General features: G+C 42.6%; 7 protein-coding genes across 20 annotated transcripts; 5 read left to right on the top strand and 2 right to left on the bottom strand.

Annotated features, from left to right (window-relative positions):
• Positions 1-45,882: 45,882 nt before the first annotated feature.
• On the bottom strand, positions 45,883-58,735 carry LOC308332222 (tubulin beta chain-like). Of its 2 annotated transcripts, XM_080787977.1 has the most exons (7): positions 58,596-58,735; positions 52,476-52,584; positions 49,795-49,905; positions 48,886-49,130; positions 47,608-48,275; positions 47,393-47,519; positions 45,883-47,307 (listed from the first exon to the last, which is right to left on the bottom strand). In XM_080787977.1, the coding sequence occupies exons 1-7, from the start codon at positions 58,650-58,652 to the stop codon at positions 47,290-47,292; spliced, it is 1,335 nt and encodes a 444-aa protein (XP_080644103.1). In that variant the 5' UTR covers positions 58,653-58,735; the 3' UTR covers positions 45,883-47,289. The 2 variants fall into 2 exon arrangements, with proteins under 2 accessions (XP_080644103.1, XP_080644102.1); XM_080787976.1 differs by having other exon boundaries at positions 45,883-47,519.
• Positions 58,736-59,836: 1,101 nt separating this feature from the next.
• flot1a (flotillin 1a) lies at positions 59,837-68,377 on the top strand. Its single transcript, XM_080787552.1, has 13 exons — positions 59,837-59,951; positions 60,860-60,925; positions 62,052-62,127; positions 63,258-63,348; positions 63,544-63,687; positions 63,842-63,961; positions 64,544-64,639; positions 64,810-64,962; positions 65,438-65,619; positions 65,816-65,861; positions 66,683-66,820; positions 67,654-67,818; positions 68,090-68,377. Exons 2-13 carry the CDS (start codon positions 60,880-60,882, stop codon positions 68,108-68,110), a joined length of 1,278 nt encoding a protein of 425 aa, XP_080643678.1. The 5' UTR covers positions 59,837-59,951; positions 60,860-60,879; the 3' UTR covers positions 68,111-68,377.
• Positions 68,378-73,510: 5,133 nt separating this feature from the next.
• On the top strand, positions 73,511-89,078 carry znf384a (zinc finger protein 384 a). 6 transcript variants are annotated; one of them, XR_013965695.1, is made up of 13 exons: positions 73,511-73,668; positions 76,831-76,898; positions 77,343-77,640; positions 78,864-78,989; positions 80,417-80,589; positions 81,142-81,218; positions 82,190-82,414; positions 84,098-84,265; positions 85,238-85,316; positions 85,543-85,701; positions 86,110-86,499; positions 88,062-88,726; positions 88,794-89,078. XR_013965695.1 is itself a non-coding variant. In XM_080788124.1 (12 exons), exons 2-12 carry the CDS (start codon positions 76,836-76,838, stop codon positions 88,092-88,094), a joined length of 1,758 nt encoding a protein of 585 aa, XP_080644250.1. In that variant the 5' UTR covers positions 73,511-73,668; positions 76,831-76,835; the 3' UTR covers positions 88,095-89,078. The 6 variants fall into 6 exon arrangements, 5 of the variants coding, with proteins under 5 accessions (XP_080644250.1, XP_080644247.1, XP_080644246.1 ...); XM_080788124.1 differs by having other exon boundaries at positions 80,450-80,589; positions 88,062-89,078; XM_080788121.1 differs by having other exon boundaries at positions 80,417-80,583; positions 88,062-89,078.
• A 4,761-nt stretch (positions 89,079-93,839) lies between these two features.
• kifc1 (kinesin family member C1) lies at positions 93,840-101,864 on the top strand. Of its 3 annotated transcripts, none has more exons than XM_080787780.1 (17): positions 93,840-93,916; positions 94,086-94,139; positions 94,240-94,347; positions 95,223-95,325; positions 95,729-95,788; positions 96,827-97,049; positions 97,346-97,511; positions 97,698-97,886; positions 98,482-98,595; positions 98,959-99,045; positions 99,341-99,538; positions 100,227-100,391; positions 100,524-100,662; positions 100,856-100,995; positions 101,133-101,206; positions 101,329-101,404; positions 101,702-101,864. In XM_080787780.1, the coding sequence occupies exons 2-17, from the start codon at positions 94,134-94,136 to the stop codon at positions 101,744-101,746; spliced, it is 1,893 nt and encodes a 630-aa protein (XP_080643906.1). In that variant the 5' UTR covers positions 93,840-93,916; positions 94,086-94,133; the 3' UTR covers positions 101,747-101,864. The 3 variants fall into 3 exon arrangements, with proteins under 3 accessions (XP_080643906.1, XP_080643904.1, XP_080643905.1); XM_080787778.1 differs by having other exon boundaries at positions 95,220-95,325; XM_080787779.1 differs by having other exon boundaries at positions 93,850-93,916; positions 94,090-94,139; positions 95,220-95,325.
• A 1,761-nt stretch (positions 101,865-103,625) lies between these two features.
• zbtb22b (zinc finger and BTB domain containing 22b) lies at positions 103,626-112,864 on the top strand. The gene is made up of 5 exons (XM_080788134.1): positions 103,626-103,766; positions 104,647-104,883; positions 105,803-106,549; positions 106,791-107,054; positions 108,287-112,864. The coding sequence occupies exons 2-5, from the start codon at positions 104,647-104,649 to the stop codon at positions 109,355-109,357; spliced, it is 2,319 nt and encodes a 772-aa protein (XP_080644260.1). The 5' UTR covers positions 103,626-103,766; the 3' UTR covers positions 109,358-112,864.
• Positions 112,865-117,187: 4,323 nt separating this feature from the next.
• On the top strand, positions 117,188-134,079 carry daxx (death-domain associated protein). 4 transcript variants are annotated; one of them, XM_080788126.1, is made up of 13 exons: positions 117,188-117,494; positions 118,037-118,055; positions 118,088-118,128; positions 119,829-120,187; positions 121,712-122,131; positions 123,826-123,957; positions 124,972-125,088; positions 125,996-126,227; positions 128,875-129,050; positions 130,568-130,784; positions 131,650-132,118; positions 132,334-132,466; positions 132,921-134,079. In XM_080788126.1, the coding sequence occupies exons 4-13, from the start codon at positions 119,867-119,869 to the stop codon at positions 132,978-132,980; spliced, it is 2,277 nt and encodes a 758-aa protein (XP_080644252.1). In that variant the 5' UTR covers positions 117,188-117,494; positions 118,037-118,055; positions 118,088-118,128; positions 119,829-119,866; the 3' UTR covers positions 132,981-134,079. The 4 variants fall into 4 exon arrangements, with proteins under 4 accessions (XP_080644252.1, XP_080644251.1, XP_080644253.1 ...); XM_080788125.1 differs by lacking the exons at positions 118,037-118,055; positions 118,088-118,128; XM_080788127.1 differs by lacking the exons at positions 118,037-118,055; positions 118,088-118,128 and having other exon boundaries at positions 119,826-120,187.
• A 167-nt stretch (positions 134,080-134,246) lies between these two features.
• LOC308332305 (tapasin-like) lies at positions 134,247-142,072 on the bottom strand. Of its 3 annotated transcripts, XR_013965696.1 has the most exons (9): positions 141,869-142,072; positions 140,563-140,739; positions 139,960-140,208; positions 139,230-139,589; positions 138,000-138,323; positions 137,045-137,146; positions 136,917-136,942; positions 135,402-136,819; positions 134,247-134,632 (listed from the first exon to the last, which is right to left on the bottom strand). XR_013965696.1 is itself a non-coding variant. In XM_080788130.1 (8 exons), exons 1-8 carry the CDS (start codon positions 141,930-141,932, stop codon positions 136,808-136,810), a joined length of 1,314 nt encoding a protein of 437 aa, XP_080644256.1. In that variant the 5' UTR covers positions 141,933-142,072; the 3' UTR covers positions 134,884-136,807. The 3 variants fall into 3 exon arrangements, 2 of the variants coding, with proteins under 2 accessions (XP_080644256.1, XP_080644257.1); XM_080788130.1 differs by lacking the exon at positions 134,247-134,632 and having other exon boundaries at positions 134,884-136,819; XM_080788131.1 differs by lacking the exon at positions 134,247-134,632 and having other exon boundaries at positions 134,884-136,819; positions 138,078-138,323.
• Between the last annotated feature and the right edge of the window lie 2,107 nt (positions 142,073-144,179).

The following is a 144,179-nucleotide window of genomic DNA, read 5'->3' as shown; positions in this document are numbered from 1 at the left end:
GATGTCTTTTTTTGGTGTGTGTCTGCATTATCTAGTTTTCGAGAATACATTCGTGTCACCTTTTATATAGTAGAATGCAAACCAGTATATGTCAAAATGTGCAGCTATTAACATACATATTGTATTTAAAAGAATTAGAAGTGTTATTGTCCCTAACTATACACTGCATGCAGTGTTCGTGGTTTGCTTGTATCGACACTGAGTGCATTGAAAAGAACAGGGCACAATGTGTAACCTCCGTTTCAACTTTTGTAAAGGATGCAATCATGGAAACCTGACAACTCAATAGTTCTTGGCCCTCATTCATAATAAAGCTCCTTGAGCACACATTTACCCTTGCTATTACATTTAAGGTAATATTGTGATTCATTTTTATTGTGTTGATACCGCCATTGTTTTAACACAATTACCCCCAATCGTCATTCCTGTTATATTCTTTGAAATGTTTGCGCAAGAATGTTTGAAAAGAGTAAAGACCAAAGAATTTTCGTATATAAATGAGGTCCCCGGGATGTGTATTGATATTCTGACATGACTTTTCAATTAAACGGAAAACATGAGTCCTACTGAAGGTGAATGATAAAATGCAAAATCCTTTTACATTTCCGACACTGGTTGTGTTAAGGTTAGCAGGTACAGTGAACCATATTGTTATTAATGTATATTGTATAAGCCCCCATAATATGTGATATCTAAGCTTGGGTCAGGTAGTTCTTGCAAATACAGTTCATTATTTTCATTGCCTTTGATGTCAGTCAGGTGGGTGATTGTGAGAACGTTTTAGACAATCACGCAGAAGAATAAAATGCCTATTACTGCAAACTTAGCTGTCAAAACTGTCTTAATGAGATTATCCAGTGGTTCGCAAACCTGTCCATGCCAAGGACCCATCCTATTGCTAAATGGCTAGCTGTGTACACAAGTGCTTGCTTAGTATTTGTTTTACATGTCTAACACCAGAAATTTTAATTTATGGATAAACCTTGAGAATAGATAGAGAATAGAGACTAATAATTGCTGTAACTTCAACATTCTTTCATCAGCATTCTAGTTTCCATTTGCATCAGCTGTAGGTACTGTATGTAAATGTGAATTTGCTGGCTCGTGAAATTGCAGTCCTGAGGTTTCTCGACAGCAGATGTTGGATTCTAATTATATAGTGTAATTCTAGCCCACATCATGAGTTTGACTGGACAGTGTCATTGCAGTCAAGGCATCTCATCCTTCAATGCATTCAAATACCTACCTATCTACCTATCTACCTACCTACCTACCTACCTACTGTACCTACCTACCGTGAACGTGGAGTTAAAGGGCCGATGCCACATTAGTATAAAATCTTTCATAAGCCTTGCAGTATTTCAAACTAGCATTTCTATGCTATACACACATGCAGTTCAGTGAGTTCACACAGTACAGTATATATCTGTCTATATACAAGAGTCACTCCATGAGGAAGCTGTTTTGTTTGTGTGTGTGTGTGTGTGTGTGTGTGTGTGTGTGTGTGTGTGTGTGTGTGTGTGTGTGTGTGTGTGTGTGCGCGTGTGTGTGTGTGTGTGTGTGTGTGTGTGTGGGGGGGGGGGGGGGGGGGGGGGGGAAATGTGCTCAGTCTGATTCCTTTACAACCCTGTAAATTGTAGGGATGACTCAGCGCCATATCATTAATATTGCTTTGTATTTACAAATCCCTTCCTGTGGGGGGTGAGGGGGCAGGAGAGGTGAGTGCATGAAATATTACAGTATTGTATGTCATTGGAGAAGAAAAATAAAAAGCGTCACATGACGGCCATCTCTATCCATCTATCGATCATCTATTTATAAACTGTTAGTTATAAAGCAGTTTTAAATGCACATTATTATTATACATTCTGGAAACAGCCAGCCAATTGGAGACGGTCTGGGAGCGGTTTCCACTCTAGCCTCGGGGGGGCATGGTGTGCCAACCATTCCAGTGCAATCCCAAATCATGCATCATTGGAGGGCTTTTCAATTGGTAGCCATTTTGCACATTTTTGGGGGGTTTCCACCTCTGAATATGACAACTGAATATGAAGGTAAATATGGTAAATTGCCTTTCAAAAGTTATATTAGATGAGGACAAGAAGGCCTGCATCAACAGCAGCTCTATAAAATAGCCATTACAAAATCAAGATACTTACAGGCAATATGTGAGTAATCAAATATGCACATAATTATGTATGTCTCACTTGTTTCTCATGTTAGTTACGATAAGATACGACCTTTATTGGTCCTGCAACGGAAATTCAGTTGCCAAAGGAAGCACAGTAGTTAAGATACAGTAACGACATTGTTGAATGCAATGCAATGTCACATTTAGTGCACCTCAACCCCTAAAGGTTGGTAGCAAAGTGTTATTTGTTCAAGGACACTGAACAAGTTGAATAAGTTGCTGTTTGACTGGACCCTGACTTCCTAGTCAGTGCAAAATCCAGCTCCCAGTATGAAGATTGACTGCTTTACATTATATCATGATGAGTTAACTTAGCAATCCAAAGCACAATTCCCTGAATAATAAGAGAACTAACTAAACAAACAAGTCAGTTGTTTTTGGGGGCACGCTGGCACAGTCGGTAGTGCCCGATGGAGGGGAAAGGAACTGGTCGGAATAACGTGTTCCTTCCATGCGCTACGTCTGGCTGGAGAAACTCTCTCCCCCCCCCCCCCCCCCCCCCCCCCATGTTGGCAGAGGAAGTGTACTGCCTAGGATTACATAATCGACACTGGGTGAAAAAATTAGTTGCAAAATCGTGGGATAAAAAAAAGTTGAATGAATGAAAGTTCAATAATGAATAGTACTATTTACAGTACAATAGCTGCTACTTATTATTTTTTACTTATCAATTACAATATGAGCCTTTTCCTGCATGGTCACACAGTGAAATGTTGTGCTTTATTTCGACAGACACCTTTGTGCCTGTCTGACATCAATGTGGTTACAATATGAGATAGCCATATTGTTAACGGCAACAACACAAGGTAATCTCTAAATGGGATCCTTTCGGTGATGGTCATTGTGGTTTCTGTAAACCGTATATAGTGTAGCAGGTGGTTTATGACTGCTTAAGCCTGATTCATAACTAAGTACGACTGAGCGTCACAGTCATACGACTACGGTAAGTACAATTCAGGCTCAACACTTCCACTCCTCCCATTTGTACATGTGCAGAACATGGCACTAATACAGGGATAGAGTTTCTGTTTCCTGTAGGCTATAGCTCAATGGGTACTGCTTGGCACTAACACTTCTTGGGTGCAGGTTTGATTTCTCAGGAAAATAACAAAACAAAAACATAAACAGTATGCCATTTCAGGACCAAAGAAAGGTAGAGAAAATTCTGTGCAGGGGTGAACAGCAGTCCCTTCAATCCAGACATACTGTAAGCAAGGCCATCTTCCTTTGTGAAATATGTTTAACGTTATTAATCACCTCCATTTTTCAAACTCAACCAGCCTGAGATAAGGAGGCTCAAACCTCCTTATTAGGTGAGTTCCTTCAAATTGTGTGTGTTGAAAGAAGTGGCTGGCACAGGCAGAGCCATCCTTCTGGAGAGTTGCTAAACCTTTGTGGCACTACCAATTAAACTGCAACCTCATGTGAAGAATACAAATCTGTTTATAGAGAGCAGTAGAGGGGAAATTGATCCTGTGTTTCAAACTATAGTACTGTAATGTAAGCCTTACTGAGCCAAGAGGCCTATAGGGAAGGAGCCTATCTCCTGTTTCTGTAGCATGAGGCAGCTTGAAGTACACCCCCTGGATATGATTCTAGTATGTCGCAGGGACTTACCCCAGGGACTTACCCCCAACCCAATCCACTGTGCACTTTATGAGAACTCAGGTTTATCCTCTCTGACTGAGAGGCCAGATAAGCATTGGCACCTATTTTTATATAAAGCCATTGCTGGGATGCTCCATGCTGCATAATAATGCACGTCCCATGTGTGCGTCCTTACAATAGGCAAAAGTAGCCACATCGTCAGCGACTTCCCTGATGAAGAGTGGGTCATGACCGAAATAATTAGGTCACAGATACAAGCGGCCGAAATGAGACGAATCTCAGACGGGTGGGTGGCATCTCCCTTAGAGATAGGGTGATAAGTTCAGTCACACAAGAGAGATTCTGAGTAGAGTCGCTGCTCCTCCACTTGGAAAGGAGCCAGCTTAGGTGGTTCGGGCATCTGGTAAGGATGCATCCTCTCGGGGCGTCCCTAGGGAGGTCCTCGATAAGTTACTAATGTTGCTCTGGAGAGGGAAGTCTGGAGCTCTCTGGTGAAGCTGTTGCCCCCACAACCCGACTAAGTGGTTGAAGATGGATGGATGGATGGATGGATGGATGGATGGATGGATGGAAAAACTGATTGGCTGTTTTCTTGGTCAGCTCTCCATTGGGTAAGACCATTGTGATCTCTGCAAGGTTAACATGAATGAATCAAGTTACCCAAAGCTAGCTCATTTGTACCACATCCCATAATGCCTGACTCTTTCGTGACTTGTTGTCTATGTATTGACCCTTGACCTCCTCATGGTAAACATGTGCAAATTATTAAGAACAAACAAACAAGCGTGTGATTTTTTGATTATTTGGGGCATTTCAGCATTATTTGGATAGAGACCGTGAACAGAGACACGGGGAAAGCAGGAGAGAGGGAGGGGTGATGACATGCAGCAACAAGCCTTTGGTCAGATTCAAACCCAGGCCAGCTGTGGGAAGGACTGTATCCTCATGTGGTATGCACTTCTAATGGTGGTGTTTTTAATTGTACTGTTAATGGTGGTTTTAATAGTAGTATGGTTAATGGTGGTATTGCTGTAATAACTGTACCTTTAAAGGCGGTAATAATACTATAATTTTGAATGGTGGTGTTTATAGCACTGTTAATGGTGGTATTGTTTATAATAACTTCTTTTAACTACATACATCAATAACATTTTCAAGTTAATGGGAAAAAAAGCTACCGGCTTGTTAATATCCATTTTCAAGGGCTGAATAGAGTCAAGTCCGGGTGGAGTGCACTGAATGATTCCAGATTACCTTGGTTTCTTTGTATGCGCCCTCCTCTCTCGCTCTCTGTCTCCCTGCATTTTCTAATCACCAGTCTTCAGTCTAATGCTGTCAGGCCTTCAAGCCTGTTTGCTGCCATTGATGGATTCAGGGGCGTCTTCAGAGTCAGTGCTTTTTGGCAGAACAACAGGGGCTAACAAACACTTGGTGCTCTGCTCAGTCAGATAGGTTCAGAAGAGAATGGGAGGCTTTTAATCATGTCAGCCATCAGTTCCATTCCCCCAGAATACTTGCTCCACTTCATCTTCCATCTTTGCAGTCTTGAGTCAGTCTGTCTCTGTCTCTGCAACAAACAAAAAGGAAGATCAAAAATCCCCATCACAGCTTCTCTCTTTTGTCTTCCAGACAAAATCCACCGTACATTTAGAAATGTTCCCGGAAACAGCTACACAATGTGCGTGGTTTCCCTTCTACAGGGGTCTGTACCAGAGCAGCAGTGTTGATGGTGGTATGGGGGGAAAAATAGAAGAAGAGAATGGTTTTATACAGCGCAGTGAGGCGACCGGGTGGCCTTGGATAGTGATGCCATCAAAAGGTGAAGAAGAAAAATACAACCGGCAGCACTTCTTGCATAGTGCGGTGATATTCAATCTCTCAGTCTGTTTTTGTCTAGCAATGTTTCCAGAAAGAGGTCATAATGCTGCTGACGTTATACTTAGCAGTGTGCGGGTGTTGTACACCAAGAATAGACGATATACAAGCTTGTAGCTTGAGCTTGTAGATCAGCTATTTCCGGTATGCGACCCCTGCGCGCAACTACAGCAAGTATAAATCATAAGACACTGACAGACGGTATGACAGCAGCACGATTTGTCAGCGCCCCATAATGTTGTTGTTAGTAGGAATAAACACAGAAGCAAAGCCAAACAGAGTCCCTGTTTCTACATAAAAAAGGAGGTGGTACCGAATGGGCTTCCCAGAATGCAGATGGTGCTGAGGGTGGCACTTCCGTCTGAGGGGCAGAGAGGTCTTTTTGACATGCTTGTACAGTCCATTAGAATTTCAGTATTTGTTTGGTGCTGTGAGGCTGAGCCCAGGCAAAAGGTAGTTGGAAAAAGTTATAAGCTATACAGTATACTGAGACTGTACTCAGAAAGGGTATAGATCCTCTCAATAATACTGTACATACATGACCAATTTTTTTTCTTCTATCAAAGTTTTACAAAAACTAGACATCCTGTTTTTCTTAAAATACCCAGAAGAAATCCCTTGTTTTTGTCAAATTGCTGAAGGGTATTTTACTCAGCTGATATTATGAGGTCTTTGAGGCAGAAACATTGTCCTTTTGAGTCGTGGTTCTTTGGCCTGACAAAGCTTGCATGCAATATACAGTCGAGCTTTTCAGATTTTTCTTTCCTGGAGAAAAGCAGGAGAGCAAATACCCACTGTAATGTTTAATTTAAATGCATGCATTTGCCCATATGCTCAACACTTTGTTCTTCCTTTTGATAGATATCTGAGTCACGTTTTCTTTCTTCTTATTTATCAGTGCATTTCCAGCGCATTGAATATTGAATTGAGCACTTAAAAATAAATAAATATACATATAGCTTTTCAGGCTACAATGACATCTGGGTCCAAACTATGAAATTAGTTTTGTTTGGGTTCTGGTCTGGTCACATTTGATGGTGGTGGTGGAACCGCGGGGTAATCGAACTCTGAAAGTGTAAAATGGGTAAAAACGTACACTTTCAGAGTCAAATGAACAGTAACGGATTCGATTGTGTATGTATAATAGAGGATGTGGCTGTCGTGGCGTTTATGCAGTATGGGTCTGAACTGGATAAGGGGGCGTGCAAAGCGGGCACACACCAACGCGTGCTCTCTCAGGTACTGCCTGCCATTCCCTTCATCTCCATGCTTTCCCCAGCTCCTGGCATCTGGGCAGAGGGAGAAACCCCTCCTGGCGATGAGGGGGCCCTAGGGCTGCCACCAGCTCCTCCCTCTAGCATGATCTGGGCAGAGTCTGGTCCGGCATAGCCCTTAGAGGCCCTTCCTGGTGATATGGCGCCCATGGGGCTAACGTCGGGTGTGGCAGCGGCCGTGACGTTGCGGGGGTTGGACGCCGGACTCGCACTCTCGCTCATGGCCGACTCCGGGGTATGGCAGATGCTCAGGTCTGCAACCAGTGTGGCATCCGGGCTGGTGGGGGTTACGTCTGCATCGCTGGCAGGTGGCGAGGGGACATCATGGAAGGGCTTGTGGGAGATGGAGATCACGGTTGCGTCGGAGTCGGTGTCCAGTGGGAGGGCGAAGGAGGTGAACTCCACCCCAGAGTCGCTCATCTGCAGGAAGTCCTTGTAGGATGGCAGGTCATGGTAGTGTGCCGGTCTAGAGACCTCCAGACCCTGAGGAGAGGAGAGGAGAGGAGAGGAGAGGAGAGGAGAGGAGAGGAGAGGAGAGGAGAGGAGAGGAGAGGAGAGGAGAGGAGAGGAGAGGAGAGGAGAGGAGAGGAGAAAAATAAGAGGGGAGAAGAGGAAGGAGAGAAGAAAAGGAGGGAGGGGGAGGTAAGAGATGAGGAGAACAGAACAGGAGAGGAGGCTTTAAAAATCTAGGTCAGCGAAAAGTAACATAAATAATTCATGCATCGCATTTATCGGTTTACCTTGGATTCTGGTTACTATTTAATTTACTGCGTTACGAGATAACACTTGCAATGCATAAAAATGGAAACACAATTAATCTGCATGAATGGAAGCCAATGCCTTTTTAAGAGGCTTTTTAAGATCGATGCGATGGAAGCACAGGTGCTGTATGAATTGAATCTGCTTTTCTCTGAGGAAATACATCTCAGTCATTGATTTCTTCTTCTCCATAATCTCATTCCATTGTATAAAGGCCTGAGCAGACCAAGATGTACTTCAGGAGTACAGATCGGGTGACATTTAGGTGATGTATACAAGTAAAAATTTCTCCAACACACTGCACTTACTACACCTAATGGTCAGCTGATGGCGCTGTTCTCATGTTCTGTGCCTGTGTGAGACAAATAACTCTCCTCGGCATAAGTTATGCCTCTTTTCCACCAACATTATTGTGGAAATAACTTTTTTTATGCATGGGAAACCAACAAAACACAGGAGATAGAACGATGTCTGTCACAACTACTATTAGAAATAAAATGATGTCTGTCATATCTACCATTAGAAATAAAATGATGTCTGTCATATCTACTATTAGAAATAAAATGATGTCTCTCATATCTACCATTAGAAATAAAATGTCAAAATGATGTTATCAATCATGACCATCGTTCCTTCGCATAGTACCTACAAGTCTCTCTCTCTCGAAATGTAAGTGAAATGCTCTCCCTTCCATCGATCTCCGAGCTGGGCCCCGCTAATGCCTGGCTACTACCAATGGTATGACGCAAAATCGAGAGCTTGAAATTTTGATTTGTGCACTAAAACTTACTGAGATTTTAATTGTTTATTCTTTGTGACTTCATGTCAATTTACTTATCTCTGCTGTCGGGGAGAAACGACCTAACTCCAAAATGTAAAGAATATACCATATATTTTTTAAACAATGCAATACTGCCTCATCAAAATTCTATTTTAGAGAGGAGCTCTCCTAACTAGTGGAGGCTATACCCCTCTCCCACCAACAGGGATTTGGGGCATGGGATTTGCTTTGGGAGTCTATAATGACGGGAAAGACAACACAAGATGCAACATAACGATTTAATTGGGTGTTGTTGTTAAATGTTAATGGTTTAAATAATCCAATAAAAGGTTTGTAATGGAGAAGAACTCATACAGTGAGATTGCAAGAGGATCTATTCACCGAGAAATGGACTGAGTATAGAAATCAACAGGACGACACTGATGATAATAATGATGGACATTCATGAATGGACTGGAATAGGTTGCTTGTTAACCCATGTAGACCTGAGAACAGATTCTACAAATGTCTTTTAAATCATGACAGTTTTTTCAGAAAAACCTACGTTTCTATGTCAGTGGTGTGTGTGTAACTATTTCATGTCACGGAGCCCCAGAATTAGATGTATTTGGCTGCGGAACCCAAACTGAAAATATGTTCTTCCAGGGGCTTCCCCAGAAGCAAAGATTTGAGTTCTAAACATTCGTTCTGAAAGAATATACATTCAAAGATGTTTGCCACATTTTCACGATTTTTCAAAAATAGCAGACCTACAAGCTCATAATTTTTTAAACACCAAAAAGTGTTCCCATCCGAAGGGGTTAAAGATGAATATGAACCCTTGCATTGTGAATGCAATTTTATGTTTTATCTGCAAATACATTTTAAGTTTAAAAAATATAAAAGGTATTGACTTTATATTTTGTCAATATTACTGGCATGAGATGGGGAGAGGAGGTGGAGTTAGATGCTTTAGCAGACAGTTTAAGGGTCCAATGGAGTGAAGAGGTTTTGTCTGAAGCGCTTTTTAATACGTTTCATTGGTTCTTTAACCAACAGTCCAACACACAGACATAAAGGGTATTAAATAGCATTGATTTATGAAAATAATAATAAACCTCAAAAAATGGAGTTAGGTATGAATATTTTATGCAAGTGCAAATTTCAATACACACGATAATATTAAAGCTCTCGAATTCTACCATAATATACTGTAGATGTCCTTTCCTACTTTAACCTTGTAGGAGTGAGGATTGAGGAGCTAGGTCAGAGCAGAATAAGAACCTGATATATGCAGCCAATTACATTGTCAAACATAAATCTAATACCCATTGTTACTGTGATTTGCTGCCGCTATATTACGGTCATACGGTGTACTATAAGGTCAGCATTATGGGCCTGTCATGTTTTCACCCTGCTCTAGTTTTTAATCTGAACTGGAGAAAACAAACTACAAATTCTGCCTAGGGCTGCATCTCCCTTGAGAGACTGAATACGATCTAAGAGAGAAGAAAACTAGAAAAAGTGCTAATCGGAGCACAGGTCTCCACCAGGTCAGGAACGTTTGTAATGTTTGCAAAGAATGTGCCTCCCGCTATAAAAGGGCAATGTTAAATGGGTGGCTTTGATTGTTCCACAATGATTTGAGGCATTTCGTTCAAAATGAGCCACACCTGCAAACTTAATATAAAAAAAACTATATAATAAACTAATATAAAACATTTTTCTGTTGTTATATGTAAATACGCGACTTGGCCTCTTATAGCTCCACCATGAGGTTGATTTGCAAATTGTCAAGTGGCATGTTTTTATCAGCCTACTCTGTAGGAGTAATATAAATGTGTTTTACAAAAATCGGCCTCATGGTGGCGTTATAACAAGTCGTTTTGTTTGGAGTGAGGGACATCCAGGGAGTGTGTGTCCACAGTTTGGCAGTGACCAGGGCAATGGTGCCGGAGATTAGCTAGTCACAGACAGACAGACAGACAGACAGACACACAGGGTGCAAAACATACTCACTCTCCATGCCTTTGGCCTTGTGGAGACAAAAAGACAATTTACAGTCTAGGGTATAAATTTAATTTTAAGTTTGGTTGTGAGATTGAGAAAGGTGGGGGGGAACACCTTGTGTCAGTATAGGATGCAGCAACGGAGACAACCGGTCCACTGAATATGCAGACTTCTACCGTGGGAGACTAGAGGTTAATTTAGCATTCACTGAATAGAAATACTTTTTTTTTTTTTTCATTTGACATACGTCTTAGATTGCGGTCAACCCAATCTGCATGGTCATAGTTAGCTTACTAGTGAACTCTGCTATACAATCTGGATTGTTCTACTTGACTCTATTAACATTGTAGGAATTCTTTACGTACGTCATCAATACAATCATTTAAGGGTGTTGATGAAAGAAAGTAATCCTAGTTGAATAATAAATCATAATAAATCCATAAATGTCCAATGTCCACACATGCCTGCATTGTTCTTCAGTAATCCAATTTGATTATAAAACAAGAGCAACTTATTTTGTTTCACCTCCGTCTTCATTGGGGTCTCTTTAACCTATAATTTGTATCTTTTGTCTGATGTCTCCCTCTCCTGACGGAGAGTCTTAATGACAACAATATCTGAACTGCAGCAAAGACGACAGATCGACCCATAGACAGAAAGGTAGACGCCTCCTTTGGCTCTGGGGCGTCTGCATCTCGAGAGGCGGCACGTTTCTGTGACGCACGTGGAAGAGGCATCTCTCTCTATGGCTGCCTGGTTCAAATAACTGCATTGACATTGTGTCCTACTTGATACCAGGGTTGGACTTTCTCACTGAAGAGTAGGGAGACCACCTCTAAACACAGCTAAAAACAGCCCCTCCAACGTCTGGCTTTCAGGAATTACGTCATATGGCAGCCAAGTCTAACTCTCACTTCACACAAGTGTGATTGTGTTCATTATAAAATAAGTGACAGATTCCAGCCTTAAATTGGGCTATCGCCGAACGCTATATGGAGTCTGGAACTACACATCCAGAAAGCAGAGAACAGAAGCTGCCATTCCTCCATTTGTTCGTCATTTCCGTTCACGAAAATATATTTTTAAATATCTTTACATTTGATATTAGAATTTCCACTTCTGATAAGCAGAGCGGTGAGAGCACTGTATATGCTTTGATTATTTTGTATTTATATTACAGTAGGCTATACTGACCCTGATGGTGACCTCTGAGTTGGGGATGTCTGTGCACTCGGTAGCGTTCTCCCATGTGGACTGCAACTGAGAGTCCTCTGTAAACCTGCTGTAGGCGTCACGGACCACCTGGCGACACAAACACAGATAAACACACCCATGCACGCACGCACACACGTGCACGCACACGCACACACACACACACACACACACACACACACACACACACACACACACACACACACACACACACTAGGATGTCAAAATAATTTCTAACAATTGCTGTGCATTACAGTAGCTGTGTTTATATACACTAGCCTTTCAAAATACATAGAGGTCGATGAAAAGGAAATTGGCAAATACACACACACGTCACTCACACACACACACACACACACACACACACACACACACACACACACAGTATGACAGGCTGGAGTTTGAGAAGGGCTGGTTTTTATCCTGTGTTTTATCCTGTAGGAGAGTTAGGAGGGGGACCGTGGAAGTGCAGTGGTAGGGAGGGTGTCAGACAGACTGATCGTGAGAGAGGATATGACGCATGACCATAGTGCCACAGAAAGCAGGTCACACAACAATCTGTGCTGCTAAAAGTACACCGCAATGTCCTCTGATGTACACACCTCCTTTTCCCCCCATGTCGCAGATTGCTGGCAGGGAAGGTGGCTATACACAGGCATGTGTGGGAAAGGCCAAATGGGAGATGAATATGCGCCGGAGGAGAGAGTGAGGTGACCGGAATTGGCCGAGAGAGACAGCGCAAGAGAGATATATGAGAGGATGTGAGACACAAGAGAACTTGAGTATGAAAGTGAAATAAGAGGCGAAAGGGCAAAGGGAAAATGTGACGGAAAGAGAGAGAGAGAGAGTGACATGACAAATAGATGCAAGAGAGGTGGGCAGAGGCGAGTAGGTCAGGTAATGGAGAGAGAGTGAGAGAGAGAGAGAGAGAGAGAGAGAGAGAGAGAGAGAGAGAGAGAGAGAGAGAGCGAGAGAGAGAGAGAGAGAGAGAGAGAGAGAATGACAGAGTCACACTAGATGGATGGAGAAAGGATTGAGGGTTGGTGCATTGATTTTTTTTTCTGGGCTCAGGTGCTCAAAGGATGCCTGCATCCAATCAGACAGCTTGTCTGGGCCTATTGCCTTTGTTGCGTGATCTATGGCAAAATCCATAATGTTGCCTGAGGGAAAGCTGCATCTTAATGCTGTCATCTCAAACTCCAGTACAGTCAATGGTAGGGGCACAAACGCTCACGAACAGGTGCACAAACAGGCGTACACAGACTACACACACACACACACACACACACACACACACACACACACACATTAACCTCATCCTCATCAGTGTCCATTTAACTCTGATAGTATAAAGGATGCCTATAAAAAAGCAGAAAGAATGGGCAAATTACTTTCCGGGGTGCTGGGTTAGGATAAGGTCATGAAAAAGAATAAACACCTGCACACTCGTATGCTCCAATCATACCTTTATCGACAGTGTTTCTCAATATATAATCAAGAACTGTGTATCACACCCACATAATATTAGGCTACACCACAGATCACGTTATTAGTGGGCACTAATTGGGCAGACCCACCCAATAGTCATTGCACACTAAAACGTCAATACATTTGTCTTTGGAGCATATGAGTGTGCCGGTTCTATTCTTTTTTCATGATATTTGATATCCTAACCCAGGGGACACAGGGAGAACATGCCAACTCCACACAGAAAGGCCCTTTGCCAACCCCACCTAGGGTATGGGCACTGATGACGCAGAGGAGAGAACACGCCCCCAGCGCCCACAGTCTCCCTGGCGGGAATCGAACTGGGGACCTTACAGCTGTGAGGCGACACAGTTCTCTAGTTTGACCCTGGGCACGAAACATTGTCAATAAATGTGTCATTGTTCATTGGTTGAGTGTGCAGATTCTATTCTTCTTCACCCTCCACATGAACACTGATGTTTTTTCTGTGCACTTACTCGCACTTACAAACACACACACACCACAGACATATGCACAAATACATGCGCAACTCAGACAAGCAGACATGTCTAAATGAAGAAGGGGGAACCCTCATGTCACATTATACTGAATGCAGATTACAACCTTTACTATTCAACACTTTGAAACGTAGAAAATAGACAGCTTCTGGTACGTATAGACACACACAAGTAGACACAGACAAAGGATAAACACTGACACAACATGCCTACAGATGTTTGTTCTCGGTAGTATAGCTGCAAGCAGAACACTGCTTTAGGATACATAAGTACATTTTATTATGAGATTCATTGAACTCCAAATGGTAATACTACACTACACACACATACATACAGTACACACTACACACATACAGCACACACTACACACACATTACACTCACAAAACCAGTACGTATACCCACACAGACAGAGCCACAAAATACTCAGGAATATGTACATTGAAATCCTTCCCACACACAAATATCAGATGAGTAATAATCAATATGTGCTAAAGAAAAGCTACAGCTGAACCGCATGTTGGGAGCCAAGCTGCATCTGTACAGGATCTATAAACAGCAGCAAACGCACAACGGCAGTTTTCATGACTCAATAGTCTATGAGTAACTGCAGTTTGTGTCTACCAGCCGAAAGAGAGTGACACAGACACATACAATAGATGGGGGGGGGAAGAAGGACCACAAAAAACAAGTTAAGCAACAACGATGTACAAGAAAGAAAGAAAGAAAGAATATGGAAGAAAGAAAACAGAACAAGGAATAAAAACAAACCAGAAAAAATAAAGAGGACATCAGACAAACAAATTAATACATAAAAACAAGGGAGCAAATGAGAGTGGTAAAAGGGGATGGCATGTCAAGTCACCATTGGTGATAGAGAAGACCACACACACACACACACACACACACACACAACATATAGTGAGTTCCTCTGCTATCATCACCCATCTACAGTTACCACATCAAAACAAATTAAATAGATACACTGCAAAGAATATCAATATAAGAGTCATTTTTTTTTATGTATCCAGTAACATTTTTCTTAGAAACAAAGGAAATGGGAAAAACTGCTGCATGGTATGAATGCGAATCAGCTTCTCTCAAGAATAAGTTGATACAGTACCAATGGGAATCAGCTTATCTCAAGATGAACCTTGTGACATCAGTTTGCCATTGGTAAAGAGATCTGTTTTGTCTCCGGCTTGTTGTCACTTTGTCTTTCCCTACAAAATTCAGGTAAGAAAAATGAATCTGAGAACCAATCTCAATCTTTCCTATTTCCTTTGTTTAAAGAAAAGGGAACAATCCTAAATGGAATGACTTCTTAATGTGTTTCCTGCAGTGTACGCCATGACCCGGGTCAAAACTGTGTTCAAAATCCCATCAGATACAATAGAGTCAATGGAGCTTGCCTGGAGCATAGTGACTGGAAATAAGGGAATTAAAGGTTGCCCTTCATCAGCTCCTCCTTCACACCTCTCTCTCTCTCTCTCTCTCTCTCTCTCTCTCTCTCTCCTGTGACACTGCTGTATATATCTAATTTACAAAGTAGGCCTAGGAAACCTACAAAGGCAATCTTTGGAAAGATTGGTGCGGAAATTGCAATTGGAATCACATCTACAGTATGATTAACCTCATCCTGCTTAATGCCAGGATTTGGGTCAGTTCACTTTCAATTTCCTTTAATAATGACAGAAGAGCCACCCTGCTATTGAAGCAGGCCTTCATTCAATGGATATCAATAACTGTTAAGAATTTTGCACAAGGGAAAAAGCTAATTCCAAAAGATGATTGAACATAAAAGTAAATTGCTAATCTGGCTTGGAAGTGGATTCATTTTGCTAAAAGTAGGTGTCCGTGCAAACATGCCGATACATAATGAACATTAAGTAGTCCCTTCAAAGACAGGAATTTAAAGACAGTTTGGCCCAGGCCTTAGTAATAGGCAAGATCCATGTAAAGGAATACATTTACATTCTGGCAAATAAGTTATTTTGATGAACATTTGCGACCACATAATTGTTAGCTGTTATTTACTTTGTTATTGATTCATTGCCTAATGCAGAGATATTAAGTGGACAGTATAGACTAGCTACGGCACAAACAGCTAGCTGGTCTCTCGTCACATGACTGCACGCTGATCAAAAAACCAATTTGCCAAAAAACCTCAGTTGATATCTTGAAACACTATTACAATACGCAGAGCATGAGAAGGAGGCCAGAACACAGTTCTCTCACCGAGCAGAGGTTCCTTCCGAGGCTCCTTAAATAAGAAGGAGAAACAAAACGCAACGCACAGGCAACAGCATTAACCGGCTAGCATTGCTCAGCGCCAACTAAATAAAGATGTCCAGTTGTGACACTACCTTGTGGAGGGACGAGCTTCTCATGGCAGAGAACGTGGCCGGTATCGTCTGGTCAATGGGGAAAATAACGTGTTTATACGGTACCGTATGTGGTTTGATCAGAGCATAACAAAACACCAAACAGTGATCAATAGTAAATGATGAAACAGTTATCACTGTTACGCATGGAAGGCCAAACCTCAAATAAACACATAAAGTAACTAACGTGTATACTGTATGCCAGAGGTGTGCATTGTTGAGCTGCGAAATGTCAAACTTCGATCAGACGTTATGTACGACATTATTAATGTTAATTATTTAAGAGCTATATACTTCGTCATACGACAAATAGCAAAAACAGCCAGATGTGCTATTTTTGATTGAAATTTTAATTACATTTTTGATGTGTTCTGGAAATCTTTGAGAAATTTCCTCAAATAACGACACCAGGGTGTGGTTAATTAATAATGTACCTTCTTTACCACTGACTACCAAATTGCATCAAGTGTCGTGACCTGTTGCTGTGTTTTGACAAAGATACAGCGCATATTTACAACCTGACAGACTCAATACAATAGTTTGGCAATACTGTAGTTTTGCAGCTCAATGAGCACACCAGCAAACTGTTAGTAAAAAGGTAAATAAGCCTACTAGTACACAAACAACCTATACATTAAAACTAAACAATGAAGTCCAATGCCTTGACATGATACAATAGAGCAACTATGACATCTCTCTCTGTGGAGCTCTACTGTAGATTAAATTTGGACTATACTCAATGTCATTGAGTACAAGAAAACTGATTGTATCTGCTATTATAAATTGTTCTTGTTGTTTAAAAGAATTCTCACCAATTTAGTCACTGCCAATTCCCCTCATGTGTTTAGTCCCCCCTCGTTGTCATGCCTGTCTGGTGGCCTAGCAAGGGTGACTGTAGAGATTATTATTTAAATATTATTATTTATATGTTATTTTTTTAATGATGAATAACTGAAATACTGAGAAAAACTGCAAATACCGTTTGCAGTTTGATATTTACGACCCACAAATTGGTCCCGACCCACTGTTTGGGAACCAGTGCTGTGTAGACACATGTCTCGACTCTCGATCCTCAGCCACCTCTTTTCATCCTGACATTCAGGAGTTTCACTGGGAGGGTGCAACACATGTAGAGGGAGGAAGGAACACACGTCCAGTTCCGCTCTCCGCTGAACAGGCACAGGTGTCACTATAGTGCATAGATTGCCCTCTGACTTGCAAGTTGCCACAACCCACAACACGACCAATATTGTTCTCGGTGGAGTGCCCGGTCAAGTCGGAGGCTTAAAGTCAAAACCCAATCTCCACGGTAGTGGACAGAACCTTTAACAATATATACGCTACCAAGACGCCCATACTCATTCGATCTTATTAAAGCATTTCTTGTTACATCTGTTATTGAGAAAACTATGGAAATTGATACGTTTGGCATAGCAACGGTTTAGCTAGTTAACAGGTTAGCTCTACCCCTCAAGTAACCACATTTTCATAGACATGAGGACACTGACAGGTCACAAATACACAGGCATTGCACAGTAACAGAGAGAGGGACAGAGAGACAAACATAGTTACCATTAAAAATGTCTCAGACATCAGTACACACACACAGGTATTCAATGCTTCAACAGTTGTTTACAAAACAAATATGTATCACGTTGTGGGTTTGGAAATATAACTTAATAATGTACATTATACATTTTGGACCGTAAGTACTTCAAACAAGTGACTGAAGACCAATTACCTTCACGCTGCTTTACTTTGTCTTACTCTGTATGTGTAAGTTAAGTGCTGTGCTGCCTGATCTGGACGTCTGAATTTCCCCGTGGGAACAATAAAGGTCTGTCTGTATCGTTTCCAAAACTAATTACAGTATCAAGCTGAGCATGAAGGAGTCCAAACTCGTTATCATTCAGTCATCATCAGTGATTTACTTCTCCCATCTCACCTGTGTTTCTGCATTCATTATGTTGGTTTTTTATCTCTGACAATTTTTTCTTCTCTGACTGTGTTGTCCCTTCGGAGGTCACTCATTATTATTTAAAAAAACCAAATGTCTTCACTCTTCAGCCATCTGTATTTATGGGAGCACATTTAGCAAATATGGCTGACGTCGTTAAGTTTTTAATTAAGACTCAAGAGCTATTGAAAGTGAGAAGATTGAGTGTGAATTTAATTAATTTATGTTGCTTCTAGTTTTATCATATTTGATTATAGTTTCTATTGATTTATTGAGGATGGCTGCAAGAGACAGGAAGGATTGTACGTGTGTGTGCGTGTGTTATAGGTAGTTATATCATCATCTACCTCACCTATAAATGCATTTAATCAGTGATTCCATTCCCAAGCTGCTTGCTTTGCATGAGTTATCTGGCAGTCTTTAATTAAACCATAAATTCAGCCAATCAACAAATCAAGGTCGACTTCTGTCGATGCAGGTTCACTTAGTTCAAACAAGCCAATAAACTCAATTAATCATCCAGCATGATTAGTGACTCATCACAAGTATGGAATATAAAAATAGGAAAGAATAACCAACTGTTTTTTTCTTACTTAGGCCCTGCGTAAAGTATGCGTAATTATTGGCCGAATTAAACAGATTTTGAGTTCAATTTCGAATTTGTTCATTTACTGTATGTCGTGCTATGAGGCTTATCGTTTCATCATTTATGTTGATCTCAATGTGATGACAGTACGACGGGACTTACAGAATGCTGAGCGGGGGGTCCTACCTGTCTGAATGTGTCCCCTTCCGAGTGGATGCCGGACTGGACATCTGCGATGTGCTGTGTGATCCTCTTGCCCTTCTCGCTCCGCTGGTACACCTTGTACTGGCACGACACCAGGCACATCAGAAGCATGAGACCTATGATTCCGAGCAGGGAGAGGATAGCCGTGTGGAGGGTCGGCATCTTAAACACTGACAGGAACAAGAGGAGGACGGACAGGTACCGGGGAGAGATGGAGGAAATAAATGAGGGTTAAAAGACTTTAAGAGTTATGGGTGTAACCCACATTAGTTGCAACCGCTATAAAGTTAACTATAACGTTAACTTACAGTTGAAAATCTGAAGCTTCACTAGAGGTCGTTCTAAGCCTCTTCTTACATCTTCTAGACTCCATGGAGAATAGAACAGAGCATAATAGCTATGACAACGAAGCATGCATCAGTTATCCAAAGTATTCTTAACATTTCATTAAGGAGCTTTATTTTATTTCAAGTGAAATAGGCGAGGCTGAGTTTGTTTGGAGATGTGCGTGGGAGCGAAGCTGGGAGAAAGCTATTAAATATGGAGCTGCCAAGCAAGAGATAAAGAGGAAAAAGGTCAAAGAGGATATTTATGGATGCAGCGAGAGAGGACATGCAGGCGGCTGGCGAGACAGAGAAGGATGCAGAAGACGGGAACAGATGAAAACAGATGATCCACTGTGGTGACCCGCAACGGGAGCAGCCAAAAGAAGTCAAATAGACTTCTGACGAAGCGATGTTCTGTTGATACCATTGTCCTTAAGTTGTGCAAAATCTCTGTGTGGTCTCTGATGGGTTTCTTTTATGGAGATTTGTATTGTTCGTTTTCTTGAACAAACAATCCCTAGTCACCTCTGCAGCGGAGTAGCAATCAAGGCTTCTTCAGCTCTTCTCTCATCAGTAGAAGAACACACAAGGATAGAGAGATCAGATCAAAGGCTTTGACCCTTAATGCCTACACAGACTTATACTACTCAGGTAGAGATAATGAAAGAAACATGGACCTTTGAACCCTGACTGACCAGTCACTACAGACTGGTCTGTACTGTAAGTCAGTGGTTCTCAACTTGTGGGTCGGGACCCCACATGAGTTTTGGGGGGTCCCAGAGGACAGTGAAGTGACAACCTTTTTAATACCAAAAAAAAGAAAGAAGACGATCATTACTGCATCAAAAGTAATGAACAAACTCTTCTATAAAAACTGGTCAACCATTGGCCAAATTAGTCCTTCGCTAAACCTCATCCCAAAAGCGATTGTCCAATGCCAATCCAAGGTGATGGCAATAACACTAAACACTGTAGTTTTACCGTGGATTACATAAAAACTCCCGTCGGACCGACGTTAAAGTGGATTGAGTAAGTGGACACTGTTTCTCCCTCTATTATTTCCTCGTATTTTTGTTTATTGAAATAATGTCATGCACATTTGTCCAGTGCATACTGCATAGCCAACTGCAGGCCTGGTTGACTAGATTTAGAAGAAATTTTGGACATGGACGGGTTGGGAAGGGACTTAGCGAAGGGATAATTGTCAAATAATAAGAAAAGGGCAAGAATTGTGGAAATAGCTGACCTATAAGTTCACAACATCTTGCGTTGTGACTGCTGTAAGTGATATATTTTATAATAGAAATCATTGATACAGTGTTTGTTCAGGGGTCTTCCCATCACTCCAGCTCTTTATTTTGTGGTGGGTTGCTCATTTCATGCAATAAAGAGAGAGAACCCACTTATCAGCTTCAAGTTTTATAGCATTCCGATTCCAATTTAGGATGATGGAGTCTGTATGCTGGTTGTGAAGGTGCAGATGAAAACCTGCTTCCTGCTGGACGTTGGAAACCTTAACAAGGTGGAGCTGGGATAGGAGGCGGGTTCCTCAACCATCGGTCCAAAAAGAGAATGACAGGTTCATAGACAGTGATATCTGTAACACAGAGCTCATTTCCTGATTGGTTGACTGCAAATTGAAAGAATCCGATTGGCTGGTAGTGTTCACGCTTAGACTTGTGAATGAAAGGTTTTGACAGTGTGGGGAAAGTGAAAGTGGCGTGGTGAGATTCCCCCAAAAGAAATGAAACGCAATGAAAGTGTGGGAGAAAATAACTTCCTTTTAAAGCTTTTGCCAAAACGTATATGGCAGAGGCCCCTGTGACTGAACAAACACTTTATAGCAATGATTACTATGGGAATATAGAGCTATTTAACACTTATTTTAAGGAACAAATATCACTTAGAACCGCATAAATTTCTCATGATGTGCAATTGGGTCAAATTGTCATTTGGATCGTAACAAGCAATTCAGAAAATTGCTATTCACAATGTCAATGGAACTTGGTGTAAATGATGATGAATGAATGACAGTAGCCGACAGTTATTTCCATGTTGTGTGTATGACGATAACCTGTGTGCATGAGTGTGTGTGTGTGTGTGTGTGTGTGTGTGTGTGTGTGTGTGTGTGTGTGTGTGTGTGTGTGTGTGTGTGTGTGTGTGTGTGTGTGTGTGTGTGTGTGTGTGTGTGAAATGTAATAGCAGGAACTGAAAATTCACAAGACTGGCTCAAGGACAGAAGTTTAGAAGTCACAGTTACCACCTGGCAGTTTTATGCAGATATGCATGACGTTTTGGGTGCCAGATCTTCAACTGAGACTGCTGTTTTGGTGGGGTTTTGGTTGTTGTTGCAAATGCTGATGCGACAACATTGCTTATGGTACGTTTTGTGGAAAAGTAGCAATAACATTTCCCAATTAAGTCATTCATATTTCAGGTAACAGAGTTTTTTCATAAATAAGTAGATCGAAGTGGCTTATTGTCAGTATCAGCCAGAGTGCAGGAGTCTATCCCCGCTTCGCAATGTGCTAGACCCCTGGGTGATGGATTGCTGAGGTACAACACCTACCATTGTCTCCCAGTACTTACCGCATGGCTTGCCACACCCAAGCTGTGCAACTCATACGCTGAACAAGCGGTGCGTGGGATCGTAACCATTACCTTGTGGTCGAAAGGCGAGTGCTCTCCGATTAAGCTACCCACTATACATAGTTTATACTTCTGCCTGCCTTGCCCATGTCTCCTGTGACATTTGTTTTTTAAATCTATGATGAACCCTAGTGTACCTCTGGGCCAAACATTAATTGAAATAGATTGGCTATTCACGGCAAATACATTTGGTGTAGAGGGTAAATATGGTGTATATGGTGAAACTAAATAGCAGCTCTTGCCAGGGCAGCCCCTGGCCACACAACCCCATCCTCTAACAGAAAAAGGAAGACCAATCCAGTACTGGATTTTCTCAGGCAAGAATCCCAAACTGAGCAGAAGCATCATGAAGAGAGTGAGGCCAAAACTGAACTGGCCTTTTTGACAAACTGCCAAACCAGTAGTAGTTATTCAGGACAGTTGTAAAATAGCGTTTTAATATGCAATATTTGACCAGTTCTTACACAATAGTTTTGTTCATGCTGGACCAGGCAGGCCAGAATGAAATATATTTAGCAATAAGGTGTAAAAGCCTGATCGCACACAAACACGGTGAAATAGCACGGATTGGCAATTCCGTACATACACACCTAGAAAACCCCCAAATCTGTACATATTACACTACTACTGTTTTGACCACGACAGAGGCATGGTATATAACTAGTATAGTATGTATGGAATTGCCAATGCGTACTATTTCACCGTGTTTGGGTGAGATCGGGTTTGACATTATTTACGATTCTGTGCTATGCTATGGGTTACTTACAACTCAGACGGGGCTGAGTCTACCGAACTTTGCAACGTTCGACACGGCAACTTGCGTGTCGAATGTTGTCGTTTCGTGACTCAAGTTCGGTAGAGACGGCGCCCCTCCATCACAGTCTATGGGGAGGACTTCAGTGTCATTTGTAGGGATTTTGGGTTTTTCTAGGCGGCTGTGATTGGGTGTCAACGTTTATTAAGTATCCTTTTTTCCTCTCACTTATTCATCCTATATTAAAATTGGTTTATGTGTCAGCCGGTCCGCCGGTGAACCACCCAGTCACAACTGTATGACTCACACATAACCATATACAGGTAGCCTATAGAACCACCCAGTCACAACTGTATGACTCACACATAACCATATACAGGTAGGCTATAGAGGCTGTCACTACGACTCAGACATAACTCTGTCACAACGACATTAACATTGTCCATATGACATCAAGGATCTTCATATTATAATATATGAAGATCCTTGATGTCCATATTATGGGCATAAAGGGGACAAGGACTGACAGATACAGAGATCTCCATATATGGGCAAAAAAGGGAGAATGCCCATATATGCGCATTAAAGGGACAAGGACTGACACATACAGAGATCTCCATATGTGTGCATAGCGGTCGGATCGGCGGTGTGACATAGGCGCACGGGCCACGTAGCGCAACGAACTCTAGATGTGAGGGCCGCGTAGCAGCCCAAACCTCTAGTGTGCGTATATTTACATTAATGCAATTTGAAAGGTTAGATTTGGCATAATAAAGCTGTTTCTGGTCCAAACTGATTTAATTGAGTCTTGTGTGTGAGCATTAATAACAGATTCATTAACTACGTTAATGTTCTGAAGAGTCACTAGCCAGCCGAGGGAAGTCCAAGACTAGAGGTAGAGCCACGGCTGAGATTACCCCAAAGCAGAGAGACAAAGACCATTATGTATTATAAAAGAGAGGTAACGAGAGGAACAGAGGGGGAAAACTGACAGGTTAGTTAGACGCAATACAAATACACACAATGTGACGCGTTTTTGACTTGGGAATCCGTTATTTTGGGCAAGTGATGCGGTCGCATGATGAAGCATGAACTGGGCTTTAAAGTCGACACACAAGAGTTACTCTCATGTCTTATCAGCAAGTAACACATAGTACAGGAAGAGAAAGAGACAAAAACAAGAACGTTAGAAGATGGCCAAGTAGATGACAGACAGCTTTGTAGCAACATTTGAAAAGAGAGAACTTGGAAACTAAAAAGGCTAGCCAAAAACAACAACTTTGGCGTATTTTTCTGAGAAAACAAGCAGCGAAGAAACGACAATGAGTGGATCCTTATGGGGTGCATTGATCCTCATGATGGGAAGAACATAGGCGCTATCTAGCAGCCTGGACAGCACGAAAGGTTAGTTTTGAGCTTCGCCTGCTTGGAATTGATATAAACCTTATAACCCGGCATATGGCGGGTATGGCGACCTGCGGGGTAAAATCTTAACCTGTCATCTGGCGGGTTATGAAGCGGCTTGGCGTCATGAGTGTTAAATACCCAATTGGGACTTTACAATCCTTTCAAGTACAGCCACTGCAGTAATGAGCTGTACTAGTCCAGACGGTGGCGTACACCAGACAGCCACAATCCTACATTAGCACATACCCCGTGCATCCTGCGTATACTAGTACCAAAAGTGAAGTGCAGTACGCTTATCAAGTGAAAGAGTTTTGGTGGACAGTAGGACAAGTATAGGACCACACCACAAGTGCATTTCTGTTGATAATAATGTAAGACATGAAGAAGTGCTTCAAAAGTATTGCCATTGGGGAGAAAGAAACATCATGAAATTGTCACCAAATGATCTGCATAGGTCCAGTGAGTCTCTCATCCTAATGTCAGGGTATTTATAATTAGCAATCCTTTTGATCTGAGTGCCTTGTAAGTGAACAGCTGGAGATCATCAAAAACACTTGATCATCACTCTTGAAAGTATACATTTAAATGAGTAGTTCCCCAGAAATCAAATTTTCCGTCAATTACACACCCCATGAAGCCTTGAATTCATGGATATTTATTTTTCTGTCTCTTTTATTTAGCCTTTTTTATTTTGTTTTATTTTTTCACATTCCTAAGCCAATAATTTGATGACAGCGGAGTCTCCAGGTATAGTCAATAGAGTCTCATCAAATGATTGGCTCAGGAAGGACAACATTCATGGGGTTTGTAATTGATAGAAAATGTATAGAAAAACTGTCATTTTTTGGGTTACATGGTGTGCCATGCCAAACATAGCCAAACTGCAATGTTTTGGCATGGGACACAATGCCAAAACATGGAGAATAAATTACGAATGGGTCTTTTGAACATTCATTACAAGTTTGAGTTGAACACAGGTCTTTGCAAAGGTATGCTGAAGGCATTTTTTCTTTTTTTAAGACTCATGAATATCAGGCAACAATGACTCAATAAATAATATACTGTAACTGCCGTCGTACCTTCCACCTCTGGGTAGATGTAGGCCACAGCGAACCCCATCAAGTCGACCACTTTGAACATGCCCTTGTCAGACTCACGCATCTTCGTCATGGTCAGCCACGACCCGTCCACAGTCAGCCTGCCCGCCAGCTGTGGGTCCATGGGGACCACCAGAACCCCACGGTCAACAACGAGACGGTCCCGCTGGTCCGAATTGGGCGTGTAGATGAGGCTGACCTTAGAGTAGTGCATGTAGAGTTTGGCCCTCAGCGTACCGTCGTAAGGGACGGGGACGAACTCCTGATGCTCTGTGGGAAGAACCCAAGGCAGCGTTATGAACTAAAGTAGTCATGAAGAGCACGTACATCCAAACATTTCGGACGGGTGCTGGATCAAAATAGGTGAACTGTATAAAGAAAAAGAGAAGGTCTGCACGCTATCTCAATGCTTCCAAAATGAAAGAGAGTCCCTTGTTAGGGATACTCTGAGTATACTAACAAAGGCTGGAAAAGCCAAAACATTGTTGTTGTTTTTTACCACTCTGTTAAAGGGACACTTCACCCTTTTTGCTAAAAAAAATACATGATGTTTAGAAGATTTAGAGCACTTTCCTGGGGTCTTTATGTGAGCTCAGTGTCTGTGACATCATGGACACTGCTGAAATCTAAAATATCTAAAACCACATATTACACACCTTACCCCAGGAAAGTGTTCTAAAGTGTCCCTTTAATGAAATATTTTGGGACGGACCTTCTTTTTTCATAAGGGTTATGAATTAATAAACCAATGGTTCAACATTTATATGTCACTTATATGTCATTTATGTTTTATATGATGAAATCATACAAAACAGCTATTCTATCGATCTATTTCAGACTGCAAGCATGAAACACATGAGATAATAGATAATAGGGGTCTTAATAGGGGTAATAATAGGGGTCCCTCACACCTATAGCCAGTAAGTGCTTTGAGGAACTGGTTAAGGCACAAATATGTCCTGAAAGAACACCTATGTGAGAATGCTCTTTGTAGATTACAGCTCGGCTTTCAACACCATAGTACCATTTAAGGCTCGCCAGTAAGCTTCAGGATCTGGGTCTGCATACAGCTATGTGACTGGATCTTTCTGACGGACCGCCCCCAGGTGGTGAGAGTGGGCGACTGCACCTCCCAATTGACTCTCAGTACAGGAGCACCACGGACTGTGTGGTCTCACACCCTACAAACACCATCGACACGGCTGCTCACTGGAGACAATGAGACAGAGAGGAAGTTACCAACTTAGAGCGGTGGTGTGAAGAGAATCATCTCCTGATGAATGTCTCCAAGACCAAGAAGGTCTAGTCATCGTGGACTACAGGCGGGGGAGGGATCCACAACCTCATGTCATTATCAACGGTACTGTGATGGAGAGGGTGGAAACCTTCAAGTACCTGGGGGTGAACATCCATGAAAAACTCAAATGGGAGGCACACACAACTGTGGTGGTTGCAAAAGCGCAACAGCGCTTATATGGACTCAGGTGCCTCAAGAAGTTCGGCCTGAGTCCACAAATCATCAAGAACCTCTACCGAGGGACGATAGAGAGCAGCTTCATCAGCTGGTATGGGAGCTGCACTGACAAGGAGTCAAGGACCATAAAGCTCTCAGGAGGGTGGTGCGCTCAGCCAAGCGCATCATTGGATGTCGGCTGCCCAGTTTGGAGGAACTGTACACTCAGCGCTGTCTCAGGAAGTCCCTGAGGATCATAAAGGACTCCACACACACCCCCAAAATGATTTTTCATGCTGCTCTCCTCAGGGAAGAGGTACCAGAGTATCAAAGCCAACACAAGCAGACTGAAGAACAGTTTTCTCCCCCAGGCTGTAAGACTGCTCTGACGTCAAAATAAAAAAACAAATCTTCTAAATCATGACAATTTTCTGAAACATATGAGGCACATTTTAACGATTTTTCAAAAATAGCAGACCTACAAGCTCGTAGTGTGCCGCTCGTAGTTCGCCACTCGGTGGCGCGCTATGAGCTTGTAGATCTGCTATTTTTCAATAGCTAAATTATAACATAATGTTTAAAACAGGGGTTCCCGCTCAAAATGGGTTAACAAGCCTAAATGAACAATGAACATTTTTATGGTATTACAGCCTTGTATGCTGATCTGAGTTATTTTAAACTTTTAAAAACCTTTTAGACTTTGTATCGTTATTTATTTACTGTTTTTAATTCTGTATTGTGGAGCATCACGCAACCTAAGTTTTTCACAATGCATGTACTTGTACATCTGTGTGACAATATACATCTTGATTCTTGAATCTAAATTACAGTAAACGCCAAACCATTGCTTTGTTGAAATGAGAGCCTGGAGTAGGAGAGGCAGGATTTCATTTTGCTTTCTAAGCTGTCTGTCTAAATACAAAGAAAATGAGACTAGACAGCGAGAGAAAAAGGTGGATGACCCATGTTGCAACGTCCTGCTTACTCCCTTGCTTCTCACCTCTTACATTCAGACAGTTTCTCATCTTGACTTTTCCGTCCCGGTCAAGCACAGTAAAACTGCCCTCATCTGTCATCCTCACGGCATTCAGTGTGACCCGTTTCTCTGTCACGGTGAGCCGACCCACGTACTCGTCTTCTGACACAGCTGTCTGATTGTACAGAACCACTGCTGGGGGGTCTGTGGCCGGCTGGTCCTGAGATTCATTGGCCTGGATCAGGCTGGACCTTATTTGATAGTATATAGAATAGACAAGAAATGGGGAAATAGACACGGTGAGTGACATGCAGCAAAAGTCTCCAATGAGGTATGTTTTATAGTCAGAATTACGGTCACACATGCGCCATGGCAGGGGAATGCTCCACGCAAGCTGAGTTTTGACTAGAGTGTTCTTCAGTAGTGTAGTACCACCTGGTATGGATTTTTCTCTGCAGCCCTAAACAACTGCTGCAACAACTGAACATTTGTTCAAAGATTGTTGGACAACCACTTCAGAGGCTATATACTGTACATCCACATATGATAGCAGCATTCTAAGGTTGGCAAGGAATATCACCCCAAACACTAGCCATGTGTTGTATAGGTTTCTACCTTCAGGAAGGAGATATGTTGTCCCAGTTGTCCACCAATCGACTTTGAGGCTTAATCAGGAGTTTGGGAAATAAGGTCTGCACACTGGACTAAGCTCCAAAGCTCAAAGATTTATTAAAGGTTTCCTTACCCCAGAGATGTCGGACTCATTTTGGGGTGAGGGCCACTATGGTGTAAGGCTTACACCAATAGTGGCCTCATGGCTCTTCATCAGGCCTTGTCTGATGAAGAGCCGTGAGGTTCGGAACGTCATGTCCACTTTGGTGTAAGGAAACCTTTAATAAATCTTTGAGCTTTTGAGTTTAGTCCAGTGTGCAGACCTTTTTTCTTTTCTATTATTTGCCTCGGCCCAGCACCTGGTGTTTTGTTAGTGGATGTGCATGCTCTATTGTATCTTTCTTATCAGGAGTTTGGCCAGGGGTAGGCTGAGCGCTGAACAGTACTCTTGTCTTCATGTCCTTATTTATTGTATGTAATCTTATTTTGTTCTTTGGGCTATGTCAAATGTGTGTATATGTGTTCTGCAATACATGGCTGCTGGGTCGCAAGACAAATTTCTGTGTGAACTGACAATAAAGTACTATATCATATCATATCATATCATGTCATATCAACTCCACCCATTTGCTTGCATAGAATGGAAGTGAATGGAAAGTGATTTGTTTCAGTAGCACATTGTGACTGTACCCTTAAGTGGATGACCACTGGGTGGTGCTCCAGAGCAACAGTGACCACCTGCCAGTAATCAAACTAGTGTTTTATTAGTGAAGTGAGATAATCATAATTCCTTCCCCACAGTTGCAAACAACAATTACAATATTGTAAATAATTACATGGTGCATTCATATTTACCCACTCACACAGGACACCATACAAAGCACCAACTTGCTCATCGGGAGAAATTAGTGCCTGGTTGAATGTCTTACATTTTCAGACATGCATTCCCCGCCTAATTTCTCCTCAATATTTTTTTGCATTTTCACTGGTTTTCAAATAATAAAGTTGTTTGTTTTGTTGTAAAGCGACTTTGAGCACCAGCTGCCCACCGCGGCAGGCTATTATAATTACACTACGGCTTGGTGTGATTGGCATGATACAATGAAAGAATCTTCAGTGTTGTTCGTCAACCCTATACCTGAACTCCAGTGTGATGGGTCCCTGGACGTCGTCCAGGCGAATGTCGTAGCTGTCTCCGTACTTCACCACCCGCTCCTCCGCACAGTCTGAATGAGAGGAAGAGTTATAGCTTACTATATCTGCTGCTCCAAATGTCCATGGATATTGCCCCCGCGACTCTTCTGTGGTAATGCAGTCTTAAACTGATCTTTAATGTGTCCTTTGTGCCTTTGCGTTTACATGCATTTGCTTATTGTGATCCTTGTGGGCTCCCTTCGGGCCAGCAGTTTTCCCATTTGGGGACGATAAAAGTGCATTTGTGCACTCGGAGCACTTAACCTCCATCGAACAAATGCAGAGTTGTCCCACCTCCCATAAGTACATCCTGAACAAAGGCTTTTCATTTCTCCAAATGCATTATAAGTGTGTTGGCCTGCAACCTTCATGTTTGTTATGAGAATTTAGATTCAAATTGTTCATTTCTACCGTCTCGTCTACTTGGGTACGTGATCAGTGTGCGTTAACATAGTGAGATCCTCAGTGTTAATTAAACGTGACACACAGTCTTGGCACAATGACTTCCCTGAGCATTTGAAAGGGCTTTCTGACTGTAGCAAACTTAATTAGATAAAACATCTCTCTGAAGAATTGCTTTCCTCCATACTGTTACATGGGGCTATACATACAGTAGGGCTATACAAATTGTCCAATTTTGTGGGGGAAATTTAGATGGACTACTTTTCTGGGGACATACAGTACAGACCCTGTTCTAGACAGCTGTCACCTTCGGCACCACACCATAAGAAATGCACCGCTGGGGGCTTCTCTCCGAGTTAAATTAGCACACATTTTTGCCATATACTCAATTACTCATGGGTACTTTTTCAGTCGATAGAGTGACAGTCAGAACTAGGCTAGCACTAGCTCTTCTCTCTGTGAAGGAAGCAGGGAAGGGGCCCCGGAAGTAGGAAGAGTTATTCTGTGTGCATATGCATAGAGCCCATATTGCCAACCCCTGATGGCCCAAATGACGCCACCAGCTGCGCTCACCCTTGACGATGAGGATGAGCCGCGTCACGTCTGCGGGGTCGCTGCCGTTCCTGACGAGGTAGGTGCCCTCGTCGGCCTCCTGCACAGCCTCCAGGACCAGGTGTCCGTCGGCGCTCAGCCGCACGCGTGGGCTCACCGCCTGGCCGCCCCGCAGCAGCACCACGTCGGAGGACGGGCTGGATCTGGACCTGAAACCGTGGTGATTTGGACAGCACAATTTTGATGTGGTTTTATAGTCAGTCTTTTTTAATAGAATCCCATTTTAGTTTTAGTCATATTCTATAGTCATCTGAAATGTTTCGGTGTTCAGACTATTTTTCAGGTATTTTTCAGTTTACAAAAAGGTTAACTTTATATAAGCAACAAAATATTAAGTAAGACATTCACAAAGACAAAGCAAAATGCTTGAAATGAAATTGAAAAGAAAAGCCAAGACAAAACAAAAATGAAGGAAAACATCCTATTGGTACGAAAGAATAAAATAATAATGATAATAATAAATAAAATAATTGGTTGCATGCTGAAAATAGCAATTTACAAGCTCACAACATTGTGAGCTTGTAGATCTGCAACCAAACATAAAATAACTTGCCTTTTAATTCTACTGGATCTCTTCTCCACTAGTCCCTCCCTAACATTTTATATTTATATTTATATTCTATATTTTTATTGACAAAATTGTCAATATATTTAGTCTCATAGTTTTAGTCATCATAGCTTAGTTTTATTTAGTTCATTTTTCGTCAGTTTTATTCGTCGAAATCAACACTGACCTGAACAGAACCTCTGCGTCGAGATCCGCTGGAACGTTGATGTGCACGTCTTCGCCGAAGAACGCCGGCCTCTTCTCCTCTTTGACTGAGGGGCACATTGTGGCAAATAAATTGCTGAGCAATATGTCAAATCAAGGTTAATCGTAACAGCCCCTTAATCACTGATGCAGTCTGAGAGGGCTTTACAGGTCCGCAAAGGAAACAAACTACACCATGTGTCCTTACTTACACCCTCAACCGTGCAAGGACAAACGATGTCACATGTGACATCATAAGAAAAGAAATGTCAGGATCAAAAAAGAGGGTGGACACTTAGGCATCAGCTAATCTAGCCTCGGAAACCCAGACGTTTTTATTTTAATCAATGCAAACTTTGTTAGTCCAGGAAATAAAATAAGACATATCAGACTTACCGTTTCTGACTGGGCTATCTAGCCTGGAAACCTGACAAATCTGCCTTGTCAAAAATTTACTTTGTGTTCTTTTAGTACCTCAATGTAATTATTTAAAGCGCACAAATCGAAAAACAAAAGGCTTAGCGGTCCAGGCACCTTGGCTGGTACTCCAGCATGACAGTGTGTTGCGGTTGCGGGTGACAGGGGGGAGTCTCCCTGGTCGGACGGAGCGTGTGGAAGGAACAAGTTATTCCAACTAGTTCCTTTGGAACTAGTTGCTGGAGGGGGGAGGCAGCATAGAGACCAGGATTACTGCATGTTTTTGTGAGGGTACCTACCTACCCTAGGGGACACAGGGATAACATACAAAGTCCAAAGTCCACACAGAAAGGCCCTTTTGCCAACCCACCCAGGGTATGGGCACTGCGGAGGACAGGATATGACCCCAGTGCCCACAGTGTCCACAGCGGGAATCGAACCCAGGACCTTCTAGCTGTGAGGCTCTCATTGACTGTAATGCATTCCATTGAACTACCGGCACCAGTTTGCCTCCCCTATGGTGCATATCATCTGTTTTATCCTTGTTTATATAATCCTTGGCCCAGCTATTCACCTTGTATAAGGTGAATAGTACTCCTTCATTCACTCTTTGCCAGTTTGTAAATGCATGTTAGTGTGTTTCAGCTTTGTCTCCCTAGCCTTTTGTTTCCTTGCGTGTTCAGTGTTTCTGGGTCCCGTCCCAGATTTAGTTAATTCTACGTGCTTCGTATCCTTTGCCAGTCTTTCAGTTTTGGACATTTGCCTGCACGCTCCCTTGGAATTATTTGCTTGTTGTGGACTGCCTTCCTTCCTTGGCGCCAGCCTCACGTTTGTAAAGCTTGCCCCTTCGATCGTTTTAATTAATACACTCTGTATCAGAATCCGATCTGTCTTTTGTGGTGTGTGTGTGTGTGTGTGTGTGTGTGTGTGTGTGTGTGTGTGTGTGTGTGCAGATTGCAGGCATGCCCAAGCCGAGAGCTAAGGCATCGGCAAAATTCTGTTCAGTGTCTGCAATAATTGGCAGTCGCCATATATGGAGAAGGCGATGGTTTCTGTACCCGTGATCTGTATCTGAAGCACTTGTTGTAGAGTTTTCTCAAGGTTGCGCATCCACTATAGTTTGAAGAAATTTCTTGTAAAATGTGAATACAAATAAAGATGTTAAATGTGTGTGTGTGTGTGTGTGTGTGTGTGTGTGTGTGTGTGATACACGTGATCATACTTCATGCCATCGCATACAGTAACTAAGAGCCTATCAACTCTGTGCGGGTGAGTGTAGTATGTTTATGTGCACTCTAGATCTGTATTCAGTTAAGGGTCATATATCTTTTAGCAAGCCAGAAACATGCGCTCAAAGAAGCATGCGACTGTTACCTTTCACTGAGGCAGAGAGAACTGGAAAAACAGAAGAAAGAGATGGAATTTATTTTGCTCTTGATTGATGTTTAGAACAACCTCTTATGGCTGATAAATACTTGTGAGTTATTACACGCAGTTATCGTACACCGAAAATTTAATAAAAAATTTACAAGCTGCGTTATGATGCCATGTGTTGTGATCTTGTTATTTTTGGTGTGTGACACCGACGTGCAACTAATGATAATCACAGCCCATTTTATTCACGATATATATATATATATATATATATATATATATATATATATTTTATATATATATATATATATTATATATTATTCAGCTCTGATGTAGTATGCAGTGATGTAACAACAGAAAACAAATACGCTGAGAATAATATGCTACTCTGATATATTATATTATATTATATTACAGTAGCTATTTCAGATTCCAAATGAGCAAAGCTGGCTAAATATATAGAAATATGATAGATTATAAAGGACTGAATGTATTTTAGTCGTAACTATGAAGTTATGTCTAACTTTTACACTGTTGTACGACTTAACGATAAGTCTGGCTTCATGTTCAAAGGTGACTATGAACTAATCATGTAATGTACAGTGTACATTCCTCACAGATTAAAGAGGCTAAGCAAGTAGGAATAATCTTCAAAAATGGATTTGTTTGTGTGCTATAAATGCCACAGCATGTAATTCCAACTGAACTATCAAGGGAGGATAGTGCAATAAATAGAAATACCATAGATCAAAATGGAGCGGGCAGGCTTGGTATGAATTTAAACAGAGTCTGAACTAATCATGAAGCTGAGTCAGGCTGTCTTGGCAGGCGGGTCATTTTACAACAGGGTTTTGTGCTTACCGGTGCAAAACAGGGCGGAAAACACTGCAACGCTGATTACTTTCATCTTGACCATGTGTCTGGAAAAAAATAAAAAATAAATAGAAAGGGTCAATTGTTTTTTTTATAGCAAGACTAATCGTGCTATAGAAACAAACAAAAATGGGTTACAAAATCGTGGGATAAAAAATATATATAAAAAAGAAACAAAATGTACATGAAAAGACACAAACTGTGCATTTGTTCACCTTTGATTTACGGAATTAGGCTTCACTGGGGTAAAAATAAACACATACATATTTAAACAGTAGGAAACAACTGGGACACAGATTCCAGTGTACAACTGCACATCACAGTTCATGCTATGCTGTTTGACAAGGATTCTGTATTGGGTTTTTCCAAATTCATAGTCCATAGCCACTACATGCTATGGACGCGCTATGAGCTTGTAGATCTAGATCTGCTATTTTTGAAAGTAGAAAATAAAGTGGTTAAAACCCTCCCGGTTTTGAGTTTTATTTTTATATTTTATGTGTCTTATGTGTTATATATTCTGTTACAAAAACCTGAATAAACCTGAATAAACCCTCCCGGTTTTAATGTGTTAACTCCCTGTCAACAACATCCACCACCCCTTCTATCCTTCACACATCGTCATTGGACATTCCAGACTTCGGCCAGAGCCACCGTTTTTAACCCAAGGCGTGTTTTTCGTGCAAAACCAATTCTTGCAATGGATTCAGAATCATGAAAACCCCCTAGTTTGACACATCACATGCTACTGAAAGTTTTGCCTTATTGTTAATAGTATGGTCACATATGACCCCCTATAAAGAAATTGCTCAATATTGACAGTCAGCAGGTGGATTCATGAATGTGTATAGGCCTATAGACAAAATGTTAGGCAAAAAAAAAAAGAACTATATATGTACCAAATGTCCCTCTGCACACCCCCGGCTGCCGGACTATAGGGTTGAGGTTCTTCCTTGGCCTACTGGGAGTGTGCATGCAAAGTTTGATGCGATCAGTCCAGCTGTGTCTGTGATTAGCTGTACGCATGGTCGGACACACACACACACACACACACACACACACACACACACACACACACACACACACACACACACACACACACACACACACACACGGACATTGGATACACACACGGATAGGTGCAGGTACCGGCCTGGCAGAGAATAAATAAATAAATAAATAAAAGATTCCGAGAATAGTATGTGCTATAATATGCCTGTGGCTTCGCCCGCATCCTCGTATCTGTACATCATTTTATAAGGAATACTATACCAAGATGGCCTGCAGGCCCAAGGATACAGGATGTCACTGTTGAAGTACAATTAGTCATCTGCTTGTTTAAACATGGTGTTTTCTATCTTTCATATCCTATGTTGCCTACTTCTGTATCAGTTGTGACTCGCATAACTTCGAGTGACGTAATCTGTCTTGTGCAAAGTTATGTAATTATACTCTGTGGGTGCTTAACAAGACTTCAGAACATCTTGTGCCGCTGTCTTGGTGTCATCCTGTTCCCAGAGCTTGTGATTGCTTACACAGAAACAGGGCAGCAACTAGGCCCACTGATATTATTTTTATATAATATAATAATGATGATCATATGTTTTTATATCAACAAAATCGACACAAAAAACTTCAGATACATTTTGTATTAATTGACTAAATCCATTAGTCTTATGAACCACGTAAGCTTCGTTTTGTACTACGAGTGTGTTGTGCAAAATATAGGCAAAATAGCCGATTTACAAGCTCACAGCGATGCGTTGTTGGGAGCTTGCTGTGAGTTTGTAGATCTACTATTTTCATTATTTTACAAGCTTTTTGTAGTTAATAATGTGACAAGGAAAAAAAACTATTCTATTTTCCCCAGTGAGCACAGTGAGAGCTTTTACGATCATGACAGAGGACTCTAAACCACAACACAAATGTCTTGCCAAATGGGATGGTAGATGGTTTGCTTTGGAATGAAGCCTGATGTAAAAGCTGTCAGGCATTTTGCTGATGCTCTTATTCTTATACACGGTGACTTGACAAGATAGGGTTAGAACGGGCAAGCCGTGGTTCAAGGTATATTGGAAGTGCTCGCATTTTTACTTAAGTAAAAGTATTAATACCACAATGTAGAAACACTCTGGTAGTAAAAGTCCCGTAATCAAGATTCTTGCGTAAAAGTGAAAAAACATCAAATGTACAAAAAGTAAAAAGTAGTCATTATGCAGAATGTTCCATTTCACATTTACACAATGTATTACAATCTTTTGAAAATAGCAGATCTGCAAGGTGCAAGTTCACAACACTTCACATCGTGACATGTTGTGAGCTCATACACCGGCTATTTTCAAATAGCGAATAGAAATGTAGTGGACTGTGGAGTAGAATAGTACTGTATTGAGAAATACCCAAATAAAGTAAAAAATAATTGTACAGTACTTGAGTAAATGTTAGACTTATATACTATGAAGTGTACAAAGTGTATAGTGTATACTATGAAGTGCCTCTTTGTATGCCACCAGACAGACAGACAGACAGACAGACAGACAGAGTTATAGGTACAGAGAAGGAAAGTACTGTCGTATATAGCAATGATGGGCAAGAAAAATCATAAGAAGCAGCGTCAATACAGAACAACAGTAGTATATATAATACACCTACACAACTATCCTGCATATGCAGAAAACACAACGCAAGGTTACAGTGTCCTCACCGTATCCCGCCCCAAAACAAATACGGTGTCCATTACAATCAGTGCACTGCGAAAGAAAAGTGACAGTCTGTTCAATGCGCTAATACCACACAAGCTGTCATTCTGCTATTGCCATCACAAAATAATAAAGAAAAACGTTCATAGGCTGTGGAATCTCCTTTACAGAAAAAAACAACACCATAATTGTTTCAATAAACCCAACGCATAGCTACGACTAGGCCAAAGTTAGACTGAGCAGTGACTCAACATAATGTGGCATCACATTGTGAGGTCAGTGTTATAGATCAGTGGCTCAGGTCACCCCTGTAAATAACCTTTTCATCCATGGCATACCTGAATGACATTGTTACTTTATTTATAGCATCTTTTGTCATATTAACGGTACGTGATATGTAAATCATTCCCTCCAAAGGCATGGCACGGGGAAAACTAAAGAGAATATTTGTTTACATTATAGGACAGACTGAAAATAACTTTTATACTTGCCGTTTCCACCCTTTCCACCACCGCATTCATATTGTTCCGGGGGGAACGTTCACCAAAAATAGCTGATCTACAAGCTCACAACACAACTTGTAGATCTGCTATTTTGGGTGAAGAGGCTGAAAAAGATTTGTTTAACTCAGGTCCGTTTTACTAAGTATAGAGGATCTAACTGAAGGAATATTGATGAATTCCAAATATTATAAATGTATTCTGAGGCACCTCTGGACTTGTGTCCCCCACATCCACTGTGAGAAACCCTGTTACAGACTGAGCAGTAAATGAGCATAATGACTGGCATCATATTGTGAGGTCAGCCAGCGGTTCAGTTTCTCCTGTGGTGTGACCTGTCAATCATCTCTGTTCTCAGGAGACACGCCATTATACTGACATGCCATTATACTGACAAAGTGGACGGACGGGAGAGAGAGAGGACGGAAAGGAAAAGAGGTGGCAGTTGGAGCGAGGAGGGTGAGAGTATCGAGGGATGGGCGAGAGAGATTGATTGAATACCGTTTCTTTTAACAGTGCAGTCAGTGGTACGATATCATATTACAATGATTGTTAAAAGGATAACACAATAAGCCTGAGGGGCTTGTTTCCATTGTGGTCCTGAATTAAATTCATCAAGGATGAGGATAAGAGAGGGGGCAGAGAGAAAGAAAGAAATAGAAAGAGGGAGAGCTTGAGAGAGCGAGAGAGAGAGGTGGATTCTCTCTAATTGAGGAGTGACCATGAGTATGGCGAGAATCAAAAAGGTAAATAAGGAGAGAGAGATTGAGATGGACAAGAGCCAAATGGCACCAGACTCAGCTGCACTGGATTAGATACATAGATAGTGACTTGGTGAGTGAGAGAGGACTTGTGTGAAAGAGAGAGAGAGAGAGAGAGAGAGAGAGAGAGAGAGAGAGAGAGAGAGAGAGATGGCAAGTTATGTGGGAAATCTAATGTACAGAAGGATATCTATCTATTTGATAGAAATTAGTCAAATTAAGAGGATATAAGTACAATGTTCTATTATCCAACTCGACCAATGAGTGAGCAGGTATATACTCTTAAAGCAGGATATTGCTGATTGGACATACCAGTATTGTCTATGGAGGAGGGACAATTCCAAGACCTTCCGATTAAAGGATGGCCTCTCCTGCCACTAGGCCAACCTGCCTGAACTAAACAGATGCATGTACCAGGAACTATCTGCAGTGAATTAAAACTTATTGGCAGATAAAGCCAGCTGCAACTCACCTCCACAAAGGTTAAACAACTGTAGTATTGTAACACTATTGATGTGAGCATGGTTTGTCAATAAACTCATCCACGTCTAGAAATTAGCCTCACACCATCCCAAGTTGGATTTATACTGTCTGTCCTAATGAGAGCAGGTTTCCCCATAACATCTATGAAGCCCACCTCATTTATAACATCATACCACATGTATGTCGTTATTTATGACTGTTATTTATTTATACATGTCATTTATAAAGCCCACGATATTATGTGAACAACAGCTTGACAACCAGTGGTTGAATGATAAAATTCGGCTGTACATATTTGGAAGTGGACCAGAGAAAGTTGTGGAGTCTCACATAGATTTTTGGCATATGTACAGTACACACTGACTCAACATTAATCTTAGTGACCTCCGATTTGTGCAAATGGGAGTCATCACCGCCGACTTCCCTACATAATGCGCACTCACGCACTCACTCACACTCTCACTCTCACACACACACACACACACACACACACACACACACACACACGCACGCACGCACGCACGCACGCACGCACACACACACACACACACACACACACACACACACACACACACACACACACACACACACACACACACACACACACACACACACACACACACACACACACACACACACACACACACACACACACACACACACACACACACACACACACACACACTGTATGTACCCGGTTTCCATAGCATGCACATCTCAGAAAGTGAGAGTATGCTGAAGACAAGTATGCCTTATCTAAAAACAAAGGGTTTCAAAGTGATATGTCCATCTTGTTCAATAGAGCGCTCTGTTCTTTTTCGCCGTTGTTCTGCCAGCCATTTTTTGTTGTGTGTTCAAAGTAATTTCCCTCTGGGAGGCAGAGCCTGTCTAGTGAATGAAGGCTTGAGTCATTTTGTTCGCAAGAGACCGGCTGCCTCCAGGATGAGATTTTGCTCGCTGAATGAAATAATGAGTCATTAGTTCGCACTGATACACAGTCACTGAGTGAGAGACCAGCTCCTTCCTTCGGTGAACGAGATAATAGGTTATTTCAGCGACGCAGGTGATTTTGTTTGCAGGCAAACACACAGTCACCTGATGAGGGATATCTGAGTCTGAGACAAACAGAGCCAATCATCCACAAGGATCTGTATTTCAGTCAAATGAGGAAAGCCAATGGGTTGACGGTTGAGCCCATAATAATAAAAGGATAGAGACCGAACGGGAGCGGCAGCCCCTGGGACATTATTGACCTTTTATGTTCTTACTTGAACAGAAGCTTTGCACAGGCAGTTTATTCACTTTGTGTGTCTTAATTTCTCTAACTTTTTATCCCACGATTTTGCAACCCATTTTTTCACCCAGTGTCAATTATCTAATCCTGGGCGCTACACTTCCTCTGCCAACCTGGGGGGGGGGGGCAGCGGACTGACCTCATGCTTCCAAGCTGCTTCTTTTCACCTGACAGAGAGTTTCCCCGGCTGGACATAGCGTGTGGAAGGAACACGTTATTCCGACCAGTTCCTTTTTTTGTGAGGGTACCTACCCTAGGGGACACGGGGAGAACATGCAAACTCCACACAGAAAGGCCCTTTCGCCAACCCCTTGGGTTTGGGCACTGATGACGCAGAGGAGAGAAGACGGCCTCAGTTTCCCCAGCGGGAATCGAACCCAGGACATTCTATCTGTGAGATGACAGCACTACCGACTGTGCCACCATGCCCCTGAACGTCCCCCTGTGTCTTATTTTCTATTAAGGCAGATGGAAGGAAAGCAGAGAGTTCTGGGCTGTGCAAAATAAATGTGGGACTGATCAGTACAGCAGTTTGCAATATTAGCTAACAGACAGACTCCAACAGAGCCATACTGATATAATCTTTCTGCCTATTGACAAACCAACACTGACATTTAAAATGTTACTACACATTATACTGACTGTATTAGCCCTTCGCCCACCAACATAACATACTTTAAATATTCTGATGACACTGCCATTCTCGGACTGCTTCATGACAATAACTCTAATACTGACTAAACCATTTCTCATTTTAAAGATTCAACTTGTTCTGTTGTATTGTTCCGCATGCATCTTTACTATACTGTCCATGCCTAACAGAAACAAACTTTTCAGCATTACCCGGGCCGCAATGCTTATTATTGTATTGTTTTGGTGATGTGTTGTTTTGTGCTTTATGGTTGTGGTATTTTTTGTTGTTCCTTTTGGAACAGACTGTGAAAATGAATATCCTTCTGGACAATAAAGATAATAATAATAATAATTATTATTATTATTATTAAAACATCAATCCAGGCAGAGACATTGCAGGAGAGGTTACTGTAAACATTTTAACCACACCATGAATTGTAACCACAGCCCTATGTGAAGCATGCTGTAATTAGCCAATTGCATGTTTGGGCCGTTGTGTTGTGCTGTCATGGTCCATAAATCATTAATTTAATTCAAGACTGTCAAGCTTCATAAATCTGGAGAGGTGACATGGGGTGGTCCTCTATGATTATGTGATTTGCTTTGTCACATTTCAATTTTCAATCACTTTCATTTCCTCTCCCATATGTACAGACACACAGAGGAGAGAGAAATGGATGTGGTGTATGGGATTATTTTATTAATTGATTAGAATTGCAGAATACCAGAATTAAAAGTGGTGTCTGTGCAGCGTCTGTGCACACGCACACGCACACGCACACGCACACACACACACACACACACACACACACACACACACACACACACACACACACACACACACACACACACACACATGTACACACACACACACACACACACACACACACACACACACACACACAGTTTTGGTAACAGTGAAGTAGGCTATACATAATACAGTCCTATTATATGTATAAGCAACAAATAAAGTTCTGGCGACTAATCCACAGTCCACACCGAGCAGAACTGTAACAATACCCTCGCGGCCCTCCAGTGTGCCATATTGCAAAGACCTTTTTCTTCCACTGAAAAAAAAATGTTCTGGACTAAAAGTGCATTTTATACGTGTGGTGGGGGGGGGGCCTCAGAGTGAGTCCGCCGGGGAAAGTAGGCTTTCTTCATAACAAAACCTCCTGTGCTGCACGCCATGCGAGGGCAATGAATTGAGAGTCCCAAAGCTCTAATGCAACAGCATTAGAGTGATGGACCAGAGCTAATCTTAAGCCATTGTTGCAGTCATTTTAGATCAGAGCACTAGTGGCTACAGGCCAAGAGCCCTTTAATGTTATACGAAACATTAATTTATACCATATCTGTCTTTAAGTAGGATTGCATGTAATTATGGGAAATTAGATCAGTCAGTCTACTCTATACAGAGATCAGGCCTGACACATTTATTTGACACAGTGTCCTTCACTCCCATTTCCGACACAACAAATTCTGCAAGGTTAATTTAATGCCCCACATAAGAGTTAACAATAAGAATTGTTAGATTAGATTTAGTAGAAGTCTAAAACTATACAATTCTGGGCATGTCATAGGCATGCACACGCACGCAGGCGCACGCACGCACACACATCATGATGTACTTTGAGCCTATAGATAGGCAGCAGGATATTATTAATATCGGGATCATTGTGCGTAAACAGCTCCTATTTTTGCTGGGCACCCCCTCCTCAACAGACCACTGACCTAAGAAGACCTTTTATTGGGTCTCTGGTGGCGAGAGGTGAGGAAACAAACTCATTCTGTCGGATCTCATCACCCTGACTGACAAACCTAAGTGCCCTCTCTTCTCACACGTAAGGAAGAGGAGTGACATTAGCCTTCATCCTACAAATCTTTATCTCTTTCATCTCCGTGTCTCTCTCTCTCTCTCCCCCTCTCTCTGTGGTACACCCATACGCATTCTTCTCAGGGACTTCCTCATATGTGCCCAGGGACACATTAGATTAGCACATCATGAACTTGATGAATTGCATGCACTCACCAGCACCACGCTACATGACATCATCATACACCTCATACTAAGGACCACAATGGAAACAAGCTATAAGGTTTTTGCGTTATCCTTTTGATTATGGTGGGTCAAATGTATGTTACATGTGACATAATGATTTATTTCATAAACAATAACGATATCTATCAATCAATCAATCAATCAGTCGCTGAAGTTTTCTGAGAAAAGGGTGATGACCCCTTTCTCCTGCATACACTGACCAGTTCTCAAAGTGGGATCCGACCAGGGACACCAGGGGTCTCCGACCTAGGACGGTTAAAATGGGGGAGCCCTACATGACATTTTGTAGGCTACTTGACGAGCATTAAAATTGCTTTTAGTCTAATGTAGCCTATGCAATGTTTTTCATATCCTCATTGCCTTCTCATCTCTCTCCCTCGAGTCCCTCCCATTCATGCAGCCCATAAAACCGATGGAGCAGTGATGGTGCGACAAGGGTGTGTCACTATTAATGCCTCAACTGGGACTTGGCTGGGCTGTCCCTGGGGCTGGGCTGTCCCTGAGGCGGGGGGCTTTGAACTTGACAAGTTCGTAACGACGTGGTGGGGTGCTGACTAGAGAAACAATTAGTACGTGGGTTTTTGATCCCCCCTGCTTATTTATATTTGATTAAATTCTCACTTGCGCGCGCTTTTCTTGCACGTAAACCCTCGCTCCATCTCTTTTCCTTTCTCTCCTTTCGTAATCTGTATCTGTTCTTTCTTAATACGACACGCCAGGACGCCACTGACTATAGTGACTACCAGAGATAATTAACCCCAAGCGTTCCAAAATACTTCAGCTTTCCTTTCTCCATATAGTGTGTCTGTCTGTGTGTGTGTGTGTGTGTGTGTGTGTGTGTGTGTGTGTGTGTGTGTGTGTGTGTGTGTGTGTGTGAAATAACGCAGCTGCTTCTGTGTAGCGATCTCCATTTCCACAGTCCACTGGGGAGTGGGGGTGTCCGAGAAAATACCCCTAAATAGCTCTGGAGGGTATCCTACTATCCACCATACTGTGGGCTGGAATACATAATGCACCACCACAAGCGCACAGATAGACAATAAAACCGCAATAAAGGCTTTAAATGCGTCAATATCACTTTACCAACACGACACCCGGCCAATTCCAGTGTTATGAATTTGATCTTGAGAAATAGACCTAGATATAGGCTACAGTTCAAGAAAGACTGCAGAGATGCTGTGTTTTTCAGTAATATTCAGTGAAAAGGGGACGACGGACGCCATCCGCATCTAATGCACAAAAGCTTTTTCACCTGAACTGAGTTTGTTGTTTTTTTATCGTTCCCATTTTCGCGGCCACACAGCAAAAGCACTTCCACCACCTACATGTTTGAAAAGCCGTGCATGGTTTCGATTATGTGACCATATAATTATCCGACTGCCATTTAAATAAAGAGCCTATATGTCGCTGGTTAAACGCCCTAAATAAACCAATATTGTTATTCGGCATTCCAACATGATAAAATAGGGAAAGGACAGCACATTTTAACCCATCAATGTCATGCAATGCAAAACTGAAATAAAATAATCGATTAGGCAACACACAGAGGCTAAAGGATGCCGGCAATTACCTTTGATTAGCAGGCTTGAATCCCCCCAAAACAGCCTGCAGCTGGAAGCGGGCGGGGTAGCTACTATACCAGACAGGGAGTGGGATGATATTCGATAAATCGTCGTTGTTTTTCTCCTTTTATTAATTTCTTCCAACCCACTTCGAGCCCCCAACCCGACCAAAGACTTGTGATTAGCTGGAGGTGGAGGAGAGCTTCGGGTGATGTCGGCTTTTGGACCATCTGATATCGGCGACACTCGGGAGTGTTCGTCAGAAAGCGATAGTCTTTTCTTTTGCTCAGCGCCCGCCACCGGCCACTGCAGGTTATCCTCAGGTGATCCTCGTACGCCAACAACAGGCGTCCTCACTGACTGACCGATCATCATGATGCGTCGTTCATCATTCACTGTGCCTCCAGGTCCAGGAATACTAGCCTTCACGTTCCGTCAACCGAATGATGATAGATGGATGCATCATGCATGGATCTATAAATCACAATAAAAGCACAGAGCCACAACCACAATCCAACCAATCCGCCCACCACCCACTGTGCTATTGACTCACATGCAGCGCAGTAGGCTAATTGCACAACAAATACCGGTATGTCTCAAATTTCCAGAATAACATCCGCATGCCCTTGGCTTTTATAATCTGGCAGCTGATATTGTCAGGCGATTTCTCACCTCACAACATTTTCTCTGGAACAACATTGTTGTAGCAAAAATCAAATCCAAAAAGTTGTTCCCAATCTGTTTGGTGAGTGTTGTCATATGCACGGTGTGTAGCCTAATGTAGGCTTTATGTCCAAAGTAGGCTACAGTAATTCCTTTCAGAAACAATTGTGTCACATGCTATTATTATTATTTATTATTCAAACTCAGGGACGTGCACACATATACCTCAAAGGGGGCTTGAGCCCCTGCCCTTTTACCTATAAAACAAGTGCCCTTTCCAGACCACGGATGCAGCATTTACTATGGTGAAAGAAATGCAAATGCCACTCCTTTCCATGACATATATAGCCTACACCGAAGTCTCCTGAACTTGAACGCAGCATTTTGTTTCGAAAACCATGTCGTATAGGCCCACACCGCATCTCCAGTAGATAAAGAGTGCTGGGTTGAGCCCCGAAAATAGATAGCTGATCTACAAGCTCTCAACGCGCCGCAGCGCAATGCGTTGTGAGCTTGTAGCTGCTATTTTTGTCCAAAAGTGCCCTCTTATGAGATTTCAGCCCCTGCCTCTCTAACACTCTGCACTGTTCAAACTTGATGAAAATATGTGTATATGTATAAGAATAGGCCTATTCACCGAAAACTGTTCAGTTTCTGGAGATGTCAAACTGAGAAGATACAGTAAACTGTAAAACAACCATAAGGGCCAGGTCAAATTTCAACATTTTAAGATCCCCTGCTAAATGTGCTAATTGTATATATATATATTTGCTACATTTACAGACATTAATGTTCTTGTACCATTTGCAACCATAATATAGAAACATTTTCTCACCTATCTTTTACTGAAATATCCCCAAATGTTTGGACAGAATCTCACTGCTTTGAAGCTGCTGACTCTTTCTACTTTTTAAAGCTTGGGTATCTATTATTGTGATAATCCAGATGATGGCGCTCTTTTAGTACCGGTAATTTCATTAATGTGTTTTATTAACAAAAGTTTTCAAAAAATCACTACCTACTGCAGATTCATCATTTTCTCCTATCTTAGTTATCTATTTAATGTACAGTATTAAATAAACCCTATACTATAGCCTATTTCATTGACCAGCCCTACCAGTGGTATATTGTCCCTCTCCCCTTTTCGCATTAGGCTACACCAAATGTCTTCTACAAGCTCACAACAAATCACATTGCGAACTTGCCACACATTGTGAGCTTGTGATCTGCTATTTTCATAGAACGTTTGTCTATATTTAGCACAATTGTCGCCTATGACTGCTAAGAGGGATGATAGGATTCATGTGGTTAAATCACAAACAAATTAATAAGATATTGAAACATATATTTGTCCCCTAAAACATAATATTTATTTTGTGTGGCTATGAATATTCTAGTTTTATTCATGTATTGAAGTGGCATCATGGCATAAATACTGGTATTTCATTATGAATATAGCAGACAGGCAGGAAACAGGCGTATAATTCAAATCTCCTGCTAATGATGACAAATAAGATATTTTTCTACAAATACCACTTTATTTCTCTCAAACGTTTCAGTTTCACTAAGACCCCAAGTCAAAGATAAATATAAAAAATATTAGAAATTAACAATAAGAAAAGACAAATAATCTAGACACATTTTGACAAGAGGATCAAAGACGGAATGATTGTAAACTCTTTGCATACTGTATGGCTCAGAGTGTAAACATTTAGCAACTCGTAGAAATTCAAAACTTTCATGGTGGAATATTATTCTCTTGCCATGTTTTCCAGTGTAATCTGGCATGTACTGAGACAGAGCTTCATATTCTTCAGGCCCTGGAAGCTACACTGCTACAGTACATGGCAGTCAATGAGATGATAGGATTTTCTTCCTACTATGGGGGAATAAACACTTTCTTCTCACGACAGCAACATGGTTTGGGTGAAACGCAACTTTTCAGATGGTGTTCCTCTTCTAGGCGCTGGCTGGCGTCAGAGAGAGTACTGCTTTTGTGGCTGCTGTTGTGATTTTAACGATTCAACCTTGTGTCTCAAAAACACAGTTCATCAAGATATGAAGTCACCTTCTCTGATGACAGTTGTGTTTTTTACCCCCAATTTTAGGGTATGTGCATTGAATTAGTATACAACTATTACATCTGCAGTGAGAAGGCTGAAGACATTGCAGATTTGAATGCAGATCACACCCTTAGTTCAATCAATCATGAGCCACTTTCATCTTAGCTTTACTCATACAGGTTTTCACCAACACTGATATCATATTTGTCAAATTTAGCTCTGGGATTTATCCCCTCTGTTCTTTCTTTCATATGAATCCTTTTAGACCAGTGTGTGGAGAACGAAGGGATTCAATTGCCTAGACAATGATGAAATCCCTGTGATGTGCTGCTGCTGCACCCACTTGACCTCAATGTCACATCTGCACTCCCTGATGTCCCATGGGCCTTTTTTAGTCTAAAGCTGGGTTTGATAAAAATGCAGGACCTAAGTGCTTACTTAGCAAGGGCTGTGATGTGCCAAAGATGTGCAGGGTAAAGAGCTCTTCTTACCTCCCACCCCCTCTGCTTAAAGATAAGAACATAGCACTAAGAGAACACACATTATATATTATAATATAAAACAATAAACTACAAACAGTGGCACATTTATTTGGTCACATATTTTTTTTCCTCCCAGTTATCATCTCCTCTCTTGTAATACTGCCCCAGGCCCCTACAACACCACAATCTCTCCTGTCGCCTCTCTCCCTCACTATAAAGCAAATTCAGATGACCAGGGCTCTACTTTCTCTTCTTCCTCCTTCCTTTGACATTCCTTTCTTTCACATTTTAGCTTGATTTATCTTTTCTAATTTAATTGTGTTGTTTTCGGTTAATCACTTTACTTAAGAGTTTCCTTTTTCATTTTGCTTTGCGGCGTTGTTCTTTCAGGCGTCCTCCACTACCTCCTCCTCAAACTGTCCCTCTTCCTCAGCGGTGGCGTCCTGGTACTGCTGGTACTCCGTTGTTCTTTCAGGCGTCCTCCTCTACCTCCTCCTCAAACTGTCCCTCTTCCTCAGCGGTGGCGTCCTGGTACTGCTGGTACTCCGACACCAGGTCGTTCATGTTGCTCTCTGCCTCCGTGAACTCCATCTCGTCCATGCCCTCGCCCGTGTACCTGGAAGGATTGAGTTATAGTGAATACATTTTGCAAAAAGTTGTCGGTGAAGCAAAATAACAAAATGAAGGGTATCTGAGTTACATACCAGTGGAGGAAGGCCTTGCGACGGAACATGGCAGTGAACTGCTCTGAGATGCGCTTGAATAGCTCCTGGATGGCCGTGCTATTTCCGATGAAGGTGACGGCCATTTTGAGGCCGCGTGGTGGGATGTCGCACACGGCCGTCTTGACATTGTTGGGGATCCACTCAACAAAGTAGCTGCTGTTCTTGTTCTGCACGTTGAGCATCTGCTCGTCCACCTCCTTCATGGACATGCGGCCGCGGAACACAGCCGCCACCGTCAGGTAGCGGCCGTGGCGCGGGTCACAGGCAGCCATCATGTTCTTGGCGTCGAACACCTGCTGGGTGAGCTCGGGCACCGTCAGCGCCCGGTACTGCTGGCTGCCCCTGCTGGTGAGTGGGGCGAAGCCCGGCATGAAGAAGTGCAGGCGAGGGAAGGGCACCATGTTGACGGCCAGCTTGCGCAGGTCGGCGTTGAGCTGCCCGGGGAAGCGTAGGCAGGTGGTCACTCCGCTCATGGTGGCCGAAACCAGGTGGTTGAGGTCGCCGTACGTGGGCGTGGTGAGCTTGAGCGTGCGGAAGCAGATGTCGTACAGCGCCTCGTTGTCGATGCAGTACGTCTCATCTGTGTTCTCCACCAGTTGGTGCACGGACAGGGTGGCATTGTACGGCTCCACCACAGTGTCAGACACCTTGACACACAGAGAGACAGAGACATATGTCTAATTTGTACTTGTGAAGAAAAACACGATGCATCATAACTTGACTTTAATAACACCTTCCACTTAGAGACCTCCAGAGTGACAGTCACTGCTGGCGTTCTACCTGAGTATGCCAAGATGCTAAATGCATTGTTTGCTCCAATTATGTTATACAACTATCTGAATTAAATTGAAACTACAAATACTGCATTGCAGTTGTATGCCTCTGCCAACCACTTTGTCATTTACATCCATATCTGTCTAGACTCGTAGTGAATGAAGACTTTGAATTAATTTAATCACCATGTTTTGTGAGGTCATTGACCTTGACCACCTACCTATAATCAGTTCATCCTTGAATCCAAGTGGACTTTTGTGCCAAATGTCGCTAAAAAATCCCTCAAGGCATTCCTGAGATGTTGCATTCACAGTGTTAGGACAGACGAACGGACGGATTGACAACACAGAAACATAATGTCTCGGATGAAAAGTTCATCTGAACATTCCTGGTGTGTGCTGGATTACTTTGATCTTTAATTATATAGATTATATACAGTATCTATACAGTATATGCAGTACATGCATACATGATATTTTTTACCTTAGGAGAAGGACACACGCTGAAGGTGTTCATGATCCTGTCGGGGTACTCCTCACGGATCTTGCTGATGAGCAGGGTTCCCATGCCCGAGCCGGTTCCGCCACCCAGGGAGTGGGTCAGCTGGAAGCCCTGGAGGCACTCGCAGCTCTCTGCCTCCTTCCTCACCACGTCCAGCACCGAGTCCACCAGCTCCGCCCCTTCTGTGTAGTGACCTTTGGCCCAGTTGTTGCCCGCCCCGCTTTGGCCTGGCGGGAAGGAAGAGGAGCGGTTACGTTCCCGTGGTGCAGGCAGGGTGGGGCGCCTGGCACAACATGGGACAAAAGCTGGGGAAATCACTGTGCCTGTGTGTCACTCAAGTTGGTGGTGTCTGGCACAGATACAGCCAGGGTTAAAGGTAGGATAAGTGATATTTTTTAGTTTTTTGGTAAAAGGTTAAAGCTGATAATAATCTTTGCTATAGAGTGTTTGTTCAGTAACAGGAGTCAGTATCCGTGTCTCTCCAGGTTTTTAATCAACAGAAAGAGAAAAAAGAAAATCAGGTGTGTGTAAATTCTTCAGCCAATCAGGAAAGAGTATCCATTTAGCAGCTTCAATTTTATAGTGTTCCAGTTCCAATTTCTCAGTGCGATCACTTCCGATTTCACTTGTTTAATCTGTATTCTATGCAAGTTCTCTCTCCTGTTTGGTTATAATAGGTATACCGACCTGAAAATGCATTTTCTGTCTACTAAAGAGCAGGATAGACATGGGAATCAGAATATACACCTATTTAACACTTATCTTAACAAAATAAATATCACTTACCCTACCTTTAAGCACTTGACCTCAGGAGTCTATCATAGGCTATTATGACATCCACATGTCTTGCTGTCTTTGTATCCTAACGGTTAGGACCTAACCCCTTCTTACCAAAGACAAAGTTGTCAGGTCTGAAGATCTGTCCAAAGGGTCCAGAGCGGACGGAGTCCATGGTACCTGGTTCTAGATCCACCAGGATGGCTCGGGGCACATACTTTCCCCCTGCACGCACGCACGCACGCACCCACACACACACACACACACGCGCGCGCACACACGAAAGACACGATTCTTCTTCTTCTATAACAGCATATTATTAATGCAGTTCCTGCATGTGACCCCTAGATGGAGTATAACATCAAATTCAGCAAAGACCCCTGTTGAAAATTAGAACAGTGTTCTATAACCTCCTCACCAGGCTTTCCACCACCTCGGAAGAAACAAAGCCTTGTTTCAAAAGTTCGTATGATCCGGTCGGGAGCGGATGATATCGTTACGTCATGTAAAGTCAGGAACCCTCAAACCCGAAGAATAACAATAAAAGCTCTCGTAGCCTGTAGCTTTTTTTTGAGAAAAATCGGTTTGAGGGAAAAGGAAGTTGCCGCCCCGTTGTTCCTGCCTGTCGACTACAAAACAATACTACAACATGTCTTAACGATATCTTCCGCTCCCGACAGGATCATATACCCTAAATGAAATGGTGCCCACTGCCCAGGCCCAAGTGTTCTATAGCATATCTCAGGGAGGAGGAAGAAGTGAGGGAGAGGGGTGACAGGAGAGAGCGGTGGTTGTAGGGGTCTGGGGCACTATCACAAGAGAGGAGATGATGACTGGTAGGGGGAAAATAATTACATGACCAAATATATGTGCCGCAGTTTGTAGTTTATTGTTGCGACTGCAGGTCGCATTTACTATGAAAACGTGCATTTCCCGTCAGGAGATCCCTGATGTCTTCAATTCTACTATACTATTGTATAGTAGAATTGGTATAAGTTTTTTTGTATAATAAAGTAAAACCTCAGCCATTACATTTTTTTAACTACAAAAAGTGGTTGGTGGCACTTACCTTTGGTGGAAAAATCTGGTGCTAAAATTCTAAGGCATATTTTGGGTAGCATGCAGGACCAATATTTTCAGCAACTTTTGCAGATACAAGGCTTGCAAGCACAGTCGCACACACAAACACACACGCGCGCGCACGCCGCACACACACACAGACACACACACACACAGACACATGCGCACGCGCACACACACACACACACACACACACACACACACACACACACACACACACACACACACAGACACACACACGCATGCATGTACGAACGCACGAACGTGACACAGCAGAGGAGTGGATGAGAAGTGGAGCATGAAATATGCACAGCAGCTGATAGAGGACATGGTCCCACAGGCCACAGTGATTCGGTCTTCATAGAAGGCTACCTGTTCACAGCTAAATGCCCTCTTTCACACCAAGAGCTATTTAAGGAGAGGACACCAACCTTGTAAATGGGATTTAAGAGCATGATGCCTCTGTATGTAGCCAGGCTATGTCTCATGACTGTAAAGAAGAATTATACATCGCTTTACTTGTACACTAGCAGTGTGTGGTGCCCTGACGGTTCAGGAAGTAACAAGACTATAGTCTCTGTCGGGTGAAAACCTCATATGTCCAAAACTAACATTTCAGAATTCAAATTGAAATATAGCAAAAGTAGCAGATCTACAAGCTCAACGCGTTTTGAGCTTGCAGATTTACGACAGCAACGATATCCTTGATGTTGGGCAGAAACCTTGTATGTCCAAAACAGTACAGTATAAACTGTGTTCACTGTTAAGTGGAATGGATCCAATGTAGTTATTATTTACTCAGAAGCTCATTGTTCAATCTTCATAAAACCAACAGACTTTCAGTTACTCCTTAAAAAATGTTCCACAATAATATACACTAAGCTCACAACGCGTGGCATGGCAAATTATTGTAAGCTTGTAGATCGGCTATTCTTTCTACTGTACTTCATATGATGACGTGAGGCTTTAATATACCAAAAAGCATCAAATAAGTTGAAATATGGGGATACAAGGTTTCTGCTCGACCGCGCCGATATATAGTTGCAGAATATGGCGGCAGCCGAAATCGGTACGGTTCATCCTACAATCTGTCTAGTTAGATTCTGAGAAATATTGTGTGCAAAGTTGATATCTTTGTCTATCTGATTATACATGCCGCATCTGTGTACCTCGAGGGTCCGTGGACAGCGGATGGAACATGGTTTAGATTATGCTACAGATGGTGGACACATTCAAGAGCAAGAGCAGAGGCTGCACTCAATAAGTGACAACTGAAGGACTTGTGCTATCATGGCAAGAGGCCACTGTGAACGGAAAAGAGGTCCACTGTCCTAGTCCTACTCTATCTTGCGTATTTGCTTCTGTGCATTCCTGTTACACTCTGAAGTACAGCTGCTAATAAAGCTTCAATAAGACTTTTTAACAAACCTGCCAACGAACATCACTTCAATATCAAGCCTTTGATTGTCACAAAATATAATAGCAACTGATCTCCTCTTAACCTATACTACTTCATTAAGATGGATAAAGTAAGAGTGAGACAGGGTTTGATTCTATACCATTTGGACTACCGTATGTATAGAGAAATAAGTAAGCACCTTCACTTGTTGATGGATGGATGGATGGATGGATGGATGGATGGATGGATATACAAAAGTGACTGAGGATAAACACATGAATTACACATGATTTATTTATTATGAGGTTGGATTTACCTGTGGCCTCGTTGTAGTACACACTGATCCTATCCAGCTGGAGGTCACTGTCTCCATGGTAGGTCCCCGTCGGGTCAATACCATGTTCATCACTGATCACCTCCCAGAACTGCGCACGCACGCACGCACGCACGCACGCACGCACACACACACACACACACACACACACACACACACACACACACACACACACACACACACACACACACACACACACACACACACACACACACACACACACACACACACACAGGAACACACGCACACAAATCAAGGTCATGTATACAGTGTACATTGCACCCAAAAATAAATCGAGAAAGAGAGAGGGAGAGAGATCAATACAGTATCAATAGAGTGCATGCTTTACTTGGATGCAATAAACTGAATAAAGTCTAACAGTGTATTGAAGTTACAACACAAACCAATCAATATATCACAGATTTGACATGTGTAAGACATGTCAAATATGTGTGTTACATAACTACAGTATATAAAGAATAATGTGACTAATGTATTCAGCCAAGATTTTGGAACATCCTTACAGTCTATGTTTAGAAATGTCCACTCAGGGAAAGCTGGGGCTTTTAAAGTGGAAGGTCACTTCACTCATGGGGAGAACAGCTGGAAAACACTGGTGGCTCACAATCAGCCTTCAGTTCTCTCTCTCTCTCTCTCTCTCTCTCTCTCTCTCTTTCTTCCAAGGCCAAGCAAACTATTATCTAATTAATTACCCTTCTCCTTCTGCGGTCACAAGACAGAGTGGTGAAGTTCTGATCAGTTTGCCTGAACAACTCCCATAAATATATTTGCCTTTGAAGGAGAGTATTTTACAGTAAATATTTCTGCAGTGGCTCAGAAAACGGTTGCCAGGGAATCTGCCAGGGAATCTGAATGTTTGCATTGTTAGATCACAGGTCCAGGTCCGGCCAACTATATTTGTCTTTAGCAAGACACTGAACCCCTAAGCTGCATTCACGATAGCACCGACAAAGCAGTAGGCTACACATATTTTCCAATGAAAGCCAGCAACATAACGCTACAAAACTGATGCTTGACACTTGGCGGGCATGAAGGGGCGGCTCCAGGGTCGGCTGGGGGGCATTAGCTCCCTCTGGTAGAGCCCCCCCTCCCCACAAACCCAATTGACTGACTTCTATAATGTAAACCAAGATTCATTAGTCCCCCCTTCTAAATATTAAAATATATACCGGTATCTAAATATTTCTGGCACCGTCGCTGCAGGCGTGATGTGCTACACATTTGTTCAGCCTGCGTCAACTTTTTTCAACACACGTGATTCATTTTGTTTTTGTTTGACTAATTCCACTCTTCTGCCACTGCCACAATTCCTGCTCTGTTCATAAAATAGAAGAAAATAGTGTGACAGTGAACCCAGCATAACTGTTCCCCGGGTGCTGTGTTCATCAGTGACTCTTAATAGTTAGAATGGGGTTAATAAAGAGGACTTTATAGAAAAAGGCTGATGCACACCTCAACAGGTTGGTGGCAGGTTTGTGAATATATTAAAAGGGTATCTTTGAAAAACAAAAACAAGGACCCGCACAATGTCGGAACACTGTCGAACACGCACACTGTCGGAAACCAGCAATTGTTTTTGGCAAGTTCTCCCTTCTTTGTGACAGTAACCCTCCCTTCTTTGTGTGTCAGTGTCCATCATCACATACTGTTGTGCGTTAAACGGTTAAAGTACATTTAACACAAAATGGCAGCCATGTGTTTCTCTGTCTGTGCACATTATCTGTGTGCACGTGCGTGCGTGCGTGCGAGAGATTGTGTGGGAAAAGGCCAAACAAGCAGGGACCTGTACAACTGGAAATGGATGAGTTGCGCCTAATGACAAGGGCTTGGATACAGAAGATCATAGAGAGGCAGCCTGAACAGCTGCTGATATCAGAACCGCATCATGATGCGTATTGTTGTGAACTTGTAGATATAAGTACAAATAAGTGTTACACCAGAAGTCTTTGGACTCTCATGCTGTGCTCACACTAGCGACGACAAAAGCTATAGAATGACAGAATGTGGCAAGCAGTGCTGCTGATTCACGGTTCAAGTGTTACTCAAGCCTCTGCTTAAATTAAAATGGTAAAGTTAAATAGCACAGGGAACTGGTTAGCAGCAATAATTGGTTTTTCTTCCTTTTTACGGAACAGGGCAGGGATTGTTGGGAGAGAGAAGGGATGGTGAAACAAAAACATATGATGGATTGACGCATCACCACGTCATTGGAGCGAGGTCTTGTTTTTGTAACGCACCACGCCTGTCACGCTGCGACAAGTGTTGGGCGTCAGTTTGTAGCTACATGTCACTGGAAATGGAATTGTAACCTGTTGCTTTGTGGCCACAGCATCAGTTCTCTCTGGAACTGGAAACCAACTGATGTCGTGCATACATAGTTACATACACTAAATTGAACACACCTGGTGCAACAGGTAAAGGATTGTTTTTGTGGATTGTGTCAATAGTATCGTGCTGTCAACATAAAATAATAAACTATCACTGATAACTAATGACTTCATCTCTCTATATCTGTACACAACACAATAATACACACCAGAAGAGTAACATAGTGTGTAATATTATCCTCTCATCTCTTATATTGTGCTCTCCAATAGCTACTTTCTATTCATTGTATCAATTGTTTATTGGATGCATTTTTACCTCGGATCATGTATTTCAATTATTTTAGTCCCCCGCTACTGCAATTGCCCAACAATAGTCGACTTTAATTTATGTACTTTTAAGTCAATGCAGTGAAGTCAGTGCTGACGGCAGATCACATGAAAGTCCCATGAACAACACCTCGTCTGTTTCCTTGACTTTCTAGACCAGGGGTATAAAATTAGATTAGGCCAGGGGTCACAACTGTAGAATGATTATGTGTGTGTGGGGGGCCACACAGCATGCACGTGAAGCGTGAAAATGTGTGGCTTCTCAAAATGCATTTTGTGTTCAAACACAAAGATTTATGTAATACATTTGTGCACAGGGTGATCATACTGATCATTAGCTCTCTCCAACAAAACAAATAAAAAAGTTTTTTTATTTTTGAAAAAAAGGGCGACTAGCGCTCCACGGGCCGCCATTTGAATACCCCTGTTCTAGAACGTTTAATCGAAGAAATTGAGTAAAATATACACATGTTTGTTTGTTTTTTGTTAGTTTTTTTGTTAATCTAACACTCTAACACATGCACTGACTTGAACCCTTGTAGCTTGGACATTTTCCAAGGAATCAAATCAGTGTAATGTCAATCACAAGACTGCTTTACTACAACTATGTTTCCCTCATTGATTGAATTCAGGTAAGAACGTTAGCTTTTCAGATGAGACAGTTGGCCCTGTGTCAATAGGGAGATACATTAATGCCAGTCTTGTTAAATGAGAGCACTAACTGTCAGACTAACTCAATCAATTGCTCCTAATCTCTGCCAAGGAGTAAGAAAGTGTATGCGTGTGTGTATACCGCCTGCAGTAGAGAAAGAAAGTCTGCATGTTTAAGGGCATGCATGGCCAGACAGATCTTTTCTTTAAATCTCCTCCACTACGCTACTTTTTGGCTGTCGACTTTTTCACCCCCATGAGGTCAACCAGTGGGGGTGTTTGGCTGTCTGTTCATAAGTTTAGTTAAATAAAAATAAAAGTTTGAGGCTATAGAGCGTCGCAGTCCCGCCCCGGAAAATAAATCCCCGTTCATTTTCCTCATAGACTTTTCAGAAAGTATTTATTTAAAGACGTTTACACCGCGGACAAAGCCAACTCTTGTCGTGACAACACAAACACAACAAACATAATTAGGGGGAAAAAACGGCAGGTTACAACACTTTTCGTTTTGTTTTTCTTCTTTGTAATTATTTGTTTGGTCCAAAATATTGTGTTTGTTGTCGCTTATAAGGTCTTTAAATAAATACGTTTTGAAATGTCTATGGAAAAAATGCATTGGAAACTATTTCCTGGGCCTGGCGTCGTCATGAAAGGGGGCGGAACGAGTACATCAGAGTACATCAGATGTTAGATGTTTTGGAGATAAAGCCAGAGAGGCCAGACTGAGGTGGTTTGTACAGAGGATAGAGTTTTCAGGTTTGTATAGAAGGATGTGGAAGGTTGGAACTGCCAGGCAGGAGGTCCTATAGGCCTAGAGGAAGACCAAAGAGGAAGACCAAAGAGAGATTTATTATGGATGAAGTGAAAGAAGACATGAAGTTAGTTGGTGTGAGAGAAGAGGAGGCAGAGGACAGGGTGAGATGGAGGCAGATGATTCGCTGTGGCGACCCCTGAAGGGAACAGCCGAAAGGAAAAGAAGAAGAAGACATAGGCTACTAAACTAGACTACTGTAAATTCTATTAATTGTTTTCTATTTGATATTGTATTGTGTTTTCCAGTGGGACATGTTCATGACATGTTGAGTATGAAATGTCCCTGTCCATTGTGTGCATCACATAAAAAATGTATAACTTGAATATATATGAGTTACATATGACAGTGAGTTTACAGTACATTGTTCTTACACTGAAGTCTAAATAATCCTTTGTTGAACTGAAAATCTGTTATTTCCAGAAAGTTGTGTGACACAGAGCATAATTTAGGTAGTAGGCTGCACAGGGGTCAGGCTACAGCCCGTCAATAAAAGTATTATATGAAGCCATTTAAAATCTGATCTACTCAAGAGCACAATGTCTGTAGGCATAATGGACCCAATTATGTATTGCTGGGAAGTGAAGGAATTAAAGGCTGGATTCAAGTTAATCCATTTCTGAACAACAAACTCAGAGGGGGTGACATCACCCGACACACTTGCTTAATGTCATTATTAGCCTACACTTTTTACATACAACTGAGTTCAGTCTGACTCGCCACAGGCCATTTAACTGAGCTCATCTAAGTTTTCATGCCAGACACTAGGTCTCTTGTTATCTTTCTCCCCTCTCCCACCAGACGCCCCTATGGCCATAGTTTCTCCGTTCCTCTCCTCTGTCTCAGCAAATTTCTGTTTTCCCCTGACTTTTCTTTCTCCCATACTTTCCAGCAGTAACAAAGACATATTCTCAGAGACTCGAAAGGCCATCCAAGCAGTCTATAAGACCAAGTTCATGATGGTTCAATGAGTTAGAGTTACCATTATTCTTCACTGTCAGTCCTCGACACATGCTCTAGTCAGAATGTTAGATGTTATTATGTGTAGATACAAATCAGCTGTGTGTAGCGGCAGCCTATACTTAAAAAACAATACCAAACAGTATTGGTCCGGGCGGTCCGTATAGACACAACACTGACAACAGTCTATATGTAGCTCAATACAGGGTGAAATCATTTTTGTTCAACAGAGGCATTTCCTTAAATATAAACTATTTGTGTGCTTTTTTAATTTTTAATTCGAGCCCAGAGAGAATTTGGGATAGTTTGCTTGAAACAATCATAAGGAAAACAATTGTTTGCAACATTTAAGGACCACTTCACCACTTTTCAACCTATCTTCATAAAATAGGTCATCACTAATACATCATTGATGGGGAAACCAAGCTAGAAACTGCAGGCTTTCTAGTTCTGAAAAGTTGCAACGCAAAAATGGAAGCCATCGTACTCACGATAATAAAAATCTAAACAAAAACAATCTGCCCAATGATGATGCCACTGGTGGACGGGTTTCTGAACTGCCCACAGCCCTCCTATGAGACACAGAGTGAGTAGAAAAAGTTGTGCCATTTTATCATGAATATTAGTGAGGACCTATTATATGAAGATAGGTTGAAAATAGCTCTGCGCTATGGACCAGAGCTAGGTTGAAAAGTGAAGAAGTGGTCCTTTAAGACAAACATAAAGTCAACAATATCCAAATCCAGTGCTGAAGATGATTGAGGCATTGTTACTAAATAAGTTACAACTTACAACCACATCCAGTCTCTGTATTGAGTTTGTGCTTGAAATGTACTGTAATTCTACAAACTGTTAATAAATATTTCAATCAATCAATCCCATCTAACGAAATTTTGCACAAAAAAAAGAAGAAAATAAACTATAATAATTATATATTTATTATACAGGCTATATATTCTTTATTTTGTATAATAATCTCTCTAAATGTTTTGGACTGCATCTTACCTTCGCACCAATCTGGTTGCCGCACTGGCCGGCTTGGATGTGAACGATTTCCCTCATTATGGATAATTGTTGCAGAAAAGTAAGTTTGAGAAATAAAGCGGATGCTTACTGTCCTAGTGACCAGTTTACAGATTCCAAAAGATAGACTGCCAAGTGAACGAGGCGGGACAAAGCATTATATAGGTCTGCTGCATCTGCATCCATCTGGAACACACAGCCCAGACGCAGCCATGAGAAGTCTGCGCTGCTCATTGGTTGCAGTGGTGGGAGCTCGGGTGCTGATTGGCTAAAGGGTAGAATATTTTCCAATGGGGTTTCTGAACCTGAACCATAGACTGTAAAAATGAACACGGTCACGGGCCGGAAGAGGATTGGGAGTGCAGGGTACTGTCATCTCTTCCCCACTGGAGCCCTACCAACATCCGTGCACACTGACTGCATCCATCCATCAGTGGTGGAAAAAGTACTCGCATAAGTAAAAGTATCAGTACACTCCACTGCATTGTAGAAGCCTGGTGGTGACACGAGGTAAAGTAAACAAGTGTAATGCTTTATCATTTTGTCCTCCAGAGTAACTGTCTTTGTATTGAGTTGTGCTTTCATGTGAAATGTAGGCATTCACACACAGCAAAATCCTCAGTGTTCACTTAACTCTGAGTGTGTACAACTATTGAAAACTCAGCGTTATTTGTTATTGCCCTGAGAAGTGACTGTGAGAACCATTGGAATAGAATAGAATATAAATAGAATAGAATAGGGGTAGGCTATCAGCGTAGAAGATATCCATGCTTTGGGGCGAGATATCCACGCTGTGGGACGAGATATCCACGCTTTTCGAAAAGTGAAGACGGCTCGCCACAAGCCGTGGATATCACAAGCCGCCACGGCTTCCCAAGACGTGGATATCCATATTAAAAGCATAGGCCTATTTGTGATTGTCTCTCACACACACACACACGCACACACACACGCACACACACACCCGCACGCACGCGCACGCACACGCACGCACACACACACGCGCCCCAAGCCAGAAATGTCTGACAGTCAAACATCGAATAATGTTGTTTACGTTTCGTCCACTAGATGGCAGAAGAACCATTGGCCTGACGTTTGATCGCATCATCAGTTGCCTGACAACCAACCTATGCAACCAGCCAGTGAGCGTCCTTCTTTCGAGGCAGGCTTAGCAATAGCTATATGACTCATGCCCACCAATCAACCCAACCTAACCATAACGGGGTGGGAGCAATAGCCTCACGAAAATAATAAATAAAGAAGTAATTAAATTAAAAGCGATCTTGCACCTTAAACATTTTGTTGCTACAGTTCTGCAGCATATTCCTTTAATAACTGGTGAGTGGCTCTTGTGTACATACGGTATTCACGTGTAGTACTAGTAGCGGCAAATGGCAATAAGAAAATGTAAACACAATTGTGTGTCTGACAGTCTGTGCTCTGTGGGTCAGATTCAGCAATCCACCGTTAACACGTTCGAGTTCATATAGTTCCACTGGTGCTAGGTCTGCATGATTTCTTTATGATTGCTTTATCATGGTTTTCCATGGGTTATTTGAGTGAGTATCTAGTCTAGACTACTGCACAACATTACATGTGAGTGCAGTCTTGCAGCTCGCGGATCAGCTGAATCTCCATCAACTCGTCCTCTCTTTAATCTGCTAAATGTATGCCGTCTTGAGGAAATCAGGTCATTTGGAAATGTTTATTTTTAAATGATTTAAAATATTTAATATAATAAGATGAGCTGTATTTTATTCCTATCTGGAAATACATCTAAAATGTTTGTTTACCCACCTATTTATTTAGAGTGCATCCAGATTCCAGATTAATGCAATATGATATAACTGTAGTCTACCAAATTAAGTGTTATCAGGCAGATTCATTTGTTAGGTGGACCGTCCTACAGCCCCGAACTGTAGGGCAGGCAGGCTACAGGTTCTCTTCTGATATATTTTTGTTTGGAATTAATTATAGTTACTATAGTGTGTGTGTGTGTGTGTGTGTGTGTGTGTGTGTGTGTGTGTGTGTGTGTGTGTGTGTGTGCGAGTGTGCGCGCGCTCCCATCACTGCTTAGCCCATAGCCCCTAGGACTAAAATGCAGCAACACATCTTGCATTAACACTACAGACGTCTCAATAGAAGAGCAGAGAGATAAAATACAACCACCCGAAATGTATACCGGTACATTATATTACCGTATATTAAACTGAATACATTGTTTTCATTTCCCTCATTGTTTCCAGTCTAAGAATCGGCACCAACCATGTTGTTCTACACCTGCGGTCCCAACGAGGCTATGGTGGTGTCAGGTAATTATAGCATCACACCCTAACATTGTCCTTTGCACCTGTTCTAGTCGTTACGCTGTACATGTCGTTGGTGTTGCAGGGCAGAAACCAGAAACCTCATATTCTAACTTCTTGTATTATTTCGAAAATTAGCGCCCTACTTGATCATACAGTGTCACACAAAAGTTTCAAAAGTAGCAGATCTACAAGCTAGTTTTGAGCTTGTGGAGCTGCTTCTTTTGCTGTTTTTTTATTTGAATCCTGAAAAGCAACAGTTTTGTATATTTCCACCCGACAGAGATGATATAGTATGAACCATGATGCTCTATGTCTTATTTGTAGGCCTAATACATCGATACAATAAATTGGCAAAGTAGTAAATGTATTGATACTGTAGTGTATATGATCTCAAAGTAGTAAATGTATTGATACTGTAGTGTATATGATCTCAAAGTAGTAAATGTATTGATACTGTAGTGTATATGATCTGAAGAGTAGAATTAATACATTTTGTTCGCCAAATTAAAAAATATATATATAGATGCAAGCAGCGATAAGCAATAAGAAAAATCACACCTGTGTGAACTGAGCGGTGCAGGCTGCTCAACAACACCGCTGGCTGGTTGCAGTTATAGTTATAGTGCTCAGTGTGGATGGCCCTTTTAGCATAGATATTAAAAAATATAGATGCCTTATTGGCCGCTGCAGTTCATTGGAGAGACGTGTCTCCAATGAAGGCAGGAAGTCAAGCGGAAGTGCAGTGCTGATGCCTTTTTTCTTTTTTAACAAATCTTTATAACAGTCATGACAATACATTACAATACCAAACAAGACAAACAAACAAACACAAACAACAGAAAACATTAAAGAGTGAACACAAAGCAACAGTTCTCGCAGCTTTCTTATTTAGAAGTGCTGAAGGCACGCTGCGTCGTTTCCCAAGTGACGTCACTCATGCGATTCCTCCAGACAAATACAATAAGGGACCAAAGTCCCTTCGGACTTGGTCCCTTTAAAAGAAAAAGAAAAAGAAAAACTATTGTTATTCTGCTCTGTGGCCCTAATCCAAGTGAATTGAGATTGGGATATTGAGAAATAAATGAGGTGGTTGCCTTCATTTAGCACGCCTCTTTTCCTTCTTTAAAAGGGTTTTGTCGTTCCCCACCCCTGATGGTGGCTGGAGGCAGAGTGTTTGTTATCCCTTGTGTCCAGCAGATCCAGAGGTAAGCACACCATTCTCCTTTGATGCATACGATATACAAGAAAGCTCGCCCCAAAACACACTCCGGGCCAAATCCGGCGACCTCGGAACGGTCGCCACCGGGTCATCCTAAACTTAACCTCAGTAAAACTATATGCCTAAACCTAAGCATAATTCCTAAACCTGGTCTCACTAAAACTACCTAAACCTAACCGTAGGTCCCTCAGAGTAATGTGATTCAGTGGCGGGAGCTTTTACCATATTGATTCTTGTGCTGCTGTGTTCTTTCTCTCTGCTGTCACACTTACTGTCAGTAAAGGGCAGCATGTCACATTGTGTCTTTTGTTTTGCCGTTTTACCTAGCTGGGTCTTAATTTATTGTCTCTTTTCGACAAGGAAGGGCAACCCAGAACCTGAACCAGGGAGGTACTTTATAATAAAGGGGGGGGGGAAAGAGGTCAAAGTAAAACTACAAGCTCACAGCGTGTAGCGTGCCATGGTGCGATGCACTGTTGTTGTATTGTACTAGACTAGAGATATCGCTTGATCACTGAAGAAGTACCTGAATTATTAAAGGGAGCATTCAGCCCCCCGGTCTGCCCCGGTAACAAGATGTGCACATGCACGCACTACAGTGGTGGGGACACGAGACAGGCCAACAGCACACACACCAAGGCCCGCCCCCGCTCGATCATGATTGGCGGAAGGCCCCTCTCTATCCTGGTTTTTTGACCCCCAGGGGTTAACTGGGGACAGTGAAGAACTCCTTATTATGGTCAGCACACTCTACAGTAGGGAGGATTATCACAACAAAACAAAAAAAGAAGTGATATTTGAATTAAGTGAAATCACTGAATATACTTTTAACCACTTACTTTGTCATACATAGATGAATAGTGAAAATAGCACATCTGCAAGCTCACACACGCTATGATGCGATGGGATTTTAGGGTGTACAACTGTACATCTGCTATTTTCATTCTTTTTTAAATGAGGTAAAAAAAAAGGTAAAAAAACAAAACGTAAAACCTATTGTCTATATTGACATGCCCAAAATAGCGGTGACCGGTTGAAAGTTGTTAATCAATATTCATGTAGACTCCCTGTCTCACATTTCTCTGACTTTAACATTACATTTCCCTCTTCCTCCAGGATCTCTCTGAACACTCTGACGCTTAATGTAAAGAGTGATAAAGTATACACACGGCGTGGAGTGCCCATCTCAGTCACTGGCATAGCCCAGGTCAGCCACACACACACACACGCACACACACACACACACACACACACACACACACACACACACACACACACACACACACACACACACACACACACTTGTAGTGCAGTCAGACATATCTCATTTATACATGTAGTAATGTGGCCACTGTGTGTATACGGTCAGCGCCATAACATTAGTTTTGATTTCTGGAAACAGATGAAGATCCAGGGTCAGAACAAACAGATGCTGGCAGCAGCCTGTCAGATGTTCATGGGCAAGTCCGAGGCGGAGATTTCTCACATTGCACTGGAAACTCTGGAGGGTCACCAGAGGGCAATCATAGCCCATCTGACTGTTGAGGTATGCTTGGCTGAGTGGTTGTTTTTGCTTTGTCCAAGATGCTCCATACCAAAATGAGACGCATTACAAGCTGTGCCAATAGTATGAAATGGTGTACATTAAGTGTGCACATTTGACATTTAACCATGATTGTAACACATCGTTGTTCCTCCAGGAAATCTACAAGGACCGCAAGAAGTTCTCAGAGGAGGTGTTTAAGGTGGCCTCCTCTGACCTGGTCAACATGGGCATTAGTGTGGTCAGCTACACACTCAAAGACGTGCATGATGACCAGGTGATATATCACAGCTGTCAGACACAACTTCACAAGTCACAAACCAAGAGCTTTTGACATGGGTAGGGGTTGCCGGGTCAAATCCCACATTGGCCACTTTCTCTGCAGAGAATGCGAAAGGGAAGAACCATTATCCCCATCCTCAGGCACTGAGATCTCTGTTGAATGGAATGTGTCAGAGACTGGGGATACAGTGTGGTATGCTGACAGACACTGTTATTCAGTATAGTGTGACCTTATCACGTTACGTAAACCCTAAAGTTTGGTACACTATTCCTCCACAGTTTTGGCGGCACACACACAGGCCTTATGTCAAATTGACAGACTTCATCAGGAATCGTGTGCTTCCATTTTTCTAAGGGATATATCCAGGGGGTCGGCAAGAGATGTTAATACTAATACAGCATTGCTATCATTTTAACCACTTTATCCATTCATACAGTGTCTATTCAAAAATAGCAGATAAACAAGTTCTGCTATTTTTGAACATTATTATTTTTTTTAATCCTAAAAAGTATTAAGAGTTTCTTAACATAAATATCATCACATCTCACCTCCTTCTCTATCTCTGTTCATCCTCAGGACTATCTTAATTCCCTGGGCAAGGCCCGCACCGCCCAGGTTCAGAAAGACGCCCGCATAGGCGAAGCAAAGAACAAGAGAGATGCTGTCATGAGGGTGAGACATGACTCTTTCTCGATCCTCCTGTACTTCTACTTTGTCTGTTTTCTGACCACTGCCTCTCTCTCTCACTTTCTACATGGATCCCTCTCACCTGCTTCTCTCTCTATCTTGATTTCTCTCACCATCAACGACACCCCCCCCCCCCCCATTCCCAACCTCTACAGGAGGCCAATGCCATGCAGGAGAAGGTGTCCGCCCAGTATAAAAATGAGATAGAAATGGCCAAAGCGCAGAGAGATTATGAGCTGAAGAAAGCAGCCTATGACATTGAGGTCAACACCAAGAAGGCAGAGTCTGAGATGGCCTACCAGTTGCAGGTATTTGGCTTGGTTTAGTTGAGTGTGGAGTCTGTGGACAATGCAAAAAATAGAAAAGAGGTTTGGTAACCTACTGTAATATACTGTATAATTGTTAAACGCACTGATTGATAAAAGAACAAGAAAAGCGCTGTGTAGTTCTGAGTAAATATCACATGCAGGTGTGACTGTCCTTCAGAACAATTTGGGGAGGTGGAATCCAAAACGATGAAGAACGTCCAAGGCACTCTTCTTAAAATTAAAAGCCTTTAATATACGGCTAGTAAATATCGAACCTATTAAAATACCACCATGACTCAGCCACATTTGGCCTTCATCAGGGTTTTTGGCTTTCACTGTTACACCCTGGTGAAAGCCATAAGTGGCTGAAACATGTTGGTGCTTGGTGGTATTAGGTGGTACTACCCCGATATTAATGGACATTTTATCCCTTGCTCTTGCTCCTCCCTTCCTTTCCGCCCATGTGTCGACGTAGGTGGCAAAGACCAAGCAGCGCATTGAGGAGGAGAAGATGCAGGTGCAGGTGGTGGAGCGGACTCAGCAGATCATGCTGCAGGAGCAGGAGATCACCCGCAAGGAGAAGGAGCTGGAGGCCAAGGTCAAGAAGCCAGCCGAGGCTGAGAGATTCCGAATGGAGAGACTGGCTGAGGCGAGGCGGTGAGTAGGGCGGGTGACTGAGTTATGTGCAGATAAATCTCACTGGTCTCTCTCTCGACATTATAAAAATCATTATGATGTAATAATGGTGATGAAGAGTATTGTGATAGTGATGGTGATGATAATGATGACAGCCAACTAGGTCTGAAACCATGTCTCTTCCTCTGTTTTTCCATCTGTCCTTTGGCCTGTCCAGTCTGCAGTTGATCATGGAGGCTGAAGCTGAAGCGGAGTCTATTAGAGTGAGTCATATAGAATAGATTCCTATAACAACACAATTCCATAACACCCGACCCGCATTTTGAGTGGATAAACCCCTCCAGACTCTGTTGAGGTTTTTCTAACACCTCCTTCAGTGAATATACAGTACAAGTATACTGTAAGCATCAACACAATTCTGCCTCTAATAGTACATTTTATTTATTTAAAATATTTGCCTCTCTATTGAGAGTGAAGTGGTCCAAGCATGTCAACATCAGTCGGTTTAAACCACTTTGGTCTGACTGGGTGTAAGGAGCAGGACAGTCTCTAGGGGCTCCTAGCGACAGCGTTAGTTTTGTTTAAATAATGCCATAACCATCACATGGTAAACGCTCAGATGAGTGAATTCTATTATGAAGCTCTCCAGCTTTGTCATGGACCTAAATCCAAAGACATATCCGTGTATATTTGACTTGTCTGCTGTCACTTGTCACTTTTCTGCTGCATGGAAATGGTCCAAATCAACTCGCCATTTTGGTTTTGGTGCCTGTTGCTTAATTTTTAGTATCACCTTCTTCAGGGTTCAAGCGAGCTGAGGCTATATAATGTAAAAAAGTCCTTGGGAACCAACAGTTACTGAGCCAATGCATGTGGCCTATAGGCCAGGAGCCCATCTTGATCTACTACGAATTGGTACCAAGAGTGCCAAGCAGGAAGGCATTGCAATGAGTATCATTTTTATTTTCATAGTCTTTAGTATGACTTGGCCAGGGAGTGGACCCTGGTTGAAACGGCAATGCAGTGGAAAAGCAACATGAGTTACCTTCAAAGTAACCCTTTTATCCTTGTATCTGTCTGTCAGATTAAAGGGGAGGCAGAGGCTTTTGCTGTGGAAGCTAAGGGCCGTGCTGAGGCCGAGCAGATGGTTAAGAAGGCAGAGGCCTTCCAGCAGTACAAGGAGGGAGCCATGGTGGACATGCTTCTGGAGACACTGCCTCTGGTGAGCAATGAGACGACATCATAACAAACTGTTTTATATAATACTAGGAAAATCAAAGGAACATCCGCACACTAGTTTCTAGAGCTCCTTTATTTGGCAAAAATCTGCAACGTCTAGACCGCTAGGTAGGTCTTTATCAGGTAATATAATACTAGTCCATGACCCAGGGATGTGCAGACTTGGGTCCATGACTACAACTACATAATCATAGCCTGTGGCAAAAAATTCTAATGAACAGCTTAAATTTCAGAAAAGTGAAACCGAACGTTTGTCCGTCCCTGCATATGCCAATGGTCAATGTGCAATTACAGATCGATTGGTCAACCAACTAAGGAGAAAAATACACGTGAATGGAGGAGGATGGACAGAATCTCATCCTCTCATGTGCAATTATACTGAGGTGAAAAAAGTAAAAGGACGGACAGACATTGTTTACTTCATTTTATAGTAGAGGTTGATGGAAGCCAAGGTTGGTCTGGAAATAGTAACACTGATCAGTTGGCAGTTGCTGTAATCCCTCTTTGAACGTGCCCTTGAGCAAGGCACTGAATCTCAAACCAGACTCCATGCATACTGCCCTGCTGGCAACTACGCGCTAATCTCTGTGATGAACTCAATATTTTGTGATCAATAGGAATCAATGTTCTTGGCTATTTAGGAGGACAAAAGATTTGTTAACTTGACAATCACAACATCTTTTAATATGTCCATGGATTTTCATCAATGAATATAGGCTTTTGCATTTCTTATTTTGCTGTTTGCTTTTGAGTTGTTTTTTGTGCTAGCCTTGGATTTGCTTACCGGTAGTTTAATGTCCCCCGGTTTTCCACCAGATGGCAGAGGAGATCAGTAAGCCACTTTGCAGAGCCCAGAAGATCACCATGATTTCCAGTGGAGATGGAGATATGGGAGCAGCCAAACTGACCGGAGAGGTGCTGGACATAATGACACGCCTCCCAGAAACGGTGGAGAAACTGACCGGGGTCAACATCTCTCAGGTACTGTAACGCGCGCACACACACACACACACACACACACACACACACACACACACACACACACACACACACACACACACACACACACACACACACACACACACACACACACACACACACACACACACAGACAATGAACACACATGTAATTTCAGGAATGGCCACAAAAGCTTATTGTATCAGATTTCGCAATTAACCTACGTTACATTTACAATTCATCCATCTCCCTCTGTCCCGCTTTCCTCACCCCCAAAATCCATTCATCCTGTAGGCCGTCACCCGTACAGGTTGAAGAGAATGGTCCCAGCTTCCGCCACGACAGGCCAGTGGAACAACTGGCCTTATCTCAGTGTCTATATTTACACGTGTCTACTAACACAGCCTTAACCCCCTTTCTAGCCTAATCTCTCTCTTCCTTTCTGTGTGTTATTAAGTCACTTGCGTAGATGTGTGTCCCTATTAGCACCCTGTTGAGTGAAGTGCACACCACAGCAGACGAGGCCGGTGTCAAACGTCGCCCCAAGGCCCCTTCAGAGCATATGCTGCATGTGATAGTCAGCAATGAGTTTGTTTTCACCAGAACCTAACCAGAACGGAACCATCTTTGTCCTGCTGTGATGTCATCTGCTGTTACTTGGGAAATAGAAACAAGGTGTACATAAGTAGGTGCTGTGCAGCAACTAGCATAAGGCTGCACTCACACATTCGAAACACAATGTTTTGTCTCTGTTTGATCATTTGATGGGGACAGAACAGAGCCATCAAGCAAGGCTGTTTCATCAAAACCACGTGACTCCCATTGAAAATGAATTGCGAGCAATGTGTGTGTGTGTGATAACATACTTAGCATTTGTCGACAAGTAAACAATTCAAGGACGCTAGCTCCCTGCCGCGGGAGGTGTATTTAATTTTAACATTTTCAATCTGGTGTCCCTGTTTTGTGTACGTCAGGTGAAGATTTTATTTTGTATTATTATTTTATTAATAACTGATCTACAAGCTCACAACGTGTTGCATTGCAAAATACTATACTTATAGGGCATTATGTGGTTATGGAACAGTCATGCGGCGTCTGCTGTGGTATGCACTGGCCTTAATGTGGCACTTTCTTTTTTCTCTATTTTTCACTATTTTACAATCACCTCATTGTGGTGCTGTGTGTGCCCTTTTAAATGTCTCCACACCAATTAATGTGCTCATGTCTCCTCTAAGCTACAGTTAAACTTGTAATTTCGATGCTGCGTCTGAATCAAAATCCAGGTATTCTAGGCCAGCTATGACTACTGCTACCTCCACCAATCCTACTAGCTGCCGCTGCTAAAACTACTGTTTTCTTTTAATGTTTTTTTTTTTTTTTTTAATACTGTTTTTATTAGGCATTTTTGTAAGACAATTTCAGATTTAGACAATGATAATAAGTAATTCAGTTAAATAAAAATGAAAAAAATAACATGCAATGTAAATGTTCCACATACAGTATAATAAAAAAGACATAAGTGTAAAACAAAAAAACAGTTAAACAATGACAAGTGTGAACAGACAAACTGCTAAAACTACTGTTAACCGTATAATTACCTCCACCACCACCACCACCACCACCACCACTACTACTACTACTAAGACTTTTTGGTATAGATCTGCTGTTGCTTGATGTATATACACGTCTTTGAACGTGGGAGCCTCTAGACCTGGATTTCTGGATTTGCCGGATGCCATTGAAATGATTAATATAACTATAGCTTCTGTGTGTCTTTTAATCTTTGTTATGTTGACACTCTCTGCCTTAACAGCTGTATGTCCTTCCCTGTCGTCTCACATTGCTTCATTTACTCTGCTTTTCTTCTCACATATTTTCCATCTTTTTCATTCCTCATTGGCCAGCATTTGTCTCCCCTTCCCCCCCTCCTCAAAAACTGCCTGTGTCCACTGCCTTGCTGCCAAACCTAGTATTTCTTTAAATGTGTTTATAATACAAACACGCTGGTCCAACTCCTCACCTGACCACAACCTATAATTTCACTAGTTGTTTTGTTTACCTTGTTTATTTATTTATTCTGGGAGCCATTTTTGTGTTGAGAGACATTTTAATATTTCACATCAAAAGCATAGAGAACATATTGCATCCTTTTGTTCTGGTCTTTTATATTGCTTGTATTTACAATGTTTTTGTAATCTCTTGTGATTATGTTTAATCATCATTTTCTGTTTTAGGTATACTTCACATTACTCTTTTCTTTTTTGTGTGTCTTGGTGACACTTTATTTAAAGTATACAATACTGATCATGGATTGTAATGCGTTAACAGTACATGAGCCATTAGTTGTTATTACATGCTGTGTCACATGCGACAAAGGACATTTGCATGCATTTTTGTGAAATGATAGGTTTTTGAGCTGACTGCGTACTGTGTGATTATTAACTTAATCGATCAGTTCCATCATCTGACTATTGTTTTCTTAGTGCAGGGCCAATTAGAGACTGTAATTTAATATCCATACTTTGAGTGCATTACAAGTTATTATCACTATCGCTATTGCTTTACGGATTTATACTTTACTTAAAGTGTTACCATGTAGTTTTACTGGAGCCAGTTGTGTAGTTCTCATAATGTTGCAACATACTGTAGCTAAAGAGGAATGTGCTGTAAAATATAGCTGTACTCTATTGTAGCAATAGAATAATATTTCTAGATAAACGGTCATTGTACTGTACTGACTGCTAGATACAGTATGGAATCCCTAAATGAAGTAAAACCGTTCCTTAAACTATGATTGTCAAATGATATAGCGGGGGCTTGAATTTGATAAACAAAGTGTTATAAATCGGTCTTAAGGAATGGATATGTTATTTTGAAAGCGGGTAATTGATTGTTTGTTTAGTTAATACTTTGGATCACTTTTCACACTACTTTAATGTATTTTTTACTGACATATAGTAAATTGTGTTGTGTTATGTACTGTTGTAATATAAATGTATTTGTTTGTTTGGTCCCATAACAGTGTATCACAGATACAACATCCTTCATGAAGTTACATTTGAGAATGTGCATTAAGAGCACTTTTGATTGGCCAACTTTTTTTCCCCTTCCATAACACTATCATCATTATCATCAGCATCGATCTTGTACTCTGATAAAATGCCCTAATTTGCCTTCTATCGTGATTCTATCACACTGTAGCCCTCTACCTCATCATAGCCTGGGCTGGGAATTGAATTACCTATTATTACTGATATCCTCTTTTAACTATAAAATTGGTGTAAAAGTTTAGAGCAAAAATAATTAGTTTAGGTATTGAGATATGTTTAAAGATGTTTAAAGAACAGTGGCAGCTCAAGTTCTCTTGTTAATGGCCATTTGTTGAAAGAAACTCCATGATCAAGCATGGTTTGTTTTAGTTTAAATGTGCAAATGACATGATGCTATCCTGAATTTACACAGAAAATTGTTATTGTGTATTGAAATGTGTTTTCATTTAACTGATAAAGTTTAACCAAAAAGCTGCTGTTTGAGAACTGATTTTGAATTATGAGAAAGTATGGGAAATGTTGGTGCAGTCACAGCAGAGTTGATATGTCAGCTATATCCAATGTGCCCATCCTGCTAAACAGTAGGCTACTGACAAAATAAACCTTCACCTGGTCATTTATTCATCACAAGCTGCTCTGGAAAATAATGTATTGAAAATTGTGAGGCATAAAGTATTCTGCACTGTTATTTTCAGATCAATACTACTGTATTGTGCTAGGGATGAAATTATGCTGTATTTTAATTGTGGAATTATATTATCTATCAGTTGGAATGTGCACAGCTTTACTGTTTAATTACGATAACTAAATACTGTTGCAAATATTCCCTGTGGTCTAAATATTTGAGTTAGCCATAGTAAACAAAATGTATTGTTTGTATTGTTTTATGTTTTAAATAAATTACACATATACTGAAAAAATGCTAGGATACAGTGAATCTGTTTCATGTAACACTAACCACAAGTCACTACTAAGTAATGAACTATTAATTAATTGGTATTTAACAACAAAAACTTTCTTTTTGTGTAGTTAAAAGTAATCTGTTAAAGTACTGTATGTGCTTTTGAGGACTAGCCACATTTGGCGGTGGTGTTTGATATTTTAAATGATGTGGACTTATATAAGTTTGTTTTATTTGAAATGTGTGAAAATAAAATACATACAAATGTAGAATCACCTCTGTTGTCACCCGTTCTTGGCTCTGTTTGCACGAAAACATTATTGCCTACCTGTTTGCTTCTGTAAAGGAGCATTGGCATTTGTGAAATACCAATGCAGTAACTCTGTTATAAAGCAGAAATGGTACCCTTAATGAGCATTAGTGAGGAGGACCAATTATGAAGATGATATAAGGTTGAAAATGGGTGAATTGCTCCTTTAAGCTTCTATAGACTTCTAAACATAACTAATTACAAATGTATCATTTGTCATTTTGACAAACTTTTACAAACTGACAAGAAATATCTGATCATATGAGTGCAAATTGTTTATACTAGAGCGGTGCCCGTAGGAGCCTCTATAGCGGTGCCTGTTGGGCACTGGCCTACATGGAACGATGCAAGTTGGAAATGTATGGCCCACCCAGATATTATGTCCATGTCCCTTTTATGCCCATATATGGACTTCTTTGTCCGGCATGCCCAAATATGGAGGCTGAAGTTGGTGGGGCGAATGGTTCTCGAGTTATGTGGATTACAGATGTACGTACACACACACACACACACACACACACACACACACACACACACACACACACACACACACACACACACACACACACAGAGAGAGATAGACTTGGTGCATTTATAGTTAGATGTCCTGTACAAATACAACTGTGTCTCATTCTTGTTTTTCTTAGAGCAGTGGTTCCCAAAGTGGGGTCCGAGGAACCCTTCAGGGAGTTCCAGGGAGTCCACAGCTAAATGATAGTTAGGAACCAAATGGACCCTTATGGGTCTGTAACTCTTGAGTGTACAAATGGACGGGTCCATTTGGTTCCATTTGTACAGTACACTCTCTGGGTTAAATTAACATTGATTTTACAATATAAATTGGGGTCTTAGAGATAGAAATGCCATTAAATGGAGGTCCGTAGCCTGCCCTGTTGCATGTCAAACTGGGGGTCTTTGGCATGTATTTTCCCATGGGGGTCTGCAGGCTAATGAGTGTCATTTTGGGGGTCCTTGACATGAAAAGGTTTGGGAACCACTGTCTTAGGGCTGATTGCCACCCGATATCCTCCTGAGTCCTGACATTAAGCACTAAAAGATGATAGATGAAAGATGATTGATTGACAGGCAACAACAACGAATACACTTGACCACTGAACCGCATCAACTTGGGTTGTCATGTGTAAAAGAAAATGTAGAGCGTTGTGTTAAAAATGTAAGCTTTCTGTCACTGACTGTGTGAATGTGAATTGTGAAATACTCCAGACATAAAGATATACAGTATATTCGAGTAATTTGCACATTATCTATGCATAAACACACACACACACAACACACACACACACACACACACACACACATTTTTCCAAGACTAAAGTCTGTTCTGTGCATAGTCTGTGTTTAGTCACTATACAGAACGATCACAGAACCCCGCGCTGAGGAGCAGACCGGATATTAATAAACCGGAAGGGTACAGCGGAGGAATCGAGCAGACCCACAAGAGAGAGAGAGGGGGGAGAAAAAAAGAAGAAAAAAAGGAGAGAAAAAAAAAACATCTGAGAGTGGGTTCGGCCGGGGGGGCGGATCGCGGATTCGGACAAAGTTTGCGAACTGTCCCCGGTCCGTGGACGGTCCCGGGACTCCTCGCCAACCGGTAATATTAACACCGAGTTGTTTAGTAGTGAGCGGTGTGTTATTTCATTTGTATGTGTGTGTGTGTATATGTGTGTGTGTGAGAATTAGAAGTGTGTAAGTGTGTGTGAGCTGCTGCTGCTGCTTGCTTCTCCCCGCCGTCTCTCTCTCTCTCTCTCTCTCTCTCTCCGCCGCCGGAAGTCTGCATGCAGTCTAGCGTCTTGTTTCCCTTCTCTTCTGTTTGGTTTTTTTTTTATTCCACACTTTTTTTTTCTCTTTTTTTATTTTGTCACGGAGGGAGAGAGATGGACGGACGGTGGATGGAGAGATGGAGGGGCGCAGTTATTATTTAGTAACAACAGCAGGGAAGGGACGTCCATGGTTATTATTATAGCTGCACTAACGTTAACTGCAGGCCTCGCTGTTGTAGCGAAGCTAAAGCGAACAAAAGCTGCAAAATTAAATGGAGGGCAAGTTAGCACAGTTGTTGTTTTAGGAGGATATAGCCCCATGTTTGTTTACATCCCTGGGCGGCGATCAGCTGATATATTTATATATATACTCATTTTACACTGCGTGTAATAAATGTAACCAAATGGCATTTGGTTGTGTGTGTTTTACACTCTCAGAGTTAAAAGGGATAAATTGAACGCAGGATCTTTTTTTACTGTACAGCCAGCTAGCTCTGCTACAGCTGTGCTCCCCATCAAAATGGCGTTCAGTATGAGACATACAGAAATAACTCCCTCATCCTCACATATTTGACGCAGAATTGTCAGCCATTCCAAATGATGAGAAGTGTATTTTATGACCCCCACTCCACACACAACCATTGTGTATTTACTTACAGGCTGCAGAAGGAGAAGACATGGAAAATGAAATCATAGCATGCATGCCAGATGCATTGCTCTGCTCAATGTTGTCTGTATAGTACTGTAGATTTGAGTTTAAAATGTCATCGCATAGATGGTTCTTTCAAGTCCACTGTGCAATTGCATTTTGCATGCATGCTTTTTATGTGAGCACTATATGGCTGTGCTTGACAATCACTACAGTATCTTCACATGCATACAGTAGGCTATGTGAAGGAAAACAACAACACAAAACAAAACCTGGTGACCTATTGCATGAAAAAATGCAGTAGGTCAAATGAAAAACAATTAAACTGAAACCTCCACCACTACACATTACACAACCACACGTTTACAGTAATGCAACTGTCTCAATTCTCTCTTGTCTCACTGGGAGATTGATTGACACAGCAGGCTTTCAGAAAAGTGTAGGCACTAGGCAGTGTTGTTTCCAGTAAACCATATCACAAAAAGCATGTGCCATTTTCATCACAATTTCACATGACACACAGATGTGTTGCTTGTCAACAAAATAAATCAATGTATCAGTAGGCCTATGTCATGTGTTGGAATATGTTCATAAAAACAACTTGGGTTAGTGTTACTTTCAGCAGACTCAGCAAAATAATAACAATAATAATAATTAAAGCACAAACACAAACCATATACTGTATAGGTTATATGCATGCACATGCATGCCATAAAGTGAGTGGAGAAGTGAGTTTACTGTCGTTTAACGTCAGTTAATGCAATCAGATAGGAATTTTCTTTTTGGATGTATGGCTGTCAAGGCACTCAGTATGCTTTCCAGCATAACCTCCGGGTATGATGAATGATGTCACGTGCATACGGGCCTCTATAGTGTATGTGTCATCTTCAATTTAGACACAAATGTGCTGTAATTGTCCAGTACGGTAACGGCATAAGAGCCATGCATGGGGCTATTTAACCCATAAAAACCAAGCTTGTAGATTGTTTTTTTTTTTGTTGTAGCTTTTGCCTTTATTTATATATTGTTTTTATGGAGGGATAGACAGTAGGCTGACAGGAAATGGGGAGAGAGATGGGGGGGGGGGGGGTGACATGCAATGAGGGCCGTCGGGATCGGGAGTCGAACCTGCGGCACACTGCCAGACTGGATTACCAGCCAAGGTGCTAAAATCTTGGTTTATGGGTGTCCCTGGAACAAAATATTTTGAGATGGGGGTCCTTGACATGATATGATGTTTGTTTGTAGAATCGGCCTCAGATGTTAATGGATTCGCAGCAAAGCAGAAAGCCTACACGATTACGATTACCACATGAGTACCATTAATGTTTTCTCAGCACACCTCTGTTCTGAAAATTAGTTCTTTGACATTCTTCCCTCCAAGGATTAAACATCTTTGCTTGATTCCTTTAATGTCCTCTTCTGTACATTTGTTGCTTGTTTTGTTGACGTTTGTTTTTTTCCAAGAGTTTTTAGGGAAGATATATTCCCTCAAAGAGCAAGAGCCCAGTCGGGAAACAATGTTGTGTCCACCAGCTAGGGCTTTTTCTTTAAAAATAATAAATAATAGTTGTACATTTAAAAACTGTATACATTGGTAACTATAACTATAATCTAGATGATCTTGAGGCCTACAAAAACGGGGGGAAATATTTATATATAGATTTCTTTCTTCTTCTTTTTCATATCAACTAGTCAACTAGTGGATTTACTAGTCGACTAGTTGAATAGTCGACTAGTTGCTTAATTTGCTTAAAAAAAGACACTGAACCCCTAATTGCTCCTGATGTGCTAGTTGGTGCCTTGCATGGTTTCCGCTGCCATCGGTGTATGAATGGGTGAATGTAATGCACAATCTATGTAAAGCGCCTTGGATAAAGGCGCTATATAAATGCACCATTTATATAAATGCACCATTTTAATTTTAAAGCCCTACCACCAGCCAATGTGATTCCTACGTTAGCATTTGTACCAACCAAATTATTTTTAATTGAAAGGGGCCCATAGATTATGGTTGGTCACCTACCAAAGGTAAAATAAGTAAGAAACTCACCAGTGAAAAGTGTGCCTACAGTATATATTTGGTTAGTGGCTGGTGTTAATTTCCCACAGTTTTCCCCACTGTTGAAAGCAGTCAGAAATGATGTGTTACAACTTAAAATCAGTCATCACAGAGGAGAGGATGCGCAGAGAGGAAACAAACCAAGATGATTTGAAACGCAAGCTGTGCATGGTCTCGTTTGAAGACCATGAAGTAAAGCAACACGAGAGCCTCGAGGAAGAGGCAGGAGGCGAAGGAAGTGAGGACGGGTGTTTTGCTAAGTGTGTTGCTTTTTAATTACAGAAATAATGGATGAATCCCATTTCAACTCGTCCTACTTTTGGTCTCCCGTCCCCACTGTACAAGGACAGGTAGAGAGACAAACTTATTGTTGGCATTGTCATGACATACACATGGTGTAGTGGTACAGTATAAAGTGCTTGGGTGATGACATGCCCCGCAGGCGAGTAGGCTACTGCCAGTTTGAGTTGACTCAGTCATAATGGTACCGAATATTTGATTGCATAACACCAGTGAGAGACTTGACTCAGCATAATAATGTCGTTGATAACACTAACGAATAACGCTCGCATCGACTGGTGAAGTTGGCTAAAGCACACACACGTGACTATTTTCTAGTTTGACTTTGATGCTCTACGAAAACAATGTTGTCTCTCAGCCATCTAACAGCTCCCTTGTCCCCCTCCCCTCTTCTCCTCTCATCTTTCCCCCATACCTTCTCACATCTTTCCTGATTCCCATCCTTCATTCACCACCCACTCCTTCCCCACAAAATCCTCACACGCCCCGTTTAGATCGAAAACGCCATGTTCCTGAACAAGATGAAGGAGCAGCTTGGTCCTGAGAAGGGAGGCCCTCCTCCATCTTTCCCTCACCCGTCCTCCTCCTCCTCTTCCTCCTCCTCCCACTATCAGACTGCAGTGCTCTCCATGGACATGATGGGGGCAGGGGTGCGGGTGGTCCCCAAGCAGGAAGGGGGCACAGGCGGAGGGGGAGTTCCCCTGAGTGCGGTCGGGGCACACCTCCACCAGTCCCACGTCTCCCAGAACATCACCATGGTGCCCGTCTCCTCCACAGGAATCATGACTGCAGGTGTGTGTGTGTGTGTGTGTGTGTGTGCGTGTGTGCGTGTGTGCGTGTGTGCGTGCGTGCGTGCGTGCGTGCGTGCGTGCGCGCGCGCGCGCGAGCAAGCGAACTGCCTGTCTTTTTAGTATATTATCCTGATCTTTTGTTCATAATCTTAATCTTGTGTTTAGACATTCTTTTGTGATATGGCACATGTGCAGTATGGTCGAGTAGGAAATAGTTTTGTTTCCATTTTCTTTTCATTAATGGACAATTGTACATGAGTATTGTCTCATATTTGGACAGTGCTTGTAAGTTGTAAGATGAGTCCACTTCAGTCCTAGGAACGGTTATCCTATCCAAGTTATTTGTCTGCTATGGCAACCTTTCATTTGCGAGTCGCATTCAGCGTATATCTTTATTTAGTTACATGGCGTTACCATCAAATTGTCTGAGGCAACCATGCCACAGATTAACTGTTCAGTGTCATTGAGTAAAATTGCAGCCTTACAGTATGTGCTCCAAGTGTTACCGATGGCAAACAAGTGCGAATTTGTTGCATCTATTTTTAGCTATCTATCATGGATAGATAGCTAAATAGACAATTTGACAATTACAGACCAGATTGTGTCCCTGCTTACAGTAACCATGATGACAGGGAAGGAAAGCCCATCGATGCCAAAACACCACACAGGTTATTCCTAGTCACTCTAGATAAGATCATATACTGTATACAGTGTGTTTACAGGACAAGCTACTCCTTGGCACAGCAAACCTTTAATGGTCACTAATTATTTCAACAAAACGGTATCAGTCATAGCCCCCTTAGCCCCATGTCACCCACCAGGGATAGAATATTTTCTCTATGTCTGCCATCTTTTCTCGCTTTCATTTTGCAGCTGCAGTGCTGTGTGCAGTCGTTGCTAGTTGACGTGAATTAGCCGTTAGGTTAGACAGATTTAACACAAGCTTAAAAATGCATGGGGCATCCCTAATAATGCCTGTTGGCTCAGTCAATCGGACCCTACAACCTGTGCTTCATACCCCCCACCACCTCACCCCCACCCTCTGTCTGCCCCTCCTTTCTTGTCTCCCCTCCCCACTGCAGTGCACTGTTAAAGTTGAGCAGGAATGGCCAGAATAAAGCTCACTCTCATAATGGCTGCAGATGAAACATGAACCACAGGGTGTGATGAATGAAATGTAAAATGTATATTGGGCTCAGGTCACAGTGTCTCTCTTCCTCTCAGCGGGGTTAGTCATCACCACACCCCAGGGCACGCTGGTCCCCACCGCCTCCACGCAATCATTTGTAGCTGGACCCCACGCCGCCACCACCATGATTTTGTCCGCAGTCCACTCCCACTCAAGCACAGGTAAAAAACAAACAAACAGGGTCAGGTTCAATTGGCCTTTCAATTCAATGTTCAATTCCTTGCGTAGGTTTAAAATGAAACTAAAGGTGCAGGTTGCTAATTTGTCTGTAATTAAGATGAGTTTTCTTGTTTTGCCAGCTACTAAGTCATGTAAAGAACAATAGTTCTGCAGGTTAAGGTTTATTTATTTATTTGACAGGGACAATGCTCATTAATCAACATTTCAGTTTTCACTTCCATGTAAATGTGCCAGAGTTAGCCATAAGCTAATTTACATCTGTAGTCCCTGAGCAGGCTCTTAAAATGGTAGTAAAACTAAACATACAATGACACATACAGTACAATACAATGCGATACAATACAGATAAAAGAAAGACAGAGTGTATAGTGTGCCAGCACACAACACCATGCGTTGATGCCATGTGTGCATATGTGCAAGCACCCAACACTATATCCATACAAAAACACAATACAATACAATACAATTCATGTACAATTCATGTACAGTATTGTTTGAATCCCTCCAAGCGGGGATTCTGCTGAGCATGTTCAACAGCTATTACAGCCGTGGTCTTCAGCTAGCAGACGCTGAACAGGTTCACTGAAACAGTTCAGGGGTTGAGCACCGTGTCCACATCACCTTGACAGTACTTGAGGAGAATCGGAAGGTTAAATGACAATTCGGTTTTTTACTTAGTAACTCAGTACAAGTTGAAAGACCACATCCTAAATCTACTGAATTGAAAATGAATTGAAGCCAGCCCTGAAGTGAAAACAACTTGAGACACCCCCCCCCCCCCCCCCCCCCCTCCGTCCCTGTCATTCATTCTTTGCTTTTAATGTCCAGTCCACCTTCTACTGACCCTTCAACTCCCACTTTCCCGTCTCTGTACACCCACACAAGTCTTGATGGAGTTCGCCTGCTTTTTTCCCCAGTGTAAATCAAAAAGACACTGTGTGTGCAACATACTGTACATAACATACGTACTATAACCAACCCCTTGACTGTCACACTGTTTTTCTGTTGTTTTTTGGCGTGCAAAATCTCAGGTTTCGTGGTGACATAACTCTCCTTCCGTTTCTGACAGGATGTTTTCCAACGACATGAATGTTTGGCATTGTCCTATCGCACACCACACGTGTCACGCACGCACGCACAGTCACACACGCACGCACGCACACACACACGCACACACACACGCGCACACACACACACACACACGCACGCACGCACGCACGCGCGTGCGCGCGCACACACACACACACACACACACACACACACGTCGAGTTTGTACAGTTTCTAATGCCTACTGTTACTACCTGCCTGTCCCTCTCTTCCACCCGCTGCCTCCAATATACAAAATCATCCTCTCCTTGGTTCTTCCTCTCATTCCATCTCCTATCGCCAATCGCCATCCATGTTTCAGACAAGAAAGACAACATTGCTGCCTCTTCCCTAGGCATGCCAATGCCAGGAAAACGAGGCAGAAAGAGGAAACAAGTGATGGGCAGACTAGGGGGACTGAGCGGAGTTTTGCCACCAGGAAGTGATGCGTTAATATTGGCACACCTGGCTGCCGGGGGACAAGTAGGGGTGAGTGTATGTTCTCCTTTCTTCTTCAATTTAGCCCAACTATATTTTGATGTTAAACAGACAGTGGAAAATGACTGCTCATAACAGTTCTACTGCTTATCACGCTTTACCCGCCGCATTTTAATCAAATATTCTATATTGTTTTATTACCTTTGCAGCATACGCCAAAGTATTTGCGCTTTTGATCCGTGAAAATCCGTTAGTAAACACTCCCAGCATTTGTTATTGTACTGACAAAAAAGCCACTTCCTTGATCCGGGTCACAGACAAAGAGCAAAGCGAGCCAAGATTGTCTCTCCCCCTCGTTCACTTGCATTGGCCACAATTTCCCAGAAGCCCTAGCAGCCCAGTGCATGGGTTGATTTCCGGTTTCGTCATCATAACATGAAGGTCTCGTCACCAGGTCCGCGGCAAAGACGGAGTTTCTTTTTAATTATTAAAATACGGCGAATTAAACACATAAAACAAATGTCGGGTATAGCGTATTAAGCAGGGTCTATCATTTGATTAAACAATTTAAAGCCCTCATTCTCCTCCTTGATTCTGCTGTTTTAACAGCACCACACTGCTGACCCATATGACCTGTCCAATGACGAGGATGAACACACCAACAAAGATGGCCCCAAATCCTACAGGTAGCCGACAGATCTGGATTGACTGTGACCTTCTAAGTGTGTCACGTGCATTATGTCCTTTTATACTGTATAGACAGTTTTATGTACAAGTCATTGATGAACATTTTATAGGCATGTCCCTTTAAAGTGTCACACACAATGTGGACTCAGCTATAGAGGGCACTGAACAGTGCAGTCAGTGAGGCCAGTGAATGAGCTCATGTTGAATCATCAAACTATATCCAGTTAAAAACAATAAAAACTAGAACATTGTGCTTATTAGAGCACAGACCTCCACCAAGGAGTGTTATTGTGCCATCAATGAAGCCGTAGCTCCGAGCTGAGTCTGATGACACTGAGGGGTTAGTCTCGCAGTAGCCAGGCGATTAGATATCTAACATCTAGCACGATTGTCGCACACAGACTATTATGTTTCTGTATCCACTGATTCTCTATAGACTGAATATGCAAACTGGCAAAGCGAATTGATCCAGGAGACCTCGGCTCTCCTAAGACAATTGACAAACCACCCACCTCCTTAGGCTAACCATGGACCTTACAGACCTGTACAGCCCTGTCGATTACCTGAAAGTTTCTCTGCCTAAACCCAGATGTGTTGACTTGTGATTCAGACCTTCCTGTTGCTAGAATTGATGACATAAGACAGATGGGTCTGAACACATGAGACTACCTGTGGTTGACTTCCAGTCATTCTAAAATGATACTTCCTTGCCCAGAAAAATACAATAAATCAGCTCAGCTTCCTCGCCACATGACAAACCATTCCACATAGTTTTACACAAAGCTATTCATACATTTTGGACATGCTAAGAAATGGAATGGGGTGAAAGCCCCTGTCTAACTTCACTGGCGGTGGATTTGGATGATATAAACTATGGAGATACATTAGTGAACAAACCAGCCAGGCAATTATTCAAAATAAATCATTCCACCTTTTTATGTCTTTCTCCCATTCTTCCTTCCTTCCAAAGATGCAGGATGTGCGCCGTGACGTTCTTCAGCAAGTCAGACATGCAGATCCACGCCAAGTCGCACACGGAGGCCAAGCCCCACAAGTGCCCCCACTGCTCCAAGTCATTTGCCAACTCCAGCTACCTGTCCCAGCACATCCGCATCCACAGCGGGGCCAAGCCGTACACCTGCTCCTACTGCCAGAAAACATTCAGGCAGCTCAGTCACCTGCAGCAGCACACACGGTAACTGGAGCTGGGCTGCATGCGTGCGTGCGTGCGTGCGTGCGTGCGTGCGTGCGTGCGTGCACCGGTATAGATGCACCTGCGAGTGTGTGTGATTCATGCACTTGGACATTTGTGTGTTTGTGCAAGGTGCCACATTGTTATAAGAGTAGAACACAATACACATCATGTTTTCCAAGTTATTTCATTCATTTTATTGGTTAGAGACAATGTCCTCACAGCACTGATTTATATTATCACTGCACAATTATTGTACGGTGGTACGGTGCTATGATTGCTTTCTCTGCTCTGTTGTGTGTGTGGCGTTTGTCATCTCATGTGTCACAGCTCTACTTGCCCCATCTGTGCAACACTCTTTTAATTATGCACTCTTTGGATTGAACCTGGAATTAAACATCATTTCAGGTTCACATATTTACAAAGTGTGCTTTAGAGGCCACCATTTATCACTGGAGTCTTGCATGATTTTATGCGAACAATCCAATACGTAAAATGATGGTGGAAAGTTGGAACTGCACCCGGGTTCAAGGCACACATCTGCCCTGTTTTGGTAACCTTGGTGAAGCACTATGCCCAAACTGTCTAGATGCGGTTAAGCCAACCGTCATGGCACCCTTTCCAGTGTGACCCATTAACACTGGAAAATAAACTGTGAATATATAATTGCTACTGTTTTTGTGTGATCACATTGTAGCAAATTCACCACTTATTTTACGGCAAGTGGTCAATCATACATTTGCATTTCAGTCTAAAGATGTGACCTAGACTGAGTAACTTTTAAGTTAAAATGCATGATCGGTTAGTGGTTCAGTGTCTTTCTCGTTGGCACATTTGGACAAAACTATGATGAACCTCGTAGGGCTAGAACCTAAGTTGTGACATTTCCGTTAACTCATGAAAACTGGGAAAGCAGTTTAGATTTGAACCACTTTAACCATTATTTTACACTTTACCTATTCAAAAATAGCAGATATACAAGCTCATATTGCGTCACTTTGTGCTGCACTACAAGCTTATAGATCAGCTATTTGTTCATTTTATTTGATTTCTTTTTTTGTGAAAATGTGTGCAAATCTTTTATTTTTTTAACTCAAATCTTTGCTTCTGGGGGGGTCCCTGGAACAACATATTTTGAAATGGGGATCCAAATACATATCATTTTGGGGTCCTTGACATGAAAAGGTTTTGAGCTCCACTGATATATTGGAACATACGGTAGGTTTCTTTCAGAAAACCGTCTCAGGTCCACCAGCCCACTTCACTCCCCATCTTGGCTTCCCCTTGTCACGTGTTTTACAGTAATTGCACTTATCGCCACACCCTGACGATTTTTGTACATCTGTAGGCCCATTAAGTTTGAAGTGACAGATGTACACACTTCACTAGCCTGGAACTTTACATTTCAATCTGGCTGCAGCCGACACAGATTGCACATAAACTAGGGCATGCTAGGCGAAGATGGCGACTGCGAGAGAAAGAGAGAGAGAAAGAGAAGGGTGACTGTGCTTGCTGTATGTTTTTGTTCTGTGTTATCACAACTCAGACGCAGCACAAAGGGCACACTGTCAGACTAAGACATGATGTATCCGCCCCTTTATTTAAGTTATCTCAACTTATGGTTCTTGTTTTCTTTCTCTCTCTGTTTATCTCTCTCCATCCCCTTATCCCCCTATCCCTTGTTAGAAACCATACCGAGTCCAAGCCCCACAAGTGCCCCCACTGCTCCAAGTCGTTTGCCAACTCCAGCTACCTGTCCCAGCACATCCGCATCCACAGTGGGGCCAAGCCGTACACCTGCTCCTACTGCCAGAAAACATTCAGGCAGCTCAGTCACCTGCAGCAGCACACACGGTAGGCGACTTGGCTTCGCCCGGACCCAGAGAGATGTAGTTTATCTTGTTATAGCTTCTAAATGCAGCCCTGTTCTGTTTGCACTGTGGATGCAAGAACAGTCATGCTAGCTGCATGCATAGCTTGGTAATACAAGTAGGCCGAAACCGTCTTTGAAGCCTTTTTTACAGCAGGCCAGGATAAACCAGGGATAATACACATGAGTGGGTGGATAAGGGGTGGATGGAGGAATGGATAAAGAAATATAAACATGTCTGTTGTCAGAGTTGAAATACCCCAAAAGTGTGCCTTCTATCTTGGCATACAAAAGCAAGATAGAAGGATGAATTGTCATATATTAGAAATCTCAGGCACTTTGAAATAATCATGAGAATCAACCTGCTAGTGGTTTGTTGCGATGGCTGTTGATTTCATGTTTCAACCCCATATGAAGATTAGTGAGAAAATTGGAGGGGAAAACAGGAGGTATAATTTAATGGAGGGGCACTTTAGCCCTTTACATTAACCCATTAAAACCTGAAAGCATCTGTGTCATTCTAGATTTTAGCTATGCTTGTCCATCTTTCTGGCATGCTGTGTTAACATCCTCCATTTAACAAACTTGCGTATCAGACATATATTATATCAGACAAAATATATTAAATAGTAAATACTTTGGCTTTGTAGGAACAAACATAGATCTAGAATCCACTTTTTTTTTGGACACAACTCTTTGCACATGACACAATGAATTAAAGAAAGCAAAAATGATGTAATCAAGCTAATTTCATATAGGTGATTTTATATATTGTGTGTGTGTGTGTGTGTGTGTGTGTGTGTGTGTGTGTGTGTGTGTGTGTGTGTGTGTGTGTGTGTGTGTGTGTGTGTGTGTGTGTGTGTGTGTGTGTGTGTGTGTGTGTGTGTGTGTGTGTGTGTGTGTGTGTGTGTGTGTGTGTGCGCGCGTGCGCGTGCGTTTATGCATGGTTTCTGTAGAATCCACACCGGTGACCGGCCGTATAAGTGTGTCCACCCAGGCTGTGAGAAGGCCTTCACTCAGCTGTCTAACCTACAGGTGCCTGCCTAGCTACATTTTTGATGATTGAATTAGCATGTCAACATTTTTTAAAGCAGATGTCACATGTTCCATTCTTAAATTCTTAAAATACAGCTGATCAGCATCGGACGTCACATCTGGGAAGCTCTGACATCTCTCCTGTCTCTCTCTCTGTCTGTCTGTCTCTCTCTCTCTCTCTCTCTCTCTCTCTCTCTCTCTCTCTCTTTCTCTCTTCCCCTCAAAGTCTCACCGCCGGGCTCACAACAAAGACAAGCCGTACAAGTGCCACAACTGTAACCGTGGTTACACGGACGCTGCCAGCCTGGAAGTGCACCTAACCACTCACACAGTCAAACATGCCAAGCTGTATTCCTGTGGCCTCTGCAACCGATCCTATACCTCGGTAGGCTTTGTCAGTCAAACCGGTCACTGCCAAAAGAAAGACCTGCCCACTTCAAACACATTCACAGCCAGGGACAAACTTAAGCCAGTGTATATCTCAACATATGTCTCTCGCTGAAAGTAACAGATTAAACATTTTTAATATTCGCCACATTGTGCCATATTGTGGTTAAAATACTTGTAACACTATTCTTAGTTCATCATCCCCTTTGTTTGGTCCCTCCTACAGGAGACGTATCTGATGAAGCACATGTTTGTTTGGTCCCTCCTACAGGAGACGTATCTGATGAAGCACGTGTTTGTTTGGTCCCTCCTACAGGAGACGTATCTGATGAAGCACATGTTTGTTTGGTCCCTCCTACAGGAGACGTATCTGATGAAGCACATGTTTGTTTGGTCCCTCCTACAGGAGACGTATCTGATGAAGCACATGCGGAAACACAACCCGGACCCTCTGACGGTGGCGGCGGCCATGGCTGCCCAGCAGGCCCACGGCCTGAACCCGGGAGACCCGGGAGGAGGTCGGGGGCGGGGCCGTGGGCGCGGCCGGGGAAGAGGACGGGGCGGCGGTGGCGTAGTGGGACAGCTCTCCAACCAGCTGAACCACAACCAGAACCCCAACAACGCTGGCAGCTACCAGCAGCAGCCCACGGAGGGCCAGGTGGTGCCATGCCCGTTCGACCTGCACCAGTACAAGACGGTGGCGACCAACGAGATCCAGTACAAGCCGGTCAGCGTGGCGGACCTGACGGCGGGCCACAAGGACCTATGCCTCACCGTCTCCACCTCGGCCATACAGGTGGAACATATGAACTCATAAGGGTGAATTTTCTTTTTCCCCCTCCTCCTCCCGCCCGCCCTGTCTTGTAGCGGGTCACTACGCTGCGAACATTTTGACGGGTCAGATTCAGTGCTACGCCAGAGTCTTGTTTTTTCATAAAACAAATTGTAGAGGAGAAAGTAATTTGTTTCCGATTGAACTTCAAGAACTTCCTTTAATCAAGTGGCCTTATCTTGGAGCTAGTGGATCTGCCTTATTCAAGATTTCACTTGAGTTTTAACTAAAGGCCCATTTCACTGGCAAACATACTGTACATAATTGTCAAGTTTCAAATGTGGTTATGTGTCATTTGGGCAGTGTTTTGATACAGGAATATTGAAAATGGAGATTAGCTAATTAATTCAGACTCCATTTGACCTACAACTCAGCTTCACATCCATTGTACTTGGCTTCAGGTTTGCCATCAAAGTGTATTGAAATGCATTCAATGGCATTGGTTGCATTATGTCCCACTCTCTCCCTTCATTGCTGCACCTAGCGTCTCTCCTTTGCTGTGAGTAGGTAGGCCTACTGTACTGTAGGAGAGTAGCTAGTACTGCAGTGAGCTAGCATTAGAATTGGACTGTCAAACTGTCAATCAACACACAATTTACCCACAATCAAGACTAATTAGTAGAGAGGTGACTGATGAAAATAATTTGAGTGTTTGTAAATATGAAGCCAAAGATGCTTTCAGTAAAATTGTTGCACTTAAAAGGTGCCATGCCAACAATGTCAAATGGGTTTTAGCCAATGGAATGGGTCTTTATGGCGAGTTTTGAAACTTTAAAAGCATTGGAAACGGAAAGTGGGTTTGGCCCATTTGCAGATTTTCTCTGTTTTAAGAACATTAACATTCTAAACCTAGAGTTGTGTTTAGTTGAGCCATGTCGCCTATCATCTTGTTGTATGTTTCAGCCTAAGTTTAGTTTAGATTTAGTTTTAGTTTTGTTTTTTGCAGCACCCTCTGGTGAATTGCAGACAGCGTGACATACAGTCTTGTAACAATAGTTGTGCATTGCTACACGGCTCAACTAATAATGCCAGATTAAATTACTTGTTGGATGGATTAAATTTGGCAGTCTTCTCCTTAATTCCTGGCTCTACTGCTGATCTGGAATACATTTAGGCTTTCTGACCACTGTGAATACGACAGTATAATGGGTTCTCTGCGCTAGCGCTTTACGCGACGGCATCTTGAGAATAAGATTTACTTCCCTCCAATCACTGCTGTTTTATGTGGAGTGGAGATTGAATTGTAACTGATCTGACCAGCTGCATCTCGTAATTCTTTCATAGGTGGTTCACTTCGGGCCATCAGATGTTCAGTGTGTCTTTTGTATTATTTATACCTGGAGTTACTGTATTCAGTCTTTTTAAAATACAATCTGATAACTAGATGCATGGTGAAGCTATGAAAGATGCCCTAATCGCTCTTGGTTCCATTGTAAGTGAATGGAGGGAAGATGATCTTAGTCTGAATTTGCATTTGCACTGGGAAATTGGACATGGTGAACTAAAACCAAACTCATGTCTTGCAGTGGCACAGGCGAAGTGTGCCGGATGATGGATGATGGATGTGGAATAAGAGCCAGCCAGAGAAGAGACATGACAAACGGAGAGAGGAGCAGGACAATGAATATGAGCAGAATATGACTTACACCCCCCCCCCCCCCCCACACACACACACACACTGGGATCAATTTGCTTTACAGGATGCTGATCTGGTCTGGATCTAGAGCAGAAAATGCTGTGTGTTCGCGTGTGTGTGTGTGCGTGCAGCCGTGCACAAATGACCAGATACAGTAGACCAGATCTGACTGGTTAATTTGGAATTGAAACCATGTGTTTCACTGGGCCTGGTGACACAAGTTTAACACACACATGGAGGGCTGAGTCTCCAAACAGCATTTACTTAACTCCTCAAAGTGTGCTGTCAAATACCCCCCCCCCCCCCCCCCCCCCCCAACTTATCTCCCACCCTGTCGTCTCATTTCCATAGCAACAATTCACGTTGCGTGGAATGATTCTGGAGATCAGAGTGAGTATTTAAGAGAGCGGCTGTTTATAATTGGTTACGCACCTCTGTCAATAGACGCCGGTGAAAATAGACGCTCTGTAAGCTGCGATGCATTGTGAGCTTGTAGGTCAGCTATTTTCAGTGCACGACTTCGGCACACAGCCAAGCATAAATCACTCTGAAAGAGTCACATTGTGACAGAGCCAACAGTGTTGAATGACTGAAGTACCAGGAAATTTTTAAGTGGCTAAAGAAAGGGGGTGGAGTCAAATGGGTTGGATCGGGTCAAAGGAAAGCACTTGATGCGCTTCATCTATAAGTTTGTCGTCATTGTACTTTTTTTGTTATATATCATGTATGTATTTTTCTACCAACAGACGAATGGGTGAACAAACTTGAGAGAAAGTGAAGTGAGTGTGCTCATGTGCTGTATGAATGTGAAGGGAAAGGAGTAAGAAAGTCGCCACCAACAGAGCAGTCGTTTTATTATTTTGTTTTTGTATTATTACTACTCAAAGAGACCATTTTCCATTATATTCCAACTCTAGTCAAGCTGACTGTATTGAAGCATGGCTAAAATAGGAAGTGATGATTGTGTGACAAAAATGTCCGACAGGTACTGTTATCAAGTTTGTTTTTGTTATCTTTGAAATATAACTACATTCATTATTATAATTGTATGCAGATGTTATCCACATTATTATCTGAGGCATTATTGTATTACAGTATCCTGTACATAAACTAGATAGAAAATAAAATTTTCCAGTCATAAAAGGGAAGTATGTCTGCTGTAAACCTAATGAATGGAATTAATTCACAAGTAGTACCAATTCATTGGTTGTGTCCTGGATCACCTTTAGTGCATAGAATGTGAACATTTAAAGGAGCATTCAGTGATTTGGGTGATTTGGAAACACCCAAGATGTCCACATGCACGCACTACAGTGGGGGGACACGCAACAGGCCAACAGCACACACACCAAGGCCTGACCCCACTCGATCATGTTTGGCGGAAGGTCCCTCTCTATTCTGATTAGATGAAGGCTGGGCCACCTAGCCAAAAACGGGTTTTTTGACCCCAGGGGTTAACTGGGGACAGAGAGGAACTTTATTTATCACAACAAAACAAAAAAATAAGTGATATTTGAATTAAGTGAAATCACTGAATATACCTTTAAAACGATGCTGCTTGTGTTGGAGTAGGTTGTCTTTATATACACAGGTGCTATATACAGTATAGGCTATTTAAAGGAGCATTCAGTGATTTGGGTGATTTGGAGAAAAGAACCCCGGTCCGCCCCGGTAACAAGATGTGCACATGCACGCACTACAGTGGGGATACAAGCAACAGGCCAACAGCACGCACACCAAGGCCCGCCCCGCTCAATCCTGATTGGATGAAGGCTTTCTCACCCACCACCAAAACCGAAACTAGGTTTTTTTTTACCCCTGCGGTTCACTGGGGACAGGGAGGAACTAATTATATGGTCAGCACACTCTAGAGTAGGGAGGATTATCACAAAGAAAGGGGGAAAAGTGATATTTGAATTAAGTGAAATCACTGAATATACCTTTAACAGGTCTTGAAAGGTGTGAAACTGGATTATTGTTCAACACATAGCTTTTAGAAGTGTGTCATTGGTCTGATAATATGGAAAAGCAAAGAGGCCAACATGAAGGTGATCTGGGACACCAATTCCATTTCTTTTTTAAATGTAGGTTTATCTCCGCCCAATAAAAAAAAAGACTCATTCTCAAACAGGCTGTTGGAATTGGTCCTCCTTCTTATATTTCATGACATTGTATTTTTATGAGAAGTAACACACGTTCTCAATATTCTTGTTATTGTTGTCATTTCTTATGCTCCTGATATTACAATTATTAACTATACCCTCTTATGCTACACTTGCATACTGTATGAACAGTTACACTTCTAGTTAATCTGAATAGACTGTTTCCTACGGAAGGACATTAAAGATTGAGAAACAGTTAATGAAAGCCTATGTTGTCTGACTTTGTTTACTGAAAAACTTGGTCGGCATGCCATTTACTGCAATACTGTATGAATTTTTGCTATTTCAAAATACGATGGGTGGGGGGGTGTTGAAGTTTAAGATTTGAACAATTGACACATTATACTATCTGTGCAGTTTGAGATTAACGACTTTCAACCTGCCATCCATATTTTGAGCATGTCACAGGTAAAACTTTACAAAACTGTTCAAAAATAGCTGATTTAAAAGCTCACAATGTGTCGTATTGTGACCTAGAAAACGAGATGCTACATCTCAAGGGGTTATTCTTCCTAGAATTTAAATTAAAGTCATATGTGAACTTCCAGATCACACCTGTGACCATTGGTAACCGGTTAGGCTGGCCCAATTCACGGCTGGGAATCAGCACAGAGTTGAAACGATAGGTGCACGATAAGTACAATTAAACTGGCTTTATTCACCAAAAAATGACAGGTCCATCACATGGATCCACCTCATGGGACGTATCCTCAGTGATGTATCCCAAGGTCATTGGGTTTCGGGTCTCGCAAAATCATACCCCTCACTCAGGTGACCCAGCCGGTCACACGATCAGTCACATTATGGAAAGACCAGGGCCAAACAGTCCGCTGCTCCCGAACTACTCTGCCGGACTGCATAGGAGGTCTGGCGCGTGGAAGGACTAGGCTCTGTGGCCGGGTTGACTCCTGTCCGGGCCCCTCTACTCCTACGTCTCACCAGGTCCACTCCAGGTGCAGCCAGAACCTGTGCGTTGCACCAGACTCCCAGCACCAGACACTTCATGCTAAATGCTCTAAAGATGGTGGTGGACTTCAGGAGGAACGCAGCCCGTCCCCTCCCATCATGCTGGGAGGCACCCAGGTGACCCCAGTAGAGTCGGTTCCTAGGCATGATCCTCTCTAGGGACCTGAAGTGGGAACTCAACATCATGGCCCTCCTGAAGAAGGCCCATAAGAGGCTGTACTTCCTCAGGCAGCTGAGGAAGTTCAGACTATCAAGGACCATGATGGCTCAGTTTTACACAGCCATCATTGAGTCCATCCTCACACACTCCATCATCACCCTGCTGCAGCTGCAAAAGATCTCGCCAAGCTGCAGAGGGTGATACACTCTGCGGAGAGGGTGATTGGCCGTCCACTGCCCTCCCTCAAGTCCCTGCATGACTCCAGGGCATTGAGGAGAGGGAGAAAGATCATGGCCGACCCCTCCCACCCTGGCCACGGCCTCCTCACCCTGCTCCCCTCTGGGAGACGGTTGCGGCTGCCGAAAGCTACAAAAGCCCGCCACAGACTGAGCTTTTTCCCCTCAGCCTAAATGACTCTGGTTTCCCTCCCACCCCTGCCCCCTAGGGAGTGTCACCGGACATGTTTGCACTTCCATAACTCTGCACTTTATATTTATACTTCTTGCACAGTGTTGTATTTGTGTTGTTTGTTGTTATTATTTGTTATATGTAAAAATACAAATAAATGCACACACGCAAATGTCAAAACAAATTCCTATGTGTTTTACACAATGGCAAATAAAGGAATCTGAATCTGAATTCATACAGGAGTGGCGGATTCTTGAGCCACAAGGTTCCGCTCCACCAGTGATATATGACTGTCCCAGTCATATCACATAACTGATTAGTTTGAGTCTAGTTGCCTAGACAGAGTCTGAGCATGTTACAGCCAGGTATAACTTTAAAGAACATGCTACAAATCTAATTACCTACATCAGGTTTCATTAGACATCTGCAGTATATCAACTACACAGGTAAATAAAATCACTTATTCACACTGTTGTTAAATAATTAACCTTATCCTTATAGCGGCTTCCACAACACTTTGCTATGGCGGATGATCAGGCCAGTGATTGTGTTGAACGTAGACAGACATTGGCCTGCAGGTATTGCCTGTGTAGGCTACTTGTGTAGTAGTGTGTGACTGTAGTGGAACCCCTGAGTCAATTTGTGACAGCTCGGCCCCTTGAATATACAGTAAAACCGGTTTAGCTGAATCCCAGGTCAAGTTTGCTAATGAGGTCTAATGAGGTATCACACTCTGTCTCGCTCTCTCTCTCTCTCACACACACACACACACACACACACACACACACACACGCAATCCAATCCAATCCACTTTATTTATATAGCACGTTTCACAACTCAGAGTTTACAAAGTGCTGTACAGGAGAAGAAAAATAAAATAACAAATGCACTAAAGCTACCACACAGAAAAACAACAGCGAGAAAACAAAGTACAAACAGTGAAAACAACTGAGACACATTACAGGAAAACAACAGAAAAGCAACAGCATCACAGTGAGACAAAACATATACAAGGACCGAAGGAACTCAAGCGGGGTTAAAAGCCAAGGTGGGTCTTTAGGCGAGATTACATACACACCTATAAATATAATACCTGTACATATTACACTACTACTGTTTTGACCACGACATAGGCGTGGCTTTAACTAGTATAGTATGGAATTGTCAATCCGTGCTATTTGGCATTATTTACTATTCTGTGACAGAGGGCTCCATCTGGTGGACTATGTCCAGGTAAGGAAAGGAAATATAATGTTACCCAGGGTAACTGGACTAAGCTCAATAACTTGTTTACAGCCAGGCCAACATTTCATGGTAGAGGTTCAATGCCTTGTCCAAGGGCACTTCAGCGGTGGTAATTCCGATATCAAGACCGCTCCGTTCGGCCACCGCTGCTCCTTTGAGAACTAGCCCGACATATTAATGTACACCCCTGCTTATGAGACAATTTAAAATGAAACTTCTATGACAGTGCTGCAGACAATTCTGGTATAATGGTATTATTAGTGTCTCAGGCTCTCAGCCCTTCGGTCGCCCGTCACCTATATTAAGGCGTTTTACTGGTGTACTCTAGTCTAGTCTACAAGTTACAGCTACAGGCTGGCTCTAGCTCTGGTCCATAGCATTAATGCTTCGATTCTGCGAATTTCTTTATTTTGTATGGTGTCCCTGGCATAAAATGTTTTCAGATGGGGGTCTGCCCACAGACAAATATATACATTTTGGAGTCCTTGACTTGAAAATAAAACACTGGTTTAACAATATTAGGAAAGTTAGGAAACAAGCCCAAAGTCGCTTATTATATGCGATCATCAACACTGATTCGAACCTGGCTTGCGCACGACCACGGAGGCGGAGCGTGTGCAGTTCCCCCCCCCCCCCAACCAATCAGCGTAGGATAAAGTCTGACGAGGCGAGGTTACCAAACAACAGTTGAGTTTAAAATTCAATTTCAAACGGCTGCAGCCAAATTAAAGTAGCCACTGAACTGAAGCTAGCCGGGCGTCGCCGTCGATACTTTCAAGTCTGCAGTAAGCTGAAGCAAACACGGTAGGAAAACTATTTTTATTTTATTATTAATCTACACATTATTCACAACGGGAAATGGCGGTACTGATTTCTGTCTCATGTTGACGATGAAAATGTTAGTTTGTTTCTAAATGGCCTACTGATGTACCGTATACTATGCAGTGAGTTAACAATCGCCTTCCTCTGTTAGAAAGAACATCAACGCTGAGCTAGGCCTACAGGAGAGCAAATTAACACAATGGAGGTGGGTCACCGTTGGTGTTAAATTATTTACCCGACACGGTCTAGCTTTTTCTCGGTGGTTCTTTGCTGTTTAACTTAAATCTTTGTATAATATACAACAGAACGCAGATCCGCCCAAGTCCGTATCTCGTCTCCCCTTGCCAATGAGCTCCACAAAGAGACCGATCCTGGCCGAAGCTGCAGACAACTATGAAAGCCAGCCTGCCCAGGTTTGTTTTGCTATTGATTGATATGTTTATTAACAGTTAGCAGAATTGCAGTACATTTCAACTCTGGCACAAACGTAGCCATGGTTCACATGACGCTCGTACTTCACGAGCGTCATGGCGCAACTGCAGCCTGTTTTACGCGATCGCTAAATTTACATTGTAAACTTTTATAAACATTCAGATTCCAAATATAAAGTACTCGCCACATGTGCCACGGGTGTTAGAATTTTGCTGGTACAACGATTGCTGTATCCCTGCATGCATTGCTGCATCCCGCGTTGTTTAACACCCGTGGCACTTTATATTTGAAATCGGAATGTTTATATACATGTTTGGACTGTAAATGTAGCCATTGCGTAAAACGGGCTGCAGATGCGTCATGACTGTTATGGTAATAATGACTGTCATGTTTCAGGGTTGGCACAAACTCAATACAAAGACTTGGGTGAGTCCAAGTTGGAGCCTGACCAGTTTGTTTTGGGAAGTCTGGAGCCTAGTTTTGAGGTGCTGTGGTACCAGTAGGTGCATGCATAGTCTAAGTAACCTTGTACGAGGTCTCCTGTTAAGGTCTTCAAGGTGTTTTTGTTGACCAGTGAGGAGATCCTGTAAAGGAATCTTGTTCTTTGACTTTTTGATTACGTTGGTGGCCATTTATCACAGGAAAGATTAGCCTCCAGGATGGAACCTAGGTAATTTCATCTTTACTTGTGAAGTTGTGACACGTAAACGCTCAACTTGCAAACACTCGTCAGAACTACCTAAAGTGTCTTTTTGTAAATTACTTTAATTTCCTGCTAAATACCACAAGGGCTGGGAAAAGGTTGTGGTTGTACTATGTTCTGACCCCTAACACATTATTGATGCCGTTTCAGCAGAAAAGGCAGCGCAAGGAGCCAGAGGCGGTGGTCAGACCAAAGGTAGCAGCCACTCTTGTAGGCACCAAGAGACTCCCAGCGACCACTGCCAGACCCCCTGTGTGTAAGTTCACCATACACCTCGCAAACACAACACACACAGAAACGGATACATGATCAAACCGTCGCTTGTTTCTTTTTCTTTTCCAACTGTTCAAAAGTGATATAATGAGAGTTGAATGCTTTTCTAATTGGAAATCTTTTCCGCAAGTGTTTCCGTACCTCATTTGTGCATTTCACTTTTTCGATATAGCCCCAAAATCCGCCACCTTCAAGCGAAAAAGTGGGTTTTTTGGCATTTTTAGGTGTTTCCATCCCGGGGACTCATCTAGTGTTTACTTTATACTAATATAACTATACACTCTAGATTGGAGTGTAGGGTCCAACCATCTTCAGGACTGTCTTTCATTTGACAAGAATTTAAGCTTTTTGTTATGAATTAATTAAGTAACCACTGCTACTTTCAGCTAAACCAGCCAGATCCATGGGCCCTCCTGCTGCCACTGTTGCTGCTGGGCCTTCTAGAGGTGAGTTGTCTGAAACATGCTGTTATCTAACCTCGCGTCACCAGGATTTTCCCCCCGTAGGAAAGCCTAGTCAGAGTTACAAAATTGCTGTGTAATCTGGTCTGTACTGTGGAGTGGATCATATCGTTGGATCAAGTCATGTTGTAGTCATCAGGCCGGAATCCTCAATCTGGAACTTCCTTTCCCTCAAACCAGAAGAATAACAATAGGCGTGGCTCGTTCTCTCGTAGCCTGCAGCTTTTATGGGTAAAATTTGATTTGAGAGCCTGACTACAAAACAATGACCGGATCATAAACTCGAAAAGAAATGCTGCCCATGCTAGCTGTTATCAGCTAATTTGTTACATTAAGTCTGACTGCAGAGGTTAAACTCTTGTCGGCTCTAGGCCACCCATCAACAATAGGAATGGATGATTTTAATTGTCAAAGTGTTAACACGAGGCACAACCTAACTTGGGTAACCTAAATGAATCTTCCCAGACCTTGATAGCAACCCTAGTCTTTGACTTTGTGCAGTTTGTTAATGGGCATTTTGGATACTGTCTGAGGCGTTAATGCACAGCCCAAATGCTGCACAGAGCCCAGGAAGGCCTCCAGTAATTTCATTACACCCCAGTAGCTCTGGGTGTCTGCCAGAGACCCCATGTTGTCTTTGTGCTGCCCTGCAACAAAATGGCCTAGACCCTGCTCTTATGCCTGAATCTTTGATTCTATACCTGCACTAGATGCGCCCAGACTGTTTATGCTATGGTGTCTCATGTCTGTTGTTGTCCTGTATTATGTTTTAAACCACTATACTCTTGCTGTAAACCTAATTGCCCTTCTGGGACATTAATAAAGACCTTGAACCGTGGTTAATGGTTCCAACACCAAAGCCAACTTTTGGCTTTATTTGCACTTAGTTAATAATAATTACATTGTTTACTTAACTAGTTGGTATAAAAGTAATTAAAAATAACACTTGTGTGATGTGAGCGGCACCTTGATGATTTAGAGCGGTTGGCACAGCTATAAAAAACACATTTTGATGTCCTACAGGTGTAGCTGCGAAAAGGCCTGTCGCAGCCACAGTTCCAAAAGCAGGTGTGTCAGCTGGAACAAAGCGACCTAGCTGGGACTTAAAAGGCAAGGTTGCTGATATGGAGGGCAAGATGACCACATGTCAGAATAAATTAAGGTCTTCTGATCAGATTAATGAGTCGCTCAAGACTGCAGTGACCGAGAAGGACGGCATCATCCGAGCACAGCAGAGTCGGCTCAGGTATGTCTTATCACTAGGGGTGTAATCAATAGTTTGATCCTGACAGAGTCCCAGACTAATTATTATAATATGAAAATAGACATTAAGTTGATTACACTGAATACTGTATGTACCAGTATGCAAATATGATACACACAAGCCAAACTTATTTTCATTTAACAAGAAGCTGATAATGATATACAAAGCTATGACACCAGGTTCAAAGTGCTTAACTATAACTGCCATGTCGACGATGTCTGTTGGCCAATGTTGGTTGGCTGAAGAAAAATTAAAAAAATCCTGCCCTTTCCCATCAGTGAGTGTGAGGCTGAGCTAAAAGTCCTCTATGGGGTCAAAGCTGATCTCCAAAACATGACCAGCAACAATAGAGAGATGGAGAGACGGCTGTTGCACCTGGAGCAGGAGCACAAGGCTAAGGAGACCCTTGCAGAAAATCTGGAAAGGGAGCTGCAGTCTCTAAAGGTAAGCTATTCATTACTACACCATTTCCAATAAATAAATCCCCCCCAAGGTTCGCAACTTCACATAATGGTCATAAGGGTTTATAGCCATGACCTTTTGACAACAGCCTAGATTAAAAAAAATCAAAATGCAGATGGAAGCCTGTATAAAACCATGGTTCTTAAAATGTCTCCGGTTCTCTCAAAGGTGAAGCTGTCTGTGGCTGAGTCCAGCCTGGCTCTTACCCAGACAAACCTCTGTGGTACACAGACAACACTCCGAGACACAGAAGAGAAGCTCACCTCTTGCCAGGAGACGGTAGCCCGCCAGAGGGATGAGATCCACTCTGGCGAGATGGCGCGAAGGTGCCTACATAATGTCATCCAGGAACTCAAGGCAAGTTTTTAGCATTGTAGGGCTCTGGCTGCATTTAAGGAGAAGTGTTTGCAACTCCATAGACGTGCATGCATGATATGCCCATTATTATGAATTGCATCAGGTGTATTGCTGATATCTTTAGAACTGTAAAGGCTCATACATGGTCTGGATTTTAGGTGGTTAGGTGACCACCGAACTACAACATGACGTGAAGAGCAAACCACCGCCACCGCTCCAGCCCTTCTCTCTGTTTTTACTCGCCACCGCTCAACGTTATTTCAGCTCACCACCGGTGCGGTAGTCACCTCACCACCGAAAAACCAGACTATGAATAGGCCTTTAACGGGACAAATTGTGTGCAGCCTTTCTTTCCCATAGGCGCCATAGTCTGTCTCGAAGTCTTTAGGTGTACAGTCACAGAACTTCTGTCCATTGTGGGTAGAATATGAGCCACTCCTTTCTGTTTAGTTTGTAAGAGTCAGGTCCCCCATTTATAATGATTTGGGTTTGTTTACATTTAAAGTGTTACTGTATCTGTCATTTCTTAATGTGCCTATGTCTTAGGATGTATGGGGACATTTACCTTGTCATTCAAACTGGTTTCCTTCTATAGGGGAACATCAGAGTTTTCTGTAGAGTGCGCCCTCTTCTGGCTGGAGGGATGGGTGACCACATCCAGCTCCCTGCCCATGATGACAAGACCCTGATTCTGGCCAAGAGTGAGGAGGTGAGTCCATTATGCTTGTATTGGTTAGACCAGCGGTTCCCAAACTGGTGCATGCACCCCTTGTGGTGCGTGAACGCCCTCTAGGGGGTGCATGACATGAAAAGGGTAATGACACAACTGGATCCGTGACAATTTCGTCCGATTCCGACCTGTGCAGGTCTCGGCTCCACTTGGGTATTTTCGGTATCTGGGGACCCGGTGAAAGCTCTAGTCTGAACTACATTGGGGCCAACCTGTAATTGCAGTAGACCTCATTTTGTCATCACTGGATTCATATTGGCAATGTTCCTTTTTATACCTGCATTCTCTTATCACTGCCTCATAAATAATGGACATAACATCAACTTTTATTTAATCCTTCAGTCTCATACAGGTCGTACCCTGGATACGCAGAAGAACTACTCCTTCTCCTTTGACAAGGTCTTTGGGCCCCATTCCTCACAGCAAGAGGTATTTATTTATATACTCTTCGGCCTTCATCGGTGTCACTGATGAAGGCTGGATAGCTGAAACGTTTGTCCTTATTTGTTCAAATATGAAATAAACTATTTGAACTGCAGTCTTGGTGTGTGCGACCCACTACCTTTATTTTGATATGTTTTGAACGGTTAGCGCACCTATAGTCAGAGCGCGGTGGTCATATGAAGAGTAATATATACTCTTACTCACTCATTGTCCTATTATGGTGAGACATCTTAATTTGCTTATGTTTTTAATTTATTTATTTTGGCTGTCCTTCCTCTAGGTCTTTGAAGAGCTCTCCCTCCTTATACAGTCGGCCCTGGATGGTTACAACGTTTGTTGTTTTGCGTACGGCCAGACGGGGAGCGGCAAAACTCACACCATGGAGGGAGCAGACACAGAAGATGGCTGGGGAGTCATTCCACGGGCAGTGCAGCAGGTGTTTAAGGCAGGAAGGAAACTGGAGGAGCAAGGCTGGCAGGTCGGTCACCCTGTGCATTTTTATTTTTTCCTTCAGGAGGGAATCTGGGTGAAATATTTTAATCGTTTTGGTTACTCTTGTAATATCCTTGCACAATGCGAGTCTGGGAGTTGAAATTCCTTGGGATTAGGTTTTGAAGTAATACCTCCGGTTGAAAACCGGAGGTATTGCAGGTGGTCCCAGGGATTATTTTTAAGTTCAACATCAACATTGGCTATCTCTAGTTTAAAAGTACTTTATTTATAAATAACAAAGTGTTTCATACAACCAAATGTAGCCTAGTTATAACAGCTTTAACAAATGCCAGGTGTCGGCCTATTTTGACAATGCAGTGCAGAAACATAATTGCCTTGATGCATAACGAGCATCCCAGCTGAATTCAGACACACGCCTGCCCTCTTGAGAGTCTGGAGTCATTTCTCTCAAAGCCCTCGAATATGATTAAAGATTATTATGGTATTGCATGCTCAATTATTTTCCCATCTTTGATTTGCGGGACAGTCGTGCTATTTTTGGACTCTTCCAAGAGATGTGGGACGGGTGGTCAGCCCAATAGTGGTGATCCCCACTCCCAGGTTGCTCTTAGTCAGAATGGTGGTCCCTGGGTCAAAATCAGTTAAAACCCCCTGCTATAGAGCATCCTATTTGTGGAGGGAAGTTCTCACCTAATACTCCTTATTTCCCCCAGTTCTCCTTCACGGCAAGTTTCGTAGAGATTTACAATGAGACTCTGCGTGACTTGCTCTACACCGGCAAGGCCAGCAACCGGCCTGAGCACGAAATCCGGAAGTCTGGGGACAACACTGTTACCGTAACAAACCTTGCTTACAAGAAGGTCACTTCAGAGGACCAGGTACAGCACACTTATTTCTATTCTGTAGTAGCCACTTAACATTCAACCTGATATTGAAATGTGTTGAGCCACATCATGCTCATTTATCTCCCAAGCTGACTAAAGATGCCAATTATATTCCCCAATTGTCAGGTGATCAATCTGATGGCCCTGGCGAACCAGAATCGTGCCACTGCTCAGACTTCTGTCAATGACCGCTCCTCTCGCTCCCACTCGGTGTTCCAGCTTGACATCAGTGGAGAGAACACAGGCAGGGACCTAAAGTGCAACTGTGAGTACTTTATTTTTTTTAAAAGGTCAGACGACCGTTGCTTGTCATTCCCAGTCTCTCCACTGTCCTATCAAAAGCAGAAAAGGCCCAAAACATTAAAAAAAAAAAACTTTTCTTTTTTTGGGGCAGTCTGTGTTTTGCATGTTTGTCTCAATCACACTTTCTTATTGCTGACTTGTATTCATCTGTACAGCCACCCTATGCCTGGTGGACTTGGCCGGTAGTGAGCGTGTCCAGAAGAGCCAGGCACAAGGTCATCGCTTCAAAGAGATGACGGCCATTAACGGCTCACTCACAAACCTGGGCATTGTCATCACTGCCCTGGCAAACAAGGTCTGTCATTCTCTGAACCCTGCACTCAGTTATATGAAATTATGAATGCTACTCTCTCTTTTATTTCCAATCTGTTGCTTTTTGACTGGAGCTTCTGTTTTGGGCCAGGCTAAAACCATATTTTCCTTGTGTTCCAGGAGAATTTCATTCCTTACAGGAATTCCAAGCTCACTTATCTTCTTCAGGGATGTTTGGGAGGAAACAGCAAAACGTGAGTTTGAACCTGGAGACCATTATTCTGAAATCCACAAATTTATTTCAGAGTTAACTAGTTTGTCTTGGAACACTGTCAGTGGATGCATTACATGACTTATCTTTTTCTCACCCCATCAGGCTGATGTTTGCCAACATCTCCCCAGAGACTGACAACTTTGGGGAGACTTTGAACTCCCTGAGGTTTGCTAGCAAGGTGGGTAGTACTTATCTACTGTATTTCTTGAGCACACATTGTAAAAGAAACTGGGTTTTCAGGCTGCTAGTCAAATTTTAGTCAATTTGGTGTCTCCATGGAAACCAAACTTCATTTAAGCTCGGTATAATATTTGAAAATGTATGTAAAATTGCTAATGATTCTATATTTGTGAAAACCAACTCTAAAATATATATATTTTTAAAGTTAACCAATATGCTTCTCGTGTTGCTGCGGCTTGTTTTGACTTTTGTTCATTCAGTGTTCGTCTTCAATGTCAATTCTGTTCTCTTCCAGGTTAATGACTGCGTCATTGGCACGGCTTCAGCCAATAGGAAGTAGTCGTTGGGCTCGTCTATGCCTCTGAGGACAGTCCAACACAACCTCTCTATTTTAAATGAACCTTTGCTTCCCTCCAGGAAGTTTTAACTGTGGGATTATTGTACTTTTTTTTTACAGTGGGGGATTAGTGGTTTTTTTATAAACATTTTAATGTTACATGTTTGGACCATGTAGTTCATTTTTCAATAAAAGTTTATTCTGCAAAGGCTATATGACGGTTAAACGTGTATTTTTGGTGTGTGCAAACCCTTGGGTTGACGACTGGTTATTTGTCATATGATGTATTGCCATATTTTTGGTTCTTGCTTAATGTAAATCACTCTGGAAATCATACGGCATACTTTGTCAAACTGACATTTCTGCCCAACTACTCGTAATACTACAGCAGCAGTGTGTTGGCGTATATGTAGATATAATGCAGGCAGACATTTATTATTCTCTTCCCTCATTGCCAAAGTGACTTCTTTCTTGAAAACCTCAGCAATTATGCTGTGAGGAAGTGCAACATTTGAATGGGAAATGCCTTGGAAACAAATTCTTTAGAACTCTTGACATCCCGTTAGTCTGGACATACCGGTATATGGATTGTGTGTGTGTGGTTAACCAACATTACTATTGATGTTTTTATGATGGTTTTATTCCACTTGCCAGAATGTGAACCTGGACATTGAGTATGGGTACCCAGCATTTAGAAACTGCCAGATGCTAACTTGAATATGTTGGGCAATTTTCATAATTGGCAAGCTATCATTGACAACTTCTACAATTACAATTTTCATTATGCTTTTAAGTATGTGTCAAACTAGGGGTTTTTTGTTATTCTGAATCCATTGCAAGCATTCATTTGGCATGAAAAACACAGGGCCATATTGATAGTGTCATATTAGGCACTTGCCCAACTGCTGATCGACCTCATCACATTTATGATGGCTGGTATTTTTCATGCAAAGCTAATGCTTACAATGGAATCAGAATCATGAAAACCCTCTTAGTTTGACATGTCACTTAAAGCACAATGGAATTTTAAAATTGTTGCATATATAGGTTGTCAATGATACCCCAGCTTATTATGCAAATTAATATTGGACAACATAATGCAAGTTGGCATCTGGCAGTTTTTAAATGCTGGGGACCCATACAATATTTCTAACATAAAACTATAGGGTAGCCTACTCAAAATGTCCAGGTTCACAAAGGGGCTCTATGGGCTGGCAAGTAGACTATTTAGTGTTAGAGAATAGTCATGGATAGGGTCTGAATTATATCACTGAAATGTGGGAAACCTTAAAAGTTTTCAAGATGTAGCCTTTGATTTTAAAGATGAGTATGCAGTATTATAGAAAAGTGTTTAAAGGCAAGCTACCAACTATCCCATCAATGGAGGTATTAAGGCTAAAGATGGAAAAGTGTATGATTTAGGACATCAGCCAAACTGACAAGCTTGCCTACTATACAGAATATGAACACTTTTGAACAGAACCTAAAACGAGTTCTTTATCATGTTTATGGTCACTATAATTGGGGGGGTGGGGGGACGACGACGACACTCAAAGTGTTGGGGTTTGTGTGGCATAATGTATTAGCATACTTAGCTACTGTACCAGATTGGGGTTCCTTGCAATTAAACCGTTTACGACCGTCTGGTCATATGACTTTAATCAAACGGGTACAACAAAAAGATGTACATAACAAGTGCTTTTATTGCCCGCATTGCATAGCAACCACCTGTATGGCTCACTCACATCATCACATGTTTCTATGGGAACCGTCTAGAGTCTAGACAGATGTGCTGTTTTTTCCCCCCGGTCGGCTAAAGTCTGGTACGTCTGTCTGGAATGCCCTTAAAGGGAACGCGTCACTTAATGCTGTCTGTCCGCAGAACAAGATGGACAGCAACATTTTCAGGAAAGCTTTGCCTCAAACTTTAGGGGCAGGTTAGACTGACAAGTCCCGAATTGGCTTTCACTTGAGCAAAGTCACTCGGCATATTGGAAGAAGAGGAGTGGCATCATCTTTATCGGTGAGTTTTTAATCTCGACACGTTTGCATTTGGCTTTGCAAGCCACTTGAGCTAGCTAACAGGCTAGCGTCATCCAGAACAGTAGACTTCTCCTAGCCTCAGTCCTGATCTCACTGTGAGCAATGAAACACATATGAATACATTGAATTCTCAAGTTGCATTTTCAACGCAATCAGGAGACCGCCGGTCTTATCGCTGGTGTGTTCAGTGTGAATTACATCCGCATTACCCCAATGTAGAAGCCACCAATGCCACCAGTACAGATTGGCATGAACATACTGGCAGTGTCGTTTCCTATGCCAATCTGGTAGCGTTGGTGAAGCACCACAACATGGACAGTTTATTAAATAACCAATGAATAGATTTGATTTTGTCTGAGGATGTACAGCAAGACCTTTGCAGCTGCAGCCTGGAGTAGACCGTAGGAAATACCGAGATGTGCATGTCTGCTATCTATTCTAGATAATAAATGGGGTTGACACAAGAAAGTAGCATTTGTGAGATTGAAGCAGGTGCTTTACTGTAGTGTAGATTATACCATATTGTAAATATAATCTTGCCCAGTGTGATTTCAAGGTGGAGTGGTTAATAATCTAGAGCAGTGGTTCTCAAATATTTCCATGTCAAGGACCCCCAAATTGATATGTATATCAGAAAATAATATATGCCAGAATGTGTCATAAGAGAAGATTTGTGTTGTCTACAATCATTATTATTATTATTATTACTTGCGAAAGCAGAGCATGCAAGAACAGCGATCGGCTGGGTAGCCTATGTATGTCGGTATATTCCAAGGGACCATTATTCTCAATGACGTAACTAACTTAGCACTTATCAATCATCGGTTCACGTGAGGTTGTAAATTGATCTCAATCCCCAGATGCAGTCCCTGTCTGCGGATGCGGGCTGCACCAGCAGCTCCGGGTCCAGCGGCACCCCCACCACAGGGTCCATGGTGCAGGTGTGCTTCCCCAGCGCCCAGGCCTCCGTGCTGGACAGCCTCAACAGGCAGAGGGAGGAGGGCCGGCTCTGTGACCTCTCCATCCAGGTCCAGGGACAGGTGTTCAAGGCCCATCGCTGTGTCCTGGCCGCATCCTCACCCTACTTCCATGATCAGGTCCAGGAAAGGGCGGAGGGAGCACATAGAAGTTCACTCTTTATTTATTTGTGCCGGTCTAACTAGTATCGATCAATCAGTCCTACATAGGGCACGGTGGCACAGTTGGTAGTGCTGTCGCCTCACAGCTAGAAGGTCCTGGGTTCGATTCCCGCTGGGGACGCTGTGGGCACTGGCGGCGTGTTCCCTCCTCCGCGTCATCAGTGCCCATACCCGAGGCGGGGGTTGGCGATAGGGCCTTTCTGTGTGGAATTTGCATGTTCTCCCCGTGTCCCCTAGGGTAGATACCCTCACAAAAACATGCCGTAATCCTGGTCTCTAAAACTACCTCCCCCTGGCCAGCCGGGGCGCCTGATGGAGGGGAAAGGAAGTGGTCGGAATAACGTGTCCCTTCCACGCGCTACGTCCGGCCGGGGAAATTCCCCTCTGTCAGGTGAAAAGAAGCAGCTTGGACTCCTCATGCATAGAAGGAGGCATGAGGTCAGTCCGCTGCCCCCCCAGGTTGGCAGAGGAAGTGTAGCGCCCAGGATTACTTAGATAATTGGCACTGGGTGAAAAAGAAAAACTGGGTTACAAAATCGTGGGATAAAAAAATAAAAAAATAAATCAGTCCTACATAATACAAATTCAGCAGAATCAGGCAGGGAGGAGGTACTTTGGGTGGAGTTAACAACTTGTGCCCTATATATTTCATCATATGACGAATAGTGAAAATAGCTGATCAAACAAAATATTTTGTTTTTATTTTATCTTTGTACAATTTCCACCTAAAATGACATGCCCAAAATAGGGACTGCCAGGTTGAAAGTGGTTAAAGGTACTGTAAAGAGAGACAAAGGCAGAGAGAGGTAGAAAAGAGAGGGAAAGAGAGAATAAAAAGGCGTTCCACTCATACTCATCACAACCTCTTCCCCCTCAGGTACTACTGAAGAACATGTCCACTGTGTGCATCCCCGCCGTGATGGACCCCCTGGCGTTTGAGAGTGTGCTGAGCTGCGCCTACACCGGCCAGCTGCGCATGTTGCGGGAGGACATCGTCAACTACCTCACGGTGGGCAGCGTGCTGCAGATGTGGCACATCGTGGACAAGTGCACCGAGCTGCTCAAAGAAGGCCGGGCCGCCACGGGGGGTGGGGGAGGAGGAGGGGCCAGAGGCGGCAGGGAGGACGTCCAGGTGGGTGGTGGGCTCAGCGGGGGAGCGGGACCATCCAGCAGCAGTGGTGGGGTCGGGGGCGGGTTGTCGACGAGGGCAGGAGGCGGAGGGGCCAGCGGCGGTGGCGAAGGTGGTCAAGGACAGGCTGTGGGGTCCCACGACCCCCAGCGCACCCCACAGCCCCCCAGCCACCCGTCCCTGAGCGAGAGCCAGTCGCCCAGCAGCACCAACTACTTCAGCCCCAGGGACGCCGGGGGCTTTGGGGGAGGTGGAGCGGCCACCGCCGGGGCCTCCGGGGACGGACCCGGCGCTAACCACACCCCCGGCTACTGCACCCCCTCCGGGGGAGAGGAGGCCTTCCTCATTGAGGAAGACGAGGAAGATGAAGAGGAAGAGGTGGTGTACCATCAGAGGAAGAGGGAAAGAGGAGGGAGCGCGAAGAGGAAGAAGATGAACTCGGGGTTGGAGCAGGAAGTCGGGGTCAGCGATAGTTTCGGTGTGTCATCTTATCAGGCAAGAGTCTCTCTCACACGCACACACACACACACACACACACACACACACACACACACACACACAACAATACTTTGTTTCACACACTTTCAACTCATTGCATACCTCTAAATATGTATGTATTACTATTTTCTGTGTGTATGTAATAATACACATTATTGTACTTTGCTGTTAAAACATTTTGTACCGTTTATGTTGCTCTGTTACATTCTTCTGCATACATCATCTGTGGTTCGTGCAGGATGGAGACGAGTTGGACCAGAAACGGCCCACGTACAGCCAGCCCAGCATCATGCCCCGCAAGCAGTGGGTGGTGGTGAAGACGGAGCACGCAGATGACGACGACCTCATCGTGGTCTCTGGAGATGAGGAGGAGGAGGAGGACGAGGAGGAGAGGGAGAGGGAGATGCAGATGGCGAGGGAGAGGAGCAACTTCAACATCTCCAACATCCGGAGCCTGCATGCCGAGCTGGGGGGAAGAGCAGACACCGACATGGACACACAGGTCAATTTTGGTCATTATAGAGAATATAGACATTAAATCAAATATAGACTTATATTAATTTGATCAAGAAATCTGTTTTTGGACACAAACTTTGTCTTAACAAACATTAAATGTCATTGATAATGAATGGCCAGTTTTGAGTGTTTGTGTAAACAACATTAAAAGACTAATGATTGGCCAGAACGAGATATGTATGAGAGCGCACTTCTCACAGGTATGATTTATTAAATATAATCAGCAAATGATGACATACAAACAGTAAATGCCTTGGAATTCGTCTTCGTAGTTACACAGTTACACTGTTTTTTAATTGTGCCAACTGGCCCAATGTCAAAGGCAAGCATGTGGACCACTTTCTCAATTTAAACAAGTGTTAAACGGATAACATACCCACCTGGCACCTGGAGTGGTATGCCTCGCCGCAGCTGGTCCTGCAAGTGAAATAAAACATAATACAGGCAAATCCAAAACAGTTTGGTGAAATGATCTCACTCTAATCCAGGCTGTAACTCGGCATAAACCTGACCCTAGCACATTTATCTGCATATTGCCTAAGGGATAATCAACTCAGAGTCCTGCGGTTATCAAAAATAATTGCATGATGCTGAGGCTAATTACAGAGCAGGGTAATTGCCTATGCAGGGTGCATAATATTTTTGATAACTGCACGGCTCAGAGTTTGATTGTCCCGCTTATACCATGGCCAAAATCAAATTAAATATACAGTATAAGTACCGGTAGTGTTTATTCATATTTTGGAGTAAAACACTCTTTAGACTTTATGTTGAAACTGTCTTTGTTAACCATAGAAAACTTTACCTAACTACTCCAGCAAGTGGGAGAAACCGTAGTAACGATCAATAAACGAGTACCTACTGAGTCAGTCAGCCGACAATAGTGACTTTTTACATTATCTAATGTCTCAAGAAAGAGTCTGAGCTGCAGGGACAGCAGGGACATTCAACGTACTGTATATATATTGGGGATTAGTGGAATGAAAACATAAGCGCCCCACCAGAAGAGGACGGCCGAGGGTGGCCCAAATGTGCCAACATCCTGTTATCCACATTCTATTGGGCGGAGGCAAATTCAAAGTTGTGCTGTTAACTGAAAATATTGCACACCCTCTGTTCAATCAGAATTGAGTATTCCCCTTTGCCATAGTTATAAGTGAGAATAATCAACACATTTTTGCTATAGTTTACACAACCACCTTCCACATTCTTCTGCAGGTGGACTACTGCCACACTTCAGAAGACTACCTCAAGTTTGAAAGCAGCCTCATGGACCAAACTCTGGCCCAGCACCTTCATGACAGTGCAGGGGGTCCGAGCCAGAGCAGTAACCGGTCCGTCTCAGCCCTGCTGGGGCAGGTGCAGTCTGCAGCCACGGCCCGGGCCCAGCTCTTCCCATTGGACATGCAGGGGAACCAGATCCTCTTGTATAGCCAAGCATCCGGACTCTCCTTGGAGCCCGGCCCAGCTCCGCCCCCACTGACGATGAGCGGCGGAGGAACCTCGTACAAAGGGCCCAACTTGGAGCACGGAGCTGTCCACCTGTCGGGTCAGGGGGGGCTTGGCGTGGACGGAGGGGATGGCGCCGGGGCATTCTGTGGGAGCGGCGGTGGTGCCGGGGGCTCGGGGAAAGTCTTCATGTGCCATTGTGGCAAAACGTTCACGCACAAGAGCATGCGGGACCGACACATCAACATGCACCTGGACCTGAGGCCCTTCCACTGTCCCGTCTGCTCCAAGAAGTTCAAGATGAAGCACCACCTGACGGAGCACATGAAGACCCACACGGGCCTCAAGCCCTACGACTGCCTCGGCTGCGGCAAGAAGTTCATGTGGCGCGACAGCTTCATGAGGCACCGGTCACACTGCGAGAGGCGCGGCGGGGCCGGGGACGCAGGCGAAGGAGGCATCATGGGCGAGGGAGGCAGGAGAGATGGAGGAGGGAGCAGTGAGGACGGGTCCGATTTAATCCCTTCCCCGCACCTCATGCTCTCGCCGGGTGAGGGAGGTCAGAGTGGTGTTTTAGGGGGAGGAGTCAGAGGGGGGATGTCTGTTCTGTCGCCACATCATTCTGGCGGTGTTCTGTCGCCACAACATACTGTCACTGCTAGCGGTCCCAACAGCAGTTGTGTCAGTGATAACACTTTGGCTATGGCTGCTGCGGGGGCACACCTAGGGGTGGGAGGTCAAGGTCACGGGTCAGGAATGTACGGCAGTCTGGCAGCAGGACGGAGTGTGTGCGAGGAGGATGTGTGTGAGATCAGTGCCAACAATAGTAGCATGTCTTAAACCAAAGTAGTTCTCTCTATGGCCACCAGGGCCCTCTGTTGTTGTACATGTCAGACTGCTGTTGCCGTACGAATGAAATAACCTCTTTAAACTGCAACACTGTGTTAAAAGTAGGAACTATTCTCAGCTTCTAGCATTTGGGGACCTTAGTGTTTGGAAACATATTAAAAGCTGTGTGTAAATTGACATCAGTTCCACGTAACCGCAGTAAACCACGAGACGATAAGCCTCCACTTCAGGGAGAGGGTTGGTGGCAGTGTTCCATTGGTGATTTGATTTGACTGGTGGTACGCTATTGTAATGACGTCACACGCCGCTTTACACCTACTACAGGTCGCTACAGGTCGCACCAGTGTCTGAGTCACACAATGGAGAACGACCCATGATATGCATACAGGCTCATTCCCATGTTGAGCTGTGTGACACTCGGCAGCCTTTGTAAACTATGTTGAGGTGTGAACTTAAGGTGGTTTTTAATCAATGCATGTGCGTGCGTGTGCTCCTGAAAAACCTTTGGGTGGATGGCATGGTAATGACCCATGCAACACTGGTTGGTGGTGACCGTAAAGCTGAAGGAACCTCTTGATTCTTTACAGTAAAATGGCAGTTTGGTTCAGGGGGGGGATTGGAGGAGTGCTAAAGTTATTTCCAATTACATCCTCTCAGTGTTAGAACGTTTCTCAAGAAACATGGTTGCCTCTGTGAAAGTGGCCTAATCGAAATGGTCTTTTGCGTTCGGTGAGCAATCTATACTTGTTATAAATATTCAATTCTTCTTGTGACTGTTCTGTTGTTGCAGCATGTCTGGAGAGGAATCAAGACTGATGCCACAGCTCTATCAGTAGAGTAGAGAGTAGCTGCTCGTGAGTGATGTGATTTTCCTGGTGTATCCCACAGTAATATATCATCGTTGTCAAACCAAAACCAACCAGTTATCTACTGTACAAAAACTGCTTTTCAGAAGACTTGAATGCACATGTATGAGCATTTGTGAAATTAGGCAATGAGGGTTTTTGCAGGTTATAAGGCCACAAGGGGATTATCATGCTCAATCACGTGGTGAAAACCCACAAACTATCCATTTCACAAGGGAATGAACTCAACAGGATGTGTTTGTCCTTCAAAGGCAGCAACCTGCCTTTACCTGCCTCACTGTTCCATTTAACCAAGTTACTACACTGCCATATTGTTTTAACCACTTAAACCCTACATCTGTACTTAGTTAGATGACTGGCGTCCTTTTTTCCCTCTACACCAAACCTCTTCGTCAAACTACAAGCTACAATTTACAAGCTCACAAAGCATGACAATTGCAACGCATTGTGAGCTTGTAGTTTGGCTATTTTTTGCAGAATGTTCATATATTATGTTATGACATCATATGACATGCTCAGGCAGAATAGGGATGCAAGGGTTCAAGTGGTTAAATCAGTGGTTCCGAACTGGTTTTGCTCGGGACCCAAATATTGTTTCACAATCCAGTATAGGCCTACTAGATAACCCAATGATTAAGTGTTTTTTCGATTCCATAAACCTGTGAGAATGTCTCGCAACCCATGGCCACTGGTTGACACTGTTTTAGAGAATCCTATGGTGCTCTCTTGGATTATAGATTCATATAATTTACAGAGAAGGGCTGAATTCTCATGATGGATGGCATGGATACGGGGTGGGCAACTAGCTAAATTAAAGGCCTATTGCATTTTGTGCAATATTTGTGATAATATAACAAGGCCAGAAAACACTGTAGACTGTATGGTGGTTTAATTGTCCAATATGTGCATGTGGTAGTCCTCTGTTGTTTTCTTCCCCATCCTGCCTCTAGGTCACATCCACACTAAGATGTTCTTGTTTGAAAACGCATACTGTAGGCCTGACCCTGTTTTGTTGTGAAAACTCCGGCATTGCATGATATTCTGGACATAACAGGCGATTTCAAACGATGATTGATCTTGAAACATGGATAATCAATGACCGGCACCAATATGCTAGCTGCTGTTAAATTATGCTATTATACTGCAGCGAGTATTGCCTTTATGCGCCGGGCAAAGGACAGCCGCTCTAGATCCACACTGACTTCTATATGACTTCAGAGATTCTCTGGCGGAGATATCACTCCACTGTATGGAAGGAGATTACAAGGTGCTACAACTCTAGTGTGGACACTGCACAGAGATGGTTCTAATTTGAAAACGCTGTTTTTCTATGAAAGCTAAAACGGGGTCGGTAGTGTTTCAAAAGTCTCAGTTTAAGGGGTTTGAAGATGCTGGAGTAGCTGGGCATAAAATTTAGCAAACATGCATTAAAAAACGTGAACAGATTACTGTGGATGTAGCTTATCTTCTCACTATGACCGAATATCCATGTAAGATGACTGGTAGTTTGTCCATGCTATATTACCACCATGATGTTTAGCCAGCATTGACTCAATAGTATTTATATACAGTACGATATTCGCATGGTCAAAGCTGTGAACGGACAGACACGTGTTGATGGTTCTTTAATTTATCACAACGGAAATATAACAAGACTGCAGTTACAGTACAATGTTATGTTGACGATGTCCTATTGACACAGGTCATATAGCTGTGACATATTAACTTCCAAATAATGGGTGTTATTTCCCCCCATTCCAATTAAAAATCTAAGTTTTAAAATGTCAAATTTCTCAAAGTATAATATGTGAAGCGTTTTGGGATACTGACAGTGCGCATAAGAAATTTGACACACACACACACACACACACACACACACACACACACTCTTCTAGACAGCTCGGCCCCTAAGAGCCACACTAAGAAGAGAGATGTTGTCGGTTCAGCGGGTGGTTCCATAAAAGATACAGTATTAACCCTTAAGCCTACATGTTTTTGCTGCTATTAGCTAGCTGCTTTCACTTCCTGTGCCATTGTAAGAGTTGCTGTGCTTTTACTGAAGCCTATGGTCACTGTAAATATGTAAAAGTATTGTACTATTATAACTCCTTTACTCATCAGACCGGGATCGAATATGAATTTTAATACCTCTTGCTTAGTGTCTGAGGGAACAACACAATCAACCTGTCATCATGAAGTATTTGAAAGCATTTCATAATCGTTTTTTTAAGTCAGGCCTGAGAACCTATCACCTGGACTCTTTGGTAGATGTGCTCTTATCTATGCTATATAGTGTATAGTGTGTTTACTCTGCATTGATCCATTTAAACCCCAGCATCCGTATTGTGGGGAAATCTTTAGTAGAAAATGGCTCACAACTCGTCGTGTTAGCTTGTCGAAAGGCCATTTTCAGCATTCCCCACAGTAACAGTTGGAATAGACCCTTGAGGGACTCAAGGATGTTTAAATGGTTAAACCCATGGGAAAGGAATGTGCTGTGAAAGAATGGCCATTATGCACATGGGATTGCATTTTCCTTAATTTGACAAAGTATTTAGATAATATTTCTCTCTCTCACACACACACACACACACACACACACACACACACACACACACACACACACACACACACTTCCATCATACTTCAAAGCCATACAGGACCTGGGTTCCCAGAAGTGTCTTCGTGTTAATGTCATAAAATAAAATCACTCATTGTGGCTATACATGATACATACAATGAGTTTTAGTTGGTAAGCTTATTAAAAATACTGTATGTTCTCTAATTCCTCCCACGAAACAGAAGTAGATCTAGTTCTGTTTCGGGGTGGAAATATAGGAGGGTATATAGGAGGCGCTTAAAGCTCACAATGCATCGCAATGTAAGGCATTGTTAACTTGTAAATATGCTATTTTCACTATTCTTGTATGATGAAGTATATAGGCCTTGTGGTTAAAATATAAGACGTTTATGTAATATTTTTTGTATTCTGTATGTATTCTCAGTGGCGCTTGCCACTGAGAATACATAATAATGAATGGTCATTATATCAACACATCACTAGGCTTATATTTATGGACCAAACTTTTGTTATATCTTGATGTCATGTTTTATATCAGATTTATTTTCCACGGTGTGCCTCTGTCTGCCTCTTTAACAATCTTAATAGGATAGTAATATACTCTATATTCTTCCCAGCACTAAAGACCTTTAATGCCAGGATACTTCTGGAGACCCTCTGAACTGGATCGGTGGCACAGTCGGTAGTGCTGTCGCCTCACAGCTAGAAGGTCCTGGGTTCGATTCCCGCTGGGGAAGCTGTGGGTGCTGGGGGCGTGTTCACTCCTCCGCATCATCAGTGCCCATACCCGAGGCGGGGTTGGCGAAAGGGCCTTTCTGTGTGGAGTTTGCATGTTCTCCCCGTGTCCTCTTTGGGTAGGTATACCCTCACAAAAAACATGCAGTAATTCTGGTCTCTAAACTACCTCCCCCTGGTCAGCCGGGGCGCCTGATGGAGGGGAAAGGAACTGGTCGGAATAACTCTCCCCTATCAGGTGAAAAGAAGCAGCTTGGACTCCTCATGCATTGAAGGGAGCATGAGGTCAGTCCGCTGCCCCCCCAGGTTGGCAGAGGAAGTGTAGCGCCCAGGATTGCATGATTAGATCATTGACACTGGGTAAAAAAATGGGTTGCAAAATCGTGGGATAAAATTTAAGGAAAAGAAAAAATAACTGGATTGTGTTGCCCAAACTTTGTCCCAGTACATATTTGACATAATATTGTAATAAAATGAACTCTGTCTCACATTTCTTTTGGGAAACGGGTTTGTCTCAAAGTTTCATAAGGTCCAAAAGTTCATCTTCATGCATTTCAAGGGGTCGAACAACACAATTAAAAATATTCTTTGTTAATGTATCCAATTGTAACATTCCCAAGAGTGTAGAAATTTAACCAAATTGACCTATAAAATGAATGCTCGGGATTTTAACAGTTTAAGAAATGTTTAAGTCGGACAAACCTTCTGTGAAGGCTGACGTTCTTTTCTTATTTTCTTTTTCATATTTAGGGTCAAGAATCAAGACTTGGTATATAAGAGGAAAGGACTGTTTTTGTACGTTGCCTGTCATCTGACATGTCCATTTTTGTCATTTTTTTATGCAGCACTCTGGGGAATTAGTATTTTTAGTTTGGGTTTTCATCCTTTTTGTTGGACTCTGGTGTGTTTGTAGTTCAGTATGTACTGTACAGCAACAAGTGTCTGGATGTTCATTCCATAGGTTTTCTTTTCTTTTTCTGCAGTGCTTCATTGCTATAAATACATTTACGTTAACAGTGAGTGGTGGGCGTCAATTATTCTTTCTTTAAGAATTTTCTGCTTTATCTAGTAGAGAGACAGTAAAGGCAAGCCAGGGAGGGGATGACATGCAACAAACCTGATTGGAATAAAAAACTCCAGTGATGGTAGTTCACTCAAAAGCAATACTTCTTTTCTAATAATTAACTAATACACATTACATTGAATTCATGGAGATTGTTTTGGTTTTGCATCTGCATGCTGAGTCAGGATGGCAGGTTCAAGCTCCATATCATATAATGTCACGATGTAGGAGTCGGACTTAAGTTGTGTGTGTTAACTCCAGATCTGCTATTTTGAAATGGCCGAAAAGTATATTGGGCTGAAGTGGTTAATGTTTTGCAATAACCATAAGCTACAAAGTAACTATTATTAGGCCTAATTAAAGTTTTCAAATAGTAGTAGGCCGATTCTACAAATGTCTTCTAAATCTTAACAGTTTTCTGAAAAGTTTATATGTTGCTATATCACTTTTTCGTGTCTGAAGGACCACCCATAATTATATGTATTTGACCAAGGACCCCTATCTCAAAATATTTGGTTCCAGGGACCCCCAAAAGCAACAAATTGATAAAACAAAATATATTTAAAAAATGTCATAAAAATGCAGATCTACAATCCCATAGCGAGGCACAAAGTGAAGCGCTATGAGCTTGTACTGCTATTTCTTAATATCCAAAGTATAAAATAATGTTTAGAGTGGTTAAATCCAAAATGACACAGATGCTTTCCTGGTTTTAATGGGTTAAGTACATAAATCATATATTCACTGAATGACATTTTGCAGGGTAAAATGGATGCCTGATAATCTGCATAGAAAGCTTAAGGTTGCTGCTGATATCTGAAGGTACTATTTGTTTTACACTTCACATAAGTATCATTGGGGTTCATTATTCTGGTTGACCAGTTGATTGTTAAATTCACATGACTGACTGTTTTGTCTATGTGGATTTGGAGTTGTACTAGTGATGTAGCGGAACTGAATACATCAATGATCACTTGTATCGAAAATAATGGAATAATAAAGTATATAGTACAACTCTTAACTGTAACTATGTCTTTATTTTTGTTGTCCTGCTCATATACCCTACTTTCTATTCAATTGTCGGTATCTTATTCAATGAACCCTGATCATCAGTTGGTATATCTGCAGTTCAGAAACCCGTCCACCAGTGACATCATCGATGGGGAATCCAAGCTAAAGAAACGGCAGGCTTTTTATAGTCCTGAAAAGTTGCAATGCGAAAATGGAAGTCATATAAAATCTTTTTTTACGATGAAGTCACTGATGGAAAATTATAATGAATTATCATTTCTGTATGTCCCCTTCTCAGAGACTTCTGCTTTTTCCTCAGGCCACATATTGATCATACATCAATTTTCAAAGGAAAAGTCTAGAGTTTGATTGGACAGGTATCAGTCAAAATGGAGACATCGAAGAGGAAAGACGGGTGGGGTATAGTGTTATGATAAGCATGAGTTGCCCATGTCTGTGTTCTTGAACGTGAGACACAGTGTACTTGATATGTATTGTGTACTGCCTGATTGAAGTGATGCACATCAGCGTCGGAGAGGAACAGGCACTGTCAGATTAGTTACGCAACTTTTGGGAAATCGAATCCCATGGAATCCACTTAAAAGAAATGCATTGTGAGAAGGAAGACATGGCAGTGTATGGAAGCCATGCATATCCACACCACAGCTTCCCAAGCCGTGCATATCCACGGCTTCCCAAGCCGTGCATATCCACGGATTCCCAAGCCTTGCATGAAATTAAGCTCCACCCATGCGGCTGAATGCCGGGAAACCAGATTCCCGGAAACGCTTGCCCCCGGCAAATGGAAGCCTTGTTCGAGCTTCATTTTCCATCCACCAGCTGTCTAAAAACCAGGAAGAGACGCCGGCTCTGAGTGGAAAACTGCCGCGCATGTCTGCCCAAGTGTGGAAACAGCTCAAGTGATAGCTGAGCTCTTCATAGAGAGCCTGCCATTACAGGAAGCATTATGTTTTAGGGTATGTATTTAACTCGACTCCAATTAATTATTAGTAATATGTACCATTTGAACACACCATTTATAATGTAATCAGCCATGGATCTGCCTTATAACTAATTACATTTGTTTTGTTTTATAAATATTTTCACACCATATGGCGGCCATGCATGCTTAGAGTTTGATGGTTTTTTATACTCTGTTGTGTCAGGGGGCAAAATAATGCCCCTGTGTGAACCATAGTGAACCCGCTCGTCAACGGCAACCAACAAACCAGAGCCACAGAGTAAGACAAGAGTTACGACCACAGGGGCAGAAAACAGCCTGGTCACGTGGTTCATGTACTCGCGCGAGCCCATAGACTCCAATGTATTCCGTAAACCTCCGGTTGTCCCCATTCAATAGAAGTCTATGTAGAAGAGCATGGCCCCATGAAGTGAACGGAGTTGTCGTAAGTAACTCTGTCTTCATCTGGCATAGTATGGCTCTGCAACAAACCAACTCCAAGCTTCAAACGGACCAATAGATAAAGCTGCTACTGAGTAACGTTTCGCCGACGACCAATCGGAGAGTTCGACGTTCGTATGTAATTTTGCTCTCGGCGCGCATACACACAGTTAAGTTGACCGAGTATTGTTTGGTGAGATTAGTCTGTTACATTTCAGGATAATAATTGTCTCCAATTAACTGAAATCGACCCAATTCATACAAACGACGTTCATTTAAGCCTCACATGTTGGTTTAATTACGGCTTCCTTTTTTATCACAACATTGATTATTTGTTAAGCAGCAGTGTCAGACTGGCTGCTAACAGGCTAATGCTAAGTGTTCGTATGGGCAGCTTTTAACGTCATTGTTGGGACATGTTGGATTATACGGTCTAGTACTGAAGACAACTCGGGACAACATATTTAAAGGTATGTGTCACCGAAAGAGACGGGCCATATGTTAGTGTGTCTCTTATATTGAGGTCTAACGTGTTTTGTTATTGTTATCATTCGCCATGTATTCATCACTGACTAACATTTTGGTATTTAGTCGACTAACATTTTGATATTTAGTCAACAATTTCAGATTACTAAATGGGACTAAAACTGTGTGTTATTCAAAAGACAGACTAAATCGGAATGTGCTCTTAAAAATGTGACTAATTTTAGCCTTGGATCAAGACAATCAGATGTAATTTCTCTGACTTTTGCTTTTGTTAGTAGAATAAATAAATAAGTCAACTATGTATCAGTCTCCTTGATCCAAGGGTAATGTTATTGCTAAATTCTTAACCATTGCAGTAGGGGGTTTATTTGGGCGACATCTTTCTGCCTACATTTAGGATGCTAGGCTACTTTGCTGCCAGTCTGTAGTTAGCAAGTTTGCTTGTCAGTCAGTGATGCTTGTGTGTAATGTGTACACGGTCACTACTCACTGCAGTACACCATCTTCCATCTCTCTACTATCATAGCCCTACAAGCAGAACCCAATGCTACTGAAGTTTCTGACATTTTTGAGACCCAGATAGCATGGGGTCCTATTCCACCTCCACCCTGCCACCGGGTACGCACACATAAATAAACGTAAATACCTTCGGATACGTCCTGCGGCGCTCTTTGAGGGCTTTTGTTCGTTTGAGGGCTTCTGAATGTGTGAACTATAAGTACCTATAAATACCGCTGCGAATATCTCCTGTGGTGCGGAAGCCGTTAAGTATTTTTAATCTTCGTTTGACCGATTTGGTCACTTTGATTCTTCTCTTCCTTCCTTATTTATTGACACCTCATTGTACCGCCTATCTGGCTAGCTAGTGGCTATAGCTATGACAGAGCAGATCAGAGGCAGGAACGTAGCCATGCACAAGCCAACCGCACATCGGGAGGCGGTACAATAAACGGTAAATAAACAAGAAGAATCAAAGCGTCCAAATCGGTCAAACAAAGAAAAAAATTGAAAAATACTTAACGGCTTCCGCGGCACAGGATAATTTGCAGCGGTATGTATAGGTACTTATAGTTGACACATTCAGAATAACTCAAACGAAAAGAAGCCGCTGAACGACGCAGACACGACGTATCCGACGATATTTATGTCCGCGTTCTATCATTTCAATATGAAAACACAGATACGCACAGGGACCCTACGTAAAGTGACATCCAAATTTCAGAAAAGCTTTACGGAGGGTTCCGAGAGGGGCTACTACTATCATTGACTTGTCACAACTCTTCTACTCTATAGCTCTGGATCCACGGTGGAATTATTATTATTCGTCGTTAGAACAATTTCGGTGGTCTGATCTGATGGCCGCCTTCCCTCACGTCAAAACAGTTCTCAATGTTTACATCTTATTACTTGACGAGTATTCGTGGAACCAGAGAGAAAGGGAAAAACACCACGAGAGTGACAGTGATCAGTCAAACATGTGTTCTCTCCGCAGTAAATAATAAAAATCACACCCGTGTGAACTGAGTGGTGCAACTCCCCCCCCCCCCCCCCCTCTCTCTCTCTCTCTCATTAGCAGGCAACAGTGCAGCACTATCTCTCTCTCTGTTTCTGGCACAACAGCGCCCCTACTGGTACTCATAGTCAAACCACTGGTGCTCATAGTCACATAGGTGAACACATAGGTAGGTGAACACTGAACACGGACATTGCTGTTCCTTGGAGTGGAAATACAGTGAGAAACGGAAACGTTCTCTTCTACACGGAACGTATTGTAGTAAAATGATCTACTAGTCTTGTTTACGCTAAGTATGTTGTTGACAACTTGACATGCACAACATACAATTTGTAAACGATGTAATTTAGGATAAAATACTCTCCAACACAGGGGCGAATACTTCTTATAAATGTCGGGGCTGAACCCCCCCCATGTATGTATGTATATATATACATATATATATATATATATGAGCGAGAGAGAGAGAACAGGCAACGCCTAGCCCCCCACCACCCACAGTAGTGTGACTGCGTGACAAAACCCCAGTCATGGGGGAGGGAAGCTCAGTGTGGTGCTATTTTGTGTTCCTATTTTCTTCAGGGGTGCTCCAGCTCCCAGGCACCCGCGTAGTCGTCGCCACTGCTCCAACACATTAGATGCCAGTCATAGTGTTTTATATGAAACAGTGATATGCTTCTGGTAACTAATAGTTCATTTATCCACTACTACTAGGGGACATTTCTGAACATTCGTCAGAACATTTGTGTCAAATCTATGGTGTAACATTTTCTCTTCCGTCTACTCCTACATGAACTGAAAGCAGAGAGGACCAACACCTTTGGTAGTTTTCCCTAACCCCCGATGGCAGAAAGCATCATAATCCTCGATGATGATGAAGAGGATACGCCTCAGCCTTCCTCCTCCAGCGCTTCCTCTTCGTCTGCTCAGCGTCTGGCCAACCACATGTCTCCGCCGCTCAAGGCCCAGCAGCCGGTCCCCACTCACATCATCAAGGCCCAGCGGCCCGTCCCCACTAACATCATCAAGGCCCAGCAGCCGGTCCCTACTCGCATCATAAAGTCGCCGCAGCCCCTTCCCACTCACATCATAACGTCGCCGTTTGCATCGTCCAAGAAGGACAGCCATGTTCTGCTGGCCGAGAACCAGAAGTTGTTCAAAGAGGTAAGAAGACCATCTCATAAGGATTCTACTCTGGTGCAGTGCTGCTTCCCAAACATTTTAGCGCAAGGCCCAAAACAAAAAATAGACGGGACCCAAACTAGTTTGCTGTGTCTTGATCTGTTTCATTTGCCAGTGTCAATTTAACAAAGGTGCTGCAGACGATCAGAAATCAGCAGAGAGTGATCGACGTTTGCGCTACTGTATGCCGTATTGAACCCAGACTCGGACCCAGACGCTACTGTATGCCGTATTGAACCCAGATTCGGACCCAGACTTTTTCTTTCTCCCTGGAAATAAAAATGTTTGCGCTACTGTATGCCGTATTGAACCCAGAGTCGGACCCAGACGCTACTGTATGCCGTATTGAACCCAGACTCGGACCCAGACTTTTTCTTTCTCCCTGGAAATAAAAACGTCTGGGTTTCTGAGGCTAGCCCGACGCAGGCAAACAGCAGCCGCCTTAATAAGTGCCTTTCTGGGCACCGCCCTGCTCCCATTGTTTACATTGTGTTTAGGAACCAAGATGGCCACAGCATCAGGAGCAGCTGGGGCGGAGGGGAGGGAGGCAGGGTCGACATGCCCTTAGTGGGCTGCGTTCACATATTTAAGACACCTGTATTGTGTCTGTCTTCTGTCTTGTCTGTGTTTGACACATTGAGTGCTGCCTGGTGGACAAAAGTGGTGGTGCTTGAGTGCAGCATGTTTTCAGGCTATTCCACTATGACTCGCGTCCGGTTTTGGCTTCCATCTTGAATGCTAAATTGTTAGCGTTAATGCTAACAAGCTAAAATAAAGCCAATAGATGCTCTAGATGCCAATGTTCCCATCGCACTCACTGGATAATCAGAAAAGATCGCCGTTCTGGTCAACACCACGGACAGCACATTAGTTTCAGAGAAAAAACCCTGCAAAGGCGCAGCCTAAAACGGAAGCTAATGGCTAATGAGAAAAAACACCAGTGCGGGCGGGGCCCTGGCAACCGTGCATAGCAACCGGAGTGGTTAAAAAAATGAAACACAGCGAATTGATGCTATATCGATATGGTTTTATGGGGGAGGGGGGCAGAAAAGATCAAGACACAAGACGGGTGTCTTGAATGTGTGAATGCAGCCCAGTAAGGGCATATGTCGACCCCGCCCGCTCCCCTCCGCCCCACCCCCTCCTCGTGCTGCCGTCAGCTTGGTTCTTAAACGCAATGTAAACAATGGGAGCGGGGCCGAGAAAGGCCTTTATTGTACAAATGTATTTAAATCCTGCTGCGTTGATTTTTCACTTCCCCAAAAGTAACAGAACTCTTTTTTTTATGTGGTTTCTTTTTGCTACTTTGTTACCATTTGTTAAATTGCTAAAAGTTTGATTTTGGTTTTTAGATAAAAATGGTTGACATAACATTTGCACTTTAACTTCAAAGAGTAACCCTTCCCGCTAGTGATGTCCATTTGGAGAAATGTTATTAATAATGTTGTCAGTCAATGAGTTAATCGGTAACATTAGGCTTTACCCTCCCTCTTTCTCTCCCTCCAGTTTGTGGAGTTCTGTTCGACCCAGACTCAGGATTGCCCCGAGGTGCTGCAGTTCCTGCATGCTAAGCATAGCAAGGCCTCCCCAGACTTCCTGTGTTGTGCCGAGTTCCGCAACATTGTGGGCCGCTGTTTGACACGGGCCCAGGGGAACCCCAGCAAGACGTTCGTCTACATCAATGAACTGTGTACTGTGCTCCGGCAGCATTCCGCTAAGAAGCGGCTAACCATAACCAAGGCAGAGTCCTCAGCCACAGCCTCAGCGTTTGCCACAGCTACCTCTGCATCACTGAAGGCCGACGTGAAAAAGGAAGACAAGATTGTGGCGGATGAGCAACCGTCCACCTCGGGGCTGCAGGAGGAAGAAACGAACGCGGGGGAGACAGAGAAGGAGAGAAAGAAAAAGAAAACATCCAGGAGGCAGGTCAGTGTCGGTCAGTAGAGCCTGAGAGCTCTATCAGATGTGAGCTTAGGAAAGAGCCCAAGTGCTGTTTTTAGCAGAAACATAGCATACTAGACAGATTGCACTTGGTGGTAAGGGTCCAAATGTGTTCCAGAGTAAAAAAGTTCTCATTTATCAAACCAAAAACATTTAAAATAAATTCCTACATTTATACATTTTCTATGGCAACTTCCTAAGCCCCCCCCCCCCCCAGTATACGTACTGTAGATGTGCCCCACTAGCTACTCAACAGAGTACCCTATTGTGCTGAATATAAGACTACATTTTCTTCCAATGGAAATATCCTAAACAACAGGGTTATATTACAATCAGGGACTCGACTATTTGGTCTTCAATGTTCTTTCCCCACAAATGAGTCTTGAAAAATGGGGGTTGTCTTATAATGAGAGTCGTCTTATATTCGGCACAATATGGTACTTTGACTCAGGCTTCAGAGTCGGTGTGTGGGAGGTACAGGTGCTACTCTGTACCAACCCAACCTGGGAACCCATTTTTCAATTATTTGGGGTTTCAATCATATACTGATATATCTAATATTTTAGTCAGTGCAAACACGTTTGCACAGCTTTTTGAAAACCTTATACCAATATAGTCTACTTGCCAGCCCATAGAGCCCCATTGTGTGAACCCGGACATGTTGAGTACATCAAGATTTGTTGTTAGAAATATTTAATACTAGAATTTTGCGCCCGCTTCGCGGGACTCAATTCCAGAGTTACTTCGCCACGCACTCCGCGGCAGAAGTGCCGTGTTTGCATGAATGAAACTGTATGTAATCGCGCCTGTGTGTGTGTGTGTGTGTGTGTGTGTGTGGGGGGGGGGGGGTGGCTTACAGGTGTGCGTGTGCGTGTGCGTGTGTGTGTGTGTGTGTGTGTGCATGCAATGAGAAGCCAATTCGAAGTAGCGCACAGTCTAATTGTTTTACTTCGGCAAAAAACAACTATTGACAAACAACAATGTTGATGTAAGTAAGGGAATCGCTGTGTCAGTGATATTTTAAATACAGACATTTAGAAGGAATAAGCTAAATCCAATTGCTCCCCTCGCGAGGCTAGAATTCCTCTTCCTTGTTTTTTCTCCTGCGAGTCAGCCGAGAGACGGAGAGAACACACTGTGACTGAAAGCTAGTGTGGGGGCGGGGGCAGGGGCGGGCCTGGCCTGGTGGGCCTATTAGAACACAGGGCAGTGTTGCCAGGTTTGCGAATTGTAAGCGAGTTGTAGTGTGTGTAAGTAGCGTGGTTAAAAGGCCTTGTTTCTGGCCCTGTTGGGGCAACAGCATATGTCCACCAATGTCCACATGTTTTCAATTGGCTAGTGGCCACATCTTTTGGCCACGTGACCAACTTTACAAATGTTAAAATAGATGGGTCCCCAGCATTTAGAAACTGCCGAATGCTAACTTGCATATGTTGAGCAATTTTCATAATTGGCATAATATGTGACCATACCAAAAACTTATAGAAGGCAAAATATTCAAAATGTCATCATGCTTTATGTAGCATATGATGTGTCAAACTAGGGGGTTTTCATGATGCTGAATCCATTCCAAGTATTAGTTTAGCAAAACAAGTGGGCATGGCCGTTTTAAGCCCAATGAATGCTTGGAATGGATTCAGCACCATACATTTCCATGAACCCCTTGTTTTATCTCTTAGATAGCGTACCTGGAAAATCTACTGAAGGTGTACAACGACGAGATCCGCCACCTGCAGGAGAAGGAGCTGGATTTGGACGACCTTGCGGCTGAAGACTCAGGGTACATCCAGGAACACAAGCTCAAGCGCAAGGTTTGTGTATTTTAGAAATGTGGTGTTTAAGACTTATTTATAGACATGGTGGGTTGGGTTTGACTCTGGTTGATGAAATAAAATACCCATATGCACCCTTTCCTAGACATTATTTCCAAGAGAGCCCTCCATCTTATGCTCTCTATTGTCTCGGTAAAGACAAAATTGTGTGTGTGTGTGTGTATGTGTGTAATATATATATATATATATATATATATGTGTGTGTATGTGTGTAATATATATATATATATATATATATATATTACTTTCGTGGCCTAAAGCCCAAACCACTCCTTGGGACAAAACCGTTTTAAGGTCAACCACAACAAAGCAACTCAATGATTTGCATTGGTGTGGTTGACCTTAAAACGGTAGACCCTACTGGTGTGGTTTGGGTTTAAGATCATCAGATTCCAAAGCTGGTGCTGTAGAAGCCAGATTGCCACAATAATATAATCTGTAATTTTATTGTAATTGTAATAATAATTATAATCTGTAATGCAGCGATGATTAGAAACAACAAAGAGGGCCTAACGGAAGACCTCAAGATGTGATCAGGCTTATATGTATCCAGAATATCTCAAATGTAACAAATGTAGTCATTATCTTGGCTCATTGGCTGCCAAATGTATTTCTCCCCCTGTTCTCACCTTGCCATCACCTGGATCTCCATATATGAAGATCACGACACTGGCCTCATCAAACTCTGGATAGCCATACGTGGTTTGGGGTGCACACACAGATCCGACACAGCAAAGGGCCGAAGCACGGTTAGGGATTGAGGTTTCGGATCAATAGTATGTCGGAACTAAAGCCTGTACCCACGTGGTTTGACATACTACACTAGTTCTGCATATATGCAAACATTATTCCATTTGAGTTGTTGCAACAGCTACATTTGAACCAGACGGGAGATACCTTTTTACTCTCCTTGAGTATAGGGAGTTGCAGTGTAGTTATACTCAAATTACAAGAAATACTTATCTGTCATTCTTTCCTCTTCCCATCGTGTAGATGATGAAGATCTATGAAAAGCTGTGTGAGCTGAAGTCCTGCGCCCCTCTAACAGGCAGAGTCATTGAGCAGAGAATCGTATGCACAGCCACGCGCTACCCTGAGATCAACAAGAAGGTACTGCAGCACTAGTTACCTACCGTATATACACCAGTGATTCACCTTTTCATTGCAATTACTCCAGTCACTTAGAATTATCATGATCGGTGATTAAGTACAGAAAGTACAGGAATTATTTGGTCTTCTATTATTGTTTAGATGTGTGCCATTTCATTACATGGAAAACTTTATTTAATCCCACTGGCTCTAGTATTACACTAACTAAAGTATACTAAGTATTATTTTTTTCATGGAAATTAGTGATGTTGGCCAGGTAGTGTTATTGATACTAACAATATTTGTTACCAGTATTTCCTGTCTCCTTTCGGTCAAATTGAGCTTCTTTCCAGATATAGTATAATATAGAGTAAACTGAACACTCTGTTTAGAATGGGAACACTTGAAACACTAAAGGAGGCAGCACTGACAACGTAAAAGGAAGCTATTGGCACAAGGCCTTAGTCTTTATCATAAAGAATATTCAGTTTCAAGATCGCACTGAGGTGGTGGATGTCACATGCATGCATCAGTAAGACGGGTAATATTTGTCTGTGTCATTTGCAACTTATTTAAACACTTTAAAATATAATTCTAAATATTCAAGATAAATGTAGTATTAAAAATTGAGACGTAGACCAATTCCAAGACAGTCTTGTCTTGATAGTTAGAGCGGTGGTTTTCTAAGTGGGGTCCAGAGGGACCGTCAGCGTTCCTAGAGGGTGTTCCAAAATAGACCCTTACAGGTCTGTAACAGAGTTACGGGGGTCCTTGAAATGAAAAGGTTTGAGAACCACAGAGTAATCTCAAACTTCCAGACGGGCATAATAACCAAGATGGCATGAGAGGGGGCGTGACTAATATAAATGAGACTTTGGTAACGTTGTTTCTTGTTTGCGTGACCGTGTTTTTGCCTCCTTCCTGTAAGGTCGAGCGGTTCATAAACAGTCCCCAGGCGCATCAGAACCCGCCAGACTACAGCGACATCCTGGAACAAGTGCTGAAGGCCAACACCCGCCACAACCTGTGTCTGCCCCGCAAGAAACTCAACCAGATCGCCCAGGACGCCTTCAGAGAGACAGTAGGCCACCTGCAGGAGAGGAGACACCTCGATCTCGTCTACAACTTTGGCTCGCACCTCACTGATAATTTCAGGACAGGTAGTCATTTTAATAACTAGAAGAGCTCTAGCACCATGGGGGAAAAACAAAAGGTGTAACGTGGAAACCTGTTGCCTGTAGAATGTTACCATAGTTGCGCGTCGCTGTTTGATGACGTCGCGTAGAGTGGTCCTAATGGGCAAAAGAAGTGGCTGAAATGTGACGACATTGAGGACGGGATAATAAGCCTAGAACCGTGGCAGAGTACTTATGAATAGTCTGTGGAAGTGTGGAGGCAGCCCTAACAACTAGACACCACGTCGACCCTATTCTGATTCTGGTAGAGGGATAATGATGGTTATGATTATCATATATTTTTGAGGGGTGCCTCCTATACACAGGTTTAATGTTTGTCTTTAGTTCAATGTTTGTTTTGTAAATGCATTGACAAATACATTGTCATTTACGTCATATTGTCTCTTTATTGTTAATGGTGTTTAATGTTTGTCTGCACAGTTTGTTTTATATCACCAGTACATCACCCAATCAACATGAGTTAGACTTAAATATGTTAGCGCCCCTCACGGTGTGATTTTCTATACATACCATAGACTGTAAAAAATATGGACAAAGCGTTCCGCGGGTCTAACATGAACGTAAAATTAAGCATGTCAGTCCTTGCAATGGAAGTCGCCATCTTTCTAGATCCGTTTGGGCCCAGCTGGCCCATTGGCTGGCCCAGACAACGAGGCGGGACTTCCCCCCTTCTTCTTCATCACTTGCGCAAGCAGAGCGCGCAAGTAATCATTTCGCTTGGTCTCTTCAAAGTGAAGCCAAGTTTTTTTCAACCGTAAGTCTGTGCCTGGTTTGCTGGGACCAGTTACAACATTACGTCATCGTTGAGAACTGGGACCAGAGTACATGTTGTGTATACGTATGTAACTGGTCCCAGTTCTCAACGATGACGTAATGTTGTAACTGGTCCCAGCAAACCAGGCACAGACTTACGGTTGAAAAAAACTTGGCTTCACTTTTTGGAACCAAGTAACCACAGTATACTGCTAATCAAATTACTTAGTTGTAATGTGATTTGTAATTTGTAAATCTGTGCCTGGTCTGCTGGGACCAGACTACACAGATGACCATATCTCTTACGTCATCACTGAGAGCTAGTCATACATATACACACACCATGTACTCTGGTCCCAGTTCTCAACAATGACGTAATGTTGTAACTGGTCCCAGCAAACCAGGCACAGACTTAGGGCCGATTCATACTCCTGTTTCGGCGCTGTAGTGCCGAAATGATTTCGGCTTGTCAGAAATTTTCAGTAGCACCGAAGAGCCGACTTAGGACGGTACCCGCCCCCCCGAACCTCAAATGACGTCAAATTGTAGGCTCTACAGAGCCGAACCGACTTTTATTCGGCTCTAAAATAGGAGTATGAATCGGCCCTTACGGTTGAAAAAAACTTGGCTTCACTTTTTGGAACCAAGTAACCACAGTATACTGCTAATCAAATTACAACTACATACTCTGTATGTAGTTGTAATGTGATTTGTAATTTGTAAATCTGTGCCTGTTCTGCTGGGACCAGACTACACAGATGACCATATCTCTTACGTCATCACTGAGAGCTAGTCATACATATACACACCGTGTACTCTGGTCCCAGCTCTCAACGATGACGTAATGTAGTATCTGGTGGGACCAGATTACACAGATGACCATTTCTGATGACGTAAATCATACAACATTATGTTTCTGGATTGTATAAAAATCACGCAAATGTCAAAAAGTTAACCATTAAGCTTAACGTCGTTGTAGTATATAACTAACTAAACCAAACAGAACTTTAGGATAAAGGACAGAAATCCATACCATTTCAGAGAAGAGAATTTTTCTACAGAACTGACTATGCAGACTACTTTCTCTCTCGAAAGTACTTGCGCGCTCTGCTTGCGCACTAGTAGGCCATTTATGGCCTACTAGTGTGCAACAAGAAAGTATGCACTCGGCAGAGTGCATTTCTAGTTGGTTTTTATTTTTACTCGAGTGGGTGGGGGATCCCGTTCATAGACTGTAACGGTAGCCACGCCCCTCAGAACATGCGCGACTTTATGGTCATTTTTTTTATAAATGGGACCATAATTTTCCAAAAAGAATATTATGACATTAGAAATGAGACTTTAAACTAGTGACTGGAAGCAAAAAGTATTCATGACCATGTTTATTAAGGTAATACAGTCTAGGTGAAGTTGGGCCCAAATACATGGACTTCTATGGGGCTATGGGTTTTTTTGAGCCCAATGACAGCGCCACCCACAACAGGCCATTATATGAACTTTCATTTCCTTAGTGGCTTCACAAAATATCTGTCTGACTGCCCCCCTGATACATACATACATACATACATGACATCAGCTGTCGGAAGAAAGTCCAAAATGTTCATTTTTCAGGAAAATAAAAAATAAAAAATGAAGAGAACCGTATGTTTTTCAAACAAAGAAATACTGCCTCATAAAAGTTGGTATTCTGATTTTGAATGTTGTCAGTTACTGTATGTGTCATTATATTACAGGTCGGTTTATTACCTAAATACTAGAAATCTCAATATTGTCACAGATTGTGTTAAAGTGAGTTATCTATCTTTAATAGTCCCCCAGAATAATTGCAACAATAACTCCCTCTTCTCTCTTCATCCAGCGTCGATGTCAGACCCTGCCCTGAAGGACCGTGATCTGCAGCTGAAGCTGCGAGCCAACAGGGAGGTGGCGCTGAAAGGCCTGGAGGAGGTCATCACCAAGTACGCTGTCAGGCAGGAGGACACGGAGGACCTGGAGAGGGCCAAGAGACTGGAGAAAGGCAAATTGAGGAAAGGGGTACGTCACACAACGGCGGGCAGAGAAGGGATACACCCCATTACATTAGACAACCAACCAGGGTTTGCTAGTACAGACCAGTCTAAAAACGTCCTCGGTTCAATGACTGTTGGGAAGGAAGTCGAACCAGCGAGGGTCGGGGAGACAGTGGACACGCACGTACAGGGGCGTGAGTGTTTGTTGCCGTTTGGGAGGTGACCGGTGACCGACCACAACCCGGAGCTATACGGGAGTGACGGGATATCGGCATTACAGCTAGGGTTACCAACCGTCCCGTTGTTAACTAAAAGACACGTCCCGTAATGAACTGATACGGGACCGGGACACACTTTGTTTCGTATTTTAAGGTCGGGGAATAAATATGAATGAAGGGGCGATTAACATTTAGGTAATTATGCTGTCCTCCCACTGCTCATCGATTGCTCTCGTTGCGTTGTGTGTGCAGTCAGTGCATGACTGTCTGTCTGTACGCTGCTGTGCGAACCTGGTGTCTAGAAGTTGCTCAGCAGAGCTACAAGCATTGAGAACTTGTAGATAAGCTACTTTCAGTTATTTTAATATTGGAGCATTGGAAATGGATGGTTAATCTATCAATATTTGCAGAAGCATCTTCGATGAAATCCTAATGGTCTGGGATATTTCATAAAAGCAAATGTTAAAGCCTCAATCTGATTTCTTCACCTGGTTGGCAGTATGTAGAACAGTGGGATCAATTAAATTCAAACTTTATTCAAGACACACAGGGGGGTCCATAGGGCGGAACACATGAAACGTAGAAACACAAAAGTAAACAAACCATAAATAAACAATGCATAAGCAAACAAGTAGGCATCTGCCTTATCTCTGTATATACAGGCTATAACGCCAGTGGCTACACAGCTTGCATGACAGCCTAACAGAGCTCTTAGCAGGGTTGGAAAGTCCTACAATGATGGTATTCACAGAGTCTGTTAACCTGCACATAAATCTACACATCAGGTTTCTTAGCACAGCAGGGCAAGTGTGTACATTTATTTCTACAAACATTTGACTTGCACTACAGCATCTTGGGCCTTTGAGCAGCAGTCATAGGCCACTGTAATTCTTTGCAGGCTGCCCTTTTTGTCGTGTCGCCACAAGTGGGCGGAGTACAATAGGCTTTAAAAGTGTGATTTTGGAACAGAACAGAAATTAAACTTAAGTATGAGCATGTTGGCTTGAGCATACAGTTTACGTCGCTGTCTAAGAATATCTCTGTCATCAGATAGATCATTTGTTATAAAATATTTGGTCTCTTTGCATTCTTTCAATGACATTCCAGACAGGTAGAAATCAGGAAATACCAGCTTACTGTCTTCATTACTTCTCACAATCAGAGTTATGCTCTTCTTAGTGTTGTACTTGACATCGAAATTGAGATCGTACTGTGAGCATACTCTTAGTAACTGCTGGAGACCAGCACTACATGGACATAGAACTACCAAGTCATCTGCAAACATGAGGTGGTTAAGAAATCCTTTCCTTCTCATTCGGTCCAGAAATCTGAGAAGCAGGAAGACAAAACAAAAGAGAACGGGGAGGTGGCGGTGCAGGAGAACGGGGAGGTGGCGGTGCAGGAGAACGGGGAGGTGGCGGCGCAGGAGAACGGGGAGGTGGCGGAGGAGGAGAGCGAAGAGGAGGAGGAGGAAGACGACGCATCGTCTGACCCAGACATCGAGGAGGAGATCCAAGCCAGCACGCAGCACGATGGACCAGGTGAGGAGCTGCACCCCAGCAATATTTTCCTCCCCCTAGCATTCGACTTGCCGATTGTCTCTCATGTCGCCAGCGTTCACTCCCCTCTGATGTCATCGGATCCTGATTCAGACTCCCCTATTAGACTTCATTCACACTTCGTTGGCACACACCGGAAATGGCAGAATCGCATTGTGACAGAATCTAATGTTTTATGGTCATGATTCACCAGGTGCCTGCGGGTGCAGTACTTAGTTTAGACAGTTTTTGGTTTAGACAAGTCATTGGTTTAGACAAGTCATTGGTTAGACCAGTCATTAGTCCTACAACTACAACCTATCTCAAACCCTCACCCTAAACCTAACCTCCCACCTTAACCCATGTCTAACCAATGACTAGTCTAAACTAAGTATGCACCCCGGTGCCTGCATGGCTTGGTTCCATGCTTAAAATAATATCTATCAATAATATGTGGCACCACAAAATGGCCGCCACTGCTATAATGCCCTACATCAGTGGTTTTCATCCAGTGGTCCCCAGCTAAATGGAGAGTTGGTAACCCTTACGGGTCCATTTGGTTTCATTTTACGCGCTCAAGAGTTAAATTATTGTTAAACTTCTACATTACTTGATTAATTTACAAGAAGTCTACACAAATTAGAGAATGTAAAATAATTTTAATCGTTTGCCTGTTATCTCTCCTATGGTACCACATCAATACAGCATGGAATTATCCAACGATAACAAAATTCTTTAGTTTTGGGTCTGATAGGCTAAATCTCATCAAATGGTGGTCCATGGCTCAAATGCTGAATATGGGCCTTGATGTAAAAAAAAAAGTGTTTGAAAGAAAGTTTTCTGTTTTTCTTCCGATCGCTTTGATTAGACGACGATGACGACAACGAGGCGGAGCAAGCAAGCGAAAGCGCAAACGAGGAGGCGGGAGAGATGGAGATGTCGGCGAGCGGGAGCGCTGAGGAGGGAGACGAGCAGAAGGAGTCAGTCACCAGCGGACTGGATGTTGTCTCCCAGGACAGCAATCGTGGAATGTCTCCGTTGTCCTGCGAGCCCTCCCCCGTAGACTGCCCGACCCAATCGGGGACTCTGGTCAAGGCGTCGCCCCAGAGTTCCTCGGTGGTGGAGGAGGAAGCCGCGGATTCCTCCAATCACGCGGCTATCACGCTGGTGAGCACTTGCTCGGCGTCGACCGATGCAATGTCCCTGCCTCCGTCGCCGGTGAGCAATGGCGTGTCATTGCCGGTAACCCGCTCAGGCGCCAGAGGTAGGAAGAGGAAGAGGGAGGTGCAGGAATCAGGGAATTCTCCCTACGTCATCCACACCATCATTGACAATGGGTAAGGCCACGCTGGTTGAGGCTATCAAGGATATCTAGTGTTTCTCTGATTTTTAGCTGTGTTTTTCCGTCTGTTTTCTGAAAAACGCAGAATTAATGATGTTTCAATTTACTTGAACTCAATTCCCTGCTCTCTAATCCCATCTTTCTTCTCTCACCATTTCGCCTGTTATCCCTCTTCTTTGATCGGTTCTTCCCCTGCCTTGCTGTCTACAGTGATGTAGACATCTCGCTGGACATGGTGGTGAGCAGCAGTCCGCCCCCACAGGCTCGCTCCACCAGAGCAGACAGCCCCAGCCAGGACCTGGTCACCAGCTCCCAGTCCACACCCCCTCCCAAGAAAAACAAGGTGGGAAGGCATCTTTCTGTTCTCCCCTCTTAGCTCAGTCGTAACCACATAAGACCTGTTTTCATATTTCGCTGTGTAGTGAAAATAACCTCTCTTAACGGGCTATTTTCACAATTTTGAATAATGTGAACATGTGTATTTTTGTCTATGCCATGCACAAAATGGGGAAGGCCAGTTGAACAGGGTTACGCATGGTGATAGATGTGTGTCCCACACGGGACCCGTTTACATCCTTGGTTTGAATTATAGAGATTGAAAAACTAGAGACGGTGGTCTCTCTACACGCTACAGATATTTAATAAAGGGGAAATGTATATTTTACAAGCAAACAAATAAAATAATAGTAATCACAAGCATATGCAAAGCATGTGTGGAGTGAAAAGGAGACTTGCATGGAGGAGGTGCACCACTGCATGGCTCCCATCTTGACGGTGTTGCTGCTTTTCGTTTCCAGGTGAACGTGGCCACGCAGTGTGATCCGGATGAGGTCATCGTGCTGTCGGACTCGGAGTGACCTGTGACCAAACCCTGACAATTTCCTCTGCCAAAAGATGATCCCAATCGTCAAAATCATCCTGCTACCCTTTTCCAAACAAAAAAGAAAAGACACTCCTTCACTTAGTCTTATGTCTGATTTTGTATGTAGTTCCGCGCCTTGTCGTGCACAGGAAATAGCCGATCCACAATTTTCATCACGATTTTAGTCGGGCTATTTGCGGTGTGCAACTATGTATAAATCAGGCCTTAGAGAAAGAATGAAGTAAAGAGATCTTTATTTCTAAAGTGCATTTCTAAATTAGTAGGATCTAGGATGTCAACATTCAAATGTATCAAAACAATATTTTTGAAATAAATTATATTGTGTTAGAAATGAACTTTGCTGGTAGATATTGCATAATGCATATGTATGCATATTGATATTTACAGGGAAACGTAAAGGGAGTGAAGCAAAAATGCTGAGTCAACAGCTCATACCATATCTCACCAAATCTTAAGCAATTTTATAATGTTTTCTTTCCTAAAAAGCTTCAGAATACAAAACGGAATCTGCAAATGAAACATAATAAAACAAATAACAATGGTAATAGCACAAATTGGCAGGAAATGTCATAAAACTGTGATTTTGGGGAACCTGCCAGCAAACAGAGAATCCAGGCAAGGAAGCTTGAACTGTTCATCCTAATTTCTTTGCACTGAAAACTCCCTGAAAGTCAAAGGTTTGACTATGTTTTAGATTCAGATTTTTATTATAGATAATTGTTATCTTGACCATTGGACAGCAGTGCAGCTGGCAATATTGAGTGCAAAATATATACATTTCGTACCCTCCTACCCATGGAGATGTTGCTCTGTGAATTCCATTGTCGTTCACATGCTTAAGTCTTCTATTTTCTGCCACTTCACCAAAGCGGTGCCTAAGACTGTGAACATTGGGTGGGTGCGACTCGCGAGAGCAAGCAAGACGGATATAATATGATTTTTATCCTCACTTTTGGATGGCAGCGGACAATATGGTAGCTCAATGCCAGTTCTGTTTACATTTTTATATGTATTTGTATGTTTCTGTGTTTCTGTGGGAAGGAGTAGGTAGCTCTGGATCAAATGCAATTTAAATAAATAATGCCTTTTTTGGTTTATTTGATTGAGTGTTTTAGTTGAAATACGATGCTACTTTGTAACAACAGCTTAAAGAATGCAACTAGACCCATGGTCACATTTATGAGTTTGCTGAAACTTTAAACTATCTATTAACAAGGGACTTTCAGTGTTGCGCACCAAAAATAGCGATCTACAAGCTTGTGACGTGAGCAGATCTTTCTTCTTAATTTGTTTTATTTTAACTCTGGAAGCGCCTGGGGGTTCAGATCCCTTATGCATACATGCATACTGTACTTTTCCTTCATGTGTAATTTTCTTGACACTTGCCAATGTATCTACTGGAGGGTTCTGGTTCAAATTTATTTTATTTTATTAAGTCTAAAAGGTTTTATTTTGTTGAGTCATTTATTTCCAACTTTTGATGTATCATTTGAATTGTTATAATTTATAAACACCTCACCGAGTCACAGCCAGTATGTAGTGGAGGCTTGGTTTACCATTGGCCTTCATTTTTGGCTTGACCTGACAAACACAACGTTAATGATGTCTGGATTACAATAAAGATGGCTTAATATCTAGTTGGACACTAGATATTATACAGTGGATTGGATTGGACATCCTTCAAATAACTTAACATGGACAACCAACTAGTAGTATGACCTACCCGACAAAATGTCTCAATGGAAGTGTAGGGAGACCACCCATCTCCAACCACTGCAGATGTGATGGGCATTTTGTATTAACCGTTTGTGTTTATTTCATTTAATACTGTACACCCGAGGCTGGCAACGGACATTTTATGAGAATTCAGTCATCAATCAAGGTATTGAAGGTAATTTATTACCGGATGCAGCCTGCTGAACTGACACTGTTTAATTAGTTGACAATGATCAGGATACTTTCTCAAGGGACTTTAGTCATATTTAACACAACAGCATTTGTGGCATTTTGGTTAACTTTACATTACAAGCTCACAGCCTAAAAAAATAACACTAGTCTAGGCCTAAGAGTCCTGATCGGTTAATATAGCACCGCAATCATTTAAACCACTAAACATATTTTATACTTTGCCTTCAAAAATCTTAATGGTTTAAACAAGACCGAGTCTGAAAGCTCCACAACTTGGCGGAAACTAGAAGCCATACTTATACTGCTCTTCAAACCTAACACAACAGGACCAAAGTGGTTTAAACTGACCCTCTTCCTCCATAAGCATAATTTATATACTAAGTTGCTTGTGACTGTCATGCATTGAAAATAGTGGATCATCTGCACACTAAGTATGAATCTAGCCTTTATTTCTGAATTTACTTCTATTTGTAAAAAATTAATAAACAGAACATTAAAAAAAGAAAAGAAAAGTATGAATCTAGCCCTGGTTCAGTGGTTACCCATGCTCTCATTGGACTGACAAATCGTGTGGTACCAGACAATTGGAAAGGTGTTTGATGTGTGCAAGTGGAATATTTGACCTTAAAGTCCATGGGGTCATCGAAATCAATATGGCTTCATGATCCTCGTATACATTCTCGATATTTAAAAATTTGTAGTCATCAGCCATGCCCGGGCATGAGGTAAGTGAGGGGACATTAGTCACCATAGTCAGTACTCGGTAACATAGGTAATCCATAGTTCGTACCATAGATAGTCATCCATAGCTATGCACCATCAGTCACTGGTGCAGGTCAATTCAATTAAAAGTTCCGGTCAATGAGCTGAAGACTCATTCTGTAGCTCATAATGTAACAGATAAGTTCCCTTTCAAAACACGCCTTTAATTTAAAGTTTGATGTGGTAGTAGTTAGACTAGTGCAGTGGTTTTCAACCCTTTTCATGTCAAGGCCCATTATTTATTCGGCATTTGAGCCACAGACCACCATTTGATGACATTTTGCCTAAATTGAGACTCATATTTTGTTATCGTTGGATAAGAATTTGTCCACAATTCCATGCTCTATTAATGTGGTACCATTAGGAGAAATAACAGGCAAACGATCAAAATAACAATCCTTCAACATTCTCTTGTGTAGACTTCTTGTAAATTAGATGTATAACAATAATTTAACTCTTGAGAGCGTAAAATGAAACCCAATGGCCATTTGGTTTAATTTGATGCTCTCAAGAGTTAAAGACCCTTTAACGGAGTTAAAGACCCTTTAACGGAGTTAAACGGTCCGTTTGGTTACCAACTCTCCAATTAGCTGACCACTCCCCGGACCACTGGTTGAAAACCACTGGACTAGTGCAATAGCACAATGTAGCATTCTAGCTAGGTTATGTATTCTGATCTGAAATCATTAAAGTTGCTTCTAATATGCTTGTTTTTTTACATGATATATTTGTTGCCAACATCATATTACACTTGAAAGAGAAAAAAAGATTAAGTGAGGTCTTCTAGTATTTTGCATATTCCATGACCTACAAATGTCAGAAAAGCTACAAAAATGTACAAATGCTGAAAAGAAAATATTTACAACCTGCACATACATTATGTTAATCATAATCATAATTACAATACCAGAAAAACAAACACTTTTTGTGAGTAACTTTCTGCTAGTCACTAAATGAGTTGTAAAATAGTCACAACTCAATAAATATCCTTGGGAAATCACTCACACAAGCAGTCACTCGCTACAAAGCATCCATCCATCTTTAGGGCTTACATTCTTTTCACAAAGTGTCAAATCGAACACCAGAAAGACGTAATTGAAACAATCATGGCTCCTTGTCCTTCCTTCATGTTTAGTTCTCTTTCTGTAATTGGGAGAGAATGATAGAGAAGTAACAGACAGGCAAAACGTTCTAAGATTTCAGAAGATAACAAATAGCTTCATCATTACAGTAGAATTACCTTGTCCCGGCTAGCGTCATCTGCGCCTATACAAATCCACAAAATGTTGATAGTTAGATACCCAATATGATACATCCTTTATGTTATTATTGCTGTGTCAAACAGAGAATAATAGCATTATTTCTTACCAGAGCTACTGAAGGTACAGGAGACAATTTTTATCAGGCCATAGAGCACTAATGCCACACCAACCATTGCCATGGAGTCTTCAATGGAAGGACTGCTGACCCCTGCAATGTAAAATCTACAGTATATAAGCAACATAAAGGGAAACAAAACAATACAGTGTAGAATTGTACTTGGAGTGTTAACATTGCTAATGAAAAAAGCAACTGAGAATTTGAATCCATGAGATAGACTGAGAGCAGGAGTGGACCTGGTGAGACGTAGGAGGGGCTTTCCCTAGTGTGTCTGATCGAGGGTAGCTACTGGGACGTAAGACGGGACTTGATCACCCCGGCTGGGTCACCCGAGTGAGGGGTATGATGTTCGCGAGACCCGAAACCCCGATGACCTCGGGATACATCACTGAGGATACGTCCCAGTTGCATCCATGCAATGTATTTTCGTTCTGAGGCATGTTCACAGTCATATTTCCGACTAGTTACATTGACATTTGAAAGACTAAATTATATTACATATTTTTCTTGTGGGCAAGTTCTCTATTGTAGCTACTTTGTTACATTCAGCTGGCATATTTAAACACTTCCAACTGATGGACACAAACCTAATTTGCATTGACTGCAAATGTTTTTACTCAGTGGAAGCACATCTCCTGTAATAAAGGCCAGACCACACCAATGCAACTAGTCGCAACTGCCATAGCGGATAATGGTTGCAAGTAGTTGCATGTTGCAGGGAGTTGCATTGGCCAGTTCACACCGATGCAACAAGTGGCCCGACACTTCCACTCTCTGCCTTAGGTTGTGACCAGGCATTTCTCTTCGCAGATGAGTAAGGCTGGGACCGAGGCTATCTCCAATGGCAGTTGCAAGGAGTTGCATTGGTGTGGATTGGCGTTAAAACTGTTTTGTTGCAAGGATCTGGTTGCATTTGTGGGGTCAGGCCTTTAAAGAGTCTCACCGATGACATTGAGGGCAACAGCAGCTCGTCGTGTGCCTCCAGGATGGACAGCCATGCAGACGACCTCCCCCCCTGTACCTAGGCCCAGTTTAGCCGTGTCCAGGTCCAGTCTGGTGTTCTGGCTGTAGGTGCCGTCCCAGCCCTGCCTGTGACCGGTGACACTGCCTGTTCCCAGGGGCCTGGTGTTCCCATCAGCTCCCTTGTACTCCCAGCTGAGCTCCAGAGAGAGAGGAATGAAGCCTGATGCCTCGCACAGCACCGTGACCACCTGGCCAGGAAAGGAGAGTGGCAGCGGCGAGGGGTAGATGGAAAGGGATGGCGGTTCTGGAGGTAGATAGTGGAGAGCGGATAAGTAAAGAAACAACACAGAGATTAATAATAACATGGCCTCCATGCACCAAGACGCACAACTCCCAATGCAATATTCTGTGGTGAAGCTGCACTATACAGGCTGGCTGCCGGTGCATGTGTGCATGTCCTAGTGGCGTGGTGACGGTCTACCCTTCATTTGGCCAAATTGAACTAGCAACCATTATTATAAATAGTTCACCAATAACATTGCTTCACAAGAACAATGTCGGTTGCAAAAAGAGTTTCACCAGTGACCAGAGAAAAAATAAAATCGAATCATGTGAATCCTTGTAATGTGGATCTTAGCCTCCAATGTGGATCTTAGCCTAATTGATGAAAAGTTTAATATTTGTATTAAATATTTGTATATTTGTAGTATCAATCCACACACACACACACACACACACACACACACACACACACACACACACACACACACACAAAGTATTAAGACTGCAATGTAGAAAGTAAAAGCCTGGTATTCAATTTAATACATTTACTGTAAGTAAATTGATTTAATTACCTATTTCAAAAGTTTTAAAATGTATAAAAATCATTTGAACTACAAGCTCATAGCGGTCGGCTATATTATGAGCTTGTAGATCGTCAATTTTAAAATAACCAACGTATAGGGCTCAAGTGGTTAATCAATGTATGTTTTTTTTATAATCAGTACCAGTATCAGTTTTCCTCTGAGATGTGGGGTAGAAGTAAAAGTACTAACATTTGAAAATAATCCAGTAAAGTAAATATTCCTCAAATTTGCACTTAAGTACAGTACTTCACTTGTAGCCTTGGGCTGGGCTATGGGCTGGAAACCAGGCTATAGTACTTGAGTTCACTTTCCACGACTGGTCCTATTTTATCACCCCTGCTTACCCACAATCTCCAATTCCACTGACACCTGAGCCAGGAGGTAGGGCAGGAACACGGAGCAGATGTACGTCCCGGCATGACGCGCCTTGGCCTCCCGCAGAATCAGCGACGCGTTGCCCTTCTCGTGGAGACCCCCAAAGTCCAGTGTCGCCCCTTCCGCCCCGGTGCTGGCCAATCGGTCGTTTTTGCCGTCATAGGCCAGGACCAGGTGTCCGTCACCTCGGAACTGGTAGTGCCACTCGACGGCGAAGCCCAACCCGGAGAGAGGGGAGGAGGGGTCGGCCCACAAGCTGCAGTCCAACACCGCTGGCTCCCCAAGTCTGACCTGTACCAAGACACTCTTACTGGACACACTGAAAATCACTGGAAGGAGAGTAAAGATAGAGAGGAAACATGTAAAAGGCTAAGAGAAGTGAAAGAAATGCAATAGTGAAAATGATTGACTGATGCAGCCTACAATGGCCAGCTTGTCTTGTTAAAGCAATAGTTATTTTGTTTTTGTCGCATTCCAAAACCAATAATTTGATGACCGGCGGAGACTCAAATGAATGTCAATTGAGTCTCCTACCAGAGACTCCACCAGTCATAAAATATTGGGAATGCGACAAAAACTAAATAATCTCAAATTCAAGGCTTCATGGGGTCTGTAATTGATAGAAAATAAGTCATTTATTTTAAATAGATCTCATGGCCCAAAAGGTCCATCCTTGTCTAGTCCATTCTGACAATTTACCGCTGATCTCTTTGGTTGCAGTGGGAGCGCGCATGACACTGGACACTACTAGCTGTCTGTCGGGGTACTGCACAGCGGCCGAGAACCAATCAGCTTGCAGGTAGATGGGACTGATGGCAGACTCAGTGAGCGAGGCAGCCCAGTCGATGCTGGAGGGATGAGGCAGGAAGGGGTTGATCTCACACTGGGGCTTCTCCATGGGGCCTCTGGGAGCATGGAGAGTGGGGTGGCAGAGAGTCGCTTCAGGGTCTGAGGATGTAAGAGTTAGCAATGAAATTACGATAAAAATGATTTGCTTTTTCTTTATTACAAATAAAGAAGTGAGTGTATATTACTTTGTATATTTTGTATATTCAAGAAAAATGTCTAGTTTAGATGTTAAAGGAAAAAGGTTACACAAAGGAGTTTCATCACAGATATTTGATCAACTTAGACACACTATACAGTGTGTACGTACAGGTCTATTTGTTTGTCTTTTACTTTTACTGTTTTTTTTGTTTTATTGCTTTTTGTTTTTTGACTGTGCTCATGAGCAACAACCACATGTGAATGCGTGTAACCGTATGACTGAAAGAAGAACAAAAGAAGCAAATAAAAACTAACCAGTGATATAGTAGATCATCTCAGGGCTGATATCTGAAGGCAGCTGGTGTGGCGTGTCTGTCGGCTGGTGGTGTGCATCTGTATTGATGTGTAGCAGGGACTTCTCCTGGCCAGACGAGAGGCCAGAGCTCTCCTTCACAAACCAACACGCCAACACTGGACAGCTGCAAGCATAACCTGGGAGGTGGTCAGGGTGCAGGGAGGAGAGTAGAGGGGAGGGGAATGAAGGAGAAGGATGTGTGAGCATTGCTTACACTGTCTGTAAGTTTGTAACGCAGCTAAACGCTACACCGTAACACCGCCATTATCTTTTAACACAAGAGAACTTTTTATTTGTATTATTTCTTTCCATGGCTTAAGTTACACAGCCAAACACAAACCTGCTTTGCTCTCTAGGGTTATTACTACAGCTGTGGATGTAGGTCTGCCCCATAGCGTTAGAAGGAGTTCTACTGTTGATGGCTGGTGCTGCCACATCTGTCACTGTCCCATCGGTGGTGGCGTTGAATTATTTGCTAATCGATGCATGTCTCTTATTTTACACACGTCTCTTATTTTACGCATGTCTCTTATTTTGCAATGCACTTTAGATTACCTTTTTATGCTGATTAGTTACATATAATGCACATACATTAAGGTCTGAGTCCTCTCCCCCTCTCCTCTTTCCCTATATGAATGAATGAAAATTAATGAAATATATATTTTTTATTCTTCTTTATTATTCTCTTATCTTCTCAATGCAATAAAGATTGATTGATTGATGTGTTTGTCCACTCTGCATGGTAAAAGTTGTCACTCACACACACACACACACACCCCCCCCCCCCCCCCCCCCCGCTGGGACACTCCTCCCTATCCGTTCTAGACCGGATATGCAGACTGCGACTCACAGTCACAGTCTGTAGTAGCCCTGGCCCCTAGGCTATCCCTTGAAGAGAAGAGCATAGACATATTGTATCTTATTACCTAGAGACCAAGACTCTGCTAGAGACTATCAAGTATCAGTTCAGTAGTAAGATTAGATGAAGTAGGCTGAATTAATTCTGTTATGGGGGCCTTGACTTGAATGCACAATGCCCTGTGCTGCTACGCCGCCATGTACATAAACAACACTGTAGTGTAGCCATAATAGTATAGTATACAATAATAATTGTATACTAGACAGAAGTCTGAGTGCAGTCCACTACAACGCGATTCACAATTCACTGAATTCAGACACCACATTATGCAAAACAACTGTTTCCACTGGACTCTGATCTTTGACTGACAACTTTTTAAACAGGAAATCAACAAGTCACAACTGTACCTTGGATGAAGAAGCAGCAGAACGCAACTAGGGCCAGCTTGTAGAGTGTAAAGATCTTAGACATAACTTCACTAGACAGTCTATCTAGTCTCTTCACGTCTTCAGTTCTGTCAGGTAAAGGTCAGAGCAGAGAATAATAACTTGTTTGATCGACTGCTATTCACCCAATGCATTTTACTTTCTCTTTGTCCATGGGTGCATAACCTCGCGTCACCAGGCTTTCCACAATGGGTGCATGCATAGTTAAGGATTCATTCCTTCTCTTCCACCGGTAGATGGCGTGCTAATATAACATAGACAGCAGTCCGTCCAATTTTCCAACACCAACAAAATATGTAGTACTGTATTTGCGACAGCAGGTCGCAGTTTAGTAGTATTTATTAACAGTTTGCAGAATTACAGTAGCCTACATTTCAAGCACAACTAAATTAAAAAAAAGGTTATTGTTAGCATAAAGCTTAAATGTAATCCTCAATTAAAAAATACTCATTAATTAAAGGTAACCGTGATTCCGGAACGAGGTTTATGCCTAAACCATAAACGGCTTTAAACTTAATCTTCTTCAGGGAAACAGGGTTTTTAACTGTCTGCCAAATCCTAATCCAATCAGCCACTGTCACGACGTGGTTGATTCAACTGTCTTCACTAGATGCGCTCACTGAAAGTCATATTTCACACTGTCTCTACCAACAGCACTGTCTCTGCCACCCACTGTATCTTTCACACTACCCCTGACACTCCCATTCTCTATCTTTGTCTCATTTTCTCGTATTGTACTGTACTAATAATGTACTGTACTGTACTGTACTGTACTGTACTGTACTGTACTGTACTGTACTGTACTGTACACGTACATTTAAAATGTATTTGTGTGTGCTCGTGCTTCAGACAAGTGACTTTTGTGCCTCAAAAAGTTAATGTATACTGCATTATGTATTTTGAAACTTGGGTTTCATTTCAGAATTTCTGTCTATATATTTTTTACAATATCATCAGTTTCTACCTTCTCACCTTGAGGTAACCTTGTAAGGAATAGTGGAATACCACCCCTATTCAGATGTAAATCGCTAGTCTCGATGGCCTGGTTCCCTTGTTTGACAGTATAATCAAGTGTCCCTTATCGGGTTGAAACATTTACAAGACTTTTGCATGACTGCATAATGAAGTAGCTATTTGTGTTCCTTCCTGGGCTTGGCTAGTCTTTCTTGTGACACCCAGGACTGTCCTAAACAGGCAAAGAGACTTTCATTGCTCATGTGTGGAAATGCAATTTCTTTCTAAAATGTTGCAGCATCATTGTATCTACATTGGGTTCCATACACAGATGTATTGTTTTTCATCCAGGATTGGGATTTTTTTTTTTGCCAATGTTTAATATGATATGCAAAAGGAAGATGGGCAAAACAACACAATAATACTGTCTAGGTATATTACTATAGATGTAAAGCTTATTTTAATTGACACAAAATATTACAGTATGTGATAGCGTTTATATTAATTATAGCATTTTTGTGACTTTATACATGATATTTTGTTCAAGGCCCATAAAATATTACAATTTAATCAAAATACTTCAGCCCTCCACATGTCTGTTGAGTAGAGCATGGGAGTAAAACGCTGCCGATGGGTAGCATCAGTGTTGTTTTTTCTTCTTCCAAAACATGATTATTTTCATACAATGGAGAGGGTGGAAAACAGTACACATATAGAACGCATAGATAGATGTGTTTTGTAATAATTATGGGTAAAGAAAACAAAGATACACAAATGAAAGCAAAACAAAAACAAACACATGAGCAGTTGAGCACCAAATATTCCCATCTGAGCCAGTGGCATTGGTTTGTGAGAGATTATGTGCAATGAAGGAAACAGAAGAGTGAATGGCTATAAAACAGCTTCATGTGCAGGGTGGACTGAAGCATTTTGTTTTTGCATTTGTGAACTTTAACCTTCTTGACAAATGACTACAAAGCCTGGAATGCACTTTCACCTCAACTGCTCTACCATGTTTAATAAAAGTAGCCTTCACAGTTGTCACGTGATCTCTTATTGTTACTGGAAGACTATGCCAGCCATAAGTGAGTGCATGGCTGGAGTGAGGCAGAGCCATACATATGAAAAAGTGACACATATACCCATAAGAATAAAGACAAGAGAAGACCATGTTGATGCTATGACATTTGAACACATCTGTGCAGAGAGGCTAGGTCTGGGGTCATTTTATACAGGTAAATCCCATTGAGATCAGGATTCTGTTTTACAAGGGAGCCTTGTAATTTATAGCCTAAAAAGATTGCCTTGATTCTAGAAT

The sequence above is a fragment of the Protomyctophum bolini genome (genome assembly GCF_963924005.1).
Source record: "Protomyctophum bolini genome assembly, chromosome: 17".
NCBI classification, from domain to species: domain Eukaryota; kingdom Metazoa; phylum Chordata; class Actinopteri; order Myctophiformes; family Myctophidae; genus Protomyctophum; species Protomyctophum bolini.
This window is presented reverse-complemented; position numbering and strand designations above follow the sequence as displayed.

Excerpts from the sequence above, each read along its gene's own strand:
- LOC308332222 (XM_080787976.1), bottom strand. The coding sequence starts at position 58,652 with ATGAGGGAAATCGTTCACATCCAAGCCGGCCAGTGCGGCAACCAGATT. Across the intron at positions 49,131-49,794 it reads ACCTGACAACTTTGTCTTTG|GCCAAAGCGGGGCGGGCAAC; the intron begins GTAAGAAGGGGT and ends CCTTCCCGCCAG. Across the intron at positions 47,520-47,607 it reads CGCAAGGCCTTCCTCCACTG|GTACACGGGCGAGGGCATGG; the intron begins GTATGTAACTCA and ends CAATCCTTCCAG.
- flot1a (XM_080787552.1), top strand. The coding sequence starts at position 60,880 with ATGTTGTTCTACACCTGCGGTCCCAACGAGGCTATGGTGGTGTCAG. Across the intron at positions 60,926-62,051 it reads CGAGGCTATGGTGGTGTCAG|GGTTTTGTCGTTCCCCACCC; the intron begins GTAATTATAGCA and ends CTTCTTTAAAAG. Across the intron at positions 67,819-68,089 it reads CCGGGGTCAACATCTCTCAG|GCCGTCACCCGTACAGGTTG; the intron begins GTACTGTAACGC and ends TTCATCCTGTAG.
- znf384a (XM_080788120.1), top strand. The coding sequence starts at position 76,836 with ATGGATGAATCCCATTTCAACTCGTCCTACTTTTGGTCTCCCGTCCCC. Across the intron at positions 82,415-84,097 it reads CACCTGCAGCAGCACACACG|AAACCATACCGAGTCCAAGC; the intron begins GTAACTGGAGCT and ends ATCCCTTGTTAG. Across the intron at positions 84,266-85,237 it reads CACCTGCAGCAGCACACACG|AATCCACACCGGTGACCGGC; the intron begins GTAGGCGACTTG and ends TGGTTTCTGTAG.
- kifc1 (XM_080787778.1), top strand. Across the intron at positions 97,887-98,481 it reads ATGTCATCCAGGAACTCAAG|GGGAACATCAGAGTTTTCTG; the intron begins GCAAGTTTTTAG and ends TTCCTTCTATAG. Across the intron at positions 99,539-100,226 it reads TGGAGGAGCAAGGCTGGCAG|TTCTCCTTCACGGCAAGTTT; the intron begins GTCGGTCACCCT and ends TATTTCCCCCAG.
- zbtb22b (XM_080788134.1), top strand. The coding sequence starts at position 104,647 with ATGCAGTCCCTGTCTGCGGATGCGGGCTGCACCAGCAGCTCCGGGTCC. Across the intron at positions 104,884-105,802 it reads CACCCTACTTCCATGATCAG|GTACTACTGAAGAACATGTC; the intron begins GTCCAGGAAAGG and ends CTTCCCCCTCAG. Across the intron at positions 106,550-106,790 it reads TCGGTGTGTCATCTTATCAG|GATGGAGACGAGTTGGACCA; the intron begins GCAAGAGTCTCT and ends TGGTTCGTGCAG.
- daxx (XM_080788125.1), top strand. The coding sequence starts at position 119,867 with ATGGCAGAAAGCATCATAATCCTCGATGATGATGAAGAGGATACGCCT. Across the intron at positions 123,958-124,971 it reads AACACAAGCTCAAGCGCAAG|ATGATGAAGATCTATGAAAA; the intron begins GTTTGTGTATTT and ends CCCATCGTGTAG. Across the intron at positions 132,119-132,333 it reads CACACCATCATTGACAATGG|TGATGTAGACATCTCGCTGG; the intron begins GTAAGGCCACGC and ends TGCTGTCTACAG.
- LOC308332305 (XM_080788130.1), bottom strand. The coding sequence starts at position 141,932 with ATGTCTAAGATCTTTACACTCTACAAGCTGGCCCTAGTTGCGTTCTGC. Across the intron at positions 139,590-139,959 it reads TGCAACCAAAGAGATCAGCG|TGATTTTCAGTGTGTCCAGT; the intron begins GTAAATTGTCAG and ends CTCTCCTTCCAG. Across the intron at positions 137,147-137,999 it reads TGTTGCCCTCAATGTCATCG|GGGTCAGCAGTCCTTCCATT; the intron begins GTGAGACTCTTT and ends TTTACATTGCAG.